This window comes from Sorex araneus, chromosome 5 (assembly GCF_027595985.1).
Source record: "Sorex araneus isolate mSorAra2 chromosome 5, mSorAra2.pri, whole genome shotgun sequence".
In the NCBI taxonomy this organism is placed as follows: domain Eukaryota; kingdom Metazoa; phylum Chordata; class Mammalia; order Eulipotyphla; family Soricidae; genus Sorex; species Sorex araneus.
Genome location: NC_073306.1, coordinates 87641672 through 87785850, shown reverse-complemented (window position 1 = coordinate 87785850; position 144179 = coordinate 87641672).

Below are 144179 nucleotides of genomic sequence, written 5' to 3'. Positions count from 1 at the left end.
TGGCAGGAAAACAAAAACAAAACCAACAAACAAACAAGTATTAAAGGCCACTAAGAGAATAGGCTGATTGGTGAGCCCCAGGTGCTATTCCTGGCACAAGCCAGGTCCCCCCAGCACCACAGGAGTAACCCCACAAAACCAAACATGGGTCTGGAGAAATAGTAATGGGTGAGGTGCTTAGTTTGCATGTTGCTGACCTGGTTCAATTGCTGGCATAATATGTGTCCTCTTGAAGCCTACGAGGAGTGTCCCTTGAGCACAGGAGCAGGAGTACTGATGCCAGTGGACTCTACGGGTGGCTCACGAGAGTCAGGGTAGAGAAAGACAATCACCTTCTCCGACTCTGCCTCTGCCGCCTGGGACCCGTCGGGAAGACTAGGACCAGTAAAGTCTGCGATGAGCCCCTGCTCGGTACGGGCCTGAGCCCTGACAGTACCACAAGGTGGCCGTCAGGCCACACCTGAAGTCTGCTTGGTCTTCTTGGCATAGGAGTCTACCCCGCCACCCGATTTCTTGGGGAGCCACGGACTCAGGCTGGAGCGGGGTCTTGCTCTGTGCAAGAAAGGAGAAACCAGTCCCAGGCCTTACCCAAGGTTTCCAGGGTTCTTGTCTCACTTGCAGAAAAGAATTTCAGGAGTAGACAAGCAGTGAAATAAAACATTTTATTTGGAGGATTTTTGAAAGGAGGGACGAAGAGAAAAGTAGGAGCAAGTGGAGAGTAAAGAGAGACAGAGTAATGCGCTCAAGAGAAAACGTGGGCTTCTCCAAGGGTGGAGAGAGCCCCTACACAAATCCCAGCATTGGATAGGAAAGCATAAAAGTACACGTGTCAAGAGGGGAGATGCGGGCGACACATGTGCTCAGGCACCACGTGTGCTCGGCACGCGGGCACATGCAACACATGGGCCCAGGCAGCATATGCACGCCCTCTCTTTGTTCAAGGTGTCTTTTATAGGCTCTTCTCAGATTGTCTTGATCCCAGAAGTTCTGGAGTCTTCTCGGGGGCTGCATCACATTTTAATCAGATTAAGGGAGAGGTCCAAGGAGGATTTTCTAGGAGAGGAACTTCATGGGGAGGGGGTTCAATGTCCTCAGAGTCCGCTAAAGGTTTTATCAGATCTGTTCTCTGTATCCACCGGGTGGATCAGTCTTGGGATTTTCCTCCCAGAAGTTCTGTAGACCTGAATTTTATTGCCAAGGGCCTTCCCTGTCTACCTGCCTACGTCAGTAATGCCTACACACAGTTAGATGTGCTACCTCAAGAAAATAAAACTGTAATGCATGGAGCTGGAGAGATGGTACAGAGGGTAGGGTCCTTGCCTTGCATACGCCTGACCTGGGTTTGCTCCCCAGTTCTCTGTATGGTCCCCTTAATTCCTGAGTGCAGGGCCAGCAGTAAGCCCTGAGTATCGCTGGATGTAACCCCAAAACTTAAACTAATTTGAAAAGAAAAGGAAAAAAAAAGTGCAATGCGAAGGATTTACTTGAAAGTAGAGGTTGTCTCATCAGGGGTGTGGTAGATGTTGATGATAGCATTCTGTAAATAAAGAAACTTCCTGTTAGTCTCAAAGTCCCTGGAATCAGGTTTTTGTTTGTTTGGGACAACATCTGGCAGTGTTTGGAGTCACATTGTTCCAAGCTCACTACTCATGACTAGCTGTGATCCATGCGATGCCAAGGACTGAACCCAGGCCTCCAACTTATAAAGCTTTTGTTCCACTTGTTGAGCTGCCTCTTTGACCCCCACCTTAAACATTTTCAGGATAAATATGGTGACATGACATTATTTCATGGCTTAAAATGAAGTGTTTCACTGCGGTTCATAAAAACAGGCATGTTCAGGTCAGTTGATTGGTTGGTGAAAGGGCTCCTTCCATGCTTTGCCTACTGGAGGCCCCTGTTCCATCCTTGCCCTGCATGATCCAGAGCGCCTAGATGTTCTGACCCCAAAATAAAATAAAAACAAAGTGTTCCTAGTGGCATTTGAAATTCTACTGTTTTGTAGTTTTTCTGCTGGAGCTCTCAATTCAGTGGGATGGAAATGAGATTCAACATGAGGAACAGACACCCCACATTCTGCCCAGACCAGGGTGCACTAGTGACCTGACTCATTAGGATGCTGAGACAGAAAAAAACCCAGAGTGCCATATCCTGTCCCAGCCCTAAACCCCACAAAGTCTGTTCCTTTCTGCTGCCTAGACACTTGTGACAAGCAGAGCATGATTAGTTGCATCCCAGAGAAAAATGCCAAAAGACTTCCCTGACGGGGAATTGAACACGGGCAATGGAGGTGAAAGCACCAAATCCTAACCTCTAGACCACCAGGGAGCATATACTGTTTAGTCACACCCTTCCATCTACTGACATGATTCACACCATCGCTCAGCCCAGCCTTCATTGTTTTGGGGGGCAAACGCTCTCCCCTGGTGTTAGCACCCAGCACGTCTCTGCTGAAGCAACCCAGCAGCTGAGGGGCATCCAGAAAGGGACCCCGCAATGTACAGAGCAGCCCCATCAGGCACCACTCTGGCCTATGAGGACCCAGACAGATGACATGGACGAATCCTTTGCAGCAACACTGGCCCCTGCTGTGGATCCCAGCCTGCCATACTGCAGCTGTCCAGGACCAACCCTGCCCCCACTGGCTCTGCCTACACTTAGGTGCCTGAAGTTCTGGCGTTGCCCATTCTCCAGCTCAAACTTATTTCCCTCAACTCCAGACATGCCCAGACAGACAGCAGGGACACTTGGATTCCTGAACAACCAGTTCGCCCTTTGATCTTCCTCCCTCCGGAGCACCTGAATACAATGACAAGCTGTAAATCTTCTCTTGTTGTTGGGTTGGTGGAAAATATTTGAGGGCCAAGAGAAGAGAAGAGTGATACAACTTCTTGAGATCTCAGTTGGCCACAAAAGTCTGTCACTGGAACCACACCCTCAGTGGATGGGAAGGATTTGTGGTGTGTGCCTCCTTCGTCTAGGGATACTGCATAATGCACTGTATCACTGTATCACTGTCATCCCGTTGTTCATCGATTTGCTCAAGTGGGAGCCAGTAACGTCTCCATTGATCCTAGCCCTGAGATTTTAGCAGCCTCTCTTTACTTGTCCTTCCCAACGGTGCTGCATTGGAGGTTCTTTTAGTGTCAGGGGAATGAGACCCATCATTGTTACTATTTTTGACATATAGAATACGCCATGGGGAGCTTGCCAGTCTCTGCCATGCAGTCAGGGTACTCTCGGTAGCTTGCCAGGTTTTCTGAGAGGGAGAACTAAGCTAGAAGAGGTCCAGGAGCTTTGTTTTATAGTCTCTGGATCTTGGCCATTGATGGGATGTGCCGTGGGCAGTTTGTGGCTGTGACTGCCTAGTTACTGGGAAATGGGGGATGTGGATGGAAGAGGTCCAGTCGTGATCTGAGCAGGCTTGGATATCTCAGCCCCAGATCCAGCACACCTGGGTTCTTCTGCTGGTTCCTTCATTCACGAGGCTTGTCCGAGCATGTGAAGAGTGGCCTTGAGCATGGCTGTGGCTGGGTTCTGGAGATCTTCGGCTACTGGAGCTCTGCTTGGGGCAGGGAGGGAAACTCAACCAACCCCTTTCAAGGGGCCCCATTGAAGACAGCCAGGCACGGGAGGGGGGGAGCCACAAGAGATTCTACATAATGCAAATGAAGCAAATCGGAAATAGAGAACAGGTAAATCTTTGAAGTGAATAAAAGTCACACCAATTAAAAAATAAGCAAAAGGCCTACTTAGAATCTCCTCACTATTAGACAATGTGCTCAACATCACCACCGATATAAGCCACCAGAAGCATTATCCATCTGCTTCAAACAGGTTACACTAACAAAGCCCAGAACCCAGAAAGCTCAGGAATGTCCAGCAACTGTACCTCTCATGAAAACCTACTCTGGAAAACTGCTTGGATGTTCCTAATAAAATTAAAATTAAAGTTACACTTAGTCAGTGACCCAGTGATTCCCGTACATGGCAGAGTCTTCTCGCCGCACACACCTAGACATAATTCAGTTGTCCAGAATTGGGGGTTACTTTCAGGCTTTGGACCCATTTTCACAGCTCAACAGATGAAAGGTATGATTAAAGTAGCAATGGGATAGAGCACAGAAGCCACAAACACACACTCACACACATCAAAGTTATGTATCTGAATTCATAACATGGCTTTGAGGAGGAGATCATAGTCATCTTCAGGGACATCAGGAGGATATGATTGTCACAGTGATGACAACTAGGCTAAGGAGGACAGGCAATGATTGTCTGCAAAGGGGGTGCTCACTGAGGGGATGCAAGGCTTTCTCCAAGGTGATCTGTGTTCTGGTAACGCTTGTGACCTTTCATACACTGAAGATGTGCTCCTTTCCCTCTGTCCTCAGAATTGGGGGACAGGCCACTGCCCTTTCGGACCTTGAGAAACATCTGGTAGTTTATTATAAAGCCCTTTATAAAGAGGCTTATCCTCCTAATTGCCCCCAAAGGCTCCAAATATTGACCTCTGTATGACAGAGAAAGGCTTTTGCATTGTTGTTTGGGTGGGTGCCTGGTGGGGGACTGCTGAGGGAGGGGGGACTCATTTCCATCCTCAGGCTGTAGCAGATGGTTCTTTTCCCTAGTTCTATAGGCAGGAGATTGGCAGCACCCACAGAGGAAAAGGCCCCCTAGGACCTCCATAGGGGGTTGGTCCCACATGTCAAAACAACAGAAACAAGACCCCTGAAGGTGCCTAGACCTGGACTGCCCCAAGTACCAGGAGCCTGACTGGGACCAGATGCCTGAGTTCACCTCGCAGAGCTCTAAACACTGGCGGGTACCTGTTCCAGGCCCCACATCACCTGCCAGATCACCAGTGCAAGGAAGCATCCTGATCTGCATGCAGGGCTCCATCCCTGGCCTCAGGCCTGGGCTTAGGCCTCCTGGGGCTTCCTGCCCAGACTCTAAGGAAAGGAAGAGAGGTCACAGTGCTGGTACATTCAATACAGGGTATGAGAAATAGGAAATTTCCTATGTACCAATTATTTCAGGGATATCATTAAACAACAGCAAAATGGTTACAAAGAAGAATAATTACAAAGAGTTTATTCAAACAATATCAAACTATTTGTCACTATTTTTTTAGTACTTCTATGAGAAGGTATCTTCAGAGACACCACATTCATTTCAGACTTCTTGTCATCTAAAACGGAAAGAGAAAGAAATCAAATGTTAGTCTTTTAGGTGCTACTGATAGCTGAGTCTGGAAGGATGGCTAAGTGGAGGGGTGGTTAAGATATAATGATTCAAATTTTTCTAGCAGAAGAGCTGAGGCATTTCCTCAGATTGACTGAGGAGATAATCAGGTAAAAGAAATCCCCCTGGAACTTACAAAGACCCTCTGGAGAAGGAAGTAGATCTTGACATTAACCAATTGGTACTCCAAAGAAAAGGGGCCATTTCCAAAGTTTTGGCCATCATTTGTTCATTATGTCATTCTTAACATAGGTGTGAATACAGTACCTTAGTGGGCCTCACACACATTGTTTGAACATACACTTATGTATGTGTGTGTATATATAAACAAACGTATATATATATGTATATATATATATACATACATACAATCATGTATATATTGTTTAGATGACAAGAGTACTGTGGTATTTAATATTCATTTATGGATGTGCTTCTACAACTTCTGTCACCATGGTGCCTCTGACCATCCTCCCATGCCTCAGTTGTCTCCTCTCTGATGCTTTATCCCCAAGTAAGGCCCTTTGCATGCAGATTCTAGAGCTAATCTCCAGGCCACGTGGAAGCAGAGGACCTGGGCTGTCAAATGAAGACATTCCTGTTGTTCATCTCAGCACATCCATGTGGATGAATGTGGCCTTTCTGGTCATGTTTGAGTGATGAGTGGAAGGGTTGTGCCTTATCATATCTGTGTCTTACCTGACTCAGCTGTCTGACTATTTCTGACCCTCCTCATGGATACCAGTCCTGAGATGTTTCTAGGTCAGAGCTTTGCACTTGGACAAAAGCATCAGGGAAGTGAATAGAAAGTGCTTTTGCACTACTTAGAAGAAGATCCTCTGTAAGGTACATGCGAGATCTGGTGAAGGATCTAGGGAGCTGATCTTCCACTCACCCACTAGTAGAAGGCTGTGCTGCTACAGAGATTTCCCAGATTTCTGCCAATCTTTCTCAGCACCCACTTCTCTCACTTTGTCTGCAGTTTGGACGGATATCTCAGACCTATCCAGGAGTCAGTAATTTGGCATCTATACCTAAAAATGTGCTTTCATGTGACTGCTAGGAAAAACGAGGAGTGAGGACAATAGCAGGGACAAAGCAGAGTCAGGGTGCAAAGGAAGAGAGAGTTGGAAGGATTAGCAGGGCATCAACCATTTGGGAAACACTAGTAAGACCAGAAAGAGGAAGTAACAATTGTGGAGTCAATAGACTGATCTACTCAAATTAAAAAAACAATAAAACTTAAATTTCTGAAAGGTTGCTTAAATTAATAATCCTTCTAAGAGCCTTAGTCTTTGAGTCTTTTTACCCTAAGATTGGAGACCTGGGAATTGGCAGGCTAGTCTCCATTTACTAGAGCAAAGTTTTCTTTCCATGATCTTTCGTTTCGTAGAACCAAAACTAGTTCTTTCCTCAGTGAGTTGGCAGGTAGACTTGCTGGGAAAAAGATCTGCGTATTCCAACTTGGGATCAGGGTTGTGTGCTGATGGTTACTTCGAAGGCCACAGCTGAAATTAAAATGACAACTTCATTGTGGTTTTCCAGAGTTACTGATCTACTCCTGAGTTACCTCAAGTAAAAATTCAAGAAAATCAATCTCTAAGTTCATGTGTGAGTTGAGGTAGATAGAGACACTTTGGTCTTCTTTATTTCTGATGGTCTTTCTCACACTGCCTTCTTTATAAACAATGCCTTCATGGAGCAATAGAGAGTTCTGGGGGAAGGGAAGTTGTCTTAATGGTAGCTTCAATCACTAGCACCACAGACAATCCTAAGCTTCAGGAGAAATGATCCCTGAAAAAACAGCCAGGAGCACTACTGTGTGTGGCACAAAAGCAAAAAAAAAAAAGAAAGATGGATAGATAAATAGACATACAGAAAATGATAGATAATGCCAAGACCAAATGATTGAATGTCAAGAACAATAAACTTAACACACTACTATCTTATTAATAATAAAATGAACCAGGGGTATGGTGTCGCCAGCAGGTCTACCTGTACCTGTGGGGTGAGTGCATCAGCAGCCTGTTAGTGCTTTCAAGCTTCCTGATACCCCCGAATTGCCACTGTGCCTATGGCCAGAACCCAACGAGTTGGGACCAAGTTTACCAAGAAATTAAATGGCCACAAGTTAGGTATATAGGAGCCACATCAACAAACCACCTCCGGCTCAGCTATACAAGCTCATTTTTGGCCTTATTTCAGAGACCCATAGATAAATTTTGAAAGAGATCAAAAGCCAAAGTTAATCTCAGACCCATACATGGCTGAACAGACTGGGGTAAATCGGAGGGGGACGGGTTGTTCTGATGGCCCACCTGAGCAGAGCCCCCAGCAGCCACTTGCTTCCACAATCCAAAATTGTCGCCATATCCCTGGCCTGACTCCACTGTCCCAGGACAGACCTCACCAAGATATAATCTGCTGAAAATTCTGGCATGTGGGTTTTGTGACTAAAATCTCCAGGCTTTCTCAAAGTTGGGGTGGGCTACTGCCCCCCACTTCCCAGTACACATGGAAGCACTGGTAGTCACCCCCATAAACCCAGTCCAGCACCACCATGTAAGCTCTACTGCCAGCCTTGCTTCAAATAGATCTCAAAAGAGATCAAAAGCCACAGAAAAGTGTGGACGCGTTTGTGGCTGAACAGACTGGAGTAAATCAGAAGGGGTGGATTAGCCTGTGCCCGACCAAGCAGAGCCTCAAGGCAGCCACTAGCTTCCACAAACCAAAGTTTCTGCCACACCCCCAGCCTGACTCCACCGTCTCAGGATGGACCTCACCAAGATATAATCTGCTGAAAAGTTTGTAATGTGGATCTTAGCACACCAACAACCCTGGCCCAGAGACACAGCAGCAAGTCCCAGAAGACACCACAGTACTGAAGATCTCCCCAGGCCCCATACTGAGCCAATTTCACCAGGGCACCCCAGATGGAGCAGGTGCACTATCTCTGCCTACTCCAAATGGAATCCCAGCGACCAAGAGTTTCTAAAAGCCTCCTCCCTCCCCCATATGTGGGTTCCAGGACCAAATCTCCAGGCTCTATGGTGGCAGAGGACCCGGGCTGCTCCTCCTTGGGTCCTCAGCTGCCCAGTAGACTGGCTGTCATGCCCAAATTTTGCCTCTGGGTGCCATCTTAGGGCAACAGCACCTCTGGCCCAGAGACTCCCAATTGAATCCCAAAATGGATTAGTGCCATACAGAGATGTCTCTAGAACCCAACCATTTACAATCTCAAAATTTACATTTACAATCGTGGCCATGCAAGCTCTCATGATATTCAAAATCAGCAATCAAAATTAAATTATCTAGCGTCTGCCCCTGGCAGGTAGGCTTGAATGGTGGTGGGGAATTTTGAGCAAAACATAATGGCCAAAATTAAAGAGAGAGTATTAGGGAAATTGTCTTCCATAGAGGCAGGGTGAGGACTGGGATGTGGGTGGTGGAAAATGTGCACTGGTGGAGGGATGGGTGTTTCATCATTGTGTGACTGAATCTCAAACATGAAAGCTTTGTAATCTATCTCACAGTGATACAATTAAAAGAAAAGTAATGTGTAGTTCATTTCCCCATTCAATCAGCTTAATCAATGGCTGAACAAATAGCAGTACACCTACATTATTTAAAAAAACTTAAATTAATATCAATCAATAAATAAAATGAACATTTAAAAACCAGATGGAGAGGAACATATATCTCACTTGTTTGTCTCTATGTGCCATTGTTTGCTTTTTCCACTTCTCTTGATTCAATGTATTTTCGTTGCTTTGGGTGGGCAGGCCACATTCTGCTGTGCTCAGGGCTAACATCCGACTTAGAATTCAGGGGCCGTATGGAATGCCTGGCATCCAACACTGTTCATTCTGTAAAAGGCAAGTCTCTTCTGCTGTACTGTCACTCCAGCCCATCTCTGTGCTTTAGAGACAAGCTGGGTGGGTGGGTGTGGCAGGAAGGACACTGGCAACATTAGTGGTGGGAAATGTACACTGGTGGAGAGATAGGTGTTGGAACATTGTATGACTGAAACCTGATCATGAACTGCCTTATAACTGTGTATCTCATGGTGATTCAATTTAAATAAAGAAATCAAGTCTGTTGGGAAGTTCAAGTGTCTGCCCAGTGTCTTCCATTGGGATATTTTATGTACTCGAGTGGTCAATAAGATATTTAGGCATAGTTCATACACAAATTTTTGTATAACATTCTCACCAAAACTACATTCTAGCTTTTTAATTACTGAAGTAGTCTACTGAATTTTCAGTTGTCTCAAACTTTGTCTCAAACTTTCTTCTGATTTTCAATAATCAAGAAGACATTATTTAGTTTTCTACTGGAATTTTAGCCACTCTTTGTGCTAAATGTTTCCTGTCCTTGGGTCATTTGTGTATGAAATGCAAAGCCCATCAATATCACTTCCCATTCGAAGTCTTGACTTGTCACTTATCACTTGTCATCCCGTTGATCTTCGATTTGCTCGAACGAACGCCAGTAACATCTCCATTTTTTCCTATCGCATGCTAGTGTAGCCGAATGGTATCTGCTCGTTCCAGGAACAGGAAGAGCCTCAAACCATTTGTTCAGGGTTTTGACGAAGAAGTCTGACCATCTCGTAGGTGGGCAGCCATGCAATCTTTTGATGTCCCATGGAATCCAGTCGGTAACAGCTCTAGTCCAGTGATCGTCTCTGAATTGCATTACGTGTCCAGCTCATCTGATTTTTGATGCGTTGGTAAATGAGACAGTGTCCCTGATTCTTGATCGTCGACGGAGGTTGGAAATTCTGATTCCTTCTCTCACTTGAGTGAAACGTGATAGCTCTTTCGATTCCTCTTTAGGATACCCCAGTAGCATTCTCATCTTGTTTTTGTAGGGCCCAGGTCTCTGAGGCATATGTTAGTGCAGGAAGAATGGTGGAGTTGAAAAGATGTGTCTGAGCTGGAGATTTTTTGTCCTCTTAACCACCTCTTCGATGCTCTTAAAGGTGTTCCAACATTGCTCTCTTACTCCTGTGCAGTTCTGGCGCCAAGTAGTTCCTCATGCTGAGTTCTCCACCCAGGTACACATAGCTCCTGCATTCAGAGATGTTCGTTCCATTCAGAGCAAATGGAACGTCACGGACTTTTTCATTTTTCATGAACATTGTTTTGCTGAGATTCAGCTGCAGTCTGACCTTTCCACACTCGTGGTCAAAGTCGTCCAGCATTTGTGCTGCTTGGCTAATGTTTGGTGATATGAGAACGATGCCTTCAGCGAAGCAGAGGTGGTGTAGTTGCTGACCGTCTATCTTCACTCCCATTCCTTTCCGTTCTAGTCGTCGCATGACATTCTCAAGGGTGGCACTGAAGAGTTTTGGTGAAATGGTATCACCCTACAGAACCCCTCTCTTTATGTCAATGATCACTTCCTTGTAGAATGGTGAGATCCTGGTGATAAATCCGTAATACAGCTCGTGGAGGATCTTTTTTTTTTAATTTTTTAAATTTTATTGAATCACCATGAGATAGTTATAGCTTTGATGTTTGGGTTACAATCTCACAATGATCAAACACTCATCCCTCCACCAGTGAACATTCCCCACCACCAATATCCCTGGTATACTTCCCCCTTTCCCATCCTCCCCCTGCCTCAATGGCAGACAATATTCCCCATACTCTCTCTCTACTTTTGGGCATTGTAGCTTGCAACACAGACCCTGAGAGGTCAACGTGTTTGGTTTATTATCTACTTTCGGCACGCATCTCGACCATTCCAACTGATTCCTCCAGCCATCATTTTCTTAGTGATCCCTTCTCTATTCCATCTCTCTTCTCCCCTCCACTCATGAAGCAGTCTTCCAGCTCTGGGGCAATCCCCCTGGCCCTTGTCTCAACTGTCCTTGGGTGTCAGCCTCATGTGATGTTATTTTATACTCCACAAATGAGTGCAGTCCCTCTATGTCTGTCCCTCTCATTCTGACTCATTTCACTTAGCATGACACTCTCCATGTTTATCCATTTATAAGCAAATTTCATGACTTCATCTCTCCTAACAGCTGCATAGTATTTCATTGTGTAGATGTACCATAGTTTCTTTAACTAGCTCATGGAGGATCTTGATGTACTGAGTTTGAACACCCTGTTTGACTACGGCTTCGATGACTGCTTCAGTCTCAGCAGAATCAAAGGCCTTCTTTAAATCAATGAACGTCAGACAGAGCAGCATCTTGAACTCTCTCAAAACTTCAATGAGCTTGGTCACTGTGTGGATATGGTCAATCGTGCTGAATTCTTTCTGGAACCAGTCTTGCTCGCATGGTTGTCCTTCATCTAGTGTTCTGCCTATTCTATTCAGAATGACTCGCGTGAACAACTTGTAGACAATGGACAAGAGGCAGATTGGGCGATAGTTCCCAATGTCATGGATGTCTCCCTTTTTTTTTTTTGGTTTTTGGGTCACACCCAGCAATGCTCAGGGGTTACTCCTGGCTCTGCACTCAGGAATTACTACTAGCGGTGCTCAGGGGACCATATGGGATGCTGGGAACCGAACCTGGGTTGGTCGCGTGCAAGGCAAATGCCCTACCTGCTGTGCTATCGCTCCAGCCCTGGATGTCTCCCTTCTTGTACAACAGAATAGTCCTGCTGGTTTTCCATTATGATGGTTTTCCACTGTCCACTTGCATATGGACAGGTAGCATGGGAAGAGCTGAGCCAGTGTGTTGACGAGTACTGGCAGCAGATTCTTTAGGTGTTCAGGTCTGACCTTATCTGGACTGGGTGCTGCATGCGTCTTTACCGATGAAATGGCATGTCGGATTTCAGAAGGGAGGACGTTGGGAACAACATATCCATCCTGCAGAATTTGGTATGTGAGCAGGTGAACGTGGATGTCGAAGAGATCCGAGTAGAAGTCGTGAATAATCCTCTCCATTGCCCTTCTGGAAGATGTGATAGTTCCATCAGGACATCAAAGGGCAGTCATCTTGGTCTTGTAGTTAGCGAAGGACAGGCGAGTGTTGCAAATATTTCTGGCTTCTGCCACATCGGCCAACATTGCTGCTCTTCTCTCTTTGAGATCTTCTTATATCGATTCTCTTCACAGCTTTGCAAGCCCGGGCGTTAGCTTGTGGTTGCCTGAGGCTCATGCCACACCACGTTGGTGAATGAGCTCGAGAGTTTCCAAAGATAGGTGTCTATTTGTGGCTTTCCCACTCGGCATTCTTCGCACAGTCCTGAACCAGTCGATCGTATTCTTCGTAAGTCTTGACATCCTTTTCAATTCTGATTACATTATGCACACTCCTGATACTTAAGATGGAGGTTTTTAATTTATATTTTGTATCATTTATAGTTGTTCTGTGAGAGTATAAAGCAACAAGAACTTATATCACCATGAGGTGGCAATCAAATAAACCACAAACCTTGCCTGGCTTGCAGCAGACCCTGGTTTGATTTCGGTACCCCATGTGGTCCCCTGAGCCCACCAGAAGTGATCCCTGAGTGCAGAACAAGAGTGAGCCCTGAGCAACACCATGTATACCCACAAAAAATATTTAAAACAAAAAGGAATAGTAAAAGTGAAAATTTAAAATAGAAATTCTTTACATAACGTGTAAGAACTGTCAAAATCTTACTCCAACATACTCCAACTTACTCCATACTTACTCCAACTCATAATATATTTGCTCCATTTTCCATTTGCTCATAATTCATTAACCACTGTTGCCTCCAAAAAATTTTCCAAACTGGTTTGCCTTTAGGTTCAGCTTACTTTTTTGTAGATTTTTTTCTCCCGTTCTCATATTTCTGATCCGAACACTTTACAGATATCGTTATTCATTTTCATTATTGTGTTATATGTTCAAAGGTAAAATATAAAGGCATTGATCTGAAGGGCGCATAAGTTTGACCATGCACCTAGGGGGTCCAGGGAGATACCTGAAAGGTCTGTACATGCTGAAAGCTTGGAATGGATCAATAACACACCAGGAGTTTTGATATCTAAGTACTGGTCTTGCAGTAGCACCTAAACGTTGCTGGGTCTGATACAAAAGCTAAGATGAAACAAAACAAAACAAAGAAAATTGCTTCCATAATAGATTTCCAAAGAACTCCTTTATGGCCTGGGCACTCCTCCATACCTCTGGGGAGAGAATGGGATGTAGAGTGGGAGTGGGTCCCCAGGACTTTTGTTAATCTTGTGTCCTGCAGAAGTCTTCAAATTTTGAGGACTGGATCTTCACTAAAAAACTGGAAGATGAGAGGTTGATGAACCCCTATCCACTGTCTATCCAGTGATCAGGTTAAGGGAAGAATTCAGAAGAGGAGACGGGATGTGAAATTCTAATTTTTCTGAAGTATGTGTTCAGAGCAATGAATATTATTTGAATGTCATTTCAAAAAGGAATTTCTTTCTCCATATTCCACCCCCACTACTACATTTTCCACTAGCTAGGTATTCCTCGAGGGCCTCTAACTTCAAGAAGCAGACAGGGCTTATCAGTTCCTGACAATTCGCTCAAGTTTTATCTACTGACAACTTTGATTTCCTTTAAAAATAAACAAATGAAGTACATCGAATATAGTTTCTTTTCTTTTTTTTTTCTTCCTCTTGTTCTTTGTTTTGTTTGGTTTGGGGGCTAGACATGTGATGCTCAGGGATTACTCTTGACTCTGCACTCAGGAATCACTCCTGGAGGTACTCCGGGGACCATTGGACATGCCAGGGATTGAACCCCAGTCAGCCACATACAAAGCAAGCACCCTACCTGCTCTACTATGTCTCAGATCCCTAATGTAGTTTTAAATAGTTATTTAAATTTATTTATTTTTATTGTTGACTCGCAATATGAGAGACAAGTCAAAAGGCAAGAATGCATGCCTTTGTCCAGAGATTGAAAATTTAATGCTAAGTACTATGTGGTACCCTGAGCACTCCCAGTGTTTCCCAGGTACTCCCACCATTTCTGGCTGAGCACCATATTTTCTGGTTCTAACATTGAACGATCTGGCCCTGCACAACCAGACTATCACTGGGACTGGCCCCTGGCCCCTGGAACACTGCTTAGAATGCTCCCTCACAAAATTATTAGTTTCTCTGGAAAGGCAGATCATTAAATTGAACTCCAGAATTGTTTAGACTCTTTTCTATGATATATCTCAGTTCTTGCTAGCTAGAATCAGAGGAAACTTTTAGACAAACATACACAGCCTCTAGACCCAGGATGCTATAGGTCAGTCCACGAAAGGAAAGGTAAAAGCTGTTCCTGGTCATTCAAATGCAACTTACCCTTTTGTATTTGTAGTGAACTTGACAAGCATATGAACAAGTTGGATGACTATGCTTGGGAAGATTTTTCCCTTTGGTTCCTCTGCCTGGTTCTGAGAAAGCCAAAGGTTGGAGAGAGGGGACCCCTACTTGTGATGTCATTATTGCATCATTGAAAAGCGATTGTTGTATGACTCTCAACTCACAGCTTTGAATAGGAGAATAGATTATGACAAATTACTTCCTTTTCTTTCCCCTCCTGAACTTTACTATAGGGAAGTTAATTGGTGGAAAACTCTGTGTGTGTGCACAGCTTTCTTCCTAACCCATTCAACCTTGATTTCATTGCCTTTATCACTCACACTCTGTAGACCAAGACAGGAATAATACCTAACTTTTCGGATGAGTGGAACACATAATGATGTTTTGGGTTTATTCCTGATTCTGTGCTCAGGAGTCAGACTTGGGGTGATCAGGGGTTCACATGTGTTTCCAGGGATAGATCTAGTGTTGACTGTATATAACCATAGTGCCTAAACACTTATCTTATCTCTCAAGTCTTTTATGGCCTATTATCTTCATTGTTTCTCTGTCTTTAATGGCTTTGTTGGGTTCCACTATTTTTTCAATAGGAGCTTTTCCTAACCCTTGATATGTACGTGCTTGTTGTAAGTAATTCAGTTTGATGACCCTGACCACAACTAACCTACTAGGTTCACCCCAGATCCTACCTTAGGGAAGAAAGAATTTGCTCTGAGAAAACTTCTTCCTAATCTTTTAAAAGCATGACATCTGTGATCATTGTAGTTGAATTAAGTGTCCAACAGGGTTATCATAGGAGGTTGGAGTGGGTGTGGCAAGTGGAGTTCAGAGATAGGAACCTCGAATTCAGATCTAGTAAGCTCATTTTGGCAGTGATTTACTGATGCAGAATGAGATTTATTTTTATTAAAACTATGATGTGATTTTAGGCATTGAAAGGTATTATTTGATAGGAAAACCTGGGATTGATTAAAGATAGAATGGTGGACAGATTTTCTGAATCTGGAGGAAGACAGTGTTGGTAGGAAAAGGGTTTCTATAAGAGTAACACCTTCACTGAGACAAATTTATGGGATTTGGATAGAGACTTGATATGGGAAATTAAGAGAATTAAGAAAATACAGAAAGGTATTTCCCTGGGCATTAGTGGGCATGGGGAAACAAGAGAATAGGTTAGTATAAGAAGGAGATGAGTTTGAGTCTGAGATAGAGTTTGAGTCTGAAAAAACAATAGTGGAAACCAACAAAACTATTAAAGTCAGAGAAACTGTGAAGAAAATTTTCATAAAAGTCTCAAGAGATAGGACAGGAGTTAAGGCACTTTCAGTGTGGTTGCAGGGGAGCACAATGAATGTTCTGAAATAAACACCCTTAGCCCCTGTGTTGTTAATTTCCACTGAGTTAAAGTCTCTCATTCATATGCATACCTGAGATCTTGAATTCATTTCATTTCTACACTTGACTAGTGAGTAGGTAGGAGTGATCTGGTCCAGAGAGAAGATTGAAGAAGAGAGAAAGGGTTGGGAGAGAATGGGTGTGCAAACAGGTTATATTTAGTAATCACCTAGGATAAACTATGTTATACAAAATCAAAACCCAAATGAAGTTACATAAAAAGGGAGGGTGAGAAATTAAATCCCTACACTGGGTTTAACTGGCAAAGAGTTGCTGTTTTTGCACAGACTACTCTCTTTACTTGTTTCCTTTCCTCTATAATTTTTTCCTCTGTAATTTTGTTCCATTCTTCAAAACTGTTGAGAAGCAGTTTTGATATTCATCTAAAGAGACTCCACTCTGTAGTACAAAAGCTATAGATCTGGATATGAAAAAAAGCAGTCATTTGTGACAACTATGGTCTGAATGTAACTGGCATTGTTACTTCTCTCTCCTAATTTCCCCCCTCCAATAAATCTATAGTTATGCACCACTTAAAAAGTATCTGGTCTGAGTAATGCGTTGTACACTGTCATCTCACGTAATTACACATACCTATATGAAGTAGCCTCAGCTAAATGGTGCAATTGATTGGGGCACCATTGTTTAAAGTGACACATTGTTTCGCTATAATTTTTCATTGACTCAAATATTAACACATGACTGTACTTAGCCTTTCTAAACTGTCCCCTTCCCCTTGCTCATCAATTTGCTTGAGCGGGCACCAGTAACGCCTCCATTGTGAGACTTGTTGTTACTGTTTTTGGTTTATCAAATATGCCACAGGTAGCTTCCCAGGCTCTGTTGTGTGGGTGAGATACTCTTGATAGCTTGCTGGGCTCTCTGAGAGGGGCGGAGGAATCAGTTCCCTTAGTATGAAATATAATAACAGTAACATCTATCTTAGACTAAAATGTAATGTGTGGAATATTTATACTCTTCCAGACATATTTCCAAATGCAAAGTCTACTCCATCAGCCATCACAGAGCGTCATTATACTCAGAAAGTCTTGTGAAGATTAAATGAAATTCTCTATATAAAAAGTCCCCCAGCAAAAATTTGCTCTCATTAGAGTTATTTTTGTTAGTCTTTGTTGGCATTTTCCCTCTCTGGTTTACTCTGTATCTCCCTCCCTTTTCCTTCTTTCATTCTCCACACCCTCTCATTTTCAGACCCTGGTCTAAAAATTCTAATTCTCCCATATCATTTTTTTATCTTATTTTTAACTGGGGTCCACCGGGAAGATTGTTTCAATAGATGTCAATATATTATTTGAGTAAGAAGAATTAATATAAATATGACTATTGTGAGTAAATGTCATTCATAGTTATTTAAGTAATTACTAAGGCTAAAATACATGAGCAGAGTACTTCTCTTTTTAAGCCTCTTCAAAGCCAGTTGTTCTGAGCAAGCAACTTATTTTATTGTTCCCCTATTTCATAAAGAATTCTTTTTATTATTGAGGTGATATGCTTACATTAGTGTTACCGTTAATTTTTTGGATGTAGAACTGTACCACACTGCCACCACCAACAACGTGCATAAGAGTCTCTGCCTCTGTCTTAAAAAGTAGCTTCTTATCAGCTCCTTTTCTCCCCACCTCAGTCCCTCTCCTGGGTCTCTCTTGTGCCCCCAATTTGGTCGCTTCAGTCTATTGTCAGATTTCAAGGGTTTGTTGATATTTCATACCACTCACCCCCTTGCTTTGTCTCTTTATATACCACATATGAGTGAGATCACCTGGCATTTGTCTTTCCTCTGACTTATTTCACTTAACTCTCTAGTTCTAGTCAATGTGTAGCAAAAAGTGAAATTTCATTTTTTCTTATAGCTAGTATTCCGATGTGCTTTTGTGTATACACCAGAATTTTATGTATATACATATGTGTGTATACCAGAATTATGGGGCCCACACCCGATGATGCTAAGGGCTTACTCCTGGCTCTGAACTCAGGGACCACTCCTGGCAGATTTTGGGGGGATCATATGGGGTTTGGAATTGAGCCCAGGTTCACCTGCCCCTGAAAGTATATTGGAATTAATTTCTGTACCCACTCATCTGTCATCACACATTTGGGTTGTGTCTAGATTTTGATTATTATATATGCTTCTGTAATAAACATAGGTGTGCTTATGCCATTTCAAATCAATATTTGATGGCCCAAGCCAGAAATCTGGTGTCATCCTGACTTCTGCCTTTCGCTCCACCCCATACCATATGTGCAATGCTATTTCTGGGCCCTGAACTACAGGCTCTTGCCTCGGGGCTGCAATCTGGAAGTCTGTTGTGTGAACATTCCTGAGGTCAGAGGCGCTGAGATAAGAAATGTGAAAGAAATGTGTTTTATGGAGGTCCAAGGCTCTCTCTGGCTCTTGGCAAAAGCAGAGAGCCCCATGGATCTCCTTTTATTGATCATGGTACCTCTAAAGGGCGCAATACAGTGAAGTCACCAAAGGCAACAAAAGATATTGCAGGAAGAACATTAAGTAAGCATTATTTCCTTGCATCTGCAGGCCAGTAATCTTGGCCTCCGGAAAGAAGATACAAAACCAAAACTGAAACCTTTCTTGGGCTAAAAGCACTTGGATTTACACCCCAAAGATAAGGCGGGCTGCCACATGACATCTACATGTCAATTGCAAACTAGGCAGCACCTGAAATCTATATCCCAAAGACTAGGCTTGCCCAGAGCCTGGAATCTACAGTGTCAAAGATCAGGCCTGGCTAGTACCTGAGATCTGCATGTCAAAGACCAGCCAGGCTTTTGTGAAATAAGGAAAAACTGCCTCTCTCAATATACTGAAATTATTTTCTGAAGGCAGCTTGAAGGGGGAAAATGTTCCTGTCTGTAGTACAGGCTACATGGCTCGCCCTGGTAGCTCAGTCCACCCCCAACAGGAATCCCTGTGAAAGTCCCTGTGAGGTGTCTCTCTACTTTGTCCCCCTTGTGATTACTGCCACTGAGTTTGTCACTGTCATTTTTCTCTGAAAGTGCCCCAAGTCTAATTCACTCTACAGCACAGTCACAATGAACTTGGTCAAACATCTATTTTTCTCCAAAAAACTCTTGAGACATGGATTAAAGTTTCTAGCTTAAGCCATAAGATTCTTTCAGCTCATTTTACTAGATTTTGGAGATAAATGCTTGCAGTTTCCCAAATAGTCTGACCTTGGGTGCCAGAGAGAGAGTACAGCAGGTAGGGTGTTTGCCTTGCAAACATTTATTTATTTATTTATTTATTTATTTATTTATTTATTTATTTACTTTATACTCCAAAAACTAGTGCAGTCCTTTTATGCCTGTCCCTCTCTTTCTGACTTATTTCACTTAGCATGATACTTCCCATGTTGATCCACTTATATGCAAATTTCATGACTTCATTTTTTCTAACAGCTGCATAGTATAGTCCACTGTGTAGATATACCACAGTTTCTCTAACCAGTCATCTGTGCTTGGGCACTCGGGTTTTTTCCAGATTGTGGCTATTGTAAATAGTGCTGCAGGAAATATACAGGTGCATATATCATTTCTAATGTACTTTTTTGCATCTCTGGTATATTCCCAGAAGTGGTATTGCTGGGTCAAATGGGAGCTCGACTTCTAGTTTTTTGAGAAACATCCATATTGATTTCCAAAAAGGCTGGACCAGTCGGCATTCTTTTTATTTTATTTTATTTTATTTATTTATTCATTTATTTATTTTATTTATTTATTGAATCACTGTGAGAACAGTTACAAAGCTTTCCAGTGTAAGTCTCGGTCATACAATGATCAAACACCCATGCCCTCACCAGTGCGCACCCTCCACCACCAAGTACCCCAGTATACCTCCAACCCACCCCTCCCCCAACCTATGTGGCAGATGATTTCCACCTTATTCTTTCTCTGCTTTGATCACAATGAATATTTTGACAAAAGATCCACCATTATTATTTGGTATTTTCCCCAACATTCAGACCTGCCAAAAAGGCATCATTAGATAATTTGTTTTCTATTGCTGATATGAAGAGCATTTTGGATTTCTGGTATTTTCGCAATAAGTCTGGAGGGATTTTTCCCAAACGCCACTGGGATCTGAGATTGGTCTTTGTGCCTCTGGGATCATGACCGTTCAGGAGCCAGGAGGCATTTGTGGGCGGCAACTTGGGGCCTCACTGGGGCCGGGAGAGGGGTCATTTCCACACCCCATCACGTGAGGCTCCATGTGTCATGTCACTGCAGTATCATACCTGGCTGTCCAATAGGCTCTGAAAAGGTGGCACCCACTGCGCCACCGGGGAGAAAAGGTGGAAGGGACAAACACCTTTCCTCACCCGGGGTGGCACGGCATCATAGTTTAGTGTTCAGTCCAGATGCATTTCTGCCAGAAGCCGCTGGGTTCCGAGATTGGTCTTTGTGTCCCTGGGATCATGGCCATTCAGGAGTCAGGAGCCGTTCGTGGCCAGCAACTCAGCACCTCATGAGAGCGGGGAGAGGGGCCGACCCCCCTCCCCCCGAGTGGCCCTGCATGTCACTGCTCTCTCTCTAGTTTTAGACAGGGGCAGATAAAAAATTTAAAAAAGAAAAAATCATTTATTTTTTATTGCTCACTTTGTATATCAGTAACATCTGATATATAACGTCATTTTTTCATGGAAAATGAACTAGTCCCTGACGTTTCGTTTGCTCTCAATGGAACGAACATCTCAGAATGCAGCAGCTATGTGTACCTGGGTCAAGAACTCAACACGAGGAATGACCTTGGCGCCAGAACTGCGCAGGAGGAAGAGAATGGCGTGGAACGCCTTCAAGAGCATCGAAGAAGTGGTTAAGAGAATGATGAACCTCCAGCTCCAGGCACATCTGTTCAACTCCATCATTCTTCCTGCACGAACATATGCCTCAGAGACTTGGGCCCTACGCAAACAGGATGAGAACGCTAATCGGGTATCCCAAAGAGGAATCAAAAGAGCTATGCTTGGAATATCATGTTTCACTCAAGTGAGAGAAGGAATCCGGAGTTCCAACCTCCTTTGACAATCAAGAGTCGGGGACACTGTCTTTTTTGTCAAGACATCAAAAATCAGATGGGCCAGACACGTAATGAGATTTATAGACGACAACTGGACTAGAGCTGTTACTGACTGGATTCCACGGGACGTCAAAAGAATGCTTGGCTGCCCACCTGCAAGATGGTCAGACTTCTTCATCAAAACCCTGAACATAAGGCTTGAGGATCTTCTTGTTCCTAGAGCAAGCACACACCATTGGGCTACCCTAGCACGTGACAGGGACGAATGGAGACATTACTGGTGCCTGTTTGAGCAAATTGATGAGCAACAGGATAATAAGTGATACAAGTAAATAACCCATCGCCTATACTTGCATAGCTAGAAATTCACATTTAATCTATCACAGGATTTTGTTGTTTCAGGTTGTATAAGAGAGACTTAACTTGCTCTCCTGATCTTTTACCACTTCCCTTATTGGGTAATTCCTCACACAATATCATCTTCCGGTATTGGACAGCTAGGGTTGCACACGATGGAGAGAGGACTGTACCAAGATTTACCAATGCCTATTTGGAATTCACAATACAGTGAACTGGTAGCAAATATATTGAACAGCTCATGAGGTGTTGTAGACTCCCAGTGATATTGAGACTTCTGTGCTCTTTCATTAGTATGCAAGAGAAGTGATAGTGTGTAAATGTACTCATTACTTCTCTGCTGTTTCCTTTCCTAGTAAACTTTACATCCAAGGCCCCAAGTCTACTGTGTAGAAGGCATAAATGCCTCTTACGAGGCTGCCATCTCAAGGCTGTGATTCAGGGTCCCAGAGCCCATTCTGCAGGATGCTCAAAGACAGTTGAGAGAAGCTCTGAAAAAGCCACTAATCCCTGAAGTGCAATTGGTTTGTGTATTCCATTGTTCATTGTAAAGTTGGTGGTTCAATCCCATATAGGGATGTATTGCATATGTTTTTTTGGTGAGGTAGAGAGCAGCAGTGGGTGGTTGAGGTGACACAACCAGTGGTGTTCAGGGATTACTCCTGACTCTACCCTCAGGGATCACAACTGAAGGACTGGGGACCCAGTTTCATACTGAGGATCCAGCCCTGGTCAGCCCTGTACTGTGTCCACCCTGGCCCACATCACACACACCACCACCTTTGACAGTGAAAAATCAGAGGGGGAGTTTCACAGAGGGTTTTGCTCTTTCTAACACCATTTCCACACATCAAGGTGCACTTTACCTGCAATTTTTCACTTGACTCATTTTCATGATTTCAGAATCTTCATTGCATTGGAGGTTTGGTTCTGGTTCTTATTCCCATTACTTCTATGTCTTCTCACACTTGGTGTGTGTTTACAATCCCTGATCCATCACTATTCCTTTTACTTAAGGTTGTCCAATGTAGAAACCAGAGTGATAGTATATAGCGATTAGGGTGTTTGCCTTGTACTTTACCAACCTGAGGTCGATCCCAGGCATGCCATATGGGCCCCAAGCAGCACCAGGGCAGTTTCTGAGTGCAGAACCATGAATAGCCACTGAGCTGTGTTGACTGTGACCCCAAAAAAAGCCAAAAAATGACTTTCCAGTGTTTGATAAGAGACTTAACTACTGAGAAGAAGATTGACTCTTTCGTGGTCAGATTATCATTTCTTGATCTACATTTAGATATCCACGCCAGGGGCATCATATTCTCCAGGATGTCTCTGGCAGTTGCCTTGGCCTGAGTCTGTGGATGCTGGATTCTATTAACATGTGTATGTCTGCTGACATCACTATGGACCTTCAATGCACAGCATTTACAGTGGAGGAGGCACAAGTCCATAGGCCGTCCCCCTCCTCATTGCACCCAAAAACTCTGATGAGAAATGAGACAGTACACTTATGCTCTCTGTGTATGCTGCCTCTTCATCTGACCAATTTGCAGATGGATTCTTTGTCCCTTGGTATGTGTGACTCCATTATGATGGGACCAGGTGTGGTTTTAGACACAGGCCACCTGGCAGACACCATTGGGGGTCAGTGCAGGATGCTGGGATCCATATGAAACTTCCCTCACGCCAGAGGATAATGAGGTCAGGAATCTGAAAGAGCTTAAGGGGTCCCAGGAGAGGACTCCAGTGCTGGTTTGGAGTAAGCTGACAGAGGAGAAGAGTCACAGCAGCAGCTGAGCACAGGTGTGTGTGTGTGTGTGTGTGTGTGCGCGCGCGCATGTGTGTTTATGTGTCTGTGTATGTGTGCCCCTGCGCATATGATCCTGTCTGAATGTACAGCAAATAAGAAGTTCAGTGCAGGACCCTTTAGTGGTGTTTATAGGTTCTAGAAGATTCCCAGATCACCACCAGGAATTATTCCTAGTGCAGAGCCAAGAGTGACTCTTGAGCATGGGCAGGTGTGACACAAAGACAAAAAGAAAGGAGAGAAGGAAGAAACATGGGAGGGAGGGACAATGTTGGTCTCTAAAGATTTTTTTCTGTCACCTTAAGAGGACAATGACAGATGTTATTTATTCAAAGAACCAGAAGTTTTGCCTTACTGACCATGAATGGACTGATCTCAAAATCCCCTCCCTGAGATTAATTTATTTGCTAGAGCTGCACTGAGAACTGGAAACAGCTGTCCTCCCTTTCCCCTGGGCATCAATTCCAACACTCCCAGTGGATGTAGAAGCTGTATATATATTATATATTTTTTTAATTTTTTATTAGTGAATCAAAATGAGATACAGTTACAAACTTATGAACTTTCATGTTTGCATTTCCGTCATACAGTGATTGTTTACATCCCTCAACCAGTGCCCATTCTCCTCCAACAATGTTCCCAGTATCCCTCACACCACCCCCACCGCAACCCCCACCACCCCACCGTGCCTCTGCGGCAGGGCATTCTCTTTTGATCTCTCTCCTGTTGGATGTTGTAGTTTGAAATAGAGGTATTGAGTGGCCATCATGTTGGGTCTATAGTCTACTTTCGGCACGCAGCTTTCAACCCGAGTGGGTCCTACCAACATCCTCTACTAGGTGTTAACTTCTCTAGCGTGAAGCTGCATATGTTATTTTATATACAGTGTGATAGGCTGGAGCAATAGCATGGTGGGTAGGGCATTTGCCTTGAACGAGGCTGACCATGGTTCGATTCCTCTGCCCCTCTCGGAGAGCCCGGCAAGCTACTGAGAGTATCTCACCTGTACGGCAGAGCCTGGCAAGCTACTGTGGCATATTAGATATCCCTAAAAACAGTATCAACAAGTCTCACAATGGAGATGTTACTGGTGCCCGCTCAAGCAAATCAATGAACAGTGGGATGACAGTTCTACAGTGCTACAGTGTGATAGCTATCTATACATATATGTGATAAAATTCTATTTCCATATTAACGGTGGATTTATTAGCACCAATCATCAAGATGAGTTATGGCCAATTAATTTAATTATTGTAAATAAAGTAATTACTATAGCAAATTACTTGATACTGGCACATACCAGCCATCACTCAATCATTAGAACAGACTAATGTAGTATAGCGGTAAACGAGTTCAGATGTTTGGATGCCCTCCCTCTCAAGCATCATATTGGAATACACTCCCCAATCTATGATGTTCTGGGATAAAATGCCAAATTATGAAAGTCAATGAGATGAATGAAAACCGACATTTGATGAATAATTTGATTAAGGAATTTATAGTTTTTATTGGTTTTGATACCATTTTATTGGTACTAAAGGAAAACAGTATGTTTCTTTCCATAGCACAGTGCTGGCACATTCAATATGGGCCATGGGTAATAGGAAATTTCCTCTGTACAAATGTAAATCAGATACTGTAAATGGCAGGGTATCCTGAGACAATGGCAAATGGTTACAAAAAGTATAATTAGAAAGTATATATGCAAACAATATCAAACTAACTGTCACTAAATTTCTTAATACTATGGTAAGGTGTGTTCTGAGAGACACCACAATTCATTTCAGACTTCTTGTCATCTGAAAGAGGAGAGAAAGAAATCAAATATTAGTCTTTGATGTGCTATTGATTACTGAGTCTAGAAGGATGGTTAAGTGGAGGGGTGACTAAGTGGAGAATTTGTCAGGAGATACTGATTCAATTTTCTCTTGAGGAAAAGTGAAGGGGTTTCACAGCGGGTAGAGAAGAAAGTCAGGTAGAAGAAACACCTCGGAATCTAAGGTACCCTCAGGGAGTGGAACTAGACACCTGACCTTGACTCCAACCCATTGTTACTCCAAAGGAAAAGGGCTGCTACAGAGCAGTTGACCATCATTTGTTCATTCTATCACTCAGATAAAAGAGGTGTGACTACACGTTCTTCAGTGGTCCTCATGGACATGTTTGAATGTACATATATATATAGATACATATATACAGAAACATATGTACATATACATATATATGCACATATATATAGTGTAAATGATAGGACTACAGTGATGTTCAAGATCTGGGTATGGATGTGCAGATACAGTGTTCAGCCCTGCTGCAACAGCGCTCCTGACCCTCCTCCCATCCCTCAGTCCAGTCCAGCCTGATGCTTCATCCCTGGCACCATTCACTGACAGTAATGGATTTGGTGTAAACTCTTCATTTGGATCTTGCAGAACATTTATTCAAACTGAACATCTACTTATTTCACAGATAGTTGGAATAAGGTTTCCAAGTAATTTCATTAAGAAAGTTTTAAACTTTCTTCCCATCTGCATGCTATTCACCATTTCACTGCAAAGAACATACATACTCAAAGTATGTACTGTTGATTGAAGACATTCCTGCTCTCGATCTCAGCAGATTCATGTGGATGAATGTGACCTTTCATGTAATGTTTGGATTGATGAGTGGAAACTCTGTACCTCATCACATCTATGGCTTACCGGACATACCTGTTTGACATTTCTGACCCTCCTCGTGGATACCAGTCCTGACGTGTCTCTTGGACAGTGCTTTGCAACTAGCAAAGGCATCAGGGAAGTGAATGGAAAGCCCTTAAGCACTTGTTAGGAGAAGGTCCTCTGTAAGCTACATGCAGGCTCTGGTGAAGGAACTAGGGAGCTGATCTTGTAGTCACCCACTGCAGACGGCTGTGCTACTACAGAGGTTTTCCCAGATCCCTCTGCTCTTTCCTCAGCACACATTTCTCTTTATTTCTCTGACTATGGAGGGTTTTCACATATCTATCCAGAAGTCAGTAAATTGGTATCTATAGCTAAAAATGTGCTTTCATGTGCGTTGAGGAAAAATGAGAGGGAGTGAGGACAATAGCAGGCATAAGCAGAGTTCAGGGTGCAAAGGAAGAGATAGGGTTGGAAGGCTTGGCAGAGGGTCACCCGTGTGAGAATCACTAGTAAGACCAGACAGAGGTAGCAACAGCAGTTAAGTCAATAGACCCAAACTAGGGAAAAACTCTGATCCACTTAAATTTCCAAAAGGCAGCTCTAAGGAAGACTCCATCTATGAGCATTTGTCTTAGAGTCTTTCTTACCCTATGTTTGGAGGCCTGGGAATCGGCAGGCTAGTCTCCGGTTACTAAAGCGAAATTTTCTTTTCATCTCCTTCCATTTCATGGAACCAAAAGCAATGCTTTCCTCACTTAGCTGGCAGGTAGGCTTGCTGGCAAACAAATCTGCAATTTCCAGCCTGGGATCAGGGTTCAGTATGCTGACGGTGACTTCAAAGGCCACTGTTGAAAATAAAATGACAACTTCATTGTGGTCTTACAGTCTTACTGATCTACTCATGAGTGACCTCAAGTAAAAATATAAGAAAATCAATCTCTAAATCTATGTGTAGGGTGAAGTAGATAGAGACACTTTGCTTGCTTTTTCCACTTTGGACAGGTGGGTGAACACATACTTCCTTTCTCTTTTCTTGATTCAATTTTTTTCGGTTGTTTTGTGGGTGCAAGCCACTTCCCACAGTGCTCAGGGCTAATATCCGACTCGGCTCTCAGGGAGCCATATGGAATGCCTGGTATCAACCCTGTACATCCATGTAAAGGCAAGAGTCTGTCTGCTGTACTGTCACTACAGCCATCCTCTCAATTTCTCATTAAGTCATTTTCAATAACAAAATATTGTGATTGGAGACACAGGGTTGGTAAGGAGCTAATCTTGTGCCAGTCTGGTGAGGTATTCACACACAGAATCCCAGAGGGTCTCTAGCTCACCTGGAGTAATTGATGAGCATAAAGTCTATAGTAAGCCCTGAGCATCACTGGGTGTGGAAAAAATACCTTCTTAAAAATGCACATTTCTCATTCAATGCAGAGAAATTGTAGCAAGTTGCAAAGTTTCAACACCTTTGCCTCCACTGAACTTTGTCCCTACACACCATTCTACTATAAAGCTTTAACAATTACCAAAGTTTGCAGTTGAGATATGGGGTTTCACCATATGAGGTAACCAGAGACAGAAATTTATTTGATCTACTTTCTGACTTAAAATATTAGACCAGAAATGTAATTTCACCAAGAAGGAATCTACTCTATATGTTTTCAGTGTTGCAGCTGTCACTGCTAAAGTTTGTGGAGTTAAAGAAAAGAGGCTCTGAGAAATTCAGCAGGAGCTTTTAGGTGCTTTGAGGTGGTTCTGCTCACCCTGTCTGTTCACTGGTGAAAAGACTTTCCGTTCATAATGTGTGTCTCTAGAGTAGATGGAAGGCTTATAGGAAACAGAGAGGTCATAATTATCAGAAGGCGTAAGGTATACTTCATCAAGCCTGTATTTTGTATCTTCATTGTCTTCTTCATCACTCAACGAGCTCTTGTCCACTATGGATAATGGAGGACTGGTGCAGGAAAAAAAAACAGAATGGAATTAGTAAACAGAGAATTATTTCAGTTTGATGGAAGATTAAGTATATAATCATAATGGTAACTTCTCTTAAATAGACATTAAATATTATCCAGTATGCTCTATTTGGGTTCTGTGATGAGAGAGGTACAAAGGGTGTTTAAGCAACATGGAGGTACTGAGTGCACAGAGAAGAGTGGATTTCTGAGGAAGAAACATGTTTCATCTCATCTCAGAATTGTTATTAATTACATGGGCTCCAGCAGAAAACTGCAAGATGACTTCGAAACTTTTCAATAGTTTTTGTAAAATGTTCATTTAACAACCACATGAACATCGCCTTGTTTAAAAATTACTAGTGGGATCCTTTCAGTTTTCCAAGTACATTTTCCCCTGTGACATATATGAATGTATTTCTGGTCCCATTTGTTAACCACTTCCAGGTTGACAATACAAAACTTTCCGAAATAAAGTAAGCCTAATGCAGTGACTATTTGAAAAACAGTAATCCAGTGCCCAAACTCCTGGACTCATCAGCACTGCTGCAGTAACTGAAGACATGTCACTAAGTCATGTAATGGTCTGTGCTAGGGTTACATAAATATTATCACTCGTAACTTATATTCATAGTTGGGCTAATGACTAGAAATATTCAGCACATATGCCTAGAGCTGAGAGTTTCAGTGTTACCACTGGATACATTCAGTGATTCTTCCTTTGATTTTAAGATCCATATTCTTCATAGTCACCTGGCATAGAATTGTTCTTCACCTCTTTGCTCAGGATAAGTGTCTTTTCCTAAAATTGAATAAATGTCACTGGTCATATAAAGCCAGATACCTTTTATAAATTACAACTTTTGTATCTATATGATCTTAGAGACACCTTCACTGAGAGAACAGAATATTGTATGATCACAAGACAATAAGATATTGTAAGAGACAAGGGAATATAAGAACTCACTTGATTTGCTTTCCTGAACTTTTGGAAGTATCTGCCATGCTGGCTAACAAAACTATACAATATTGATTCTACAGTTTAGGGAAATACTAAACCTCTTTCCAAAATCCATGAGTGATAGTTCTCCTGTACTCATATTAATTTTGGCAGTACTGAACTGTTTCATATTGGATATGTTAGCTATGGATAGTGTAGCATAACTTACCATCAGGTAAGACTAATGGATGTGTATTCAGAAAGCACAGAATAAAAATTAATAAATTTTTGCTGCTCCACAGAAACTGGCCATTCATGGTATGAGGGAGGTCAGAGATTTGACCTCTTCATGGAAAATCTTGAGCAAAGTAATGGACTATGAAATGGTGCCTGGACACTAGATTACTCCTTCTGGACCATGCTGGAGGATAGACACACTGAAGATGGTAGCTCTAAGAATAGGATGCAACCAATGCAGAGGTGGAGTCACATGTAGATAATGTGATGATCCCATGAAAAGGCATACACTTCTAAGGAATAATGTTGACATATCAATTTTTGAGGTTGAGAGAGACACTTAGAGTTGAAAGAGACATGTATTGGAAATTGGAGTTGGAGACAAGGATATCCCCACCCTGCTACAAAGATGAGTGTCACCTTCTTATCGCCTGCCTTTGGTCCAATGACTTGGTATTTAGGCAAAAGGAATAGAGACCCTTAGGAAATAGGGAAACTAGCTCATCATATTATGTCTCTCTTTAAAAGATCAAAAGGACTTCATGCTCACTCCAATGCCCCAATATTCCCAGATGAACTGTTGTTTGTGATCCAAAGGTCACAACAAAATGTGCGATAACTATTGAAACAAACTAAGCATGGCAAAATACCAAGCAATTCTATGAACCCCAATTGTAAAAGCAAATACCATCATTTAGAAGGGGTATAGGACAAAAGTCATATCAAAGTGATTAAAGACCCCAATATCAGACCTGAATCTGTAAAGTACATGGAGTAAGATGTAGACAGAACCCTCCATGACATTGGACTTAAAGACATATTTAAGGAATTTAAGGATGAAACACCACTGGCCAAGCAAGTAAAAACAAACATAAAGAAATGGGACTACATTAAATTAAGAAGAAACTAAAACAGAGCCAGAAAAAAGAAGAAGGAGGAGGAGGAGGAAGAAGAGGATGAAGAAGAAGAAGAAGAAAAGAAGGAGGAAGAGGAGGAGGAGGAGGAAAAGGAGGAAGAGGAAGAAGAGAAGAAGAAGCAGAAGGAGAAGAAGGAGGAGAAGGAGAAAAGAAGGAAGAAGAAGGAGAAGGAGAAGAAGGAGGAGGAAGAAGAAGAAAGAAGAAGGAGGAGGAAGAGGAAGAAGGAGTAGGAGGAAGAGGAAGGAGAAGAAGAAGAGGAAGAAGAAGAAATGAAAAGAAGAAGAGGAAGAAGAAGAAATGAAAAGAAGAAGAAGAAGAAGGAGGAGGAGGAGGAGAAGAAGAAGGATGAGGATGAGGAGGAGAAGGAGGAGGAAGAAAGAAATAGCAGTGGATAGGGCATTTCCCTTGCAATTGGCCAACCTGGGTTCAATCCCTGGCATCCCATAAGGTCTCCTGAGCACCGCAAGGAGTAATTCCTGAGTGCAAAACTAGCAGTACCACCTGAGCATCGCCGGGTGTGATCCTCCCAAAAAACTAAAGATATTATTTTTAAAAAGAATCAAAGGGGCAATGATCATCTAGAGATAACTGTTAGGTTTACCAGAAAAGGATATACATGCTATATTACCTTATCATAGCACTTGTGGTGATGTGTGGTTAAAATATGAATATTTAAAATCCACCTGGCTTTTGCATGGACCAGAAAGGCCTTAATGGAGCAGGGAATGGAATTGACTTGGGGACAGACCAGCAGACAAGAAGGGACAAGGAAAAAGTAGTGAAAGATTGTGGGCACATTAGTATTGGGAGTGATTGATAATCAGGGACTTAGACATAGGATCATTTCTAAAAGATATAGACTCTGGGTTGATGTAAATAAACACAGCAGGTAATATCTTCACATTCAGAAGAGGCTAAACATCATTGGACAAACAAATGTAAGTGGGACCTTCAGGATTAGAAGAAAATAAGAGCAAGCATGGGACACGACTACTTTATTCAAGACAGGACTTTTGAAAGATATGTTCCCTGCAGCAATGAAAGAAGTCTATGTGAGTGTGTCAATGTTGCCCTGGATCTATTCATGTGACAGAGGGGCCAACATGAAAGTTGTGTGATATTGGACTAGGATTCCAACATTCACTAATTTTTGGAAAAATGATTTCATATCACTCCTAGAGGATGGTTTAATTTTATAGGTTAGTATTGGATCTAGCCATAGGGGTAGAATTTACCTTGCTCCTTTTCATGCTGTACGAAACAAGAATGATTAGGCTACCTGAAAGCACAGTTGTATTTTCATCAGTTGTCATTTCACCCTCGATGTTGGACTGTTCACAGTTGAAGGGTGTTTCCAAATTATTTGTCAGAATCACAGCATCCTCTTCTCTCAGGACTTCTGTTTTTTCCTCCATATCCTTACTGTGACAAATAGAAGAGACAAGAGTGAACCCAGGGGATCTCACCACTTTTCTCTCTTGTTCTGTTGGGAGCCTTAAGTCACAGTGACTTCATGGATATCAGAGTGGTTCTGCTCAAAGTGTTCTTCTATCAAAGTTGCACCATTGGGCTGTCAGAGTTCATGAGTAAAGGATGCATGAGAAAGAGATGAGAAAATGTTCAGTGCACTAATTCCATGACTTCCCTGAGAAGTTAGACTTAAGTATCCAGTATGGTACAACCAGAGACACACACAGCAGATGGAGATCCATCCCAGGTTTTGCGACTCTCAAGTCATTTTGGACAGAAGATGCAAAGAACTAGATGAAGCAGCTTATGAGGTAGAGTAGATTCCAAGTGATATTGGGACTTCTGTACCTCTCTTCATTATCGTAGAGAAGTCCTCAGCTTTAAAGTGATTCACCATTTTTTCAGAAATACTTTGCTAGTTAATGTCATGCTAAGGACTGAATCTACTGCGTAGATTCAGCAGATTTAGACAGAAATGACTCTGACACAGTGGTTTCTTTATTGGAGAGAAAAGCTACTTTTTGGTGTGTGAAGTAAACCCTTACAGGGGTGTTTTCACCTTCATAAATACAGGTACAGCATACAATATAAAAAAACCAAGCAGCAAGCATTCTTGATTGGTTGACTGAATTGAAGTGATTTCTCACTTCTGAGCTAGCAGCAGCTGGGACTAATTGGCCACATGGAGCGTTCTTGCTGACACACTCTCTGTAATTTGCCCATTCTTTATCTGTTTGGCCTTTAAAGATTCTACCTTACCTTATTTTGATTGACTCTACAGTTTCCTCTCCATCTTGTTCCTCTTCAGTATTTTCTGCAAAAAAAGAAGAGTTAGAAATTCCCATTCACCTATTTCCCATGGAACTTACTAGAAACCCTGTATCTACTGAACATAGAATGAGTAAGTGAAATCTGAAAACTGTAATTACAAGTATTGCTACTGTATTGGATATTTGCATTGTGTTAAGGGTAGTCTGTGGCATGAAACTCAGATCCCTCAATTATATTAGCCTGAAATTGCAAATTAAAATCATTACAAGCTCTGAGAGTGATAAAGACTATTTTTCTTAAATTTTATTCCTTTTTGCAATATAAGTATTCCATATTTCCTCCTATCACTTTTCTCTGTTGTGAAACAATTTTGGTCAGAAGCGTAGACTCTCAGAACCTTTCCAGCAGTTCTTCTCCTGGAGAGAATATTTATCCCTGTCATAAATTATATCTGCCTTCTAGTTAATTCACAGCACTTCATGAATTTATTCTCTCTAGTCTCACCAAGGCAGTACATCTTCTGTCAGCCCTAATGTGACTTCAGATTTTTTCATTCTATTGTTCTATTTTGGAGTAGAAAATTTATTTAGGGCCACAACTAGTGATTCTCAGGGATAACACTCAGCTCAATGCCTAAGTGATGAGGATCTTGTGCCAAGGATGGAAGCAAGTCAGTCACAGAAGGCAAGCACACTGCCATCTGCACTCTCTCTCTGGCCCATTGAGGTGGGATATGATTTTATTTTTGGTTATTGGGCCAGCCAAGCAGTTCTCAGTGCTAATTTCAGACTCAGCACTCAGGAGTGACTCCTGTCAGTGCTCAGTGATGCATAGGGGATGCCAGGGATCAAGCCCAAGCAGACTGCAGGCAAGGGAAACACCCATCAATTGTATTATGGCTCTAGCCCCTAAGAAAAATTTAAAAGCCAAAAGGGCTGGTGAGAGCATTATTGCTGGAGATGTGAGTCTACTATAACCTGGGGCTCAGTGCAATGGATGATGTGACCGACTCACCGGGACTGAGCTTGCTGATGAGATGCTCTACCAGACCCTGCATTTCAGCCATTTTCTGCCTTAAGGCCTGGCCCGGATAGCTGTCCAGATCTTCTTGGGTAAGAAGAAGATGCATACTTTGGTGGAGTAGGCAGGAGACATCCCATCCATCTTGTAATTTTTGAGTTAACTTGAGCACTTGTTGTTTCTGGCTCTGCATTATAGTATCACATTTCCTGAGGACACATATTGGAGTATGGTTAAGAATCAAAGTAGATGAGTGATAGACATTTCATTTTGAATAAGATTTCAATGAGTGTTTTTTGCAGTATCCTTTAAGACCCAATCTGGCCCATAGGAGGTGATATCCACTAACAACTAAAGACCAGAATAGTGAACCACAGTAATTGAACACTCATCCATGATATTCTAAATCCTGTTTGACTTTCATTTATATGAAAATCCTATAACTTGTTTTTGTTACGTTTTTTTAATTGAGATGTATATGTGTAGATGTTTCTGCATAGAAATTTCTTCCCTTGTACCAGCAAAGTTGGTCCTGTCCCACTTGAGAGATTCTTTTGCTTTCCCACCAGCCAACTGCTCACACCCTCCTTACTTGTGCTGCTCAAGTAGCTGATCTGCAAACTTCTTCACATCACACTGCAGCTTCTCTCCCAGTTCTGCTTCAGCTACTGCTTTACAGCCTTTGTTGTCTGAGAAAGAGAGAGAGAGAGAGACCCCTACCTCTGTGGCAAGCGGTACCTGAAACTGTGTTTTCCCCTCAAGGGAGAAGCAGGATTCATTCGATAATGAAGTAAAACCCAACTTTGAATGTGTACTGGAATTTCCACAACTCCATTCCTCCATGAAAAACTCAAAGCATTTGGTTACTTTGTATTTGGAGCTGAATATAGGAATTTCTTCCAAAGTACAGAGAGTAGCAGTGGAGTCATTTACTTCATTTAGATAAACCTTCTAGCAAAGATTCATCTTCTATCACTGGAAACAGTCCTGACCCAAATTACTGAACCTTGTAGGTTCTACAGTAAAACCCTGGGAGTACTCTATACCATTAAAAACTGATAACTTGGGGCTCCAGACCTTGTACAGTGGGTAGGCCTCTTGCCTTGCCCACAGCCAACTGTTTTTGACCAGCAACCCATATGTCCCTTTGAGCCTATCAGGAGTATATTCTGAATGCAGAACCAAGACTAGGCCATACTCATTGCTTCTTATGTGTTCTTATATTTCAAAAAACCTAAAAGAGTATATAAAATTTTGAAAAGAAGATGAAAACTTGCTTTTTGCCACAGATTCTTTATCCATTGAGTGAAATATATACTTATATGTAATGAATATAGCCAAATAATATTTAAATGATAAAATATATTATTTAACGTAATAATGTAATCACAAAGGCAGAGAACTCAAATACCAAGTGATATTGAAGATATTTAAACAAAGAATAAATAAAATACATTTTCTTAATGTGGATGTTAGGCTGGAGTGATAGCACAGCGGGAAGAGCATTTGTCTTGCATGCGGCAGAGCTGGGTTCGATTCCTCTGCCCCTCTCGGAGAGCCCGGCAAGCTACCGAGAGTATCTCACCCGCACGGCAGAGCCTGGAAAGCTAACTGTGGTATATTTGATATGCTAAAAACAGTAACAACAAGTCTCACAATGGAGACATTACTGGTGCCTGCTCGAGCAAATCGATGAGCAATGATATGACAGTGATACAGTGATACAGATGTTTAGCTATTATTAGACATACTAGGTGGCATGGGTGATATAGATTGACATTTTTTCCCTATACATGTGTTCTTTCTCTAAATAAATAACTAAAAGTTAGTTGGCATTTCATCAAAATTAGCTAGTTCCTTCCAGGATTAGTGTGTATTCCTAGTTCCAATTTGCTTTCCCATTCAGTAAAATTGAGTCAGCATTTTTTTTTGAACCAAGAGATAGGAAAAGACCATAAATTCAGAGTTCAAGTGTCATAACTCCTTCTAAGTACTCACTAATGTCCCTTGCTCATGATTCCTGTAACAGTCAGCCCCATCTTCATAAACAGGGACTGGGTCTTCAATTGTTGGACTGACAGGGTAGAAAGGGACTATGCATACACAGGATTTGGCTTCTACAAAACCCCACAATTCCTCCATTGACATATCTCAGCTTGTCCAAACATCTAAGCCTAAATAGGTGGAAATGCTGACCATCCTTTATCGCCAAAGATTCACCTGATTAAGGAGAGATGGAGCAGCTGGTGTAGATACTGATTATTCTGAAATACTCTGAAACATTTACGAAGAGTGACCAGTAGAGACCAGTGACACCCCTAGTATGAATATGATAAATAACAGATCTAGATGGGAAAGAATCTAGAAAATAAGCCTCTTGTGAAATATATTCTGTTATAAATGTACCTCAAAACTTTGTAACTTAATTTCATTGTCCCATAAATGAATATCTTTATCTTATATAAGAACTATGATTCATACATCTCTATTTATCATGTTAACATTAAATACACTTTCCAGTTGATCAGCTTCCATCTTTGATCATGTCTCTCTTCCATGGCTGGGAAGCTTGGAATGGTTTTATGGATGAAGTTACTACTATGTTAAAGTTGCTTAACACCTCAAAATATAAGAATAATGGCATCTCTGATTATTGGACTTCTAGTCCTGTTTGAACCTACGAAATTCCAAGAGGGAGGACAAGGTGACTAATTAATGTCTTCCAACTTTATTACACACATGCTGTAATACTTAAGATATAGACTGGGTGACGCATTGTCTCTGGGAAATGACCACCCCAAAATTCTCCCTCAACTTTGAAATACCATGAATATTCCATCCCTTAAATGTTTCTGTGTCTCTACCCTTTGTAAACCAGTAAATGGAAATGTGAAAGCTTCCTATCATCCGTGAAATGGAGTCAAACACTCACTTATATCTTTTCTGGAATATAGTCACAGTTACATTGACTTTGATAAAGGGAGTAAAGAAAAATCATGGAGATGTTTTGGTTTCTCAGAAGGAAGACAGCCCATCAACTCTCCTGACCAGGACCCTGTGACACTTACTGGTTTTCTGCAGGTGGTTGGCCAGAAAGTAGGCGGTAGCTTCCGAAACAAGCAATTTCTGTTTGAGATCTCTCAAGTCCTGCTTGCATTGTGCCAGCTGGGAACGAAGCTCCTGGTTCATATCCAGGAGGGTCGATTCTGCCCTCGGCTCACACAGAAGGCTAAGGTGCACTGCCATGCTGTTCTGTGGCAGAGATGTTAGTGCTGTGACTGTGGAATGAAACCCCAGACATGACTGGTTAAAACCCAGAAACAGGAATGAAATGGATTTTCTCAGGACTGAGGGGGTGAACAGTCAAGATATTTCTACTTACTGTTGGAAAAGACCAGCTAACACCACAAGACTTGAGAGAAACAACCAGAACAAGGTTCAAGTTGCCAGAGGCTAGTCACAGACACTGTCTGTATTCAGACTCCAGCAGAATGAGGACCCAGTATGCCGGCTGGCAAGCTAGAGTCCAGTAACAGACTTGGAATCTTGAGAGGGGACAGAATCCAGGAAGCCCAGCCTTCCAGTTGCCTAGGTGCTACTATGCCCAAAGCACATTCTCTCCTCTGCAGGGCCCAATCAGTGGACAGCACCTGCATGGTAGCCATTTTGTCTAGTTGTCTCTCTCTATGTTGACACCACATGTATAACCCCTTCCTAAACTCTCTAAACATGGCTTTCATGATTCATTCTGAGGGTTAAATAAAAAACATGTTGTCTCTCTTTATGTTGACACTACACCGAAGAACCCTTCCTAAACTCTCTAAATAAGGCTTTCATGATTCGTTCTTAGCTTTATATAAAAATAGGTGGAAATAACAATTTTCTGCAGCATTTCATGACTCTTTAAGTGAAGGAAATGAGCTTATTTGGAAAATGTAAGGAAAGCCAAATAAAAAAAGGTACATGGCCCACCTTGTAGCTGTAGACAGCAGATAATATGGTAAATTTTATTTTCCTAATCAGAGTCATTTTGTCACTCAAAGACTTTCTGAATTTCTTTGTTTTGTTTTAGTGAAGTAAAATAGTGGTGTTGTGTTTTATTGTTTTTCTTTTCAAGGGGACTGAATTGTTTGCTTTGTTTGGGGGCCACACCCAGCAGTGCTCAGACCTTACTCCTGGCTCAGCTTTCAGGAATCCCTCCTGGTGGTGTGCAGGAACCCAATGGAGTGACAGGATCAGTCCTGGGTCGGGTACATGCAATGTCCAAGGTGATTGCCCTACTTGTACTTGGTCCTTCTCATCCAGGGTCTCCTTTCATTTTCTTATCATGTCCTTTAGATTCCCTTGAAGTTTCTTTGTCTCTGAGAGGCTCCTCCCTTCTCTGTGTGGTCCCATAGGCTCCGCATTTACCCAACAATTTTCCAATTTCAACGAATCTTAATATTTCTCTGAAGATAGTAAAAGCACGTACAATAGTAAGAAAATTATTTTAGGGTCTGAAGCAATAGTTGAATGGGAAGAGAGCTTGGCCTGCACCTGTCTGACCCGTTTGATTTTCCGGCATCTCAGAGATACCCCTGATATGAGTACCAACACGAGTAATTCCTGAGTGAAGAGCAAGAGCTACCCTGAGCATCTCTGGGAGTTTCCCAGAGTCCAGTAAAAAATTATTTTATTTCATTTAAATTTTATTTGAGCCTTCACCTCAGTGGCAGGGAACCCTGGGGCCACTACCAACTTATAATTTTCACAATTTCAGCCTAGGGGTCCTATGCTAGGGGACAAGAGAGTCATACCTGGACACTGCTCAACATGCTTTAGGACCATAACTTGCTGTGCTCAGGAGTCATTGAGACCATACCTTTACAGTGCTTATGAAAACTAGGGCCTACCTGGAAGTAGTTAAGGTGATAAGGAAATACTTTTAACGTGTTTTCTGTCCTCTCAATCTTGTCTCAGAAATATTTTCAACCACAATATTCTTGCTGCACTTACGTGTTATTTCAGATTCTGTTCTCTTACTGGATACCATTGATACTTTATTAAAATCAGTCCAAGTGTGAGGTCCCTGACTTTCATTTCTTTGCTTTTATTTTTTTCTATTAAATATAACTAAGTTTGGTACTTTATCATTGTACTAACAATTTTATTTGGGTCTTATCCGACACTGCTCATGGCTGACTCATGGCTCTGGGATTGCTTCTTGCAGGGCTCAGGGGACAGTTGTCATGCTGGGGATCAGTCAGAGACTTGCCATTTGCATGGCAAATGCCCTAACTGCTGTACTGTTAATGCCACCCCATTAACACTAACAGATTTTATACTAGTTGTAAAGTCTTTATCCAAATGAAAACTTGACTTAAGTTGTTTATTTATATGACTTTTACTATACTACGTACATGACTAGAAACTTAATGCTACTTTTATCTTTTTATTCATTTCACCCTCATATACACTTGTGCAGTCATCAAAAGAATTATTTTATGAAACACTACTTGTAGATCTCTAAGAGATTCTCGGAGAATAGATCTGTGGTTGTATTGCTTGAACTCAACTACACATGAGTAAAATGTTTTGATTCATTGTGGTTAATAATCCTCAGTTATTTGTGCAGTGTGTCTATGAAAACTAGTTGGTAGTATGTTTGAAAGGGGAAACATAATGCTTTAAAGAGTGATCCCTTAACACAGCTCTCTATCAGCACTAGGATCAAGATACAGTTTTCCTACCCAGAGGTTGTGTGCTTGAGACTTAGAGACATCAAGAGCTATGTATATAGAGCTTTATGGCAAGGTATATCTGATTAAATATGCATGATCTGCAATGTGAAATGAGTCAGAAAGAGAGGGACAGTTATAGAAGGACTCCATTCATTTTTGACATAACATAAGACCGACACCCAAGGACAGTAGATAAAAGGGTCTGAAAGATTGCTCCATAGTTGGAAACCTGATTCACAAACGGGTGGGGAGAGGATAGATGGAATAGAGAAGGGATCACTAAGAAAATGATAGTTGGAGGTATCAGTTGGGATGGGAGATGTGTGCCGAAAGTAGATAAAAGGACCAAACATAACCTCTTAGTATCTGCATTGCAAACGATAATGCCCCAAAGTAGAGAGAGAGTATGGGAAATATTGTCTGCCATGGAGGCAGTGGGAGGGTGGGAAAGGTGGGGGTATACTGGGTATATTGATGGTGAGGAATGTGCACTGGTGGAGGGATCGGTGTTTGATCATTATATGATTGTAACTCAGACATCAAAGCTTGTAACTATATCTCATGGTGAATCAATAAAATCTAAAAAAAAAGAAAAGAAAAAATATGCATGATCATGTGACACTGAGCATTATGCCAGGTTACAAGACAGAAAATTGGACCAACAACTTTTTAAAAAACTTATTTTATTGAGGAACTGAAGTGATAGTATATGAGTAGATTTTATTTCTTACATGCGACCAACCTGGGTTGGTTCATCCCAAAGTGGTCCCTAAGTATTGCCAAATGAGGCAAAAAAAAAAACTGAAAAAATACTACTTTATTTATTGCAGTTCTTGATTTTCAGTGCCGTTGATTATGTACAAAATTCCTGTACACTACCCATCACCAATATGTCCACCTCCCTAACCCAAGGACCGAAACACCCTTTGATTTCAATCCTCCTTATCTCCAAACTCAATTGTGTGGATCATTTCTCCCATTCTCTTGCTGTTGACCTTTTTTTGCTACCTTGGTGTGTGTCTTAAGTCCCACCATCAGATAGATCATTCTGTGTCTATCCCTTTTGTGCTGACAGACTTCACTCAGTATGATATCCTCTCGTTCAATCCATATCTACTGCAAATTACATGATTTAGTTCTTTCTTAGAGCCGCATAGTATTCCAGTTTCTATATACCACAACTCCTTTATAAAATTTTTTAATTTTTATTTTAATTTAATTTTTATTAGTGAATTACTGTGAGGTACAGTTACAAACTTATGAACTTTCGTGTTTGCATTTCAGTCATACAATGATTGTTGGTTTTTTTATTTTTAAATGAACCATCATAAGATAGTTACAGACTTACAAACTTTCATGCTTTCATTTCAGTCATACAATGATCAAGTACCCATCCCTCCATCAGTGCTCATTCTCCACCACCAATGATCTCAGTATCCCTCCCACCACCCTCACCCCACCCCACCTCTGTGTCAGGGTATTCCATTTTGCTCTCTCTCCCTCCTTTTGGGTGTTGTGGTTTGCAATAAAGGTTTGAGTGGCCATCATGTCCGGTGTTTAGTCTGCTTTCGACTTGCATCTCTCATCCCAAGCGGGCCCTCCAAGCACCTTTACTAGGTGGTCCCTTCTCTATCTGAGCTGTCTTTTTCCCCAGCACGTGAGGCCAGCCTCCAAGCCTTAGAGCAAATCTCCTGGTACTCATCTCTACTATTCTTGGGTGTTAGTCTCCTAAGGACCCAAATACCCTTTGAATTCAATGCCCCCTATCTCCTTTTTATTTAAGTTTGTTATTGAATCACAGTGAAATACACAGTTACAAGGTGTTCATACTTGGGTTTCAGTTATAAAATGTTTGAAGACAATCCCTTCAATAGTGTAAATTACCCACCAACAATGTCCCCAATTTCTCTCCCAAAGCCCACCCCATCTTCCTCTGTGGTAGCATCTTTCTTCTCTCTGTCTCTCACTCTCTCACTCTCTCCTCCGTTTCCCTCTCTCTTTCCTTCCTCTTTCTCCTCTCTATCTTGCTATGTTTCTCTCTATTTCCTTTTGTGCATTATGGCTTGCAATGCAGATACTAATAAGTTATCATGTATATCCCTTTACCTACTTTCAACACCCTTTACCTACTTTCTTGTCGGGAGTAATCATTTCTAGCAATTATTGTCATGCTGGTCCCTTCTCTATCCTAACTGCCCTTTGAGGCACACACACTTCGGACAAGACGACAACCATTGACCACTCCTCCTTATACCCCAATTTCTTGATTCATTCAGCTGTAGTTGGCCATTTGGGTTGCATTCATATTTTGGCTATGTAATAAGTGCTGCAATGAACAGAGATGTGCATATGTCCTTTCAATGTAATGGGTTGTTTTGTTGTTTTTTGCAGGGTAGATTCCAAGAAGTGGTGTCATGGGATCATTCAGGAGTTCTATTCTGATTTTTAAGAACTGACCATATTGCTCTCCATAGAGACTGAACTAGACAACATTCCCATTAACAGTGGAGGAAGGTTCATTTCTTTCCACCACTTCATCAATCTAGCTTTTACATACTTTTTTATATGTACCATTCTAATTGGCATGAGATGATCTCTCAATATTGTTTTGAGTTGCATCTCTCTAATTATGTGATGCTAAGCACTTTTTCATATTCCTATCGGCCAATCACATATACTCTTTGAGAAAATGTCTCCACAACCTATTTGTGGACAGGGCCATCAGACTTTTGCTGTTGTTGAGTTTTGTGAGTAATTTATACATCTTGGATATCAGCCCTTCATCCAATGTATTATGTGCATTTTCCTAGTGCCTCTTCTATTGTAATGTAATACCCACTGTATCACTATATCACTATCATCCCATTGTTCGTCGATTTACTTGAGCGGGCACCAGTAATGTCTCTATTATACTAGCTCTGAGATTTTAGCAGCCTCTCCTTACTCGTCTTTCCCAATGATTAGAGACTGTTTAAGGGTCAGGGGAAGGAGACCTATTGTTACTGTTTTTGGCATATCGAATACACCACAGGTAGCTTGCCAGGCTCTGCTGTGTGGATGGGATACTCTCTGTAGCTTGCCGGGCTCTCCGAGAGGTATGTATATATCTGTTCCTGTGTTTGGGATATGAATACACAATGGGGAGCTTGCCAAGCTCTCCCAAGTGGGCAATAGATTTTCAGTAGCTTGTCAGGTACTCCAAGAGGAAGAACTAGGCTATTAGATGTTTCACAGCTGCATCTTGGCCGGACACTTTTGGGAGCTTGGTTTTATAGTCTCTGATGTTGGCCATTGATGGGATTACACGGCAGTCTCTGGGTGTGGCTGCCTAGCTACTGGAAGATGGGGGATCTGGGTGGAAGATGCCTAGTCCCAATCTGAGCAGCTTTGGAGATCTCGGCCCTGGGTCCCACACACCTGGGTTTCTCCGCCGGCTCCCCCATGGGTGAGGCTCGACTGAACATGTGGAGAGTGGCCCTGAGCATGGCTGTGGCTGCATTCCGGAGTTCCCAACTCTAATACCCATTCTGACAAAACCAAATATGTCATCTGTATCTGAATCATGACTGGCTTTGAAAAAAGTGAAAACAATCAAATACCCAAATTCTTGTGACTTCTTATTACTCCCAAAGCAGTTGATGACAGATCATTACTTAATATTCACATACCTGTGTCCAGTCTCTCTGAGCTCCCCATTCTAGTCTCACACTGCCCTTCATTCCCGTCTCCTCCTGTCCCTCCTGCTCATCTCTCCACACTCCATCTCACAGCCAAGGCTCTCTCTCTCCTTTATGGATTCTTACTCTGACCTCTGGGTCTGCCTCTGACTGCTCCTCCTTCAGAGACTCCTTGATTCCCCTTTTCTCTCTCTCTCATCTCTCTCCCCCAGCACTCCTGTGCCCATCCAAAAGGACATGGCTCTGAATAAACTATGCAAAGGACTCAAGGAGAAGAGAAAAACAATATTTACAAATCAAGAGAGCACAAAGAAAGAATTTACAAATAAACACAGAGGAAAGGGAACACTATGATGGGAACAACCCAATAAAACCTAAGCTGCCTCTGGCAATGTTATCCTACAGGTTGCAGTGGGAGATGTGTGCCAAAAGTAGATAAAAGGACCAAACATAATAACCTCTCAGTATCTGCATTGTAAACCATAATGCCCAAAAGTAGACAGTATGGGGAATATTGTCTGCTATGGCGGCAGTGGGAGGGTCAAAAAGGTCAGGGTATACTGAAGATATTAGTGGTGGGGAATGTGCACTACTGGAGGGATGGGTGTTTGATCATTGTGTGATTGTAATTCAAACACGAAATCTTATGACTATATCTCACAGTGAATCAATAAAATTTAACAAAGAAAAATAAATGAAGAAAAAGGGAAAAAGAGAGATTGTATATGTGAGCCCAGCCTTATTTTCTTTTTCTGATTTTTGGCAATAACCTCCTTATTGAATAATTTCTCACACAACAATAATTTTTCTCACAAGTCCTCTTCCCAGAGTTGGTAGATTAAGAGACATCTCTCTGCTGTATCACATGGAGAAGGTATTTATAAATAAATAAATACTGAGGCTTCTCATCAAACAAACTTGCTGTTGATTATTAGCAGAATTTATATGTGGAGACAAGACAAGGGTATGGGGATCTACAAAACCACAGTTAAAATGAATTTTTAGTGCTATATTAGAAATAGTGTCTATTCATGATATGGAAGAAGACTGAACTCAGCTTTGCTTCATGAAAACTCTGGGACAGGGTAATAGCCCAAATGTTTATGTACAGATACTCAAATTATTCCTCAGGGACCAACCTAGAGAAATGTCTTGTAGTTTAAACCACCTGGTCTCCTTGATTTTTTTTTGTTTTTCACATAGATGCTGGAGTACTCACTAGCTACTTGAAGAGCAGAAAATTTTCTAGTTCCTCCCAAGAAAAGATGTTAAGGCCCCTATGAAGACTGTCAGTATAACAGAAATATGCGTGACTGGTAGCATTTCTCTCATATGTCTCTCAGAGGATATCATGCAGTAGGAATTCTCTTTGTGTTGAGCCTGAAATAAGAAGAGTCTAATCATAACAAAAAGCACAGATTTCACAGCATCTAGCTTGTGCCACAGTGAAAATATTTAGAAATATATTTTTGTGTTGACTGGATTATATTTTTATGTCCAACACTGTATTTCCTACATCAGTCTCAGGAGTCACCACTGAATTTAGTGACCTGGATGCAGTTGACTCATGTCCAGTTAGTCCCATATTGATTTTCTGTAAATAAATCAGAGTAGGACATTTACACATGTATGCCTTTAGATATCTCCCAATGCATGTACATCCCATCTAGATACAAAATTATATGCACTATAATAAAGGATATTTGGAGAAAAGTATTGCAAAAATTTCACTGTTGCTTCAGGACTGGGGATTGAAATCAGAGCCTCACCCCTTCAAGGCATGTGCTCTATTACTGAACTATAGCCCAGCCCCTTGGAGTTTTTAGTTAGGAAGTTATGGGGTTGGTCCCTTAAACCACAAGAAGCTCGCCAGTAAGACAGGCAACCATCACCATATCCTAGATCTTTAGTCTATACGAATACTTATACAAGACTTTTGCTTTAAGACTTCCTGGGGAAACTAGCTGCTTTACAGGGGGTCACTTAAGCTTTTAATACATGTGAAAAGAGGTTTTTTTTTTAAAAAAAAAAAAACTTTGTCTTTATTTGAGAGGCCATACCCTGTGGTGCTCAGAGCTTACTCCTGGCTCTGTACTTAGGAATAATCACTACTGGCAGGGCTCAGAGGACCAAATGTGGGGTACCAGGGATCAAACCATGTTAACCTCATGCAAGGCAAGTACCCTACATATTGTACTATCTCTTCAGTTACAATATTATATTATCATTTTGTTTGTGAGTGAAACGTACAGATCATCAAAGATACTTAATGTCTTTTAAATATTTTTTGGCTTTTGGGGACACACACCATAATGCTCAGAGGTTATTCCTGGATCTGCTCTCAGGAATCATTCCTTGCAGTGCTCAAGAGACTATATGAGATGCTTTGGGTTGAACCCAGGTCAGTATATGCAAGGCAAATGCTCCACCATCTAACTGTCACATGTATAACATTTCGTCTCTCAAAATGTTGGGGCCATGCGCGGCCATGTTCATGGGTAACTACTGACTCTCCACTTAGGAATTGCTCCTGGCAGTGCTCAGGGGATCATATGGGAATCTGATTATTGAACGTAGGGCAACTGCATACACGACAAATGCCCCACCTGCAATACTATCTCTCCAACCACACAAATATAGTTTTAACCCTTGTCATAAATTATACCCTTGTTCTGGTTAATTTGCAGCACTCTACCTGTCCTTTGAGACATTTTAAAGATATTTTCTCTGTGACAAATTCTAAAGTCTAATGACTTTTTCACTCCCATGTTCTAGTATTTCAAGTCCAATATGTATCATACATATTAGTGTTTTGTTATTTCCCTTCTCTGAAGTGGATTCATAAATATTCTCACATGTGGGACTCACCATTTCCAGATTGTGGGATCCATTTGACCAATGAAGTGACCTATGGAGGAAGTGAAAACAAGTCATTGGCTTATTCTTAACGTTGAGTCCTGGGCCTGGAAAATTTTCTGGTTAGTTCAAGGCTCTTTTTCACTCTTAACAATTGGCTCTTATCACATCCTGTGTTTGAAACTTTCATGCCATAGCACGCACACTACCAGCTAAGGGACAATGCTTACCAGGAGGAAGAAGCCAGACACTACACTAAGAGCAGCAGAAAAAAAAAAAAAACCTTAAGCAAAGATAAAAGGAGAAGGAAAGGTAAAGGGTATTTATTCATAGGAACAAGTAATTGGGTGTGATACATGACGGTAAACTGCTTCTGCAGCAAAAGTTCCTTTAGGTTTGACCACATCACTGGGCTTGTTGACAGTCTCCATATTTTCCCTCTCTATACCTGTTCTCAGGTATGCTTGTTTACCTGGTAGGAAGTGCTTCTGGTGCATGTTTGTTTTTTTTAAGAGCTTCATGATTCTATTGTTTTGTTTTTGGAACACAACGGCAAATCTCTGGGTTACTCTTGGCTCTGCACACAAGAATTATTACAAGCAGTACTCAGGGGTGCATATGGGATGCCAGAGATTGAACCCAGGCCTGCTGCATGCAAGTCAGGTGCCTCATCCACTGTACTATCACTCCAGCCCCGGTCTTCATGATATTCTATAGATAAATTCAGAAATGTTCTGGAACTTCTTTCTGAGCTAGACAATTATATACTAAAACCTCTGTGGCTAATTTGACATAATCTTGTAAACAGCCATATGTGAGTTATTGCACTGTGATTCATTGTCTTTTACATTTTGTCATGGCATGAATTATGGTCCACCAGTTGGTGTGTCTCTCAGCCAGTGAATCCCAATCATAAAACTATCAGAATTTCATTTAAAAATAAAATTTTTATTTCACTCCCCATTGTACCTGAATCCATCCAAGTATGGGCTACACATGTTTCAGAAATATGGATGCTCCGAGACCTCTCTCAGGCAGCTGTCAACTGGAGCCTCTCTTTCTCCATAGACAGACTTTGCAATCTCATGCCTGATGTGTGTACTAATGACTTCACAACCCTGCAAATGGACTTCCATGAGTTCAGTTTCAGGTATAATAAAACATATTCAATTTTAGGGGGCAGGGGAGCACCATGTTCTCAAATTATGCTAAGGGAAGCCAGAGACCACTCATGGCAGTCCTCTTCCTACCAGGCCTGAATGTTCAATGTTAAGGTCAGGCAATGCAGTGCTACTCATACCTAGTGGAAATGGAGACCAGTAAGTCCAACCACGTATGGCTGAGAGATATCTACCAGTGGTTCTCAAGGAGCATGATAATCTGGAGTTGGACTTGGCATATGTGCATGAAAACTTTGTGGCCCTAAACCCTGAGCTTCCTTGCTTTTTGTATTTACTGTGAGGATAGCTCTCAGTAGCCTACTGGTTCTTATCAGTACAAACTCTGACGTTTGATTAATGTAAAAAAACACTAAAGGGGCTGTAGTAATAGTACAGTAGGGTGGGCATTTGCTTTGCAATTGCCAACTCTGGTCCCATTCCTGGCACCCCCAAACACTGCTAGGATTAATTCTTGAGAGCAGAATCAGGAGAAACCCCTGAGATGTGCTCTGCACAGCAGGAAAACAAAAACAAACCAAATAAAAAGCTATTAACACCCACTGAAAGATGGACTGATTGCATCAGCAGTCCCAGGTGCTATTTCTGGCACAAAACAGGTCCCCCAAGCACCACGAGGAGTAACCCCACAAAACCAGACATGGGTCTGCAGAAATAGTAATGGGTGAGGTGCTTATTTTGCATGTTGCTGACTCAGTTCAATCTCTGGCATAATATATGTCCTCTTGAGCTCCACCAAGACTATCCTCTGAGCACAGAAACAGGAGTAAGGCCCACACACAGTCAGGTGTGCTGCTCCAAGAAAAGAAAACTGTAATGCATGGAGCTGGAGAGATAGTACAGAGGGTTAGGTGCTTGCCTTGTATATGGCCAAACCAGGTTTGATCCCCAGTTCTCTATATGGTCCGCTGAGCAACACTAGTGGTAATTCTTCAGTGCAGAGCCTGGAATAATACCTGAGTATCACTGAATATCCCCCAAAATTAAATTAGTTGGAAAAAAAAGAAAACTGGAATGCAAAGGGTTTATTTGAAAGTGGATGTTGTGGGGGTATGGTACTGCCAACAAATCAACCTGTACCTGTGGGACGAGTGCATCAGCAGCCTGATGGTGGTTTCAGGCTTCCTGATACCCCAAAATTGCCGCTGTGCCTTTCGTCAGACCACAAAAACTTGGGACCAAGTTTGCCAAGAAATTAAGTGGCTGATAGTTAGGTATGTGGGAGCCACACCCACAAACCACCTCCAGCTTAGCTATACAAGCTCATTTATTGGCCTTATTTCAGAGACCCATAGATAAATCTCGAAAGAGATTAAAAGCCACAGTTAATCTTAGACCTGCGCATGGCTGAACAGACTGGGGTGAATGGGAGGGGGCAAGGTTGGCCTTGTGGCCCACCCAAGCAGAGCCCCCAGCAGTCACTTGCTTCCACAAATCAAAATCACTGCCATAGCCCGGCCTGACTTCACCGTCTCAGGGTGGATCTCACCAAGATATAATCTGCTGGAAATTCTGGTATGAGGGTTCTGTGACTAAAATCTCCAGGCTTTCTCAGAGTTGGGGTGGGCTACCTCCCCCACTTCCCAATACTCATGGAAGCACTGGCAGTCACCCCCACTAACAAACTTCAGCACCACCCTGTAAGCTCTACTACTGGCCCTGCTTCACAGACTCTTAAATAAATCTCGAAAGAGGTCAAAAGTCACAGTTAAGCTCAGATCCATACATCACTGAACAGACCAAAGTAAATTGGGCAGGTTGGCCTATGCCCGCCCAAGCAGAGTCCCTGGCAGCCACTTGCTTCCACAATCCAAAATAGTTGCCATAACCAAGCCTGACTCCACCGTCTCAGGATGGACCTCACCAAGATATAATCTGCTGAAAATTTTGTAATGTGGATCTTAACGCACCAACAGCCCTGGCCCAGAGACACAGAGGCAAGTCCCAGAAGACACCACAGTGGTGGAGGTCCCATACTAAGCCACACTGGGTCCCATACTGAGCCAATTTCACTGGCCCCCAGATGGAGCAGGTGCAGTCTCCCCACCTACTCCAGATGGAATCCCAGTGACCAGAAGTTCCACAAGCAAGGTCCAGATATGCGGGTTCCAGGACTAAATTTCCAGGCTGCATGGTGGCAGAGGACCTGGGCTGTCCCTCCCCATGTTCATGCCTGCCCAGAAGACTGGCTGTCATGCCCATAATTTGCCTCTGGGCACCATCTTAGCATACCAAGAGCCCTAGCCCAAAGATAAAGAGGCAAGTCCCGGAATACACCACAGCACTGGAGATCTCTCCAGACCCCATACTGAGCCAATATCACCAGTGCACTCCTGATGGAGCAGGTGCAGTCTCCCCCCCCTACTCCAGATGGAATCCCAGTGACCAAGAGCTCCCACAAGTAAGGCCCTTGGTATGCGGGTTCTAGAGATAAATCTCCAGGCCACGTGGAAGCAGAGGACCTGGGCTGTCAAATGAAGACATTCCTGTTGTTCATCTCAGCATATCCATGTGGATGAATGTGGCCTTTCTGGTCATGTTTGAGTGATGAGTGGAAGGGCTGTGCCTTATCATGTTTGTGTCTTACCTGACTCAGCTGTCTGACCATTTCTGACCCTCCTCATGGATGGATACCAGTCCTGAGGTGTCTCTAGGTCAGAGCTTTGCACTTGGACAAAGGCATCAGGGAAGTGAATAGAAAATGCTTTTGCACTACTTAGAACAAGGTCCTCTGTAAGGTACATGCGGGCTCTGGTGAAGGATCTAGGGAGTTGATCTTCCAGTCACCCACTAATATAAGACTGTGCTGCTACAGAGGTTTCCCAGATTCCTTCCACTGTTTCCTCAGGATGCACTTGTCTCACTTTGTCTGCAATTTGGAGGAATTTCTCACACCTATCTAGGAGTCAGTAACTTGGCATTTATACCTAAAAATGTGCTTTCATGTGACTGTGAGGAAAAATGAGGAGTGAGGACAATAGCAGGCACAAAGCAGAGTTTACAGTGCAAAGGAAGAGATAGTGTTGGAAGGCTTGGCAGGGGATCAACCGTTTGGGAAACACTAGTAAGACCAGAAAGAGACAGCAACAGCTGTATGCCACAAATATAGACCCAAAAAAGGAAAATACTCTGATCATCTTAAATCTAAAAAAAAAGTTCAATTAAAGGAATAATCCATCTAAGAGCCCTAATTTTTAAGCCTTTCTTACCATAATATCAGAGGCATGGGAATCAGCAGGCTAGTCTCCAGTTACTAGAGCGAAGAAGTTTTCTTTCCAGGATCTTCCATTTTGTAGAACCAAAAGCAATGCTTTCTTCACTGAGTTAGTAGGTAGTTTGCTGGCAAACAAATTTGCATATTTTAGCCTCGGATCAGGGTTCAGTGTGCTCATGGTGACTTCAAAGGCCACTGCTGAAAATAAAATGACAAGTTCATTGTGGTCCTCCAGACTTAATCTACTCCTGAGTGACCTCAAGTAAAAATACTGCACTGCACTGTAGCACTGTTGTCCCATTGTTCATCAATTTTCTCGAGCTGGCACTTGTAACGTCTCCATTGTGAGACTTGTTGTTACTATTTTTGGCATATTGAATATGCTACAGGTAGCTTGTCAGGCTCTGACGTGCAGGCAGGATACTCTTGGTCGTTTGCACGGCTCTGAGACGGATGGAGGAATCAAACCTGGGTCGGGCGTGTGCAAGACAAAGTAAAAAAAAAAAAAAAAAAAAAGAATCTCTAAGTCCGTGCATGAGTTGAAGTAGATAGAGACACTTTGGTATTCTTTATTTCTGATGGTCTTTCTCACACTACCTACTTTATAAATAATGCCCAGATGGAGCAATAGAGAGTTCTGGAGGAAGGGAAGTTGTCTTAAATGGGCGCTTCAACCACTAGCAGCAGAGATTATCCTAAGTCTCAGGAGAACTGACCCCTGAACAAACTGCCAGGAGCACCACTGTATGTGGCACAAAAGCAAACGAAAGAAAGATAGATGTATACATAAATAGACAGATAATAATAGATACTGTCAAAACCAACTGATTGAATGTCAAGAACAATAAACTCAACACACAGCTATCTTATTAATAATAAAATGAATACTTAAAAATCCAGATGGATGGGGCTGGAGTGATAGCACAGCGGCTAGGGCATTTGCCTTGCACGTGGCCGACCCGGGTTTGATTCCCAGCATCCCATATGGTTCCCTGACAACAGCCAGGGATAATTCCTGAGTGCAGAGCCAGGAGTGACCCCTGAGCATCGCTGGGTGTGACCAAAAAAGCAAATAAATAAATAAATATCCAGATGGAGAGAAACATATATCTAAGTTATTTGTCTCTGTGTGTCTTTGCTTGCTTTTCCCACTCTGCACAGGCTGATGAATACATACTTCCTCCCTTTCTCTTCTCTTGATTTAAGTTTTATTCGGTTGCTTTGGGTGGACAGGCCACATCCCGCTATGCTCAGGTCTAACATCTGACTTGTCATTCAGGGGGCCATATGGAATGCCTGGCGTCCAACCCTGTTCATCCCTGTAAAGGCAAGTGTCTACTGCTATACTGTCACTCCAGCCCATCCTCCCAGTTTCTAATTAAGTCATGTTCAATAACAACCATTTTGTGATTAGAGATAGTACAATGGGCAAGAAACTATCACTGTACCAGTCTGCCCCGTTATTCATCCATGGCACACCAGAGGGTCTCTAGAGCTAACCAGGAGTAACTCAAGCACAGACCTGACAGTAACCCCTGACCATTGCTGGGTGGCAAAAAACTGTTTAAAGATGTACATTTCTCACTCAATGTATAGAGAAGTGGTGGCATGTAGCAAGTTTCCCACATCTTTGGCTCACTGAGCTTTGTTCCTGTACACCATTATAATGGAATTACTAGAGTTACCAAATCTTGCACTTAGGAGATTTGGTTTATCAGAATCTGGTAGACTGAGTCAGAAATTTATTTGATCTGCATTCTGATTTATAGGTATTAAGCCAGAAGTGTAATTTCACTCAGTAGAAAACTACTACATATATTATCAGGGTTACAGCTCTAGCTGCTAAAGTTAGTAGGAGTGAAAAAAAGAGGCTCTGAGAAATTCAGCAGGAGCTTTTAAGGTCCTTTGAGGTTGTTTTGCTCACCCTGTCTGTTCATTGTTGAAAACATTTCCCATCCATAACGTGTCTCTCTGGAGTATATGTAAGTCTTATAGGGAACTGAGAGGTCAAAATTATCAGGAGACATAAGGTCGGCTTCATCAAGCCTGCCATTAATATCTTCATTGTCTTCTTCATCACTTAACTTGCTGTTGACCATCATGGACAATGGAAGTACTCGTGGGGGAAAAAAGAATGGCATTAGTAAACAGAGCAATAGATCAGTTGATGGAAGATTAAGGACATAATCATAACAGCAATTTCTGTTTAACAGACATTTAATATTTTCCCCTTCACTTTGTTATAATGGGGTTCTGTGGTGAGAGAGGGACAATGGCTGTGTAAGCAACATGGAGGTGCTGACTGCACAGAGAAGTGGACTATCTGAGGAAGCAGCCTGTTTCAGATCATCTCAGAATTGTTATTAATTACAAGGACCCCAGAAGGAAACTGCAAGATGACTTTGAGACTTTTCAACAGTTTTTGTGAAATGTTCATGCAACAATCGTATAAACATTACCTTGGTTAAAAGTTACTAGTGGGATCCTTTGGGTCTTCCAAGTATATTTTTCCTGTGACATATATGAATAAATTTCTCACCCCATTCTTTACCACACCAAGATTGACAACACAAAACTGGCCTCAAAGAAAGTAAGCCTAGTGCAGTGACTTTCTGAAGAACAGTAGTAGAATACCCAAACTCCTGTAACACATCAGCACAGCTTCAATAGCTAAAGACATGTCACCAAGTTATGTGATGATATATGGTAGGGTTCCATGAAAATTGTCACTCCTAAATCACGCTTATAGTGGGGTTAATGACTAGGACTTTATGATTCAGCACGGATGCCTCAAATTTAGAATACCAGTGGATACATTCAGTGATTCTTCCTTTGATGTTAAGATGCATATTCTTCATAGTTACTTGGCATAGAATTGTTCTTCATTTTTTTTCTCAGAATAAGTGTCTCTTCCTAAAATTGAATAAATGTCACTGGTCATAGAAAGCCGGATACCATTTGTAAATTAAAATTTTTGTGTCTATATGATTTTCAGAGACACCTTCACTGAGATAACAGGAAATTGTAAGAGCATGATACATTAAGATACGATAAGAGTCAGGGAGATGTGAAAACTCACCAGATTTGCTTTCCTGAACTTTGGGAAATATCTGCCATGCTGGCTAAATCAACAACACAAGATCCATTATCCTGTTTGGTGAGATAGTAAACCTCTTCCCAAAACTCATAAACAATAGTTCTCCTGTATTTATATGAATTTTGACAGTACTGAAATGTTTCACAATGGATATGGTAGCTATGGATAGTGTAGCAGAACTTACAATCAGATAATACTAATAGATGGGTATTCAGAAAGTCTTCAATAGAGATGAATGAATTTTTTCTGCTCCACACAAACAGTGGTCATTCATGATATGAAGGAAGTCAGAGCTTTTTCTTGCCTGGGCGCTAGATTACTTTTTCTGGACCAAGCTAGAGGACAGACACACTGAAGATGACAGTGCTAAGAATAGGCACAACCAATGCAGATGTAATGTGACACTTAGACAATCTGGAAACACCATGAAAAGGCATACAGTTCTTAGGAATAATTTTAAGATATCAATCTTTGAGGTTGAAGCATTTAGAGTTGAAAGAGACATTTATTGGAAATCAGAGTTGGAGACAGGGATATCCCTACTTCTGCTACAGAGATGAGTGACAGCTTCTTATCACCTGCCTTTGGTTTGGTGACTTGGTAATTAGGTGAAAGAAATAGAGGCCCTTAGGAAATGGTGACACAGTTGGACTATCAGTGTTTATGAGTAAAAGATGTTTATGAGAAAGGAATGAGAAAATGGTCAATGCACGAACTGGATGTCTTCTCCTGAAAAGTTAGACTTAAGTATCCAGTATGGTACAATCAGAGACACATACCACAGATGGAGACCCATCCAGGTTTTGTGACTGTCTTAAGTCATTTTGGACAGAAGATGCAATGAACTGGAACAAGCAGCTTATGAAATATAATAGATTCCAAGTGATACTGGGACATCTGTGCCTCCATTTTCATTATCATAGAGAAATCCTCTGTTCTAAAGTGATTTTTTTCAGAAATGCTTTGCTAGTTAATGTCATACTAAGGACTGAATCTACTGTGTAAAAAGCAGAAATAACTCTGATCCAGGTGTTCATATATTGGAAAGAATAGGTACTTTTGGTGTGTGCAGAAAACCCTTAGAGGGGTGCTTTCAGCTTGGGTCATAAATACAGGTCCAGCTTACAATATAAAACACTACGTAGCAAAGCATTCATTTTTTTAATTAATTTTTTGATGAATCACCGTGGCATAGTTACAGACTTACAAACTTTCTTTTTTTTTTTTTGGTTTTTGGGTCACACCTGGCGATGCACAGGGGTTACTCCTGGCTCTTCACTCAGGAATTACCCCTGGCGGTGCTCAGGGGACCATATGGGATGCTGGGATTCGAACCCGGGTCGGCCGCGTGCAAGGCAAACGCCCTACCCGCTGTGCTATCGCTCCAGCCCCAGACTTACAAACTTTTGTGCTTACGTTTCAGTCATACAATAATCAAATATCCATCCCTTCACCAGTGCCCATTCTCCACAACCAATAATCCCGGTATTCCTCCCACCATTCCCACCCTATCCCCCCCTTCCCCACCCCGCCTCTCTGGCTGGGAATTTCTTTTTTTCCTGTCTCTCCTATGGGTGTTGTTTGCAATAGAGGTATTGAATTGCCATCATTCTGTCTGTAGTCTACTTTTAGCACACAACTCCTCTCCCAAGCGGGCCCTCCAAGCACCCCATACTTGGTGTTCCCTTCTCTATCTGAGCTGCCTTTTTCCCCTGCATGTGAGGCCAGCTTCCAAGCCATGGAGCAATCTTCCTGGTATTCACCACTACTATTCTTGGGTGTAATTCTTCCATTCTGTTTCTTTATATTCCACAAATCATTGCAATCTTTCTATGTCTGTCCCTCCCTTTCTTTCTCATTTCACTTAACATGATGCTCTCCATGTAGATCCACTTATACACAAATTTCATGACTTCATCCTTTTTAACAGCTGCATAGAATTCCATTGTAGATGTACCAAAATTTCTTTAACCAGTCATCTGTTTTGGGGCACTCGGGTTTTTCCAAATTCTGGCTATTGTAAACAGTGCTGCAATGAACATACAAGCACAGACATCATTTCTACTGTATTTTTTTGTATCGCTGGTATATATTCCAAGAAGTGGCATTGCTGGGTCAAATGGGAGCTCAATTTCTACTTTCTGTGAAGCATTCTTGACTGCTGAAGTGAATTGAATTGATTTTTTCACTTCTGGGTAGCAGCATTTGGGATTCTCTTGGTCACATGTACTGTTCTAGCTGGCACGCACTGTAATTTGCCTCGCCTTGTATGTTTGACCTTTAATGAATCTTCCTTACGGTTTTTTTTTCTGATTCCACAGTTTCTTCTATAATGTGGTCTTCTTCACCACAGTATTTTCTGGGAAAAAAATGAAAATTGAAAAATACCCATTCACCTCCTTCCCGAGGGACTTACTAGAAATCCTATATCTACTGGACATAGAATGCAGTAAGTGAAATATGAAAACTGTAATTACAAGTATCCTTACAGTACTGGGTATTTGCATTATGTTAAAGGTGTTCTGTGGCATGAATCTCAGATCCAGCAATTTTATTAGGCTGAAATTTTGAATCACTATAGTTAAAAACTCTGAGAACAGAAAACATTATTTTTCTTAAATATTATTTCTTTCTGCACTATAGAATTCCAGATTTCCTTCTAGCACTTTTCTCTTTGGTGAGACAATTTTGGTCAGAGGCATGGACTCTCAGAACCTTCCCAGCTGTCTACTGATGCCCCTGCTTCTCCTGGAGATAATATCAATATCTGTCATAAATTATATCTGCCTTGTAGTTAATTCACAGCACTCCATGAATTTCTTCTCTCTAATCCCATCGAGGCAGTTCAAGTTCTGTAACAGCCCACCTGTGATCTCAGATTTTTGGATTGTTTTGTTTTATTTTTCAGAAAGACCACAACTAGTTATTCTCAGGGCTAAAGCTTGTCTCTATGCCTAGGAAACACTTGTGGTAGGGCTCAGTGTGCCCAGGATGGAAACCAAAACAGTCACAACGAAGGCAAGCACTCTGACTACTGCACTATCTCTCTCTCCCCAATTCAGGTAGAACATGATTTTATTTTTGGTAATTGGGCCCCCTAAGCAGTGGTCAGTCCTAATTCCAGGCTCTGCACTCAGAAATCCTTCCTGTCGGTGCTCAGTGGTACATAGGGGATGCCAGGAATCAAACCCAAGCAGGCTTCGGACAAGGGAAATTCCCCCCACTGTGTTATTGCTCTAGACCCTTATCATGACTTAAAAGGCAAGAAGGCCGTGAGAGCATTCCTGCTGGATTTGCACGTGTAGGAGAGCTGGTGACCTGGGGTTCAGTGCAGTGGGTGACCAGAACCTAGTTTCTGGGACTGAGCTTGCCGATGAGATGCTCTACCAGACCCTGCATTTCAGCCATTTTCTGCCTTGAGGCCTGGCCCATAGAGCTGTCCAGGTCTTCTTGTGAGTAGTAGATGGATACTCTGGTGTAGTAGGCAGGAGACATCCCACCCATCCTGTACTTTTTTATTTAAGTTGAGCACTTGTTTTTTGTGACTCTGCATTATAAAATCGCATTTCCTGAGGACAGATATTGGAGTATGAGTAGGAAACAAAACGGATGGGTGATAGACATAAAATTTTGAAAAGATTTTAATGAATGCTTTTAGAGTATCATTGTAGACCCAGTCTGGACCTTGAGATGTGACTTCCATTAGCAAAAAAATACATACAAGTACACCACAGTATTAGAACAATCATCCATGTTATACTGAATCCTTTTCAACTTTTAGTTTTGAAAAAGAAATAGGACACTTTTTTGTTAATTTATTTACTCATTGAATCATGGTGAGATATACAGTTACAAAGTTTTCCATGATTGGATTTCAGGTAAATAATGTTCCATCAACCATCTAGTGTATACTCCCTACCACCAATGCCGCCACTTATTCTCCCACCGCAGCCCCTACCTGTCTCATGCAAGGACCTTCTCCCTGTCTCTCTCTCTGGTTTTTGGCATTATGGCTTGCAATACAGATCCTAAAAGTTTATCAAATATTTCCCTTTATACACTTTGATCACTCAGTTATTCCAGACTGATCATTTGCAACAATTGTTATCATATTGGTTCTTAATTCGTAGGACATTGTCAACATACCTTCTTCAATGAATGTTAAGAAACATTTCTTCACTTCTTTTTGTATGTCAAACTTCAATGAGGACCCATATGTGAGAGCGTGAAAGGGAAAGAAAGGAAGACAGGGGGGAGAATCGGAGAGGGGAAGAGAAAGTCAGACAGACAGACAGACAGACAGAGACCAAGAGAGAAATCCAAAAGACATCATTCTTAGCCAAAACATAACACAGTTGTACCAGTTAGCAGGGTCACTTACGCTGACCTCAATTTTTCCAGATAAAAGTTGTGTGAACTTCAACCGAAACATAACTCAGACACTACTGATGTGAATGCTAATTGGTTATGCTATGACGCAGGTTGTGATTGTATAATTTTTAGAGCTACATTTGTGCAGATGTTCCTTCATAGAAGTTTCTTCCCCTGTACTGACAAAGTTGGTCCTGTCCAACTCCACAGATTCTTAGGCTTTCCCAACAGCAAGCCCGCTCACACCCTTCTTACTTAGCTGCTCAGGTAGGCCTGGCTCATCTGCCAACTTTTTCTCTTCACACTGCAGAGTCTCTCCCAATGCTGATTCAATTACTGCTTTGCTGCCCTGGCTGTCTGAGAAAGAGAGAGAGCTGCCTCTGTGGCAAGCTGATCATGAAACTGCTCTTTTCACTCAAAGGAGGAGCAGGATCCATCCAATAATGAGGGAGCCCCAACTCTGAATGTGTTCTGGAATTTCCACAGCTCCATTCCTCCAAACAAACTCAAAGCATTTGATTACTGTTCATTTGGCTCTGAATATAGGAGATTCTTCCAAAGTACAGACAGTAGCCTTGAAGGCATGTACTTAAGTAAGATAAACCTTCTAGCAAATAGAATTTCTGTCATCTGAAACCGACAGAGTCAGGCCCAAATTTCCAAGCCTTGTAGGTTCATCACCAATCCCGGGAGTACATTATGCCCATGAAAAGCTGATGATTTGGGGCTCCAGACACAATAGAGCAGGTTGGATCTCCAGCAACTCATATGGCCCCTTGAACCTATCAGGAGTATATTCTGAATGCAAAGCCAAGACTAGACCCTCAGCATGGCTCTTCCTGGCCCAAAAACATAAAAAAAATAAATTTAAACTTTTGAAAAGAAGCAGAAAACTTGCTATTTGCCACAGGCTGTCTATATATATTGATTGAAATACATACTATAACCAAATAGTATTATTTTAATGATAAAATATATAGTTTAATGTAATAATGTCATCACAAAGACAGAGAAGTCAAGTGGCAAGTGTTATACATGATATGTAATCAAATAATAAATAAAATACATTTTCTTAATTAGGCATATTAGGTGGCATTAGACATTAGACATAATAGGTGGTATGGGTAAAGTAGATGAAGCAGTGTTTTGTAACATTCTTATTGAATCACTGTGAGATAGGCCATTAAAAAACTGTTCATGATTGGTTTCAGTCATATAGTGTTCCAGCACTCATCCCTCCACCAATGTATATTTCCTAGCACCACTGTATATTTCCCAGCACTGCTTGCCTCTATGGCAGGTGCTTTCTCTCTCTCTCTCTCTCTCTCTCTCTCTCTCTCTCTCTCTCTCTCTCTTTCTCTCTCTCTCTCTCTCTTTCTCTCTCTCCTCTCTCTCTCTGCTCTATCCTCTCTCCTCTTGGGCATTGTGGTTTGCATTATTAATACTGAAAGGTTATCAAGAATATCTCTTTCCGCCCACTCTTTCCACTTTTGTTCAATATAGTACTGGAAGTACTTGCAATAGCGATTAGGCAAGAGAAAGATATTAAGGGCATTCAGGTAGGAAAGGAAGAAATCAAGCCCTCACTATTCGTAGATGAGATGATACTATACTTAGAGAACCCTAAAACCTCTACCTAGAAACTCCTAGAAATAATAGACTCGTATAGTAAATTTGCAGGCTATAAAATCAATACCCAAAAGTCCATGGCTTTCCTATATGCAAATAATGAGAGAGAAGAAAACGACATGATAAAAGCAATCCCGTTTACAATTGTGCCTCAAAAAATCAAGTACCTCAGAATCAGCTTAACTAAGGAGGTAAAGGACTTGTATAAGAAAACTACAAAACGCTACTGCAGGAAATAAAAGAGGACACGAGGAAATGGAAAGACCTGCTCATGGATTGTAAGAATTAATATTATCAAAATGGCAATACTCCCCAAAGCATTGTACAAATTCAATGCCATCCCTATAAGGATACCCTTGACATTCTTCAAAGAAATGGAGCAAGCACTCCTGAAATTCATATCGAACAATAAGCCCCCCACGAAGAGCTAAAGCAATTCTTGGGAAAAAGAAAATGGGAGGAATCAACCTCCCCAACTTCAAACTCTACTACAAAGTGCTAGTAATTAAAACAGCATGTTACTGGAACAAAGGCAGAACTGCAGACCAATGGAACATGGTTGAATACTCTGACGCCCCCTCAAATATATGATCATCTAATTTTTGATAAGGGAGCAAGAAATGTGAAGTGGAACAAGGAAAGCATGTTTAACAAATTGTGCTGGCAAAACTGGAGAGCTACATGCAAAAAAAATGGGCTGAGATCTCCACCTATCACCATGTACAAAAATCAGATAAAAATGGATTAAAGACCTCAACATCAGACCAGAAATCCTAAGGTACATTGAAGACAAGGCCGGCTAAACCCTGTACGACATTGAAGCCAACGGTATGTTCAAAAATGATATGCCACTGGCCAAGCAAGTTAAAACAGAGATAAATAAATGGGAATATATCAAACTAAGAAGCTCTTGCACCTCAAAAGAGACAGTGACCAAAATACAAAGACAATCTACAGAATGGGAAAGGATATTTACTCAGTACCCAGCTGATAGAGGGTTAATATCAAGGATGCAATGCACTGGTTCAACTCCACAAGAAGAAAACTGACAACCCGATTAAAAAATGGGGTGATGAAATGAACAGAATCTTCCCCAAAGAAGAAATCAAAATGGCTGAGAGGCACATGAGAAAATGCTCAATATCACTAATCATCAGGGAGATGCAGATCAAAACAACAATGAGATATCATCTCACACCACAGATACTGGCCCATATCTCAAAAAACAAAAGCAACCGATGTTGGCATGGATGTGGGGAGAAAGGGACTCTCCTTCACTGCTGGTGGGAATGACTACTGGTTCAGCCCTTTTGAAAAACAATATGAACGCTTCTCAAAAAATTAGAAATTGAGCTTCCATTTGACCCAGCAATACCACTCCTGGGAATATATCCCGGAGAGGCAAAAAGCTATAGTAGAAATGACATCTGCATTTCTATTTTCATGGCAGCACTGTTTACAATAGCCACAATCTGAAAAAACCAGAGTGCCCAAAAACAGATGACTGGTTAAAAACACTTTGGTACATCTACACAATGGAATACTATGCAGCTGTCAGAAAACATGAAGTCATAAAATTTGCATATAAGTGGATCAACATGGAAAGTATCATGATGAGTGAAATGAGTCAGAAAGAAAGAAACAGACATAGAAAGATTGCACTCATATGTGGAATATAAAGTAGCAGAGAGGTACAAGCTTGCAATGATGCAATTTCTGGCAGAAATTTCTCTGGACTTAGTTACTAAAATACTAATATAGAGGGGCTGGAGCGATAGCACAGCGGGTAGGGCGTTTGCCTTGCACGCAGCCAACCCGGGTTTGAATCCCAGCATCCCATATGGTCCCCTGAGCACCGCCAGGTGTGACCCAAAAAGCAAAAAAATAAAAAATAAAAAAAAATAAAATACTAATATAGAGAAATCCAAAACCATGTGGCCACTATTGTGGCCGCTCGACCTCATAGTTCTTCATTCTCAGCAATGGGAAACAAATTGTCAAATGCTTCCTTTTCAGCAGGTTCGACCTTGGGGGAGAAACTCCAAACAATAATAGTGAGTTTTTTGTTGAAATATTGAATGTAATCAAAATTAAGTGAAAGTAAAGTGAAATTTATCAGTTACACAGGCGGGGTGGTGGACTGGGGAGGTGAGGGTGGGGGGGAAGTATACTGTGATTCTTGGTGGTGGAATATGTGCACTTGTGAAGGGATGGTTGTTTGAGCATTGTATAACTGAGACTTAAACCTGAAAGCTTTGTAACTTTCCATATGGTGATTCAATTAAATAAATAAATTTAAAAAATAATATCTCATTTCTACTTCTAATTCTCATATTTTATGCAGCATAATCATTACCAGCTATGAGATATCTCTTTTCCCTATACATGTTATTACTTTAAATAAATCAGGAACTAAATATGGTTTAGCATTTTATCAATTACCTAGTTCCTTCCAGGATTAGTGTGCTTTTCTAGTTCCAATTTTCTTTCCATTCATTAAAACTGGGACATCAACCTTCCTTCCTTCCTTCCTTCCTTCCTTCCTTCCTTCCTTCCTTCCTTCCTTCCTTCCTTCCTTCCTTCCTTCCTTCCTTCTTTCCTTCTTTCCTCCATTTCTTTCTCTCTTTTTTTTGAACAGAATAAAATTTACACGAAGGGGAGGTACACACTGACATGCTCAGGGATTTCTCCTGACTCTGCACTCAGAAATCGTTGCTCCTCCTGTGCGCCGCGACCCTGCGAGAAACTGCCCCCAAGTCGGCGTCCTGCCGGCTTGGGCTCTTCTGGACCCTCCCCCCACTTTGCCGCCGCTGCCGGTCAACCCCAGCGCCGCCCCAACTCACACATCCTGCCCAGGTAACCATCGGGGAACACCCCCCTGCGCTCCGGGGCCCTGCAAGAAACTGGCTACCCCGCCAGGAAGATACTGGAGACCACACTGTATCTCAGTGGGTGTGGTCTCAAGGTGGGTGTGGCCTCCCGTCGGAGCTGCGCCCGATGTGGCCGCGGTAATTATTTGTTACCTTAGCACAATAGGTACTGTCTATTTCTTTGAAAATCACTTTAGTCATCTCAACCACTTATGCAAAATACCCATTAGCTTACTCTAACTTTATAAAGCCTATCAGTGAATAAGGGAAGCTTAGCACAACCAGAGCCACTTCTTCCCACAACAAGAGGGAACAGGAATAAATAACTATAAAGTTCCAACTCTACACTTCTGTAACAATATGAAGAAGCAGCAAAAATCCCCTCCACAAAGAGAGGGAGAAGAAAAGATTCCAGAAACATCAACAGGGGCTACTCACATCTACGACCTCTCAGATAAACAATTCAGAGAGGAAATCTGGAGGAGAGTCGACCTACTCCAAGCAACCATGGAACAGACATCCAACAAATTAAGGGAGGAGATGAATGAAGCACTGGAACGGTCTAACAAGAAAATGCAGGAAGAAATGAGAGCAGAAATTTCAAAGCTACAAATGGAAGTCACACAAATAAAGGAATCGTTAGATGAATTAAAAATCTCAGTAGATGCCCTCAACAGTAGGATGACTACAGCCGAAGACAGAATCAGTGACCTGGAAGATGAGCTGCAGAAAGCTTATAGACAACAACAAATAATGGCGAAAGATCTCAAAATGGCTATAGAGCGAATCAGAGTCCTAGGGGATGTCTTCAAGAGGAACAACATAAGAATCATTGGAGTATCAGAAGCACAGGAAAGTAACCCCAATGAAGAAACACAGTCAAAGACATCATTGCTAAGAAATTCCCAGAGCTGGAGAAGGCAGGCATCCAGATCTAAGGAGTCCGAAGAGTATCAGCAAAAAGAGACCCAAATAAAAAGACTCCAAGGTATATCATAGTCAGAATGATAGATGCTATGGATAGAGACACAATTCTGCAAGCAGCAAGGTCAAAGAAGGAAATCACATACAAAGGACATACAAAGGAGCACCCCTCAGATTTACAGCAGACCTGTCAGAGGAAACCCTCTGAGCCCGAAGACAATGGTGGGACATAGTGAAAAAACTCAACGAAATGAATGCCTCACCAAGAATACTTTATCCGGCTAAACTCTAACTCAAACTCGAAGGAACTATACACTATTTCTTGGATAAACAACAGCTCAGGAACTCAATTGACTCAAAACCAACCTTGAAAGAAGGTCTAAAGGGGCTAATGTAAGACAAGGAGGAGCCCCATAAGAACAACAAACCCCACAGAAAGATGACACAAAACCCCATCACAATAATCTCTCTCAAAGTCAATGGCCTAAATGCACCCATCAAGAGACACAGAGTGGCAAAATGGATCCGGAAATTAAACCCAAAATTCTGCTGCCTTCAAGAAAAACACCTGAACAAACAGAGTAAACATAGACTCAAAATCAAAGGATGGAAAACAATCCTGCAAGCAAAAAACTCCCTTAAAACAACTGGAGTGGCCATCCTAGTATCCGACAACATAGACTTAAGGTTGAAAAAGATTAAAAGGGACAGCGAAGGTCATTTTCTATTTATCAAGGGATATGTACAACAGGAAGAAATCACACTCTTAAACATATATGTTCCTAACGAACAACCGGCTAAATATTTAAAACAACTCCTAACAGACTTCAAAGAGGCCATCACTAACAGCACAATAGTAGTCGTAGACTTCAATACTGCCTTATCACCACTAGACAGATCAACAAGAACAAAACTCAGCAAGGAAACACTGACTCTGAAAGAAGAAATTGAAGAGAGAGGCCTAATAGACCTATACAGGGCTTTACACCCCAAAAGAAACAATACACATTCTTTTCCAGTGCACACGAAACATTTTCTAAAATAGACCATCTACTGGGCCCCAGAACGTACCTCAATAGAATTGGAAAAATAGAAATTGTATCAACCATCTTTTTAGACCACGATGCGCTGAAGATAGAAGCTATCCACTCACTGACACGGAGAACCAAATCAAACACCTGGAAATTAAACAACTCAATGTTGAACAATGAGTGGGTCAGGAAGGAAATCAAGGAAGAAATCAAAAGATACTTAGAAACAAATGAGAATGAAGACACGAGCTACCAAACCCTATGGGACGCAGCTAAAGTAGTGTTAAGGGGAAAATTTATAGCTCTCCAAGCATTCCTCAGGAAGGAAGAAAGGGCCCACATAGATAGCTTGACTTCATGGCTCAAGACCTTAGAAAAGGACCAGAAAAAGGAACCCAAACCAGACCGAAGGAAAGAAATAATAAAAATTAGAGCAGAAATTAATGACATGGAAACCAAAAAAACAATCTGAAAGATCAATGAAACAAAGAGCTGGTTCTTCGAGAAAATAAATAAGATTGATAAACCGCTAGCAAGACTCACAAAGAAAGAAAGAGAGAAAACCCTAATAAACCGAATCAGAAATGAAAAGGGGGACATCATAACAGAAACCAGTGAGATTCAAAAGATCATTAGAGACTATTTTGAAGGTCTATACGCCACAAAAAAGGAGAACCTAAAGGAAATGGATGAATTCCTTGATTCCTACAATCTCCCAAGACTGAACAAAGAAGACCTGGAATACCTGAATAGACCCATCAATGTTAAGGAAATTGAAACTGTAATCAAAAATCTCCCCAAAAACAAAAGCCCAGGCCCAGATGGTTTCACTGGTGAATTCTTCCAATCATTTAAAGAAGACCTGTTGCCAGTTCTCCTCAAGCTTTTCCAGGAAATTGAAAAAATAGGAACTCTCCCAAACAGTTTCTATGAAGCATACATCTCCTTAATACCAAAAGCAAAAAAAGACACCACTAAGATAGAAAATTATAGACCAATATCCCTGATGAACACCCATGCGAAGATCCTCAACAAAATGTTTGCAAATAAGATCCAACAACTCATCAAAAAGATCATACATCATAACCAAGTGGGGGATGCAAGGATGGTTTAACATTCGGAAATCAATCAACATAATCCAGCATATCAACAAAAGTAAAGATAAAAACCATATGATCATATCAATAGATGCAGAGAAAGCATTTGACAAGATCCAACATCCGTTCATGATGAAAATCCTCACCAAAAAGGGGTTTGGAGGAACTTTCCTCAAGATAGTCGAAGCCATCTACCACAAGCGTACGGCAAGCATTATCCTCAATGGGGAAAAACTAAGGGCCTTTCCTCTAAGATCAGGCACAAGACAAGGATGCCCACTCTCACCACTTCTCTTCAATATAGTACTGGAAGTACTTGCGATAGCCATTAGACAAGAAAAAGGGATTAAGGGCATCCAGATAGGAAAGGAAGACATCAAACTCTCACTATTTGCAGATGATATGATACAATACCTAGAGAAACCTAAAGCCTCTACTAAGAAACTCTTAGAAACAATAGACTTATACGGTAAAGTTGCAGGCTACAAAGTCAATACCCAAAAATCCATGGCCTTCCTATACACAAACAATGAGACAGAGGAAAGGGACATGAAAAAAGCAATCCCGTTCACAATCGTGCCCCAGAAAATCAAGTACCTCGGAATCAGCTTAACCATGGAAGTAAAAGACCTCTACAAAGAAACCTATAAAACGCTACTCCATGAAATAAAAGAGGACATGAGGAAATGGAAACATATACCCTGCTCGTGGATAAGGAGAATCAATATTGTCAAAATGGCAATACTCCCCAAAGCATTATACAGATTCAACGCGATCCCTATAAGGATACCCATGACATTCTTCAAAGAAATGGATCAAGCAATCCTAAATTTCATATGGAATGACAAACGCCCACGGATAGCTGAAACAATTCTTGGGAAAAAGTCGATGGGACGCATCACCCTCCCCAATCTCAAACTTTATTACAAAGCAGTAACAATTAAAACAGCATGGTACTTGAACAAAGGTAGAGCCGCAGACCAATGGAACAGGGTGGAATATTCCTACACACAACCCCAAATGTATGATCATCTAATCTTTGATAAGGGAGCAAGAGATGTGAAGTGGAGCAAGGAAAGCCTCTTTAACAAATGGTGCTGGCACAACTGGACAACCACATGCAAAAGAATGGGCTTAGACCTCGACCTGACACCATGCACAAAACTCAGATCAAAATGGATTAAAGACCTCAACATCAGACCACAAACCATAGGTATATGAAGACAAGGTTGGGCAAACCCTCCACGATATTGAAGAAAAAGTTATCTTCAAAGATGACATGCAACTGGCCAACCAAGTGGAAACAGAGATCAACAAATAGGACTACATTAAACTAAAAAGCTTCTGCACCGCAAAAGATACAGTGACCAGAATACAAAGACTATCTACAGAATGGGAAAATATATTTACACAATACCATCAGATAAGGGGTTGATATCAAGGGTATATAAAGCACTGGTTGAATGCTACAAGAAAAAAACATCCAACCCTATCAGAAAATGGCGAAGAAATGAACAGAAACTTTCCCAAGGAAGAGATACAAATGGCCAAAAGGCACATGAAAAAGTGCTCTACATCACTGATCATCAGGGAGATGCAGATCAAAACAACCATGAGATACCACCTCACACCACAGAGACTTGCACATATCCAAAAGAACAAAAGCAACCGCTGTTGGAGAGGATGTGGGGAGAAAGGGACCCTTCTACACTGCTGGTGGGAATGCCGACTAGTTCAGCCCTTTTGGAAAACAATATGGACGATTCTCAAAAAATTAGAAATTGAGCTCCCATTTGACCCAGCAATACCACTGCTGGGAATATATCCCAGAAAAGCAAAAAAGTATAGTCGAAATGACATCTTCATCGCAGCACTGTTTACAATAGCCAGAATCTGAAAAAAACCCGAGTGCCCTAGAACAGATGACTGGTTGAAAAAACTTTGGTACATCTATACAATGGAATACTATGCAGCTGTTAGAATAAAGGAGGTCATGAATTTTGCATATAAGTGGATCGGCATGGAAAGTATCATGCTGAGTGAAATGAGTCAGAAAGAGAGAGACAGACATAGAAAGATTGCACTCATTTGTGGAATATAGAATAACAGAGTAGGAGACTAACACCCAAGAATAGTAGAAATAAGTACCAAGAGGTTGACCCCATGGTTTGGAGGTTGGCCTCACATTCTGGGGAGAGGGCAACTCAGAAAAGGGATCACCAAGTATAATGAGGCCGGAGGCCATGCGGGGGAAGGGTGATGCGGGCTGAATGTGGGCTAGAGACTGAACACAGTGGCCACTCAACACCTTTATTGCAAACCACAACAACTAATTAGAGAGAGAACAGAAGGGAATACCCTGCCACAGTGGCAGGGTAGGGTGGGGGGAGATGGGATTGGGGAGGGTAGGAGGGATGCTGGGTTTACTGGTGGTGGAGAATGGGCATTGGTGAAGGGATGGGTTCTCGAACTTTGTATGAGGGAAACATGAGCACAAAAATGTATAAATCTGTAACTGTACCCTCATGGTGATTCACTAATTAAAAATAAATAAATTTTTAAAAACTGGGTATCAAGTTTTTAAACCAAGAGACAGAAAAATGGTCATAAATTCAGGGTTCAAGTATCATAACTCATTCTAAGTACTCACTTAATATCCCTTGCTCATGAATCCCTTGTTGATCTGGCCCATCTTAATAAACAGGGGTCTGGGCTTTCAACCCTGGGTATTTTCTGGTATATATTATAACAATATAGTTTTGCTTTTGAAATCTTGTAGATTCACAGAAGTTTGCAAAAATTGGTCCCATATACTCTTTCATGGAATTCTCTCAATAGCAATATATTACATAATCACAGCTCAGGGTCAAAACTGGAACTGACAATGCTATAAACTAGATCTCCTTTTCAATTTTTTGTTTCACAGTGCTCTCCCCAGGCTTAAAGTTATAAGTCAGAACTTGATTTCTGTGCTGAGGAGACTTACAGTCTGACAACAAAGAGAAACCAGGGCAATGATCTTCAGATGTGACCAGGCATACCTGCACAGGTGTGCCGAATCACCCTAATGACTAATCTGGTTTGCTCTGTCCCGGTTAATCAGCCATTTGGTCTGTGTCAACTTCTTGACTGTGAAAATGTTCCTATACCAATACTATTGGAATCATTATTCCTGTTACAGGGAAAAGGATAGTAGGGTTCAGAGGAGTTAAGTGACTTCCTAAAAGTCACAGAGATGTAAGGGAACAGTAGAGTTAAAAACATAAATATAACTAGTAGGGAGAAGTAGAGTTTCAATCATACAACCTATCTCAGGTAATATTAGACACAGAAAATGACCCGAAACCCTACCAAATATTCAACAGCTAAGGATATAAAAATAGCATCCCAGATGAATTGGAGGAAGACCCTTTCACCAAAAAAAGGAATCCCACTCAGGACAATAGACTGAATCAGGAAGTGATCCTCTGGAGTGGGTGAGACCTCTCCCCGCCCCAAGGGACCTAGACCCAGCAACCAAAAACCTCCAGAACTCAACCACTGCCACACTCACGGCCACTCTTCTCTCCACACACCCGACCTGAGCCTCACCCACGAGTGAACCACCAGAAAACCCAGGTATGTGGGACTTTGTGACTGAGAACTCTGGGCTCAATGGGACCAGGAACAGAGATCCTCTGCCCATATCACCGTATGTCAGGCAATTCAGCAGTCATGCCCATAAGCCACCCCTGGCTGGCGCCAGATAATCTTGTCATCGGCCACCCTCCAGATCACATGTCCTTCTCTCCTGGAAGGAATTATAACCATGTGGCTGGACCCTGCACAAGGCTGTTTCACCCAGGGAGCCCAAGAGGGAGAGCGGGTGAGACCCCTCACCACCATAAGGGACCCACCTCCGGCAGCCGAAAACCTCCAGAACTCAAGCAATGCCACATTCAGGGCCGTTCTCCACACGCTCTGGCAGAGCCTCACCCACAAGTGAGCCTTCTCCTGTACTGCGCTGCCAAGGTCGTGTCAGCCTACCCATACTCCAAGAGTACAGCAGCAAATCTGATGGGATTCAAAGCAGGAGGCAATCAACCTTAGAGGGATATATATTATTTCTGTTCTGCTTTGGGGCAGAGATTGTGGTACAGGATGGAAACACCCAAAATATGGTGATGGGAAAGTGTATGGCGGTGGGATTGGTGTTTTTTTTTACATGGATAAACAATTTATTTTGAGAAGGAAAAGAGGGCAAAATGAAGCACTATACTAAAGAGAAATTATTTAAAGTGGTGTCTCCATCTTTCCACTTCCTCTACTATTTTTTTTTAATTTTTTTATTGAGTCACCATGTGGAAAGTTACAAAGTTTTCAGGTTTAAGTCTCAGTTATACAATGCTCGAACACCCATCCCTTCACCAGTGCACATATTCCACCACCAAGAATCACAGTATAGCTCCACCCAGCACCCCCACACCCCTAGCCCTCCCACACCCCTAGCCCCCCCACGCCCCTAGCCCCCCCACCCTTAGCCCCCCCCCCTGTGTAACTAATAAACTTCACTTTACTTTCACTTTGATTGCATTCAATATTTCAACAAAACTCACTATTATTGTTTGGAGAGTCTCTCCCCTAAAGTCGGACCTGCTGAAAAGGAAGCATTAGATAATTTGTTTTCCATTGCTGAGAATGAAGAGGTATGAAGTCGAGTGACCACACTTAGCGGCCTCACGGTTTGGGGTTTGTGTATTTTAGTATTTTAGTAACTAATTCCAGAGAGATATCTGCCAGAAGTTGCATCATTGCCAACTTGTACTTCTCAGTTACATTATATTCCACGTATGAGTGCAATATTTCTATGTCTGTCTCTTTCTTTCTGACTCATTTCACTCAACATGATACTTTCCATGTTGATCCATTTATATGAAAATTTCATGACTTCATGTTTTCTGACAGCTACATAGTATTCCATTGTGTAGATGTACCAGAGTTTCTTTAACCAGTCATCTGTTTTGGGGCACTCTGGTTTTTTCCAGATTCTGGCTATTGTAAACAGTGCTGCAATGAACATAGAAATACAGATGCCATCTCTACTATACCTTTTTGCCTCTGCGGGATATATTCCCAGGAGTGGTATTGCTGGGTCAAATGGAAGCTCAATTTCTAATTTTTTGAGAAGCGTCCATATTGTTTTCCAAAAGGGCTGAACTAGTCGGCATTCCCACCAGCAGTGAAGAAGAGTCCCTTTCTCCCCGCATCCACTGGTGTTTGAATATTAAATGTAATCAAATATTGTGAACTACTTTAAAAAATAAAAAAATAATAATTTTAAAAATGAAGAGATCCTCTAAGATTTTAACTCGCTTGGGGCTCACGCTATAGTCAGTCTCTTCATAGAATGTTCACATTCATTTATGGGATATAAAAAAGAGGTAATATAAGACTAATACCCAAGGTCAGGAGGTTTGGTCCACAGTTGGAAGCTTGCTTCAAGTTCTGGAGGAGAAGGCATTTGGGATATAGAAGGGACCACTATGACACAGATCGTTGGATAAGAACTCTGGATAAGAACTGCGTGCTGAAAGTAGGTAAAGGAACAAACATGATAACCTTTCAGTATCTGCATTCAAACCAAAATGAGCAAAAGGGCGGGGGGGGGAGAGAGAGAGAGAGAGAGAGAGAGAGAGAGAGAGAGAGAAAGAGAGGAAAGTGCCTGCTGTAGAGACATGCTGGCATGGGTGGGGGGTGGGGCATGTGTCGGAAGGAAACTGGGAACACTGGTGGTGGGTAATGTACACTGGTGGAAGGATGGGTGTTGTGACATTATATGACTGAAACCTGATCATGAAATGCCTTGGAACTGTATATCTCATGGTGATTCAATTTAAATAAATAAATAAAGTCTCTTGGGAAGTTCAAGTGTGTGCCCAGTGTCTTCCATTGGGATATTTTATGTACCCGAGTGGTCAATAAGAAATGTAGGCATAGTTCTTACATAAATTTTTATATAACATTCTCATCATGTTTGCATTCTAGCTTTTTAACTACTGAAGTACTTTACTGAATTTTCAGTTGCTCTATTTGTCTCAAACTTTCTTCTGCTTTTCAACAATCAAGAAGACATTATTTAATTTTCTACTGGAATTTTAGATACTCTATGTGCTAAACATTTCCTGTCCTTGGGCCAGGAACTATAAAATGCAAAGCCCATCAGTATCACTTCCCATTCTAAACCTTGACATCCTTTTCAAATCTGACTACATTATGTATACTCCAGATACTTAAGATGCAATATATAAATTTATATTTTGCATAGTTTATAGTTTTTCTGTGAGACCATAATGCAACAAGAACTTAGATAACAATAAGGTGGCAATCAACTAAACTACAAACCTTTCCTGGCATGCAGCTGACCCTGGTTTGATTTCAGTACCCCATACGGTCCTCCTGAGCCCACCAGAAGTGATCCCTGAGTGCAGAAACAAGAGCGAGCCCTCAGCACCACAATGTATACCCTGTAAAAAATGTTAAAACAAAAAAGAATGGAAAAAATTAAAAACCAAAATACAAATTCTCTACATAACGTGTACTAACTGTCAAAATCTTACTCCTACTTACCTCATAATATATTTTTTTCATTCTCCATTTTCTCATAACTCACTAACCAAACTTGCCTCACATACACAGTCCAAACTGGTTCCCTTTAAGTTCAGCTTACTTTTTTGTTGTTTTTTTCTCCCATCCTCATAGTTCTGACCCTAACCCTTTATTGATATAGTTGTTAATTTTCATTATCGTTTTATAAGTCAAAAGGTAAAAATATAAAGGCATTGATCTGAAGAGCACATAAGTTTAACCAGGCATCCTGGGGCCAGGGAGATAGCTTTGAGGTCTGTGCATTCTGGAAGCATGGAATGCATCCGTGGCACCACCAGGAGTTGTGATCTCTGAGTACTGGCTTGGAGTAGCACCTGAACACTGCTGGGTCTCATCCAAAAGCTAAGACAAAACAAAATGAAAACAGAGAAAATAGCTTCCATAATAGAGTTCCAAAGAACTTCTGAATGGACTGGGCACCCCTCAAACCCTCTGGGGAGAGAAAGGGACAATGAGTGGGAGTGGGTCCCCAGGACTTTTGTTAATCTTGTGTCTTGCACAAGTCCTTCAAATTTTGAGAACTGGCTCTTCACTAAAGGACTGGAAAACAAAAGATTGATGAATACCCACCAACTCTATCCCTTCAGTGATCACGGTAAGTGAAGAATTCAGAAAGGTCATTCTTAGCAATGGAAAACAATTATCAAATGCTTCCTTTCCAGCAGGTCCGACTTTAGGGGGAGAAACTCCAAACAATAATAGTGAGTCTTTTGTTGAAATATTGAATGTAATCAAAGTAAAGAGAAAGTAAAGTGAAATTTATCAGCTACACAGGTGGGGTGGGGGGCTGGGGCATGGGGGGTGTGGGGAAGGTTTACTGTCGTTCTTGGTGGTGGAATATGTGCTCTGGTGAAGGGGTGGGTGTCCGAGCATTGTGTAACTGAGACTTAAGCCTGAAAGCTTTGTAACTTTCCACGTGGTGATTCAATAAAAAAAAAAAAAGAATTCAGAAGAGGAGATGGGATGGGGAATTCTAATATACCTGAAGTATGTGTTCAGGCCAATGAATATTATTTAAATGTCATTTAGAGAAGGAATTCCTGTCTCCCTGTCCCACCCCCACTGCTGCATTTCTTTTTAAATTTTATTATATTGAATCACCGTGAGATAGTTACAAGCTTTCATATTTGGGTTACAATCTCACAATGATCAAACACCCACCCCTCCACCAGTGCACATTCCCCACCATTGATATCCCTGGTAAACCCCCGTTTTCCACCCCCCCTGCCTCCATGGCAGACAATATTCCCCATAATCTCTCTCTACTTTGGGGCATTATGGCTTGTAACAGACACTGAGAGGTCATCATGTTTGTTCTATTATCTACTTTCAGCATGCGTCTCCCATCCTGACTGATTCCTCCAGTCATCATTTTCTTCGTGATCCCTTCTCTACTCCATTTGCCTTCTCCCTCCACTCATGAAGCAGTCTTTTAGCTATGTGGCAATGCTCCTGGCCCTTGTATCTACTGTCCTTGGGTGTCAGCCTCATGTAATGTTATTCTATACGCCACAAATGAGTGCAGCCCTTCTATGTCTGTCCCTCTCTTTCTGACTCATTTCACTTAGCATGATACTCTCCATGTCTATCCATTTGTAAGCAAATTTCATGACTTCATCTATCCTAACAACCCATTGTTACATTTTTCACTGAGCTAGGTACTTCTCTAACTTTAGAAGCAGACAGGGCTTATCAGTTCCTAACAATTCTCTCAAGTTTTATCTAAAAGACAACTTTCATTTCCTTTAACAATAAACAAATGAAGTATATCTAGTATAGTTTTTTTTTCCTTCCTCTTGTTCTTTGTTTTGTTTGGTTTGGGGAGTAGACATGTGCTGCTCAGGGATTTCTCTTGACACTGCACTCAGGAATCACTCCTGGAGGTACTCCGAGGACCATTTTAGATGCCAGGGATCGAACCCAGGTCAGCCACATACAAAGCAAGTGCCCTACCTGCTGTACTACTTCTCAGACCCTGAATGTAGTTTTAAAAGAATTATTTAAGTTTATTTATTTTTATTGTTGACTCACAATATGAGACAACTCAAAAGACTAGAATGCATGCCTTTGTCCAGAGGTTGAAAATTTAATCCTCTGTGCCATATGGTATCTTGAGCATTCTCAGTGTGGCCCCAGAAGTCCCCAGAATTTTTGGATGAGCAGCACCATGTTGTCTGGTTCTAACAGTGAATGATCTGGCCCTGCACAACCAGACTATCACGGGGAGTGGCCCCAGGTACCTTGAACACTGCTTAGAAAGCTCCCTCACAAAATTGTTAGTATACTCTGGAAAAACAGATGATTAAATTGTACTCCAGAATTGTTTAGGCTCTCTTTTCTATGATATATCTCAGTTCTTGCTAGCTAGAATGAGAGGAAACTTATAGACAAATATATACATCCTCTAGACCCAGGATGCTATAGGTCAATCCAGAAAATGAAAGGTAAAAGAAGCTGTTCCTGGTCATTCGAATGCAAGTTACCTCTTTGTGTTTGTAGTGACCTTGACAAGTATATAAGCAAGTTGGATGACTGTGCTTGGGAAGGTAGATTTTTCCCTCTGCCTGGTTCTGAGAAAGCCAAGGGTTGGAGAGTGGGGACCCTTACTTGTGATGTCATTATTGCATCATTAAGAAGAAATTGTTGTATGACTCTCTCTCTCAACTCACAGCTTTGAATAGGAGAATAGATTATGACAAATTACTTCTTTTTCTTTCCCCTCCTGAAGTATACTATAGGAAAGTTCGTTGGTAGCAAAATTCTGTGTGTGCAGTTTTTTTCCTCACCCATTCAACCTTTATTTCATTAAGCTTATCACTCACACTCTGTAGAGCAAGACAGGAAAAAAATTTAACTTTATTAAAAATAAATAAAGTTTATTCTATTAATTTAAGTAAATATTTTGATTATTAATTTAATTTAACATATTGTTTTTAATAATTCAAATTATAAATTTAAATTAATTAAAGGGGGAACATATGATGATATTTAGTGTTTATTCCTGATTCTGTGTTCAGGGGTTCACATGTGATTCCAGCGTTAGAACTAGTGTTGACTGCATATAATGCTTGTGCCTAAACTGTTGTCCTATCTCTCAAGCCTTTAATGGCCTATTTTCTTTGTAGTTTCTCTGTCTTTAATACTTTTGTTGGGATCCCGTATTTTTTTCAATAGGTGCTTGGCCCAACCCTTGAGATACATGCACTTGTTGTAAATAATTCAGTTAGATGACCCTGACCACTACTCACCTACTACGTTCCTCCCAGATCCTGCCTTAGTGAAGAAAAAATTTGCTCTGAAAAAACTTATTCCTAACCTTTCAAAAGCATGATCTCTGTGATCTTTGTGGTTGGAATAAGTGTGTAATGGGATTGTTATAGGAGGTTGATGTGGGAATGGCAAGTGGGATTCAGAAATGGGAACCTTGAATTCAGATCATGTTAGCTCATCTTGGCAGTCATTTACTGATGAAGAATGAGATTTTTTAAAATTAAGACTGTGAGTAATTTTAGGCATTGAGAGGAATTATTTGACTGGAAAACCTGGTATGAATTGAAGGATGGAATGGTGGACAGATTCCTCTGAACCTGGAGGAAGACGGTGATGATAGAAAAATAGTTTCAACAAGAGTTAACACCTTCACTAAGTAAATTTATGAGATTTGGATAGTTATTTGATATGGGAAGTTAAGAGAATTAAGAAAATACAGAAAGTTGAGTCCCTGGGTATTAATGGGCATGAAGGAAACAAGAGATTAGGTTTGTGTTAGACAAAGATGAGTCAAGTCTCAGTTAGAGTTTGAATCTGAAACACCAATAGTGGAACCCAACAAAACTATTAAAGGTAGAGGAACTGTGAAGAAAAAGAACATAAAAGTCTCAAGAGAGGGGCTGGAGCAATAGTACAGCATGTAGGGCATTTGCCTTGCATGTGGCCGACCCAGGTTCGATTCCCAGCATCCCATATGGTCCCCTGAGCACTGCCAGGAGTAATTCCTGAGTTCATGAGCCAGGAGTAACCCCTGTGCAATGCCAGGTGTGACCCATAAAGCAAAAACAAAAAACGTCTCAAGAGATAGGATAGGACTTAAGGCACTTTTGGGGCTGGACTGAGCTATTAGGATGATCCCATGTAGACTATCCCATGTAGACTACTGCACAATTGGCAGGAACATAGAGACCCATGAAAATGGGAGAGATTTGTCATGTGTCCTGGCGTCAAAAGACCGCATGGCTGTCCACCTACAAGATGGTCAGACTTCTTTGTCAAAACCCTGAACGAAGGGTTTGAGGTCCTTCGTGTTCCTGGAGCAAGCAGATACCATTGGGCTACACTAGCATGCAACAGCAATGAATAGAGACATTACTGGGGTCCCCTGGAGCAAATTGAAGATCAAAGGGATGACAAGTGATACAAATGATACTGTAAGGGGCAGTTTTCCTTTTCTCACAGGAGCCTGGCTCTTTAACATGCAGATCACAGGTGCTAGCCTGACATTAAATTCCATGCTGGCGCCCAGCCTAGTCTTTGGGATGCAAATTTCAGATGCTTGTCTTTGGCAAGTAGATTCTAAGCTCTAGCCTAGACCAGTCTTTGGGATGAAAATCCAAATACAAATAGGCCAAGAAAGTTTTCAGTATAGGTTTTGTATCTTTTTCTGGAGACCAAAATCTACTGGCCTGCAGAAGCAAGGAAACAACACATGTTTTGCTGCCTCAATGTTCTTTGTGTAACTTCTTTTGATGACATCAATTTATTGCACCCTTTAGATGTACCATGATCAATAAAGGTGATGGCAGTGGGTCCCACAGGTGACTTACGTGAAGCAGGGAGGAGAAAGACGGTCACTTTCTCCCCAACCGCCTCTACCACCCGGGACCCAGGGTTACTGGGTGCTTGTCTTGCTCGCAGAAAAGAATTTCAGGAGTAGACAAGCAGTGAAGTAACAGATTTTATTCAAAGGATTTTTGAGGGAAGGAGGAAGGGATAAGTGGGAAAGAGAATAGGAAGAATAAAACACTCATGAGAGAACGCAGGCTTCTCCAAGGGTGGAGAGAGCTCTACACACATCCTAGCACTGGACAGAAAAGCATGAAAGTACATGTGAGGAACTGCCCCAGAACAAACCACAGGAATCAATTTAGCTTTCTCAAGACTCTTTTTACAGAAGCCTGCATTGCAGAATAACCTGATTTTCTGCCCTTGAGCAAGGAATTCAGATACAGGCACCCCAGGTCGCAAGAAGGGTGGTGGTCAGACCAGATAACCAGATGCTTCTCACAAGACCCATATCACAAGACCCAGGACTTCCCCCAGAACCAGGACATTCCTGAATATTGGCGCGAATACTGATCTCTAAAACCATAGGCTAAGGAGTGATGTTCTTTTAAATGGATTGGTTAAGAAAGTTTGTAATATTACAAATCTATTGGCTATGAAATGCACGGGCTCTGCTGTAACACCGGGGAAGGCCTATATAAGATCTCCTTTGGAGAATCTCGGGGTCTTTTGCCCAATCTGCTGGACCTGTGTGTCTGCGTAGGCGGCTGGACCCTGGCTAGCCAGTGTTACAATAAACCCTACTTCCTGTTTGCACTCTCTGGAGTCTCTTTGTCATTATAGGGAGATCTTGATCCGTGCCCTAACATACACATCTCAAGAGAAGAGATGCGGGCGACATATGTGCTCGGGCAACTGCATGTACTTGGCCATGTGGGCACAAGCAGCACATGGGCTCAGGCAGCATATGCGCGCCCTTCCTTTGTTCAAGGTGGCCTTTATAGGGTTTCTTCAACCTGCCCCCACGTGGGGCTTCTTTCAAGGTAAAAAGTCTGTTGCTAGGGAGGTTGGGAGTGGTGATGGTCTTCTTTAGGCTGGGGCACATTTTTTAAAAATTTTTTATTAATGAATCACCGTGGGGGTACAGATACAGGTTTACATATTCTCATACTTATTCCTCGATCATATACAGCTTGAGTATCTATCCCTCCACCAGTACCCGTTCTCCACTGTTGACCCCATCATTCCTCCCACCCCCTCCCACCCCACTCCCTTCCCCACTCCGAATTATTGGCAGAGCTTTTCCTTCTGTTCCCTCTCTCCTTTTGGGCATTGTGGTTAGTAATGGAGGTCTTGGGTGGCCAATGTGTTCGGTCTATAGTCTGCTCCGTGCATGCCTCTCCCATCCCTAACGAGTCCTCCCACCACATTTTTGCTTGGGTTTCCCTTCTCTATCTGAGCTGACATTTCCCCCAGCATGTGAGGCTGGTCTCCAAGCCATGGAGCAAATATGGTACTTATTTTGGTAATTCTTGGGTGTTAGGCCTCCATTCTGTTGTTTTATATTCTGCAGATGAGTGCAGTTCTTCTATATCTGTCTCTCTCTTTCTGACTCATTTCACTTAGCATGATACTTTCCATGTTGATCCACTTGTATGCAAAGTTCATGACTTCATCTTTTCTGACAGCTGCATAGTATTCCATTGTGTAGATGTACCAAAGTTTCTTTAGCCAGTCATCTGTTCTTGGGCATTTGGGTTTTTTCCAGATTTTGGCTATCATAAATAGTGCTGTGATAAACATACATGTGCAGATGTCATTTTGGCTATGGTATTGCTGGGTCAAATGGGAGCTCGATTTCTAATTTTTTGAGGAGCGGCCATATTGTTTTCCAGAAGGGTTGAACCAGTCAGCATTGCTTTTGTTCTTTTGGATGTGTGCCAGTCTCTGTGGTGTTAGGTGGCATCTCATAGTTGTTTTGATCTGCATCTCCCTGATGATTAGTGATGATGAACATTTTTTCATATGCCTTTTGGCCATTTGTATTTCTTCCATGAGAAAGTTTCTGTTCATTTTTTCGCCCCATTTTCTGATGGGGCTGGATGTTTTCTTCTTGTAGAGTTCAACCAGTGCCTTATATATAGGCTGGGTCACATATTAATCAGATTAAGGGAGAAGTCGAGGGAATTTGAGGAACTTCATGGGGAGGGGTCCAACCTCCTTAGGATCTGCTGAAGGTCTTATCAGGTCTGTTTTCTGTATCCACAGGGTGGGTCAGTCTCAGAATTCTCCTTCCCCGAGACTTTGATAATCCAAGTTTCATTGTCAAAGGCCTTTCCCTCTCTACCTGCCTACATCAAAAGGAGACCTGAGGATGCTCTGCCTTTTGTCACAGGATTAGAGGGAGTCCAGTGGCCCTCCATGAAATATAATAATTGCTCTCATGTTCCTTGTCTCAGCACCTCGGACTGAACGTGCATTCATGCAACAGGCACTTTCAGGGTGGTTGCAGGGGAGCACAATGAACATTCTTGAATAAACAGCCCTGGCCTCTGTGCAGTTAATTTCCACTGAGTTTAACTCTATCATTCATACACATACCTGAAATCCTGAATTCATTTCTTTTCTACACTTGACTAATGAGTAGATGGGAGTGATCTGGTCCAGGGAGATGAAAAGGGAAGAGAGGAGGGGTTGGGAGAAAACAAAGAGTCCCAAAAAGGTTGCACTTGGGAATCACAAAGGATAAGCTATGTTATGTAAATATCAAAACCCAAATGAAGTGAAGTAAAAAAGGAAGGTGAGAATTTAAATCCCTACTATGGGATAATTGGCAAAGACTTGCTGTCTTGGTGCAGCCTACTTCCTTTACTCCTTTCCTTTCTTCTATAATTTTTTCTCTGTGATTTTTTTCAATCATTCTAAATCATTGAGAAGCAATTTTGATACTCATCTAAGGAAACCACATTCGGTATCACCAAAGCTACAGATCTGGATGTGAAAAAAACTTTCATTTGTGACCATTGTGGTGCGATTTTAACTGGCATTGTTACTTGTCTCTCCTAATTTCCCCCTCTTATAAATCTATAGTTCATGATCACGATCACAAAATCCCGTTAATCACCGATTTCTCAGGTGGGCTCAGTAACCTCTCATTTCGTCCATTCCCTGAGATCTTAGAAGTCTCTCTCGACTCAGCCCTCCCAATGATGTCGCACTGGGGGCTCTTTCAGGGTCAGGGGAATGAGATCCAGCTTGCTGATGGATTTAGCATATGAATACACCATGGGAAGCTTGCAAGGCTGTCCCATGTGGGCAGGAAACTCTCAGAAGACTGCCAGTTTCTCCCAGAGGGAGAAGTAGGCTACAAGATATCGCTTCTGGGAGCTTGCTTTTAAGTCTCTGAATGTTGGCCATTGATAGGATTACACACACCTGGGTTCCTTTCCCCATACCTTCATGCATGAGGCCTGTCCAAACGTGTGGAGAGGGACCGCGAGCAAGGCTGTGGCTAAGTTCCGGTGGTCTTTGGCTGCTGGGAGCTCTGCTCGGGGTGGAGAGGGAAGCTGGAGCCCATCCCCTCTGAGGGACCCCAGGAAAGAAAGCTAGGTGTGCGGGCAAGAGACTCTCTGAGTATGTTCTGAGAATTGTGTTGTATAACTGTCATCTAAGATAATTACACAAACATATATGGAGTAGCCTTGGCTAAATGGTGCAATTTGTTGTACTACCATTGCTTAAGATGACACATGTTTAGCTTTAATTTTTCATTGACTCAAATATTAGCACATGGCTGTATTTAGCCTTTCTAAACCTGTATGAGATATAATAATAGTAGCATCTATCTTAGACTAAAATATAATGTGTAGATTATTTACACTATGCCAGACATATTTCCAAATGCAAAGTCTACTCCATCAGTAATCACAGTGCCTCATTATACTCTGAAAGTCTCTGAAGAAAAATTGAAATTCACTATATAAAAAGCTCCCCAACAAAAGTTTGCTATCCTTTTTGTTATTTTTGTTAGTGCTTTCATGGCATCTTCCTCTCTGGTTTTCTCTGTCAATCGCTCCACTGTCCCTCTTTCATTCTCCACACCCCCACCCTCTCATTTTCAGACCCTGGTCTTAAAACCCTACTTTTCCCATATCATTTTTTGCCTTAGTTTTGCCTGAAGTACATCAGGAAGATTGTTTTAAGCCATCAATATATTATTTGAGTAAGAAGAGCTGATATAACTATGATTAATTATCATCATCATCATTATCATCATCCCGTTGATCGTCAATTTTCTCTAGCAGTCTCATTGATGTCTCCGATCATCCTAGCCCTGAGATTTTAGAAGCCTCTCTTTACTCGTCTTCACAACGGTGCTGCATCGGAGGCTCTTTCAGGGTCAGGGGAATGAGACCCATCATTGTTACTGGTTTTGGCATATGAATATGCCACAGGGAGCTTGCCAGGCTCTCCCTTAGGGCCAGGAAACTCTCAGTAGTTTGCCAGGTTCTCTGAGAGGGAGAACTAGACTATAAGATGTCGCTTCTGGGAGCTTGGTTTTATAGTCTCTGGATGTTGGCCATAGACGGGATTACACGGTGCCAAGTGCAATTTCTGGGAATGACTGCCTAGCTACTGGAAAATGGGGTATTTGGGTGGAAGAGGCCCAGTTCTGATCTGAGCAGGCTTGGAAATCTCAGCCCTGAGTCCCGCACACCAGATTCCTATGCGGTTCCTTAATGTTTCCTTCAAGACATGTTTTAATGGCTAGAAGAATGATAAATGTCAAGATAATAAAGACCTTCCATACTATGATCCAAGAAATGGGTAGTGTAACCCGAGAGAACTAGGGGTTTGTATAAAGAGGAAGAAAACACGCATGATGAGCTAGCAATAAAAAGGGAGATGCGAGGCTGGTGGCATGGAAACACATAGTGATAGTAAATGTTATTCATATAGTTAAGTAATTACTAGGCAAAAAAAAAAAAGTTACCTATTACTTTCGAAGCCTTTTCAAGGCCAGTAGTTCTGTGCAAGAACAAAGTAAACCTACCCCAACACCTCTGTTCTAATAGCCTAGGCAAAGAAGGGACTCATACCTCTGTGTTCAGCCTGTCCTCTGTCAGCACCTCCCATCTGCCTTGCCCTGAACCCTATTTTTGTTCTCTAAAATTGCTGCCTCTTGAGGCCTTCTCAGGAACGGACTTGGAAGATTCTCAGTGATGCACAGGGCTGTGAGGTGGGAACACACTGGATCTGAGGGAGTCATTGGGAGTAAACCCCCTAACCCTCCTCATTTGAACCCAACATCCCCCTGAGGCTTCTCCATCCTTCCCATGGCTTCTCCATCAGTTTATGTTTCGTGTGTATTTCCTTGACTTGCATGTTCACAATTCCTACAAGTGGGCATAGACTGAGATATTTTCTGGGAGAAACATTTACAGAGTGGGGCTTAAGAGAACACCCCTCTGCCTGCTGGGGGTGGGTTCCAGGAACTGTGTGTGAGGAGCAATAGCCTTGCTTGTAATCACAGACTGGGGGCCCAATTCTTAATATAAATGTAAGATGGCAGACTTAGGAAATTCTGGGGGAACTTTCAGGTGATTTAAGGAAGTTCTTATCAAAGTCTGAAGCAGCAGTGTCTTGGTCTTCCTGGTATATTTTAACAAGGTGGGAGGAGGCAGAGCTCCATTTTCCCATTGCACTTCCTTCGCCACCAGGGGCAGCATGGCTAGGCCTCAGCAGCAGGGAGGACCAGTCCTGTAGCAGAGGACCCAGGAGCAGGAAGTGTGAGCAGAACTCCAAAGAGGTCTTCCAGGGAAGACCCCGTGAATCCCCTTCTCATCCCTGCTGTTCCCTGGGAAGTATCTGGAAAGCCATTTAGCCACCCGTAGAATCCAACGGACTGTGAACTCTTAGTCCTTGGGCGGGCTGCTCAGAGGTGAAATGCTGTGGGGTTATAGGTTTTATCATGCAGGGTAAAGGGAGGAAGCGCCTGAGGTAGCTCTCAGGGCTGGATTTGGGTAGTGGTGCCCACAGAAGCTGTTGGTATGAACCAGAGGGCAGGTCTGCTGGCAGAAGGATGCTTCATGGGGTAGCCACTCTGCAACAAAGGGTGGACCACAGGACCTGGGGAAGGATTTGGCCGGGAATTTTCTTTCGTTGCTGCAGAGATAGGATCTTTCTTACCATTCTTCAGGAGCCCTGTAAGAAACATATGCCTTTTATTTGTAGATAAAGAAATTAGAATCCAACAAAACCCACTGGGGGATTGAGGCCAACTGGGGAGCGGAGGTGGCATGTGGACAGGTCAGACCTTTAATTCCCTGCTGTGATAGTATCCACCATCACCTTTCATTCCAGCACCAGACAGAGCCACTGAAAACCCTGGGCAGGAGGTGCCTCTCATCTCCCTCCTCTCCGTGTTGGTCTTTTCAGGTTCACCTTCTTTTCTTATCAAAACTCCATAAGTATTTTATATTTGTGCAAATAATGAAGAATGTAGTGACAAAAAACATGTAAAGCCTCCTACATACACCTTGGTGCTGGAGCAACAGTACAGCACTAAGATGTTTGCGTTGAACGCAGCCAAAAAGTGTTCCCTGATAGGAGAGCCAAAAGTAAGGCCTGAGAACCACCATATATGGCAAAAAGAGAGTATAGCCTCCTACATATAGGAGCCACCATTGTATCTGTGACAAGTTTTCATAAAAACATCATTAAATAACCTATCTCTCTTGAATCATATTGCTAGTCTGGAGTGTCTCGAGACGAGGAAGAAGAAGATGGGGCACAACCGCGTAATGAAATCACATAGAAAATACTCAAAATTAAAAGGAGGACTGGGAAGATTAGCCTAGGAGGAAGACTGAGGAAAGTGGTCAAAGGAAGTTATATTTAATAGATGCTATATTCTTTTTCTATTGCTGCATCATAAATCATACAAATTTAGCAGATTAAACAGCATAGTTGTATCACGCCAGAGTTTCTGTGGGTCAGCAGTGTGACAGGGTTCAGGCACTCGGGAACGCAGAGGACAGGCACCTGGGGAGGGACTCTCAGGAGTCTTTGCATTGTTGCCACTGTTCATAGGACATCTTTCCTCTACTTTAGATAATCTTTAAGAAATAGGAGAGGTCGGGGGCCGGAGCGATAGCACAGCGGGTAGGGCGTTTGCCTTGCACGCGGCCGACCCGGGTTCGATCCCCGGCATCCCATATGGTCCCCCAAGCACCGCCAGGAGTAATTCCTGAGTGCAAAGCCAGGAGTAACCCCTGAGCATTGCTGGGTGTGATCCAAAAAGAAAAAAAAAAAAAAAAAAAAAAAAAGAAATAGGAGAGGTCTTCCACTGCTGCGATTGAGGAGATATGAGGTCATGTGGCCACAGTAGCGGCTGTGAGGTTCTAGATTTCTGTATTTTAGTATTTTAGTGACTAAGTCCAGACGGCTTTCTGCCAGAGGTTGCATCTTTGCTAGATCCTACCTCTCTGCTACTTTATATTCCACATATCCTTTCCAGCAGGTCCGACTCTGGGGGGGAAACTCCAAACAATAATAGTGAGTTTTGTTGTTGTTGTTGTTGTTGTTGTATGTAATCAAGGTAAAGAGCAAGTAAAGTGTAACTTACCAACTACACAGATGGGGTGGGGGATGGGGGGGCAGGGCGGGGTGGGGTGGGAGGTTTACTGTGGTTCTTGGTGGTGGAATACAAGCACTGGTGGAGGGATGGGTGTTCGAGCATTATGTAACTGAGACTTAAGCCTTAAAGCTTTGTAGCTTTCAACATGGTGATTCAATTAAAAAAATAAATTTAAAAAATAATAATAAATTTAAAAAATAGGAGAGGTCTTTTGCTTCTTTGTGTTGTGGTACCTTCTCAAGTTGATTACCATGTCCTTCCCACCCTCTTGGAGACAACATTCTCATCAGGCTCACTGGCTTACTCTAGGCCATAGGACCCATCATTGGCAGCAGCTGCTGAATCTAGAAATGCTTGACAACTGTAGGAATGTTTTCTGTGATTAGTCACTCTCATCTGCCAGTGGCATATCCTGGTCTCTCATCCCTAAGGTACCCACTCAGCACAGAAGGGGATCAGCGATCCAGCCCTAATGAGCTAAGGGTGAGGGCAAGGGCAAGTGGCTTCACCATTGACGCCTGTCTGAACACCCTTGTGACATCAGCTGTGGAAAGAGAAGCAAAGCAACCGCTATTGCTATACTTCACCTTCCCCCTGAAGTGGGGGTAGCAGATGCACCACCCTAAAATGCTGTAGGAATTAGAGAAATCTGATAGAGAGAAAGATGCCCAGTGGGTGCTGCATTACTGATTCAAAAGAAGAGGATAAGAAAAGAGGAAGAAGATGTGAATGGTGAATGTTCAATTATGGTGAATGTTCATAGAAGGATGATAGGAGCTCAGCATTACGCAGAGAAAACTATAGGGGGATCAACACAATACACTTCAAGGCCACGCCACATAAAAGGGAGATTTCCAGCAGGACTGTCATAGCAATCCCATTAGACAGAAGTGCCTCTGGATGAGTATTCTTGGTGACCTCTGAGGATGCAGGCATGAGTCTGCAGAGGAAGGGTGGGACATTGCCCTCTGTTTCCAGGCTTACCTGCTGCTCAGGTTGTGCCCAACCTTTTACATCAAGGGCTGACCTCAGGACATGCTTTACTCATGCTCCACCTGCTCTCTGGCCTATTGTTTGCCTGCTCAGCTCTCTCTGAAATGATACGTGAGGTCATACTATCACTCCCTGCCTTTACTTCACAGTTCAAAAGAAATCAAGAAAGCTGTGATTAAGAACCCTCTCACAGCTACCAGCCCAAATCCTGAAATATAGAAATACTGATACTGACTCTTAGTGATTGTTCCCTCAAGTGTGTGCTCCTACCAAGCCCAGAGCTTCTATAGCTGTGGTTTCATGGGTACCAAGAAACATGGAATCTTCTCATGAAATTGGGCCAGGCTCTCTTAAGTGTCATGACTTTCTATGTGATCCCTCATAGGACTTTTGAGAGCACAACTTTTCTACCATGGGTTCCTGTAACCTGAAATGTGTTCTACTACAATTCATATTTTCCCGATTTCTCAAACAAAATTATTCTTTCTTGATTTTCCATTTTTGGGTTCATGTGCATCTATGCATGAACCTCTCCATCTTTATTAAACATTACCCTTCCAGCTGAGTAGCCAGAGTCAAGGTTAACATTCAGAATCCTCTGTCTGCAGCGTAGCGTTGCAGAAGATTCCCAACAAGCTGACACATTTCACATTTCATTGCGTCTCCCAGCACCCCTTTGAGGATGGCTCCAGGGGATGAGGAGCCTTCCACCACAGCCCTTTTTTTTTATTTTATTTTATTAAATCACCGTGTGGAAGATTACAATGCTTTCGGGCTTAGGTCTCACTTATACAATGCTGAAACAACCATCCCTTCACCAGTGCCCATATACCACCACCAAAAAAAAAAAAAAAAAACAAAAACAAAAAAAACCCACACAGTACACCTCCCATTCCGCCCCCCCACCCCCTACCTTGTAACTGATAAGTTTCATTTTACATTCTGTTTACTTTGGTTACATTCAATATTTCAACACAAACCTCACTATTGTTGTTAGGAATACCCCACTAGATTCAGACCTACTTGTGAAGACAAATAAGCTACCACGGCCGCGCGGCTTTGAATTTCTGTACTTTAAAAATAAGTCCAGGGAGATTTCTTCCAGATATTAGATAATTGCAGGCTTGAAAACCCAATCTGTGGTCGTCTTAATATGGCGGCCACTGCGCCCTTCATCCCCGGAGAGATGGAGGCGAGAGAGAGAAATACCTTTCCCCTCCTGGGCGGGCACAGGGCCGAGGCTTAGTTCTCAGGCTGGAGACATTCTGCCAGGAGTTGCTCATGCCGAAAGAGGTTTTTCTGGGTCTGGATTCACGCTTGTGCAGCCGCGGAGAGGCCGCACATGCGTGCGGCCCCCGGGATCACATCTCGGCGGTGGGAGGGGCCGGTGCCTCCCACCTTCCCAAGAGCACCCTCGTGTCCTTTTGCTGCAGTTTTTGTCGTAAATCCCATCTGTGGTCGTCTTAATATGGCGGCCACCGCACCCTTAATCCCCGGAGAGAAAGAGGCGCGAGAGAGAAATACCTTTCCCCTCCTGGGCGGCACAGCCCTTTTTTGAGGACTCAGCCCTGATGGGAAAAAATCAGGATTCTCCACAGCACCTTTTTTCTGCGCAAATCTCCAGTTCCTGAAACCACTTGTCAAACTCCTCTGTGTAGAAAACCTGACTGTTTCATTCAGGGCACCCTGGAGAGGGGTGGGTGAAGCCCCTTCCTGCCTCAAGGGACCCAACTCCGGCAGCCGAAAACGTCCAGAACTCAACTGCCGCCATCCTCATGGCCACTCTCCACACATTCGGGCCGAGCCTTACCCACGAGTAAACTTTCTCCTGGACAGAATGCGAATGCGGTCCCGTGACATCATAGCTCACACAACTAATATTCCAAGAGTAGTGCACCATATTCATGGAGTTTAACATAGAAGGCAACCAATCTTAGAGTCTTAGAGGGAAATATATTTTTACAGAAACATATATACATATATATGCACACAAGGCTCAACCTTTAACAACATATTAGTAATCTCTTATAGAAAGGCTCAATGGGCCCTGGGTGAAATTCAACAATCTTCACACACTTTCCTCTAAGGAAACTTTTTTGGATCACTTTCAGTAGTTTATTCATAACAAATAATACACAATGAATTATTTTGGTTCTACTTTGGGGCAGGGTTTGGGGTTCGGGAGAGAAATATCCCAGATACGGTGGAGGAAAGTTGTTATGATGGTGGGATTGGTGTTTGAATAGTAAATATAATCAAATATTGTGAACTTCATTATAAAAATAAAAATTTAAAAGAAAGTTATCATAAAATACTATGCAACAAAAATAGATAAAAATTTACAAAAAGTTTCTGATTTGTATTTGACTGAAGATGTTGCTAAGAGCAGACTACAGCCATCCACCCATCCCTGGCAAAGTCTAAAGCTCTCGGTTCTCTGAGGAAGTCCAGAGAGTTTTAAAATGTGCTTAATCCTGGTCGAGGGATGGGTGCTGCTCGATCATTATATGACTGAAACTTAATCAGGAAAGTTGGTAACCGTATCTCATGGTGATTCAGTTCAGTAATATGTGCATAATCCTCAGACAGCTACCAAACTGGAGCTTTTAGTACAGTTTCAAGTTTCACCATCATTTTCAGGAAAAGCATAAGACAGCTAAAACAAGAAGCCAATTGGGTAATCCCCTCTTTCCTTCTAGTCTTCTGCCTTCATGATAAATGGGCCCCTGGATGGTTCTGTTCATGCCACTTGGATCCCTGAGTCCTGGAACCTGCAGACAGGTGAGTGAGGTCCAGTCCAGGTTTTTGGTTGACATCCTTAGGTTTTTTGTGCATTATGTTTATGTGACAGGCTTATTTTGTATGCTTTGAATCTTATAGATTTTTAATTAGGATATACTCTAAGGGCTAAATTAACTTTTCTAATTTTATTGAATTATAATTGACATTTAATACTGAACAAGCTTAAGATATAAGGAGTACATAGAAGTCAAGTGGAGGAGAAAGGGGGTTGGAGAATTCTGGAGAACCAAGAGGAAAACTATTGAAAGAATGAAAGACTTAGTAAATGATATGGGAGGTGAGCAAATAGGTGGTAGATGGAATGTGAAATCTTGGCTCTCAATGTGATGGACATTTGAGAAGTGCATAGCTCTATTCTGCTGACACAAGTGGTTTCTGTGAAAACTGACCCCAAACTATTCCTTCATGGTTCTTTTTACATAACTCTGACTGATAGTTCCATGGTAGAGCTGGACGCCTTGTTCTGAGCTTCATGTGTCAGCAGACACCTGAAGATAGTGGCTGCAGGGCTGTACTGGGTTCATGGTTTTGGGGTGCACGAGATTGGGAATTTTTTGTGGCTCATTGCCATTGTCCTATTTTTTGACTATTATCCTCACTTACACACCTTACATACACCCTCCAGGAGTGGCCATAATTCATTCTGAAGAGTGTGGAGGGGAGACTACAGTAGAGAAAGAATAAGGAAGTAGGAAAGCCTCTCGGTTATATGCCTATGGACCTAAAGGCAGGAAAATGTGCACAGCACCCTGGAAGACCCAGTGGGCTGGACGTTTTCCTCAATAGGATCTCCCATTTAACACCTGCACATAAGTTCCGTTTCTGGTTTCTATAAGGTGGGAGACACAACGCACATACACACACACACACACACACAAACACAGACACACACAAATCCGACCTCTACATCCCATGCTCATGCCATGATCAATTACAAACTCAAAGATTGATTTTTCCCCCACGAAGTACAGGTCGTGGGTGTACATGTAGGCTGAATTATCACATCTCACGCCGTTTTCTTTCCTAGACCCTAGAGTTTCTTCTCTTTTCTCATGAAACAAGATTTTGTTTCCTCAATATTTTATTGCGTACTTATCATAGATTTTAATGTGTGTTTATTTTTTTGGTAGAAATATGGGTTGCAGACACAAGTGACGTTTTGTATAAAGGGGTTGTTTTGCTCTATTGCGGAGTCACACCCAGCCATACTCAAAGCTTACTCATGGCTCTTCATTCCGGGAACACTGGGAATCGGGCTCAGGGGATCAGATATAGTGCCAGAGATCAAAACAGAGTGAGCCCCACGCACACAAGGCAAACACCCTACTCACTGTATTATCTCTCCAACCCCACAGTCTGCAGTGTTTTTAAGTTTATAAGCAAGGTTTGGCATAACTGAAAAAAAATAGAAGGATACTCTGTTAATGCAGTGTAATATTCCATTAGTCTTGTGTGTAAATCTAACACTATGAGCATGCCCCATGTATGGGACAGTGTCTTGGATGATCCCATTTTTCTAGACAAGGTTTATCTTGGGAAATTTCATGGAGAATTTTCTGTCATCTATGATCAGTGGAGATCCTCTGGGCTAATCATTATGGCAGTGAGTGAAGTGGGAAGATGGGAACCCCTGAGAATTAGATAGGAGTAGGAATTGTCAGAGATCATCTGTGGGAGAACTAGTCATCATCTTCTCTTCCAGCAACAAATACTTCTTTCTTGTTTCTTGCAGGCTTTCATCAATTCTAGAATATGTCCTCTCAGCAGAGCAAACAATGCAAAGTCCCCCAGAAGCCCCCTCCGCTGGTGCCTATACCCTGCCCTCCCCAGGTGTCTGTGCCCTGCCCTCCACAAGTTTCTGTTCCCTGCCCACCCCAGGTGCCTGAACCCTGTCCTCCACCTCCCAGCCAGCAGAAAGGTCCCCCTCTACAACCTCCCCCATGCCAGCAGAAACAAACTCCAAAGCAGAAGTGATTCCAGATACTCTCCTCTGCCCTCACCCTGGCATATAGCTGCTGCCCATTCTCTGTCCACTTCAGACTCCTTCCTTCCAGCAGTCACAGGGAACAACACATTCCCAGGATACTGTACCTTGCAGATGACTCGAGTAATGTCATCTCTGTTTACCACTTCATCCAACAATATCAACAGTGGCTATTTCCTGCTATCATCCAACAAATTCCTCTGAGCTTCAAACTCTAGAATCCAGCAGTAATAGTGTAGAGCACTGAGCTAGCAGAGTGTTCTCTGGAATTGATGTCGGTGGGCCCCACAGGTGACTTACGTGAAACGGGGAGGAAAAAGACAGTCACTTTCTCTCCAACCACCTCTAACACCCGGGACCCAGGGTTACTGGGTTCTTGTCTCGCTCGAGGAAAAGAATTTCAGGAGTAGACAAGCAGTGAAGTAGCAGATTTTATTTTAGAGGGTCTTAGGGAAGGAAGAAGGATAAGTGGGAGAGAGAATAGTAAGAATAACGCGCTCAAGAGAAAACACGGGCTTCTCCAAGGGTGGAGGAAGCTCTACACACATCCTAGCACTGGACACGAAAGCATGAAAGTACACATCTCAAGGGGGGAGATGCGGGCGACACATGTGCTTGGGCACCACATGTGCTCGGCCACGTGGGCACAAGCAGCACATGGGCTCAGGCAGCATATGCACGCACTTCCTTTGTTCAAGGTGTCTTTTATAGGGTCTCTTCAACCTGCCCCCACGTGGGGCTTCTTCCCAGGTAAAAGTCCGTTGCTAAGGAGGTTACCAGGGAGGCTGGGTCTTCTTTAGGCTGGATCACATTTTAATCAGATTAAGGGAGAGGTCGATAGAATTCGAGGAACTTCATGGGGAGGGGTCCAACCTCCTCAGGGTGTGGAGAAGGTCTTATCAGGTCTGTTTACTGCATCCACAGAGTGGGTCAGTCTCAGGATTCTCCTTCCCAGAGGAGAATCAATCTGTTTCATTGCCAAGGGCCTTTCCCTATCTACCTGCCTACATCAGGTTCTCTCTGACTCTTAGACAAAGGTAGAGAGCCTGTGATCTTTTATTGATCATGGTACCTCTAAAGGGCGCAATACAGTGAAGTGACCAAAGGCATCAAAAGAAGTTATAGGAAGAATATTGAGGCAGTAGAATATGCATTATTTCCTTGCATCTGCAGACCAGTAATCTTGGGTTCCTGAAAGATACAAAACCAAAACCTTTCTTGGGCTAAAAGCACTTGGATTTACATCCCAAAGACAAGGCTGGGCTGCCACTTGAAATCTACATGTCACTTACAAACTAGGCAGCACCTGAAATCTACATCCCAAGGACTAGGCTGGGCCAGAGCCAGGAATCTACAAATGTCAAAGATCAGGCCTGGCTAGCACCTGAGATCTGCATGTCAAAGGCCAGCCAGGCTTCTGTGAGAAAAGGAAAACTGCCCCTTTCAGTATACTGAAATTATTTTCTGAAGGCAGCTTGAAGGGGGGAAATGTTCCTGTCTGTAGAACAGTCTACCTGGGCTCCTGGGCTCTCCCTGATAGCACAGTCCATCCCCAACAATGAAACTTGCATCTTCCTTTAGTGGGTGGACTTATGTATTGCTCTGAATCTATTTCTAGTCTTCTCTAAAATTTCCAGGGAACCAATAACCACCTATTGTGGACTTTTTATGGGCTCAGACCCTGAACCTCATCTTAGGGACACTATCAAAACACTGAATTTTTACTTGGGGCTAATTCAGTGTAGGGAGAGCAGATCAGCATATAGGTATATAGAACTTTGTTGAGACTTGTATCAAGAAGTGTGAAAGAAGGGGCTGGAGCGGTAGCACAGTGGGTAGGGCTACACAGTGGGTTGGCCTTGCACACAACCAACCCGGGTTCGAATCTCAGCATCCATTATGGTCCCCTGAGCACCACCAGGGGTAATTCCTGAATGAAGAGCTAGGAGTAACCCCTGTGTATGCCGGGTGTGACCCCCCCCCAAAAAAAGAAAGAAAGAATACCAAATCATAGTACAGCGGGTAGGGCACATGTATTACACACAGTTTCCCTGAGTTCAATTCCCAACACCACCTATGGCCCCCCGAACCCCACCAAGTGTGATCTGTGAACACAGAGCAAGAGGTAAGTAAGGTCTGAGCACTCCTGGGTGTGGGCCAAACAAAAGCAACAAAATAATTTAAATTTTTTTTCAAAGAAAGAAAAAGGAAAAAAGTGATCATTTTATGACCAAATATATTGCATAAATGTCTTACACAATATGAACTGTCAGGAAGGGCATGACATGCAACCAACCTGGGTTTGATCCCCTGTATGCCATATAGTCTCCCGAGTGCTGCCAGGAGTAATTGCTGAGTGCAGAGTCAGAAGTAATCCCTGAGCATCGCTGGGTGTGACCCAAAAAGCCAAAAGAAAAACAAAAACAAAAAAACAGATGGACAGGACTGTATATATATCTAAATTATATGTCCTATCTGCCTTTGCCTGCTTTATCTATTCAAAGAGGCTGGAGAGCACATACTTCATCCCTTTCTCTTCTCTTGAATCAATTTCTTTAGCTGGGTAGAGAGGCCACATGCCACTGTGGTCAGGGTTAAGTGTTGACTCTGCATTCAGGGGACCATATGGAATGCCTGCCATCTAGCCCAGTTCAGCCCCGTGAAAAGCAACTACATACCTGCTATACTGTCACTCCAGCCCATGCACCTATAGTTCTAATTAAATCATGTTCAATTACAACCATCTTGTGGTTGGAGATAGTACAGTGGTACGGAGCTTGCATTGTGCTGTCCATGGCACCCCAGAGGGTCTCCTGAGTTCAGCAGAAGTAATTCCTGAGCACAGAGACAAGATAGCCCCTGAGAATCACTGTGTGTGGCAAAATAACTTTTTTATAAAAGTACTTCTCTCACTCAATGTATAGAGAACTAGTGGCAATAGTAAGTTTTCAACATCTTAGTCTATACTGAGCTTTGTCTCTACCCACCATTTCACTGTCTAGCCTTAACAGTTACCTCCAGCTTACACTGAAGAGACAAGTTTTCTCAAACTAGTGTAGCCTGAGATAGATCTTTGTCTGATCTCCATTCTGACTTGTAAACATTAGACCAGGAATTTAATTTCACCCAGTAGGGTTCTATGTATGTTTTCAAGGTTGCAGCTCTAACTGCAAAAGTTTGTGAGACAAAAAGAAAAGAGGCTCTGAGAACTTCAGCAGGAGCTTTTATGTCATTTGAGGTGGTTTTGCTCACCCTGTCTGTTGACTGTTGAAAAGACTTCCCATTCATAACATCTATCTAGAGTACATGTATGATGTATAGGGAGCTGAGAGGTCATAATTTTCAGGAGGCATAAGGTAGGCTAAATCAAGCCTGTATGTTGTATCTTCATTATCTTCTTCATCACTCAACTTGCTTTTGCCCATCGTGGATAATGGAGGACTGGTGCAAAAACCAACAAACAAACATGGATGGAATTAGCAAACAGAGCAGTAGGTCAGTTGATGGAAAATTAAGTACAAAATCATCATAATAAATTATCTTAAATAGACATTTAATATTTTTGCTTTACTTTGCTCTAGTTGTGTCCTGCAATGAGAGAGGGATTAAGGGTGTGTAAGCACCATGGAGTTGCTGAGGGCACAGAGAAGCGCATTTCTGATGCAGCAACCTGTTTCATCTCATCTCAGATTTGTGACTATATTTGTGACTGCAGAAAACTGTTGGTGTACAACATCTCACAATCTCAGGCCTAGCTAGGCTTGAATGTGAAAATTTTTTTTCTGTTACTGTTACTGTAACTGATTATGCTTCCGTTATGTAACTGACTTTGATACTGTTTCTGTTGACTAAGTTAATTTGCATATTCTGCCTATGTGGCTGAATATCATTGGTTAGAACATTAAGCTAGTTAATAAAAGGAGCTGAAAAGACTGCTCTGGGTCACAACAGAGCTGAAAAGACTGCTCTGGGTCACAACAGAGCTGAAAAGACTGCTCTGGGTCATATAAAGTCAGATACCTTTTATCAATTAAAATTTTGTGTCTATATATATCACAAGAACACCTTCACTGAGATAACAGGATATTGTAAGAGCAGGATGCAATACAGTATTTTAAGAGTCAGATAAGTGTGAAAACTCACCTGGTTTTCTAGAGGATACAGCTACTGAAATGATAGTGCTAAAAATACGAAAGTATCTACCATGCTGGCTAATTTTACAACTAAATGTCCAATTCTCCAGTTGGTGAAATAGTAAACGTTTCCAAAATCCATGAGCAATAGTTCTCCTGTATATAATGATTTTTTGTAGTTCTAAACTGTTTTACATTTCACATATGCTAGCTATGGATAGTGTAGGAGAACTTACAGTCTGAACAGTCTGGTGGGTATGTATGCAGAAAGCCTAGATAAAAAAAAAAAAGTTTTGCCGTTCCACAGTATACTGCCATTCATTGTAGGAGGGAAGCCTTAGCTTTGCTTCATGGAAGATCTTGAGCAAAAAATGGTGTACATAAAGGTGTCTGGATACTAGATTATTTCTTCTGGACCAAGCTAGGGGATAGAGTCACTGAAGCTGACAGTGCTAAGAATAGGAAACAACCAATGCAGAGGTAAATTAACACTTAGACAATCTGGCAACACCTTGGAAAGGCATATAGTTCCCAGGGATAATGTTGAGATACGAAAGTTTGAGGTTGAAAGAGACATTTAGAGTTGAAATAGACATTTATAGGAAATTGGAGTTAGAGTCAGGGATATCCACACCTGTGCTACAGAAATGAGTGTCTGTGTCTTATCACCTGCCTTTGGTTCAATGTCTTGGTATTTAGGTGAACTTAATAGAGGCCCTTAGGAAATGGATGAATTAAGTTCACCAAATTATGTCTCTCCTTACAAACATGGATCCTTTTGGTCTCATGCTCACTCAAATGCCTCATACTATCTATGAAGAACTTTGTGATCAAAGTGCCAAAACAAAGTGTGCAATGGCTGCTGAACCCAAACTTAGCATGGCAACATACCAACCAAGTCCATAAGCCTCAGTTGTAACAACAAAGATCATAAGTTAAACAGGGGCTAAGGTTATCTAGAGACAGGTGTTAGTCAGTACCCCCAAAAAGAACTTACATGTGTGCTACTTTGTCATAGCACTTCTGGTAAAATGTGATAAAAAAATGGAATATTTAAAATGCACACAACTTTCGGCTTGGAATATAAAAGAAGTTAAAGAGCAGAAGATGGAATTGAGTTTGGGAAGAACACTAGACTAAAGAGGCAGGGGATAGTGGTGGAAGATTGTAGTCACTGTAGTAAAGGGGCTGTTTGATACTCAGGTACTTCTACATAGGATTGTTTTAGTAGATATGGACTCCGGTTGATGTAAATGAACTGAGCAGGTAGTATGTTCACATTCTGAAGAGGCTTAATATCTTTTTTTATTGTAATATGTGCTTTTTGGTTTTTTTATTCAATCACCATGTGGAAAGTTACAAAGCTTTCAGGCTTAAGTCTCAGTTACATAAAGCTCGAACACCCATCCCTTCACCAGTGCACATATTCCACCATCAAGAACCACAGTAAACCTCCCTCCCAACCACCCCCCCCGGCTCCCAGCCCCCCACCCCGCCTGTGCAGCTGATAAATTTAAATTAAAAAATGTAAGGGACAAATTCCAGATTCGAAGAAAATTAGAGCATACATGGTACATGAATACTTCATTCAAGAGAAGAGTTCAGGGAAATGTGTTTTCTGCCTGAGTGAAAGAAGTATATGTGAGTGTGTCCATGTATTCCAGATATCTTCACTGTGCCAGTGGGACCAATAAAAGAGGGGTGTGACCTTAGACTAGGATTTCAACAAATACACTGACATTTGTCAATCCAAGACACTGGTTCAAATTTACATGGTAGTATTGAATCTAACCATAAAGGTAGGCTTTACCTTGCTCCTTTTATGCTGTAGGAAACAAGAATGTTTAGCTACCTGAAAGCATAGTTGTATTTTTTGCAGTTGTGATTTCTTCTTGATGTTGGGCTGTTCACAGACTGAAGATGTTTCCACAACATTCGCCAACATCACAACATCTTCTTCACTCTCTACTTCCATTTTCTTCTCCTCCATATCCATACACTGCCTATGGAAGAGACAAAAGTGCACCCCAGGTATCTCATCACTTAATGTCCTTGCTTGTTAAGATGGGAACCTTAAATCACAGAGATCTTGGAAATCACAGTGGTTCTGCTTGAAGTGTACTCCTATCAAAGTGACATAGTTGGGATGTCAGTGTTCATGAGAAAAAGATGCATGAGAAAAGGAGAGTAGATACCAGGTTCACTAATTCCATGACTTCTCTGAAGAAGTTAGACTTAAGTATCCAGTATGGTGAAACCAGACACACACCACACATGGATACCCATCCCTGGTTTTGCCACTGTCTACGTTATTTTGGACAGAAGATTCAATTAACTAGATCAAGCAACTTATAAGCCATAGTAGACTGCAAGTGATACTGTGACTCCTGTGCCTCTCTTATTGTTGTCATAGAGAAGTCATCTGCTGCAAATGGATTCATCATCTATTCACAGATTCTTTGCTAGTTAAGGTCGCATACCAGGAGGATTGCCCCATAGCTGGAAGACTGCTTCATGAGTGGAGGGGAGAAGAGAGATGGAATAGAGAAGGGATCACTAAGAAAATGATGGCTGGAGGAATCAGTTGGAATGGGGGATGTGTGCCGAAAGTAGATAATAAACCAAACACGTTGACCTCTCAGGGTCTGTGTTGCCAGCCATAATGCCCCAAAGAAGAGAGAGAGTATGGGGAATATTGTCTGCCATAGAGGCAGGGGGAGGGTGGAAAAGGGGGTGTATACCGGGGATATTGATGGTGTGGAATGTGCACTGGTGGAGGATGGGTATTTGACCATTTTGTACTTTTAACCCAAATAAGAAAGCTTGTAACTATCTCACGGTGAGTCAAGAAAATTTTTTTTAATTTTTTTAAAAAATCATCTCCATGGTAAAAAAAAAAACTCACACAAAAAACTGAGTCTACTGTGTAGAAAGCAGATCTGCCTCTTACCCTGGTGATTATTTATTGGAGACAATAGGTACTTTTGTTGTGTGCAGAAAAAAAGCACGTCCTTAGAGAGGTGCTTCTGCCTGGGTTATAAATACAGGTATAGCATTGGAAAGTTGGTGCTTCAATCCCATATAGAGATTTACTGCAGTTTTGTTTTTTTTTTCGTGGGGTGGAGAGCGGCAGTGGGTGATTGAGGTGCCACACCTTGTGGTGCTCAGGATCACTCCTGACTCTGCCCTCAAGGATCACAACTGAAGGACTGGGGACCCAGTGTGATGCCACAGATCTAACCTGGGTCAGCCCTGTCCCCTGTACGCCATAGCTCCCACCGCACACGCCACCAGCTTTGACAGTGGAGAGGCAGAGAAGGGGTTTCACAGGGGTTTTACGTTTCTACCACCCTTTTCACTAGTCTGGAGTGCGCTTTCCCTCCAATTTTTCCACTCATTTCCATGATTTCAAAACCTTCACTGCATTGGAAGCTGTGGCTCTGGTTCATGTTCCCATTATTGCTATGTCCTCTCACACTTCGTGTGTGTTTCCAATCCCTGGTCTATCACTATTGCTTTTGCTTATGATTGTACAATGTAGAAACCAGAGTGATACTACAGTGATTAGGGCTTGCACCTTGCACTTTACCAACCTGGGGTCGATCCTGGGCATGCCATATGGCCCCAAGCAGCACCAGGGGGGTTTCCTGAATGCAATGCCATAAATAACCCTTGAGCATTGCTGACTCTGACCCCCCAAAAAAGCCAAAAAAAAAACCAAACTGCCCAGTGTTTGATAAGAGCTTTAACTGCTAAGAAGTTTGACTCTTTTGCGGTCAGATTATCATTTCTTGCTCTACATCCAGATATCCACGCCAGGGACATCATATTCTTTAGGATGTCTCGTCCAGTTGCCCTGGCCTGCATCTATGGCTGCTGGATTCTTTCAACATTTGCATGTCTGCTGGTGTCACTATGGACCTCCAATGTGCAGAACTTACAGTGGAAGAGGCACAAGTCCATAGGTCATCCCTCTCCTCACAGCACCCAAAATCTCGGATGAGAAACAAGACAGTATACTTATGCTGTGTGTGTGCTGTCCTCTTCCTCTGACTGCTTTGCAGATGGCTTCTACTTCCCTTGATATGTGGCTGCTTTATGATGGGACAAGGTGCAGTTTTCCACATAGGCTACTTGGCAGGCATCACTGTGGGGCAGTGCAGGGTGCTGGAATCCATCTGAAACTTCCATCGTGCCAGAGGGAAATGAGGTCAGAGTCCTGAAAGAGCCTAAGGGGTCCCAGGAGAGGAACGGTGGACTCCAGTTCTGGTTTGGAGCAAACTGACAGAGGAGGAGAGTCACAGCAGCTGAGCATAGGTGGGTGTGTTTGGAGTGTGTGTGTATGTGTCTGTGTGTGTGCACTCGTGTTTGCACGTTCATGCGTGATCCTGTCTTAATTCACACAAATGAGAAGTTCAGCGCAGGACCTTGTTCAGTGGTGTCTATAGGTTTTAGATTATTCCACGAACACCACCAGAAATTATTCCTAGTGAAGAGCCAAGAGTGACCCTTGAGCATAGGCAGGTGTGACCCAAAGACAAAAGGAGAGAAGGAAAGGACGAAACATGGGAGGGAGGATTTTGTTCTCTAAAGATTGTTCCTATCATCTTTTTTAAGCCATTTACAGATATTATTTCTTCAAAGAACCCACAAGTTTTTTCTTAATGACCATGAATGGATTGATCTCAAGACCCCCTCCTTGAGATTTATTTATTTGCTAGAGCTGCACAGACATTTGGAAACAGCTGTCCCCCCTTTCCCCTGGGCATCATCTCCAACACTCCCAGTGGATGTAGAGGCTGCATATATTATTGTACATACAGTGTGCTAGCTATCTGTACATATAGGTGATAAAATTAAATTTCTAAATTAAAGACTGATTGATTAGAACAATGTTAAAGTGAATCATAGCAAATTACTTTAATTACTGTAAAGAATTACTTTAATTGCTATTGCAAATTACTTTGATATTGGCACATACCAACCGTCACTCAATCATCAGCACAGTAGTATACAGGTAAATGTGTTCAGATGTTTGGATACCCTCCCTCTAACTATCATGTCGGAATTCACTCACCTTCATATGATGTTCTAGGATAAAATACCTAATTGTGAAAGTCAATGAGATGAATGACAACAGACATTTGAAGAAGTTGATGAAGGAATTTGTAGTTTTTATTGTTTTTGATAAACATTTTATTGGTATTGAAGAGAATGGAATGTTTCTTTCCATAGCACAATGCTGGCACATTCAATACAGGGCATGGGGAATAAGGAGTTTCCTATGTACAGATGCAAGTCAGATACTTAAAATATCAGGGTATCACTAAAGAACGGCAAACTGGTTTCAAAAAGTTTAATTAGAAAGTGTATATTCAAACAATATCAAACTAACTGTCACTAAATTTCTTAGCACTTCTATGATAAGGTGTGTTCGGAGAGACACCACGATTCATTTCAGACATCTTGTCATCTAAAAGAAGGAGAGAAAGAAATCAAATATTAGTCTTTTAGGTGCTTCTTATTGCTGAGTCTGGAAGGATGGCTAAGGGGAGGCATGGCTAAGTGTAGAATGAGTCAGGAGACACTGATTCCATTTTTTCTCGAGGAAAAGCTGAAGGGGTTTTGCGGTGGGCAAAGGTGAAAGTCAGGGAGAAGAAATACCTCTGGATCCTAAATAGACCCACAGGAAGTGGAACTAGACGCCTCACAATGGCTTCAATCCATTGTTACTCCAAAGGAAAAGGGCTGCTACAGAGCCTTTAACAAAGGCATCAGGGAAGTGAACAGAAAGCCCTTATGCACTAGATAGAAGAAGGTCCTCTGTGAGCTGCATGCAGGCTCTGGGGTAGAAACTAGGGAGCTGATCTTGTCATCTCCCACTAGTAGGAAGCCATGCTGCTACAGAGATTTCCCAGATCCCTACATTCTCTCCTCAGTATGCACGTGTCTTTCTTTGTCTGCACTATGGAGGATTTTCTCACACCTATCTAGCAGTCAGTAAGTTGGCATCTATACGTAAAAATGTACTTTCATGTGATTGTGAGGAAAAATGAGAGGGAATGAGGACAATAGCAGGTATACAGTATAGTTCAGGGTGCAAAGAAGAGATTTGGAAGAAGGTTGGAAGACTTGGCAGGGGTCAACTGTGTGGGAAACACTAGTAAGACCAGAAAGAAGCAGCAAGAGCTGTGGAATCAAGAGACCAAAAGAAAGGAAAAAAGGTTGATCGACTTAAATTTCCAAAACGCAGCTATAAGAAATAATCCATCTATGAGCACTTGTCTTAGAGTCTTCCTTACCCTAAGTTTGGAGGCCTGGGAATCGGCAGGCTAGTCTCCGTTTACTAGAGCAAACTTTTCTTTTCATTTCCTTCCATTTCATGGAACCAAAAGCGGTGCTTTCCTCACTGAGTTGGCAGGTAGACTTGCTGGCAAACATATCTGCAATTTCCAGCCTGGGATCAGGGTTCAGTGTGCTGACGCTGACTTCAAAGACCACTGCTAAAAATAAAATGACAACTTCATTGTGGTCTTACAGTCTTACTGATTTATTCATGAGTGCCCTCATGTAATAATATAAGAAAATCAATCTCTATGTCCGTGGGTGAGGTGAAACAGATAGAGACACTTTTGTCAATTTACATCTGAATGTCTTTCACATATTGCCTACTTTATAAATAATGCTAGGATTGGGCTATAGGGTGTACTGGAGAAGGAAAATTGCATTAAATGGGAGCTTCAGTGACTAGCACCACATACAATCCTAAGGCTCAGCAGAAGTGACCCTGAACAAATAGCCAGGAGCACCACTGCATGTGGCAAAAAAGCAAAACAATGAAAGGTAGACAGACAGACAGACAGACAGACAGATAGATAGACATACATGTTGCCAGGACCAACTGATTGAACGTCAAGACAATAACCATAGAAACCATTATTTTACTAATAATAAAATGAATATTTAAAAATCCAGATGGAGAGGAACATATACCTAAATCATTTGTCTCTATGTGCCTTTGCTTGATTTTTCCACTCTGCACAGGCTGGGGAACACATACTTCCTCCCTTTCTCTTTTCTTGATTCAATATTTTTCCGTTTTCTTGGGTAGTCAGGCCACATACCTCTGTGCTTAGGGCTACCATCTGACTCAGCTTTCAGGGGGCAATATGGAATGCCTGGCATCCAACCCTATTCATCCCTGTAAAAGGCTAGTGTCTGCCTGTTGTGCTGTCACTCCAGCCATCCTCCCAATTTCTAACTAAGTCATGTTCAATAACAACCATATTTTGACTGGAGATAGTAAGTCTGTGTGTAGCTATCATTGAGCCAGTATGGCAAGGTATTCATCCATAGAATCCCAGAGGGATTTTCCAGCTCACCGGAGTAATTGCTGAAGAGATAGTCGAGAGTAATTCCTGAGTATTGCTGGGGTTATGGCAAAAAAATAAAACTTTTTAAATATGTACATCTTTCACTCAATGTATAGAGAAGTTGTGGCAACTAGCAAATTTTCAACATTTTTGCCTCCACTGAGCTTTGTTCCTAGACACCATTCTACTATAAAGCCTTAACAGTTACCAACTCCTGCACTTGAGTGATGGATTTTCACAAAATAGAGTAGCCTCAGATAAGAATTTATTTGATGTATGTTCTGACTTATAAATATTACACCAGGAATGTAATTTCACCCAGTAGGGCTGGAGTGATAGCACAGCGGATAGGGCATTTGCCTTGCACGCAGCTGACCCAGGGTTGATTCCTCCATCCATCTCAGAGAGTCCAGCAAGCTACCGAGAGTATCTTGCCTGCACGGCAGAGCCTGGCAAGCTACCTGTGGTGTATTCGATATGCCAAAAACAGTAACAAGTCTCACAATGAAGACGTTACTGGTGCCCACTTGAGCAAATCAATGAGCAACCGGATGACAGTGACAGTGATACAGTGACAGGAAACTACTATGTATGTTATCAGAGTTGCAGCTCTAGGTGCTAAAGTTTGTAGGAGTGAAAGAAAAGAGGCTCTGAGAAATTCAGCAGGAGCTTTAAGGTGGTTTTGCTCACCTTGTCTCTTTACTGGTAAAAAGACTTCCCATTCATAACATGTCTCTCTAGAGTATTTGTGAGGCTTATAGGGAAGTGAGTGGTCATAATTATCCGAAGGCATAAGGTAGGCTTCATCAAGCCTGTATTTTGTATCTTCATTGTCTTCTTCATCACTCAACTTGCTTTTGTCTATTATAGATAACGGAGGACTGGTTCCAAAAAAAATAAGAGAGAATGGAATTAGTAAACAGAACAATAGGTCAGTTTGGTGGAAGGTTAAGTACATAATGATAATGTAAATTCTCTTAATAGACATTTACTATTTTCCACTTTACTGTGCTCAATTTGGGTTCTGTGATGAGAGAGGAACAAAGGATATATAAGCAACATGGAGGAGCTGAGTGCACAGAGAAGAAATGGATTTTCTGAGGAATCAGCCTGTTTCAGCTAATCTCAGAATTGTGTTTACTTGGACTCCAGCAGAAAACTGAAAGATGACTTTGAGACTTTTGAACACTATTTTTGAATGTTCACACAGGAACTACAAGAACATCCCCTTGGTTTAAAGTTACAACTGGGATTCTTTGGGTTTTCCAAGTAACAGTTTTCCCTGTGACATATATGAATTAATTTCTGGTCCCATCCTTTACCACACCTACGTGGACAACACAAAACTGGCCTCAAAGAAAGTAAGCCTAGTGCAGTGAGTTTTTGAAAAACAGTAGTACAACGCCCAAACTCCTGTGACACATCAGCACTGCTGCAGTAGCTGAGGACATGTCGCTAAGTCATGTAATGGTCTATGCTAGGGTTACATAAATATTGTCACTCCTAACTCACATTCATACTTGGGTTAATGACTAGGAATATTCAGCACAGATGCTTAGGACTCAGGATAGCAGTGTTATCATTGTATACATTCAGTGATTCTTCCTTTGATTTTAAGACCCATATTCTTCATAGTTACCTGGCATAGAATTGTTCTTCATCTCTTTTCTCAAGATAAGTGTCTTTTCCTAAAATTGAATAAATGTCACTGGTCATATAAAGTTAGATATCTTTTATAAATTAAAATTTTTGTGTCTCTATGATCACAGAGATCCCTTCACTGAGAGAACGATATATTATAAGAGCATGATACAATAAAATATTTTAAGAGTCAGGGAGATGTGAAAACTCACCTGGTTTTCTTTCCTGAACTTTGGGAAGTATCTGCCATGCTGGCTAACCCAGAAAAACAATATCCATTCTGCAGTTTGGTGAAATGGTAAAACTCTTTCCAAAATCCATGAGCAATAGTTCTCCTGTATTTATATGAATTTTGGCAGTACTAAAATTCCACTTTTTTAAAAATTTTTTATTTTATTCTTTAATTAGTGAATCACCACGAGGGTACAGATACAGATTCACACATTTTAGAACTTGTTTTTCCCTCATACAATGTTCGCAAACATATCTCTCCACCAGTGCCTATTCTCCACCACCAATAAACCCAGTACCCCTCCCCAACCAATCCCATCTCCCCCCCACCCCACCCTGCCTCTGTGGCAGGGTATTCTCTTTTGATCTCTCTCAGTCTCCAATTGGGTGTTGTGGTTTGCAATAGGGGTATTGAGTGGCCATTGTGTTCAGTCTCTAGTCTACTTTCAGCACACATCTCCCTTCCCGAGCGGGATCTCCAACCACATTTTACTTGGTGTTCCCTTCTGTATCTGAGCTGCCTTTTTCCCCAGCAAGTGAGACCAGCTTCCAAGCCATGGATCCAACCTACTGGTACTTATTTCTACTATTCTTGGATATTAGTCTTCTATTCTGTTATTTTATATTCCACAGATGAGTGCAATCTTTCTATGTTTGTCTCTCTCTTTCTGACTCATTTCACTTAGCATGATACTTTCCATGTTGATCCACTTATATGCATAGTTCATGACTTCATTTTTTCTAACAGCTCATAGTATTCTATTGTATAGATGTACCAGAGTTTCTTTAACCAGTCATCTGTTTTCAGGCACTCGGGCTTTTTCCACATTCTGGCTATTGTAAATAGTGCTGCGATGAACATATAAGTGCAGATGTCATCTCGACTATAATTTTTTGCTTCTTTGGGGTAAATGCCCAGTAGTGGTTAAAATTCCACTTTAAATTTCCATTTTCACATTGGATATGCTAGCTATGGATAGTGTAACAGAACTTACCATCAGATAAGACTAATGGATGGGTATTCAGAAAGCCCAGAATAAAAAGGAATAAATTTTTGCTGCTCCACAGAAACTGGCCATTCATGGTATGAAGGAGGTCAGAGTTTTGCTTAATGGAAAATCTGAGCAAATAATGGCTTATGTAGTAGTTCCTGGACACTAGATTACTCCTTCTGGACCAAATTCGAGGATAGACACACTGAAGATGGTTGTGCTAAGAATAGGACACAACTAATGCAGAGGTAGAATAACACTTAGACAATCTGGCAGTCCCAGGAAAAGGCATAAACTTCCCAGGAATAATGTGGAGCTACCAAACTTAGAGGTTGAAAGAGACAGCTAGAGTTGAGAGAGATATATTGGAAATCAGGGTTGGAGACAAGAATATCCCCACCTCTGCTACAGAGATGAGTGTCAGCTTCTTATCACCTCTCTTTGGTTCAATCACTTGGTATGTAGGCAGAAGGCTCAACTTTAAACAACATGTTAGGAATCTCTTATAGAAGGGCTTAATGGCCCCTCATCTAAATACAATAATCTTCACACTCTTTCCTCTAAGGAAACTTTTTGAAACATTATCAGCGTTTTTTCATAACAAACAATGCAAAAGATATTATTTTGGTTTGCTTTGGGGCAGGCATTGGGGTCCTGGATGGAAAGATCTAAAATATGGTGGTGAGAAGGTGTAATGATGGTGGGATTGGTGTGTGAATATTAAATGTATTCAAATATTGTGAACTACTTTATAAAATAAAAAACTTAAAATAAAGCAGGGGTTAAGGACAAAAGTCAGATCAAAGTGGTTTAAAGACCTCAATATCAGAGTGAATTCATAAGGTACATGGAGAAAAATGTAGACAGAACCTTCCATAACCCTGAAGTTAAAGGCATCTTTAAGGATGAAACACCAGGGAACAAGCAAGTGGAAACAAACATAAGCAAATGGGATTACATTAAATTAAGAAGCTTCTGCACCACAGAAGAAACAGTGACCAAAATACACACAGAGAGAAAGATTGGGGGCTCACATGATGGGGGAAAGGGCAGCTCAGATAAAGAAGGGAACACCAACTAAAGTGTAGTGGAGGATCCACTCAAGATAGGAGAGGTGGGTTGAAAACAGACTATAAATTGAACACGATAGCCACCCAGTATCTCCATTGCAAACCATAACACCCAAAAGGAGAGAGAGAGAGAGAGAACAATAAGGAATTCCATCACGGGCGGGGGGGGGAGGGTGGCAGGGAAGTGGGGAAATACCCTGAGGCCATCAGTGGAAGAGAATAGGCACTGGTGGAGGGATAGGTACAGCTACACAGTATTGTATAACTGTACAGGCACGAAACTCTGTAACTGCACCCTCATAGTGACTCATTAATAAAAAATAATAATAATATGAATAAAAATAAATAAATAAAGCCATGACTAAGACTGGAAGATAAAAGACTGTCAGAAAAAGAAAGAAAGAAAGAAAGAAAGAAAGAAAGAAAGAAAGAAAGAAAGAAAGAAAGAAAGAAAGAAAGAAAGAAAGAAAGAAAGAAAGAAAGAAAGAAAGAAAGAAAGAAAGAAAGAAAGAAAGAAAGAAAGAAAGAAAGAGAAAGAAAGAAAGATTGTGGTGGGCTGGAGCAATAGTACAATAGTACAGCGGGGAAGGCGACTACCTTACAAGCGGCTGACTGAGTTCAATCTCCAGCATCCCATAAGGTCCCCCGAGCATTGCCAGGAGTGATTACTGAGTGCAGAGTCAGGTGAAACCCCTGAGCATCACCAGTGTGACCAAAAAAAAAAGCCAAAAATAAGAGTGAAAATAAAATACAGAGAAAGTCCACGGAATGGAAAAAATTACTTACCCAATATCTATCAGATATGGGCTTAATATCCAGTATATACAAAACAAGAGTAGCAAGGAAAAAAGAAACCAAACCCATCAAAAGTAGGGAGAAGAAATGAATAGAAATATCCTCAAAATAGAAATGCAATGGCAAAACAGCACATGAGAAAAATGTTGTACACCACTAATCATCAGGGAGATGCAAATCAAAACAAATGAAAAGTCATCTTCCACTACAGAGACTGGCGCATATCACAAAGAACAAGAGCAGTAATGCTGGCTTGGATGAAGCGAGAATGGGACTCTCTATCATTGTTGGTGGGAATGCCAACTGGTACAGCACTCCTGGAAAGCAATAAGGGCATTTCCTCAGAAAAGTAGAAATTGAGCTTACATATGACCCAGAAGTACAACTTCCATGAGTATATCCTGGGGATGCAAAAGAGCACAGAAGAAATGACATCTGCACCTGTATGTTCAGTGCAGCACAGTTCACAATAGCCAGAATCTGGAAACAACCCGAGTGCCTGAGAACAGATGACTGATTGAAGAAACTTTGGTACATCTAAACAATGGAATATTATGCAGCTATTAGGGACGATGAAGTCATGAAATTTGCTTATAAGTGGGTGGTCATGGAGAGTATCATGCTAAGTGAAATGAGTCAGAAAGAGAGTGACAGACATAGGACTGCACTCATTTGTGGAATAAAAAAGGACATAATATGAAAAAACAACCAAGGACTGTAGAGATAAGGTCCTGGAAGATTGCTCCATGATTGGAAGCCTGTCATGAGCTGAGGGAGAAGGCAGCTGGGATAGACAAGAGATCACTAAGTCAATGATGATGGGAGGGATTGCTCAGGATGGGAGATGTGTGCTGAAAGTAGATAAAAACCCAAACATGATGGCCTCTCAGTATCTGTTCTGCAAACCATAATGTCAAAAATTAGAATGAGAGTAAGAAGGAAATTGTCTGCCATAGTGGTAGGGATGGGGTGGGGTGGGAGGAATCTTGGGGACATAGATGTTAGAAAATGTACACTGGTGGAAGGGTGGGTGTTTGATCATTGTATAACTGAAACTCAATCGTTAAAGCTATATAACTATATCTCATGGTGATGCAATGTAAAAAATGAAAGGGCAAACGGAGCAGGAACGATAGTACAGTGGGGAAGGTATTTGCTGACCTGGGTTCAAACCCTGGCATCCCATGTGGCCCGAGCACCACAAGGAGTACTTCGTGAGTGCAAAGCAGGAGTAACTCCTGAGCCCCACTGGGTTTGATCCCCCCAAAATAAATAATAAAGATATTATTTTCTAAAAGAAAAGAAGGGGCAGTGGTTATCTAGAGACAATTGTTAATAGGCACACCAGAAAAGGTTCTACATGCTGTGCTACTTTGTCATAGCACTTCTGGTGATGTGATTAGAATATAGATATTTAAAACGGCACCTGGGGAATATGGTCACTGGTGAGGGGATGGGTGTTTGAGCATTGTATAACTGAGACATAAGCCTGAGAACTTTGTAACTTTCCACATGGTGATTCAATAAAATAAATTTAAAAAAAATAGATAAATAAAACGGCACCTGGCTTTTGCGTGGACCAGAAAGGCATTAAAGAGCACTGAATGGAATTGACTTAGGGACGGAACAGCAGACAAGAAGGGGCAGGAAGATAGTGGTGGAAGATTGTGGGCACATTAGTGCTCGTGGTGATTGATATTCAGAGACTTTAGACATAGGGTCATTTCTACAAGATATAGACTTGTTAGATGTAAACAAACACAGCAAGTAATATCTTCAAATTACAAAGAAGTTCATCTTCCTTGGGTAAACAATTATAAGGGGCACCTTCAAGATTAGAAGACAATGAGAGCATGCGTGGTACATGAATACTTTATTCAAGACAGGATAAAGATTATGTTCCCTGAAAGATAATGTTCCCTGCATCAGTGAAAGAAGTCTACCTGAGTGTGTCAATGTTGCCTTAGATCTATTCATGTGACAGAGGGACCAACATGAAAGGTGTGTGATATTGGAGTAGGATTCCAACATTCACTGACTTTTGGAAAAACTATTTTATGTCACTCTTAGAGGCTGGTTTAATTTTATAGTTTAGTATTGGATCTAGCCATAAGGAGTAGGATTTACCTTGCTTCTTTTCATGCTGTAGGAAACAAGAATGATTAGGCTACCTGAAAGCATAGTTGTATTTTCATTGGTTGTCATTTCACCCTCGATATTGGACTGTTCACACTTGAAGGATGTTTCCAAATTATTTGTCAGAATCACAGCATCCTCCTCACTCAGGACTTCTGGTTTCTTCTCCTCCAAATTGATACTGTGCCAAATAGAAGAGACAAGAGTGAATCCAGGGGATCTCACCACTTACTTTTCTCACTTGTTCTTATTGAAAACTTAAATCACAGTGACTTCATGGACATCACAGTAGTTCTGCTCAGTGTTCTATCGAATTTGCACTGTTGGGCTATCAGAGTTCATGTGTAAAAGATGCATAAGAAAGAGATGATAAAATGATCAGTGCACTAACTCCGTGTTACTTAGAAGTTAGACTTAAGTATCCAGTATGGTACACCAGAGATACCCACCACAGATGTAGATCCATCCCAGGTTTTGTGGCTGTCTTAAGTCATTTTGGACAGAAGATGCAAGGCGTTATATGAAGCAGCTCATGAAGTAGAGTAGATTCCATGTGATATTGGGACTTCTGTGCCTCTCTTCATTATCATAGAGAAGTCCACTGCTCTAAAGGTTTTTCTTTTCAGAAATACTTTGCTAATTAATTAATGTCACATTAAGAAATGGATCTTCTGTGTAAAAGGGAGACATGGCTCTGACCCAGCGGTTTATTTATTGGAGAGAATAGGTACTTTTGGTGTGTGCAGAAACCCCTTAGAGGGGGTGCTTCACATTCATAACTACAGGTACAGGCACACTCTATAAAAAATTAAATAGCAAGGCATTGATTGGTTGACTGAATTGATGTGGTTTCTTCCTTCTTCGCTGGCATCATTTGGGACTCTCTTGGTCACATAGAACGTTCTTGCTGACAGACTCTGTAATTTACTCATTCTTTACCTGTTTGTTGTTTAATGAATCTTCCTTACCTTATTTTGCTTGAATCTACAGTTTTCTCTCCATCTTTTTCTTCTTTTTTATTTTCTGCAAAAGAGAAAATTCAGAAATACCCATTCACCTATTTCACATGGAACTTATTAGAAATCCTATATCTACTGGACATAGAATGCAGTAAGTGAAATCTGAAAGCTGTAATTACAAGTATCATTTCTGTGCTGATTATTTGCATTGTGTTAAGGGTAGTCTGTGGCATGAATCTCAGATCCATCAATTTTATTAACTTGAAATTGCAAATCACAATCATTATAAGCTCTGAGGATAGTAATGACTATTTTTCTTAAATTGTATACTTTTTTGCTATATAAGAATTCCAGATTTCTTTCTACCACTTTTCTCTGTTGTGAAATTTTGGCAGAGTCATGGACTACTGATGCCCCTTCTTCTCCTGGAGAGAATATTGATCCCTGTCATAAATTATATCTGCCTTCTAGTTAATTCACAGCATTCCATGAAGTTATTCTCTCTAGTCCCACCCAGGTTGGTCATCTTCTGTCACAGCCCAAATGTGATTTCAGATTTTTGCATTCTTTTGTTTTATTTTTGGGCCACAACTAGGGATTCTCAGGGCTAACCCTCAGCTCAATGCCTAGGATACACTGGTGGTGGGGCTCTTGTACCAAGAATGGAAACCAAGTCAGACACAGAAGGCAAGCACTCTGCCTGCTGCACTCTCTCTCTCTGGCCCATTGAGGTGGGATATGATTTTATTTTTGATTACTGGGCCAACCAAGCAGTGCTCAATGCTTATTTCAGACTCAGAACTCAGGAATCACTCCTGTCAGTACTCAGTGGTGCATAGGGGATGCCAGGGATCAAGCCCAAGCAGGGGGCAGGCAAGGGAAACGTCCACCAATTATATTATGGCTCTAGCCCCTAAGAGAAATTTGAAAGCCAAAGGGGCTTGTGAGATAATTTCTGCTGGAAATGTGAGTCCAGTATGAGCAGGTGACTTGGGGCTCAGTTCAGTGTGCGATGTGACCAACTCACCGGGATTGAGCTTGCTGATGAGATGCTCTACCAGACCCTGCATTTCAGCCATTTTCTGCCTTAAGGCCTGGCCCGGATAGCTGTCCAGGTCTTCTTGTGTAAGAAAGAGATGGATACTTTGGTGGAGTAGGCAGGAGACATCCCACCCATCCTGTAACTTTTGGGTTAAGTTGAGCACTTGTTGTTTCTGGCTCTGCATTATAGTATCGCATTTCCTGAGGACACATATTGGAGTATGGTTAAGAATCAAAGTAAATGAGTGATAGACGTTACATTTTTATAAGATTTCAATGAGTATATTTTGCAGTATCCTTTAAGACCCAATCTGGCCCATAGGGAGTGACATCCATTAGCAAATAAAGACCAGAATAGTGCACCACAGTATTAGATACTCATTGATGACATTCTAAATCCTGTTTGACTTTCATTTTTATAAAAATCCTATGAATTGTTTTAAAGATTTTTTCATTGAGACATATTTGTGTAGATATTCTTGCATAGAAATTTCTTCCCTTGTACCAACAAAGTTGGTCCTGTCCCACTTCAGAAATTCTTATGCTTTCCAACCAGCCAACCCGCTCACACCCTTCTTACTTGAGCTGCTCAGGTAGGGCTGCCTGATCTGCCAACTCATTCTCTTCACACTGCAGCTTCTCTCCCAACACTGATTCAATTACTGCCTTGTAGTCTTGGCTGTCTGAGAAAAAGAGAGAGAGACCTACCTTTGTGGCAAGCTGTGAGTGAAACTGCTCTTTTCCCTCAAGGGAAGAGCAGGGTTCATCCAATAATAAGGTAACCCCAACATTGACTGTGTTCTGGAATTTACACAGCTCCATTCCACCAATCTCAAAGCATTTGATTACTCTTCATATGGAGCTGAATATAGGAAATGCTTCCAATGCACAGACAGTAGCAGTGAAGCCATTTACTTCAGTTAGATGAGTTTTCAAGCAAAGACTGAATTTTTATTATCATGGCCCAATAATTTCATGATAATTTCTATTATCATGACTCATGAAACTGAATCATGGCCCAAACTACTGAACCTTGTCGGTTCATTAGTAAAGCCCTGGGAGTACATTCTACCATTAAAAACCCAGTAATTTGGGGCTCCAGACATAGTACAGTGGGGAGGCCTCTTGCCTTGCACACAGCCAACTGGGTTTGATCCCCAGCAACCCATATGTCCCCCTGAGCCTAACAGGAGTATTTTCTGAAGAGTATTTTCTGAAGAGCCAAGGCTAGGCCCTAAGCATTGTTTCATATGGCCCAAAAACCTAAAACAGTGTATAAACTTTTTAAAAGTAGAAGATGAAAACTTGCTATTTGCCACAGCTTCTTATACATTGAGTCATGTATGCTTTAATGTAATAACTATAATCAAATATTGTTTCAATGATAAAATATATAGTTTAATGTAACAATGTGATCACAGAGGCAGAGAAATCTAATAGTAAGTGATATCAATGATATGTAAATAAAGAATAAATAAAATACATTTTCTTAATATAGGAATCGAACCTGGGTAGTCCGCATGCAAGGCAAATGCCCTACCACTGTGCTATTGACCAGGGTTTGATTCATCCGCCACTCTCGGAGAGTTTGGAAAGCTACCGAGAGTATCTCGCCTGCATGGCAGAGCCTGGCAAGGTATCCGTGGCATATTCAACATGCCAAAAACATAATAAACAAGTCTCACAATGGAGACGTTACTGGTGCCTGCCCGCGCAAATCCATGAACAACGGATGACAGTGATGGTGATTTCTTAATATAGATATTAGGCTTTTATTAGACTTATTAGGTGACATAGATGAAGTAGATTAAGACGTTTTTTCCTATACATGTGTTATTACTTTAAATAAATAAGTAAATAAACTTGGTTTAGCATTTCATCAAAATTAGCTAGTTACTTCAAGGATTAGTGTGTTTTCTAGTTCCAATGTATGCCTTCCAACTTTATTATATACTGTAATAACTTTATTACATGCTGTAATACCTTCACCCTATGCTTAAAATCATACCCACCATACCATGGCATTATGTGCTGACCAATGGTGGTTAGAACTGTGTGGCACATTGTCTATGAGAAATCACCACCCAAAAATTCTCCCTTAACTTTATTTATTTATTTATTATTTTTAGTTTTATCAAAAGATTAATTCCCTTTTAAAAAGTGATTTCTGGTGAAGAAGATGCACAAACACACACGATCCTATACATTTTTAAGTTAAAAAAATTATATTATTATTTTTAGGTTGTTACAATAAGGGCTGTTTTTAAATTTTTTTATTTTTTAATGAATCATCATGAGATATGGTTAGACTTACAAACTTTTGTGCTTATTTTTCATTCATACAATGATCGAGTACCCATCCCTCCATCAGTGCCCATTCTCCACCATCAATATTCCCAATATTCATCCCACCACCACCCCCATCTCCGCGCCCCCCCCCACCTCTGTGGTGAGCAGATTCCCTTTTTCTCTCTCTCTCCTTTAGGGTGTTGTGGTCTGCAATGTGGCCATTATGTTCGGTCTATACCCTACTTTCGGTACACAGCTCCCATCCCGAGCGTGTCCTCCAAGCAATCTTTACTTGGTTCTCCCTTCTCTATGTGAACTGCCTTTTCCCCCAGCTGTGAGGCCAGCTACCAAGCCGTGGAGCAATACTCATTGTCCTTATCTCTACTATTCTTGGGTGTTAGTCTACCTTAACTTTAAATACTGTGAATATTCCACTCTTTAAGTATTCCTGTGTCTAAACCCTTGTAAACTCTCACTGTCACTGTCATCCCATTGTTCATCAATTTACTCAAGTGGGTATCAGTACTGTCTCCATTCGTTTCAGCCTGAAGATTTTAGGAGCCTCTCCTTACTCATCTTTCCCAACGTTGCCATATTGGAGGCTCTTTCAGGGTCAGGGGAATGAGACCCATTATTGTTACTGTTTTTGGCATATCGAATATGCCATGGGTAGCTTGCCAGGTTCTGCTGTGCGAGCAGGATACTCTCAGTAGCTTGCCGGGGTCTCCGAGAGGAATAAATATATATATATATATGTATATATATATATACATATATCTCTTGTAAACTAGTGACTGGAAATGTGAAAGTTTCCCATCCTCCGTGAAATGGAGTCAAACACTCATCTGCATCTCTTCTGAAATATTGTCAGAGTAGCATTGACTTTGATAAAGGGAGGAAAAAGAAAACTCTGGAGAGGTTTTGGTTTCTCAGAGGGAACAGCACATCAACTTGTGACCAGGACCCACCCTGTGACACTTACTGGTTTTCTGCAGGTGGTTAGCCAGAATGTAGGCGGTAGCTTCTGAAACAAGCAATTTCTGTTTGAGATCTCTCAAGTCCTGCTTGCATTGTGCCAGCTGGGAACGAAGCTCCTGGTTCATATCCAGGAGGGTCGATTCTGCCCTCGGCTCACACAGAGGGCTAAGGTGCACTGCCATGCTGTTCTGTGGCAGAGATGTTAGTGCTGTGACTGTGGAATGAAACCGCAGACATGACTGGTTAAAACCCAGAAACAGGAATGAAATGGATTTTCTCAGGACTGAGGGGGTGAACAGTCAGGATTTTTCTACTTACCGTTGGAAAAGACCAGCTAACACCACAAGATTGAGAGAAACAACCAGAGGAAAGTTCAAGTTGCCAGAGGCTAGTCACAGACACTGTCTGTACTCAGACTCCAGCAGAATGAGGACCCAGTGTGCCGACTGGCAAGCTAGAGTCCAGTAACAGACTTGGAATCTTGAGAGGGGACAGAATCCAGGAAGCCCACCCTTCCAGTTGCCTAGGTGCTACTATGCCCAAAGCGCATTCTCTCCTCTGCAGGGCCCAATCAGTGGACAGCACCTGCATGGTAGCCATTTTGTCTAGTTGTCTCTCTCTATGTTGACACCACATAAATCATCCCTACCTAAACTCTCTAAACATGGCTTTCATGATTCATTCTGAGGGTTAAATAAAAAACATGTGGAAGAAAAATTTTCTGTAGAAACTAGTGTTTCTTGAAGTGAAGAAAATTAGCTGATATGGAAAATGTAAGGAGAGCCAGGAAAAAAGAGAGTGCACGGCACACCTTGTACCTGTAGGCAGCAGAGAATGTGTTAAATTTTATTTTCTTAACCACAGTCATTTCATCACTCACTGACTTTCTGAATTTCTTTGTTTTGTTTTAGTGAAGTAAAATAGAGCTGTTTTGTTTTAGAGGGTTTTTTTTCCTTTTGGGGGATGGATATGTTTGCTTTTTTTGGGGAGGACACACCAAACAGTGCTCAAGGAGCCCTCCTGGCGGTGCTTAGGGACCCTATGGAGTGACAGGGATCAAACCTGGGTCGGCTGTGTGCATGGTCCAAGGCTACCTCCCTACCTGCACTTGTTTCTTCTCACCCAGGACTTCCTTTCATTTTGTCATCATGTCCTTTAGAGTCCCTTGAAGTTTCTTTGTCTCTGAAAGGGTCCTCCCTTCTCTGTGGTCCCTTACACTCCACCTTGACCCAACAACTTTTCACATTTCAACAAACCTTAGTATTTCTCCAGAAGAAAATAAAAGCACTACGTCATTGTAAGAAAATTATTTTAGGGGCTTGAGCAACAGTAGAATGAGTAGAGAGCTTGGCCGGCACCTGTCTGACCAGTTTCAATTCCCGGCAACTCAGATGAAACCCCTCATATGAGTACCAACATGAGTAATTCCTGAGTGTAGAGCCAGGAATTTGAGCATCATCGGGAATTGCCCAGAGTCAGTAAAAAAATTATTTTATTTCATTAAAATTTCATTTGAGTCTTCACCTCAATGCCTGGAAACCCTGGGGCCACTACCACTTATAATTTTCCAAATTTCAGCCGAGGGGTTGTCTGTTAGGGGACAACAGAACCATACCTGGACACTGCTCAGGAGACTTTAGACCTTAACTTGCTGTGCTCAGGGATGACTGAGACCATACCTTAACAGTGCTTATGAAAACTAGGGTCTTACCTGGCAGTAGTCCGGGTGATAAGGAAATATTTTTATCATGTTTTCTATCCTCTCAATCATGTCTCAGAAGTATTTTCAACCCCCAATATTCTTGCTGCATTCACGTGTTATTTTTGATTCTGTTCTCTTACTGGATATCATTGGTACTTTATTAAAATCAGTTCAAGTGAGAGGTCCCAGACTTTCATTTCTTTGCTTTGTGAGGGTGAAACTGATACCATGACAAAGTGCAGCTAACATTATGTTTCTGCTAGGCTTCAGTTTTCGTTTCCCCAAAACAGGACTTGCAGTTTCTGGTAGACTCCCAGTTGAGTAACGTGCCTAGATAAGGAATTGGGCAGTTGGCTCTGGCCGGTCATGAAGGGTCACTGTACCCTCCTTACAAACTGTTGCTAACCATTGCCTAATTGCTGACCACCATTGTAATAGGGCCGATACTAAAAACAAACCAGCATATAAATTGACTCTTAACTCTGAGTCCTATAGAAACTGCTTGTGGTTAGGAGTCGGGGTCCTTATTAAGACTCCACTGCATTGGATGAGACTTGGACCCTGGCTTGAGCTAGTGCTGGCTCGGGCTAGTAATAAAATTCCTTTGCTTTTATCGTGCGAGGACTTGATCTCTCTGCAATTGGGAACCTGAAGCTTGGGCACAACCGTTTTTATTATTTTTTTCATTTAATGTAACTAAATTTCATATTTCCTAATTTTAAAACATTTTTAAAAATATTTGGGCCATAGGGGCTGGAGCAATAGCACAGCGGGTAGGGCGTTTGCCTTGCACGCAGCCGACCCGGGTTCGATTCCCAGCATCCCATATGGTCCCCCGAGCCCCGCCAGGAGTAATTCCTGAGTGCATGAGCCAAGAGTAACCCCTGTGCATCGCCGGGTGTGACCCAAAAACCAAAAAAAAAAAATATTTGGGCCATATCTGACAGTGCTCATGGCTGACTCATGGCTCTGGGATCACTCCTGGCAGGGCTCAGGGGACAGTTGTGATGCTGGGCATCAGATCCAGATCAGCCTGCGCATGGCTACTGTACTATTATTGCCACAACATTAACACTAACAATTTTATATTAGTGTTCTAAAGGCTTTATCCAAGTGACAAACTTGATTTAAATTGTTTATGTATATAACCTTCACTATACTATATATAATGACTTAGAAGCCTAAAGCTACTTTTATCTGTTCATTCATTTCACCCGCATATAGACTAGTGCAGTCATCAAGAGATATTTTATGAAACATTGCATGTAGATCTCTGATTCTCAGGGAATAGTTTGTTTATTACTTAAATCGAACTTCTATTACTTAAATAGAATTACTTAAACTGAACTACACATGAGTAAAATGTTTTGATTCATGGTGGTTAATAATCCTGTATTATGTGCAATAGATCTATGAGAAGTAGCTTGGTCCTGTGTTTGGAAGGGGAAATATAATGCTTGGAAGAGTGGTCACCTAATACAGGTCTATATCAGCACTAGGAACAAGATAGAATTCTAATCAGAGGTTGAGTGCTTGAGACTTAGAGACCTCTAGAGTTATGTATGTATGTAGAGCTATGCAGCAAAGTATATCTGATCAAATATGAGTGATCATGTGACACTAAGAATTATGCCAGGTTATAAGACAGAAAATTGGACCAACAATAGTTTTTTAATTTTCTTTATTTTTTAAATTTTTATTAGTGAATCTCCATGAGATATACCGTTACAACCTTGTGAACTTTCATGTTTGCATTTCGTTTACAGCTACATTTTTAAGACCTATTTTATTGAGGGACTGAAGTGATAGTATATTGGTAGAGTTTTTTTTCTGCATGCAACATGCCTGGGTCCAATCCCAAATGGTCCCCCCAAGTACTGCCGAATGAGGCACAAAAAAAACCCAAATACTATTTTATTTATTGCAGTTCGTTGATTTTCAGTGCCATTGATTATGTACAAAACTCCTGTACACTACCCATCATCAATATGCCCACCTCCCTACCCCAAGGACATAGACACCCTTTGGCTTCTACCTCCCCATACCTCCAAACTCATTTGTGTGGGTGAGTTCTCTTGTTCTCTTGCTGTTGGCCCTTTGTTGATACCTTGCTGTGTATGTTTATATCAGATAGGTCATTTTGTGTCTATCCCTTTTGTGCCGACTACACTCGCCATGATAGCCTCCAGTTCCATGCATACCTACTCAAATTACATTATTTGGTTCTTAGAACTGCATGGTAGTCCACAGTTTCTGTATACAACAACTTTTTTTAAAAAATTGTTATTGAATCACAGTGAAATACATAGTTACAAGGTTGTTCATGCTTGGGTTTTAGTTATATAATGATGTTTGAACACCATCCCTTTAACAGTATAAATTTCCCACCAATAATGTCCCATTTCCCTCCCAACCCCCACCCCTGCCTTCCTTTTTGGCAAGCATTTTTCTTCTCTCTCTCTCTCCCTCTACCCCTCTTTCCTTCTCTCTCTCTCCTTCCTCTTTTTCCTATCTCTCTTTCTCTATTTTTCTGTTTCTCTCTATTTCCTTTTGGGCATTATAGTTTGTGATACGGATACTAATATGTTATCATGTGTATCCCTTTACCTACTTTCAACACTCAGTTCTTGTCCGGAGTAGTCATTTCTAGCAGTTATTGTCATACTGGTCCCTTCTCTATCCTTACTGCCCTTTGAGGCACACACACTTTAGGCAACCCCCACCCTTTAACCAGTCCTCCTTATACCCAATTTCTTGATTCTTGATTCATCTGTAGTTGGACATTTGGGTTGTTTTCATATTTTATTGTGTACCAAGTGCTGCAGTGAACACAGATATGCATATGTCCTTTCCATGTAATGGGTTGTTTTGTTGTTATTGTTTGGAGGGTAGATTCCAAGAAGTGGTGTTACTGGATCATTCAGGAGTTCTATTCTGATTTTTAAGAACTGATCATATTGCTCTCCATAGAGACTGAACTAGACAATATTCCCACTAACAGTGGACGAAGGTTGATTTCCTTCCACCACTTCATCAATCTAGCTTTTCGAGACTTTTTGATAGGTACCATTCTCATTGGCATGAGATGATCTCTCAATATTGTTTTGATTTGCATCTCCCTAATCATGTGATGCTAAGCACTTTTTCATATTCCAATTGGCCAATCATATATATTCTTTGGGGAAATGTGTGCTCAACCTATTTGTGGATAGGTCCATCAGATTTTTGCTGTTTTTGAGTTTTTTGAGTGATTTATAGATCTTGGATATCAGCCCTTTATCCGATGTACTATGTGCATTTTCCTAGTACCTCTTCTTATTGTAATGGAATACCCATTCTGACAAAACCAAATATGTCATCCTTTATCAGAAAAAAGTGAAAATAATCAAATACCCAAATTCTTGTGACTCCTCATTAATCCTGAAGCAGTTGATGACAGGTCATTACTTAGTATGCAGTTCAATACAAGTGTCACAGTGAAAATAAATATTTGAGAAGAACGCTTGTTTACAGTCTTAATAAACAGGATTATTCAGTACTGATTCCTAGATCCCATGATACCAGTGTGTTGGATTATAGTTTTAAGAATTTTTAGAAGTAATGTTAGTCTGTCCGTTCTCCCCACCCCAGGCAGGGAACTTAGATTCTTTGAGTTCTACCCAAAACAGAGGCACAGCCAGTTCCACCAGGCACTCCCAATTTCTGTGTTTTTCTTTAATCTTTCCCTAGTGCTCTCCTTCCCCTATCAGTTTATCACAATATCCCAATATCAGACCCTGTAACCTGTAGGTCAAGTATTCTGAGGGGTCTGGTTTTGTCTGTGTAAGAAAAATTTTGCTCTTCTCCTTCTTGTATGTCCTTTGCATAGTTTATTTTAGAGACGTGTCCTTTTGTATAGACACAGAGGAAGTAATTAATGCTATGTTTTTGTAACATGGAGTTAATGCATTCTGAATATTATTTACTCCTGGATATCTGTCCTATTTACTTGACTTAAGCTTCTGTTGCCCTTAGTTCCTAACACCACTTAAAAGGGGTCCCACCGTAAAGCAATGATGGACCCAGGGCAAGCCTTTAGATACCCTGACATTGAAAAGGGATAGGTAAAGTGCCATAATTGCACAGTCATGAAATAAACTCTGACATGACCCAAAAAGAAGTGACTGAATAAGACCCTGTTAGAACTAGGAAAAACTAACCTGTCCTGAGGACTGTAGTCTGGCATATAAGTGAGATATCCCCAGAAGAGCCATCTTTTAGCTTAATATATCTTTTTTTAGTAGGCTGGAGTGATAGCACAGTGTGTAGGGCATTTGCCTTGCACGCAGTGGACCCAGGTTTGATTCCTCCGCCCCTCTTGGAGAGCCGTGCAAGCTACCAAGAGTATCCCGCCCTCATGGCAAAGCCTGGCAAGCTACCCGTGGCATATTCAGTATGCCAAAGCAAGAAGTCTCACAATGGAGATGTTTCTTGTGCCCACTCGAGCAAATCAATAAACAATGGGACAACAGTGCTACAGTGCTACTGCATTCATACAAAATAACTAGAAATATTATAAACAAGTAAATTTAATAAAATTATTTAAATGGATTACTAGAAAAGAAAAGGTGAAAGCAATACACCCTGAGGTGGAACTCTGCCCTTTAGTGCATCTCCTAGTAGGAATCTAGAGTGCTGGAACCCCTAGATAAGGTTCTGTCCTCTGGTGGATCTCCTAGGACTTCCACTGAAGGAAGAGTTTACATCATTTCCTTGTTTAGAATAATGTTCAACCACTCCTATGGGTAATTGTAACCATGCAACCCTGCATAATTTCTCTCTACTAACCTTTTGAGACTTAAGTAAACATCCATTAACTAACAACCAGCCTGTGGCCCCCATTTCTTGCTTTGTCCATCATCACCAGCCAGGAATGATGATCGACCCCAAGTGCACCAGCAGACCCCCATGTTACCACGGGACACTGACCCCAGAACAACGGCACCAGTGTCACTGCTGATTTGAGATATGTGATTCTTCATTGTTACCTAGGGTGAGTTCATTTTTGTCTTCTGTCTAGGGTTGGTATTAATTTTTAAATGTGAATTCAGATAACACAGGTCATATTCAAAAGATATTTCATAAGTTAATAACCCAAGGCCCGAACTTTCACAGGTAGAAATTTGTATTGACTCTGCCATAGGATACTGTTAGAGTCTCAGATTGTATATGTGAGCCCAGCCTTAATCACAGGGAGAAGATATGTATAAATAAATAAATACTAAAAACTTCTCATCAGATATCCTTGCTGTTGATTGTTTAGTGAAATTTATGTATGGGGACAAGACAAGGGGATGGGGGTTACAAAACCACACTGAAAATGAATCATTGTTGCTACATTAGCAACATTGTCCATTTGTGATGGGGAAGAAGACAGAACTCAGCTTTGCTTTATGAAAACTCCGGACAGGGTAATAGCCCAAATGTTGACGTCTAGACACTCTAGACACCAATTCCGGAGGGACCATCCTTGAGATATGCTTTGCAGTTTAAACCACCTGGTCTTCTTGAAATACTATTGTTTTTCACATAGACTGTGGAGTACTCACTAACTACTTGCAGAGCAGAACAGATTTCCAGTTCTCCCAAGAGTAGATGTTATGACCCCTGCAAAGACTGTCAGTATCATACAAATACATGTGATTGGTAGTATTTTTCTCACATGTCTCTCAGAGGATATCATGCAGTAGGAATTCTAAAAGCTTTGTGCTGAACCTGGTATAAGAAGATTCTAATCAAAACAAAGAGGACATATTTCACAGCACCTAGCTAGTGCCACAGTGAAAATATATTTTCTGTGTTGAGTGGATTATATTTTTATGTCCAGCACTGTGGTCCCTATGTCTGAGGAATCACCACTGAATTTAATGACCTGGTGCAGTTGGCTCCTTTCCAGTTAGTCCCATATTGATTTTCTGCGAATAAATTCAGAGTAGGACACTTACACATGTATGCCTTTAGATATCTCCCACGGCTTGTACATTCCATCTGATACAAAATTATATGCACTGTAATATAGAATATTTGGAACAAAGTATTGCAAGAATTTATTTTGCTTCAGGACTGGGGATTGAAACCAGAGCCTCACCCCTTCAAGGCACGTGCTCTATTACTGAGCTATAGCCCCATCCCCTGGGAGTTTTTAATTAGGAAGTTATGGGGTTGGGTCTCTTAAACCACAAGAAGCTCGCTGGTAAGATAAGAAACCATCACTGTATCCTAGACCTTTAGTCTGTGTTAATAGTTATACAATTTTTTTTCTTATACAACACATCCTGGGGAAAAAAGCTGCTTTATAGAGGGTTGCTTCAGCTTTTAAGACATGTGAGAAGAGGTTTCTTTTAAAAAACATGTATTTTGGTTTGAAAGGCCATACCCCATGGTTCTTAGGGCTTACTCTTGACTCTGTACTTAGGAATAATCACTACTGGCAGGGCTTAGAGGATAGTATGGGGTGCCAGGGGTCAAACCATGTTGTGTCTTGAAAGGCAAGTACCCTACACATTGTACTATCTCTCCAGTCCAAATATTATATTATCATTTTCTTCATGAGTGAAATATGCAGATCATTGAAGATACTTAATGTCTTTTTTTTTGGCTTTTTGGGTCGTATCTGACCCTGCGATGCTCAGAGGTTATTCCTGGCTCTACACTCGGATTCATTCCTTGTGGTATTTAGGAGACCATATGGGATGCTGTGGATTGAATCCAAGTCGGCTGCATGCAAGGCAAATGCTCCACCAGCATTATTATTGCTCCTACCCTCTTAATGTCTTTAAGGAAACAATGCGCCTGGTGGGTGGGAATAAAATCGGGGTGTGGTCAGGGGAGCATTCTTGGGGAAGAGGACACTAGTGAAGGAATTGATGTTGACATATGTATGCCTGAAACCCAATTATGACTAACTCTGTAATTTCATGGTGACTACATACTGAAAAAGAAATAGAAGAGAAGGCAAGGACAGGGAGGGGAGAAGAGAGAAGAGACAGTGACCATCTTGGGCTTGGGAAGTGCAACATAGCATGCACGACAGTGGTGTTTTGTTGGGGGGAGCCTCTAGATAAAACAGATTCAAGATGGTACACTATTGGTTGGCACAGGTGAGTCAGGGTGCTGATATTTCCAAAATTTGGTTCAGCTGAACAGTCTTGATTGGCATAGAAATGCAAGAGATATTGTTAATGAATAAAATAAACTTAGATCATTTCTTTTTTTTTCAATTGTTTTATTAGTGAATCACTGTGAGGTACAATTAGAGACTTACAACTTTTCATGCTTGTGTTTCAGTCATACAATGCTCAAGTACCCATCCCTCCACCAGTGCCCATTCTCCACCACCAATGATACCAGTATCCCTGCCAGCCCCCTCACTCTATCCCCCCCACCCAGCCTCTGTGGCAGGGCATTCCCTTTTGTTCTCTCTCTCATTTTGGGTGTTGTGGTTTGCAACAGAGATTTTGAGTGGCTATTGTGTTTGATCTATAGTCTACTTTAGGCGCGCATCTCCCATCCCCAGCGGTCGTCAAACCACACTTTACCTGGTGTTCCCTTCTCGATCTGAGCTGCCTTTTCCTCCCGCATGTGAGGCCAGCTTCCAAGCCATGGAGCCAACCTCCTGGTACTTATCTCTACTACTCTTGGGTGCTAGTCTCCCATTCTGTTACTTTATATTCCACAGATGAGTGCAGTTTTTCTATGTCTGTCTCTCTCTTTTTGACTCATTTCACATAGCATGATACTTGCATGTTGATCCACTTATATGCAAAGGTCATGACTTCATCTTTTCTAACAGCTGCATAGTATTCCATTGTATAGATGTACCAAAGTTTCTTTAACCAGTCATCTATTCTTGGGCACTCTGGTTTTTTCCAGATCCTGGCTATTGTAAACAGTGCTGCAATGAACATTCAAGTGCAGATGTCATTTCAACTATACTTTTTTGCCTCTCCGGGACATATTCCCAGGAGTGATATTGCTAGGTCAAATGGGAGCTCAATTTCTAATTTTTTGAGAAGCATCCATACTGTTTTCCAAAAGAGCTGAACCAGTTGGCATTCCCACCAGCAGTGTAGGAGAGTCCTTTTCTCCCCACATCCACGCCAACAGCGGTTGCTTTTGTTCTTTTGGATGTATGCCAGTCTCTGTGATGTGAGGTAGTATCTCATAGTTGTTTTGATCTGCATCTCTCTGATGATTAGTGATTTTTCATGTGCCTTTTTGCCATTCATATTTCTTTCTTGAGAAAGTTTCTGTTCATTTCATCACTCCAATTTTTGTTGGGGTTGGATATTTTCTTCTTTCAGATTCCAACCAGTGCTTTGTATACCCTTGATACCAACCCCTTATCAGATGGGTATTGGGTATATATTCTTTCCCATTCTGTAGATTGTCTTTGTATTTTGGTCACTGTAACTGTTGTAATGCAAGAGCTTCTTAGTTTAATATAGTCCCATATGTTTATCTCTGTTTCCAGTTGGTTGGTCACTGGCGTGTCATCTTTAAAGTTACGGTTAGCCTCAATGTCGTGGAGGGTTTTGCCGACCTTGTCTTCAATGTACCTTATGGATTTTGGTCTGATGTTGAGGTCTTTAATCCATTTTGATCTGATTTTTGTGCATGGTATTAGGTCGAGGTCTAAGCCCATTTTTTTTTGGCATGTGGTTGTCCAATTATGCCAGCACCATTTGTTAATGAGGCTTTCTTTGCTCCACTTCACATTTCTTGCTCCCTTATCAAGATTTCCAAGGCTCCTGAGATCAGGACTGGGCCTCTTCCACCCAGATTCCCCGTTTTCCAGTAGCTAGGCAGTCACACCCAGAAACTGCTCCCGGCGCCGGGTAATCCCCTCAATGGCCAACATCCAGAGACTATAAAACCAAGTGGCGCAATGCGGCCACCTGCCATCTTCTAGCCAACTTCTCCCTCTTGGAGAACCTGACAAGCTTCCGAGAATTTATTGCATGCACGGGAGAGCCTGGCAAGCTCCCCGTGGCATATTCATATCCCAAATACAGTAACAGATATATACGTACCTCTTGGAGAGCACAGCAAGGTACCAAGAGTATCCCGCCCACACGGGCAGAGCAATGGCAAGCTACCCGTGGCATATTCAATATTCCAAAAACAGTAATGATAGATCTCATTCCCTGGCCCTGAAAGAGCCTCCAATCACTGGGAAAGATGAGTAAGGAGAAGCTGCTAAAATCTCAGGGCTGACCTTTTGGAAAACAATATGGGCGATTCTCAAAAAATTAGATATTTGGCTCCCATTTGACCCAGCAATACCACTGCTGGGAATATATCCCAGAGAGGCTAAAAAAGTATAGTCGAAATGACATCTGCACTTATATGTTCATTGCAGCACTGTTTACAATAGCCAGAATCTGGAAAAAACCCGAGTGCCCTAGAACAGATGACTGGTTGAAGAAATTTGGTACATCTATACAATGGAATACTATGCAGCTGTTAGAAAAAAGGAGGTCATGAAATTTGCGTATAAGTGAATGGGCATGGAAAGTATCATGCTAAGTGAAATGAGTCCGAAAGAGAAAGACAGACATAGAAAGATTGCACTCATCTGTGGAATATAGAATAACAGAGTAGGAGACTAACACCCAAGAATAGAAGAATAGTAGAAATAAGTACCAGGAGGTTGACTCCATGGCTTGGAAGCTGGCCTCACATTCTGGGGAGAGGGCAACTCAGAGAAGGGATCACCAAGAATAATGTGGTGGGAGGCCATGCGGGGGTAGGGTGAGGCGGGCTGAATGTGGTCTAGAGACTGAACACAGTGGCCATTCAACACGTCCTTGCAAACCACAACACCTAATGAGAGAGAGAGAACAAAAGGAAATGCCCTGCCACAGTGGCAGGGTGGGGTGGGGGGAGATGAGATTGGGGAGGGTAGGAGGGATGTTGGGTGTACCGGTGGTGGAGAATGGGCACTGGTGAAGGGATGGGTTCTCAAACTTTGTATGGGGGAAACATGAGCACAAAAATGTATAAATCTGTAACTGTACCCTCATGGTGATTCACTAATTAAAAATAAATAAATTTTTTAAAAAATCTCAGGGCTGAGAGGAATAGAGACGTTACTGGTGCCCGCTTGAGTAAATTGACAAACAATAGGATGACAGTGATACAGTGATATCAAAGATTACATGTTCATACATTTAGGGTTGTGTGTAGGGATATTCCACCCTGTTCCATTGATCTACAGCTCTGCCTTTGTTCTGGTACCATGCTGTTTTAATTGTTACCACTTTGTAGTAGAGTTTGAGGTTGGAGAGGGTGATGCCTCCCATTGTCTTTTTCCCAAGAATTGCTTTAGCTATTCGTGGGCGTTTGTTGTTCCATATGAATTTCAGGAGTGCTTGATCCATTCTTTGAAGAATTTCATGGGTGTCCTTATAGGGATCACATTGAATCTGTATAGTACTTTGGGGAGTATTGCCATTTTGACAATGTTAATTCTTCCTATCCATGAGCAGGGGATATGTTTGCATTTCCTCATGTCCTCTTTTATTTTGTGGAGTAGCGTTTTGTAGCTTTCTTTGTAGAGGTCCTTTACCTCCTTACTTAGGTTGATTCCGAGGTACTTGATTTTCTGGGGAACAATTGTGAACGGGATATTTTTTTTCATGTCACTTTGCTCTGTCTCGTTATTTGCATATAAGAAGGTCGTGGATTTTGGGGTATTGATTTTATAGCCTGCGACTTTACTCTACAAGTGTATTGTTTCTAGGAGTTTCTTGGTAGGGGTTTTAGGATTCTCTAGATATAGTATCATATCATCAGCAAATAGTGAGAGCTTGATTTCTTCCTTTCTTGGATGCCCTTAATGTCTTTTTCTTGGCTCACTGGTATTGCAAGTACTTCCAGTACTATATTTAACAGAAGTTGTGAGAATGGGCATCCTTGTCTTGCCTGGATCTTTGAGGGAAAGTTCTTAGTTTTTCCCCATTGAGGATAATGTTTGCCATAGGTTTGTGGTAGATGGCTTTGACTATCTTGAGGAAAGTTCCTTCTAAACCCATTTTGGTGAGAGTTTTCATCATCACAAATGTGTGTTGGATTTTGTCAAATGCTTTCCCTGAATCTCTTGATATGATCATATGGCTTTTATCTTTACTTTTATTCATATGATGGATTATGTTGATTGATTTCCGAATGTTAAACCATCCTTGCATCCCCGGGATGAATCCCACTTGGTTGTGATGTATGATCATTTTAATGAGTTTTTGGATTCTATTTGCTAATATTTTGTTGAGGATCTTCACATCCGTGTTCATTAGGGATATTGGCTTGTAGTTTTCCTTGTTAGTGGTGTCTTTGTTTGCTTTTGGTATTGATTTTATAGCCTGCGACTTTACAAGTGTATTGTTTCAAGAGTTTCTTGGGAGGGGTTTTAGGATTCTCTAGATATAGTATGTGCCTACATGGAGAAATGAGCCTCATAGAAACTGTTTGGGAGAGCTCCTGTTTCTTCAATTTCCTGGAAAAGCTTGAGGAGATTTTAAATGTTTGGAAAGTCAGGTCCTCTTTAAATGTTTGGAACAATTTGCTAGTGAATCCATCTGTGCCTGGGCTTTTGTTTTTGGGAAGACTTTTGATTACAGTTTTAATTTCCTTGATATTAATGGGTCTTTTCAGGTATTCCAAGTCTTCTTGGTTCAGTCTTAGGAGATGATAGGAATCCAGGAATTTATCCAATTCTTCTAGGTTCTCTTGTTTCGTGGCATACAGACTCTCAGAGTAGTCTCTGATGATCTTTTGAATTTCATTTCTGTTGTGATGTCTCATTTTTCATTTCTGATTCGGTTTATTAGGGTTCTCTCTCTCTATCTCTGTCTTCTTTGTGAGTCTTGCTAGTGGTTTATCAATCTTGTTTATTTCCTCAAAGAAACAGCTCTCGGTTTCATTGACCTTTTGGGTTGTTTTTTGGGTTTCCATGTCGTTAATTTCTGCTCTAAGTTTTATTATTTCTTTCCTTCGGCTGTAGGCCGGAGTGATAACACAGCAGTAGGGTGTTGCCTTGCACACAGCCGATCCAGGACAGATTCCTCCGCCCCTCTAGGAGAGCCTGGCAAGCTACCGAGAGTATTTCACCCGCACGGCAGAGTCTGGCAAACTACCCGTGGCATATTCAACATGCCAAAAACAGTAACAAGTCTCACGATGGAGACGTTACTTGTGCCCAATCAAGCAAATCGATGAGCAATGGAATGACAGTGACAGTTACAGTCCTTCGGCTGTGTTTGGGTTCCTTTTGTTGATCTTTTTCTAAGATCTTGAGCTGTGAAGTCAAGTTATCTATGTAGGCCCTTTCTTTCTTTCTTTCTGAGGAATGCTTGCAAAGCTATAGATTTTCGCTTAACATAGCTTTAGCTGCATCCCATAGGTTTTGATAGCTCATGTCTTCATTATTATTTGTTTCCAGGTATCTTTTGATTTCTTCCTTGACTTCCTTCCTGACCTACTCATTGTTCAACATTGAGTTGTTAAATTTCCAGGTGTCTGATTTGGGTCTCTGTGTCTGTGTGTGATTAGCTTCTATCGTCAGTGCATCGTGGTCTGAAAATATAGATGATACAATTTCTATCTTCTTGATTCTATTGTGGTATGTTTTGTGACCCAGCACCTGGTCTATTTTAGAAAATGTTCCGTGTGCACTGGAAAAGAATGTGTATTCTTTCATTTTGGGGTTAAGGCCTTATATAGGTATGTTAGCCTACTCTCTTCTATTTCTTCCTTCAAAGCCAGTGTTTCCTGCTGAGTTTTGTTCTTGTTGATATATCCAGAGGTGTCAAAGCACTGTTGAAGTCTCCGACTATTATCATATTGCTAGCAATGTCCTCCTTAAAATCGGTTAGCAGTTGTTTTAAGTATTTAGCTGTTCCCTCATTTGGTGTGTATACATTTAGGAGTATGATTTCTTCCTGTTGTAAATCTCCCTCCATAAATAGAAAATGGCCTTTTCTGTCCCCTCTAATCTTTTTCAACCTGAAATTTATGTTGTTGGATACTAGTATGGCCACCTCAGCTTTTTTGAGGGAGTTGTTTGCTTGCAAGATTGTTTTCCATCCTTTAACTTTGAGTCTGTTTGTTTTGATTGTTCAAATGTGTTTCTTGTAGGCAGCAGAATGTTGGTTTCAGTTTCTGGATCCATTTTGCCACTCTGTGTCTCTTGATTGGTGCATTTAGACCACTGACATCGAGAGAGATTATTGTCATGGGGTTTTGTGCCATCTTTCTGTAAGGGTTTGTTGTGCGTATGGGTGTTTTCTTTCTTGCCTTACAGGAGCCCTTTTAGTCTTTCTTTTTAGTTTGATTTTCTGTCTGTGAAGTTCCTGAGCTGTGTATCTATAAAATGGTGTATCATTCCATCAAGTTTGAGTGAGAGTTTAGCTGGATAAAGTATTCTTGGTGAGGCGTTCATTTCATTGAGTTTTTTCACTATATCCCAACATTGTCTTTGGGCTTGAAGGGTTTCCTCTGATAGGTCTGCTGTAAATCTAAGGGGTGCTCCTTTGTATGTGATTTCCTTCTTTGATCTCGCCGCTTGCAGTATTGTGTCTCTACCCATGCCATCCATCATTCTGAGTATGCTATGCCTTGGAGTGCTTTTATTAGGGTTTCTTTTAGCTGGCACCCTTCTGGCTCCTGGGATCTGGATGCCTGCATTCTCTAACTCTGGGAAATTCTCAGCAATGATTTCTTTAACTGTGGCTTTTTCACTGGGGTTGCCTCCCTGTTCTTCTGGTACTCCGATGCTTCTATTGTTGTTCTTCTTGGAGTCATCCCCTAAGTCTCTGATTTGCCTTAGAGCTATTTTGAGGTCTTTTCCCATTGTTTGTTGTTGCCCATATGATTTCTGCTGCTCATCGTCAAGTTCACTGATTCTGTCTTCAGCTGTAGACATTCTACTGTTGAGGGCACCCACTGAGTTTTTTATTTCATCTACCGAATCCTTTATTTGTGACATTTCTTTTTGTAGCTTTCTTATTTCTGCTCTCATTTCTTCCTGTATTTCTTCGCCTATCCATTCCATTATTTTTTCATTTCTTCCTTTAGTTTTCTGGATGTCTGCTCTATTGATTCTTTGAGTTCCTTGAACATCCTCAGCATTTCATCTCAGAATTCTTTGTCGGGGAGATCATATATGTGGGTAACCTCTGTTGAGGATTCGGGACTCTTTCCTTCATCCTCTCATCGTAGGGCTGTTTCTTCATGCTGTTGTGGTTGTATGAGGTAAAACCTTCAAATTCACTAGCACTGTTCCCTCTTATTGAGGGAAAGGATTCTGAACAAGCTCAGTCGATGGTGGTCAACCTTCTCCCCTTCTCGAGTACGTCCTTCCTCTCAGACATTAATCTGTGACTTATGATAGGTATCTAGTGAAGCATTGGAGGTGGTGTTCTTTTATATTGGGCTTGGTATAGCTTCTTGTGTATACTGGTCTTTGGTGGAATTGGAGTAGGCCAGTGGATTAGTGTCACATTGTGTTTGAGGTGGCCAGGACGTTTTCCACAGAATTAGGTAATAAAGGTTGGGATGTGAGTCGAGAGTGCTGGGAATGGGAAATATAACTGCGGCCACACAGAAGGCCACGCCCACTTTTGAGGATACCACGCCCCCCGCATTGGAGGTCACACCCCCGCAGGTCCAGATGCTAATCCCCGGGTCCACAGACCTGTTGAGAAGAGCGGTGGGTAGTTGGGCAGGTGCTGGTGGTAGAAGTCAAGGCAAGTGCCCCCACGGCTGGTCCCGGTTATTGAAGTTGGGGGTCGCAGGGCTGGACGGGGAGGAGACGTGCAAGGGGATTCACAGAACTGTTAAGTAGAGGGGGAGAGGGGAGGTAGTGGGGCAGGCACAGGCAGCAGAAGTCAAAGCAGTCAAACTTTGGTCATTTCTAAATAAAGCTATGGGGCCGGAGCGATAGCACAGCGGGTAGGGCGTTTGCCTTGCACGCGGCCGACCCAGGTTCGATCCCCGGCATCCCATATGGTCCCCCAAGCACTGCCAGGAGTAATTCCTGAGTGCAGAGCCAGGAGTAACCCCTGAGCATCTCTGGGTGTGACCCAAAAAGCAAATAAATAAATAAATAAATAAATAAAGCTATGATTTGTTTAAACATAGGAGGTCAGTGGCTGAAACTATAAAGGCAAAACTAACCATGACAGGCAGCAGAAATCAGCAAAATCAGCTAGGCCTTATGTTCACTTAAAGGAAATAAAACAGTTTCACTTTCCCAGCAATAAAACAATGCGTAACTAGCCAACCTGAACCCCTTCACCTCCATCCCCCAATCCCTGCCCCCCGCCCTGGAATGTTCCTGGGCCAAGCAAGTGTGAAAATAGGCTCAATCAATCACAATGTGCCAGAAACCATAGAGAATATACCCAGCAACCACAGCCTATCAGAGTCCAACACATACCCTAGACACTTGCCAAAATACCTTTAAGTAACTATGTCAGATTTTTCTGAAATAATAAGGCATGTACTGCTTATGTAATCAATCTATATAAACTGCTTGCACTTGAAGGTCAGAGTCACTATCAAGAGACCACTTTGTGGGTGAGATAGTTGACCCCAGTTAACTGGAATAAGACTCCTTTTGCCTTTGCATTTTCTTGTGTGTGCCTCTGTTCCTCTCTTCACTTCATCTCTTCATCCATAAACCCGAGTATAACAAAACAATACTTCAATGGGGTAAGGCATTTTCCCTTCATTTGTTTTACTCAGTACCCAATACCAAGTACCCCAAATGGTCCTCTGAACACCTCTAGAAGTGATCCATTAACACAGAGACATGAGTAAGCCCTGGACATTTGTCACTGTCAAGAAAGAAAGAAAGAAAGAAAGAAAGAAAGAAAGAAAGAAAGGAAGGAAGGAAGGAAGGAAGGAAGGAAGGAAGGAAGGAAGGAAGGGAGAGAGAGAGAGAGAGAGAGAGAGAGAGAAGAAAGAAAGAAAGAAAGAAAGAAAGAAAGAAAGAAAGAAAGAAAGAAAGAAAGAAAGAAAGAAAGAAAGAAAGAAAGAAAGAAAGAAAGAAAGAAGATCAGAAAAATCACCACCTGCACCTCACTGGTGAAGTATGTGTGAGTTTATCATGGAGGCACTGGTCCCAGTGTTGTACCAAAGGGAATCCATGAAAGAGATGTGACTTTGGAAAGAATTGCACCAAGTTTCCTCATGGAGACTACCTTGAAGACAGAGTTGAAGTATCATTCCCTTTGAAATTGAAGGCTTCAGGGCATAGAAGCAGAGCAGAGCCAACATCCAAGTCATCAGAAGTGAATGTGCCTTCACTGTGGGCTGGTCACAGGCTACTCCCACTAGGACATTTGTGGGAACTGCAGCACATATTCCCATGTTTTTATACAGGATTTCCTTCCTTTCCACCTAGTACACCTCCTTGCTCTGCCATGTGGGAGAGGAAAAGACAAAAGGGAATTAGGGGAATCAAATCCCACAGCATCCTTACTTACTAGTTTTGAACAGCACCTTAAAGAAAGGGGGAGTGAGTTTTGAAAGCACTGTGGTAGTCTACATAAAGTGCCAAAGTTTGGCCTCCTTTGTGGCTAAGAGTGTGGGTGCCAGAGGTCATTAGAGAGTCCACAGCAGATGTGCAGTGCACTAACAGCTTTCTCACACTAAGGGAATAGACTTGAGAATAGACCCGGGGAATTCTACTATTGAACAGCCAGGGATGCACACCATGGAGAGAGGACCATATCAATTTTACCAGTGCCTATTTGGAATTCAAGATGTAGTGGACCAGTACCAAATATAGTGAACAGCTCATGAGGTGTTGTAGACACCCCGTTATGCTTATCCTTCTGTGCCTCTTTGTTTATTACAGAAGTTATTTTCTACAAATGTGTTCATCATTTCTCTGCTGATTCCTTTGCTAGTTAACTTCACACCAAGGACCCATGTCTATTGTGTAGAAAGCAGGAATGACTCTCACTCAGGTGTTCATTTGCAGCTGAGAATAAATACATTTTGTGTGTGCAGAACATCCCTAGTAAGATTTCACCTTGGTTCATGTACAGAGTACTGTATTTTTTTTAAAAGTCACGGGGATGGAGAAATAGCACAGCCGGTAGGGCGTTTGCCTTGCATGAGGCCAACCCAGGCTCGAATCCCAGCATCCCATATGGTCCCCCGAGCACCTTCAGTAGTAATTCCTGAGTGCATGAGCCAGGAGTAACCCCTGTGCATCACTGCCGGGTGTGACCAAAAAAAAGTCACAAGGCATTCTTGGTTGGTTATTGAATTGACTCTCTTCCTCAGTTTTGCTTATGGCAGCATTTAGAACACTCTTTTGTTGTTGACACACTCTTGACATTTTGCCCATTCATTCCCTGCTCTTAATTATTCTGCTTCACTTTGTGGGGAGGGATTCTGCTGCTTGATTGAAAAAGTGGTCCTCCACTAGGAAATGGAGACACATCCCCTGCTCATGGATAGGGAGGATTAACGTCATCAAAATGGCAACACTCCCCAAAGCACTATACAAATTGAATGTGGTCCCTATCAGGAAACCCATGACATTTTTCAAAGAAATAGACAAAACACTCCTGAAATTCATATGTGAATTTGATTCACAATAAACCCCCAGAAATAACTAAAGCAATCCTTGGGAAGAAGAAGATGGGTTGCACCACCTTCCCCAACTTCAAACTGTACAACAAAGCAGTAGTAATTAAAACAGCATGGTATTGGGCTAGAAACAGATGTGCAGAATACTGAAACAGAGTTGAATATTCTGTCACAGATTCCCAAATATTTTTTTGGAAATATTTTTTTGGAAACCACTCAATCTTTGACAAAGAACAAGAAACGGAACAAGGAAAGCCTCTTCAACAAGTAGTGCTGGGAAAACTGGATAACTAACTGCAAAAAAATAAATTCTGACCTCTATATAATGCCAGGCACAAAAGTCAGATCAAAGTGGTTTAAACATCTCAATATCCGACATGAATCCATAAGATACATAGAGGAAAATGTAGGCAGAACCCTTCATGACATTGAAGCTAAAAGCATCTTTAAGGATGAAACATCACTGACCAGCAAGTGGAAATAAACATAAACAAGTGGAACACCATCAAACTAAGAAAGTTCTGCACTTCAAAAGAGACAGTGACCAAAATACAGAGAGAGCCACAGAATGGGAAAGAATATTTACCCAAAGTCCATCTGATAAGGGACTATAGTAAGGGTATACTAGACACTAGTAGAATTGTACAAGAAAAACCTCCAAACCATCAAAAACTGGGGAGAATAAAGGAACAGAAGATTCCTCAAAAAAGAAATACAACTGGCCAAAAGGCACATGAAAAACTGCTCCACATCGCTAATGATCAGGGAAATGCAAATCAAAACAACAATGAGATATCATCTCATACCAAAGAGACTGACACACAGTCAAAAGAACAAAAGCAACCAGTTCTGGTGTGGATGTGGGGGAAAAGGGACGCTTTTTCACTGTTGGTGGGAATGCTAACTGGCCCAGCCTTTCTGGAGAACAATATGGACATGCCTTCAAAAACTAGAAGTGAGCTTCCATAGGATCCCGCAATACCACATCTGGGAATATATCCCGAGGGTGCCAAAAAGCATAGTAGAAATGACATCTACACCTATATGTTCATTGCACCACTGTTCACAATAGCCAGAATCTGGAAACAACCCTAGTGCCCGAGAATAGACGACTGGTTAAAGAAACGTTGGTACATCTGCACAATGGAATACTATGCAGCTCTTAGGAGAGATGAAGTCATGAAATTTGCTTATAAATGGATGGACATGGAGAGTATCATGCTAAGTGAAATGAGTCAGAAAGAGAGGGACAGATTATAGAAAGGCTTGCACTCATTTGTGGAATATAAAATAACATAACATGAGACTGACACCCAAGGAAAGTAGATACAAGGGCCAGAAAGATTGCTCCATAGTTGGAAGCCTGCCTCATGAGCCAGAGGGTGAGGGTGAAAGCAGCTGGAATAGAGAAGGGATCACTAAGAAAATGATGGTTGGAGGAATCAGTCGGGTGGGAGATGTGTGCTGAAAGTAGATAAAGAACCGAACATGATAACCTCTCAGTATCTGTATTGCAAACCATATTGCCCAAAAGTAGAGTATGGGGAAATATTGTCTGCCATGGAGGCAGTGGGAGGATAGGAAAGGGGGGTATAGTGGAGATATTGGTGGTGGGGAATGTGCACTGGTGGAGGGATGGGTATTTGATCATTGTGTGATTGTAATTCAAACATGAAAGTTTGTAACTATATCTTATGGCGATTCAATAAAATAAAACAAAAAAATTAAAAACTTAAATTTTTATTTTACTCCCCACTGTACCTGAATCCATTCAGGTATGGGCCACACGTTTTAAAAATATGGATTCTCCTAGACCTGTCTCAGGTAGCTGTCACCTGGAGCTTCTCTTTCTCCATAGACATACTTTGCAATCTCATGCCTGATGTGTGTACAGCAAGTGAACTTCCATGACTTCAGTTTTAGGTGTATTTGAAGGGGGTTGGGGAGAGCCACATTCTCAAGTGATGTTAAGGGAACCCAGAGACCACTCATGGCAGTCCTCTTCCTACCAGGCCTGAATGTTCAATGTTAAGGTCAAGCAATACAGTGCTCCTCAGACATAGTGGTAATGGAGACCAGTAGTTCCGCCCATGTATGGCTCAGAGATATTTATCAGTGCTGCTCAAGCAGGATGATAATCTGGAGTTGGACTTGGATTCTGTGCATGAAAAGTTTGTGGCCCTAAACCCTGAGCTTCCTTGGCTCCTTGTGTTTGTTGTGGGAATAGCTCTCAGTGGCCTACAGGCTCTTATCAGCACAACCTCTGAAATTTGATTAACGTGAAAGACCACTAAAGGAGCTGTAGTAGTAGTACAGTAGGGAGGGCATTTGCTTTGCACATCGCCAACTCTGGCTTCATCCCTGGCATCTCCAACTCTGCTAGGATTAATTCCTGAGAGCCGAACCAGGATAAATCCCTGAGCAGTGCTCGGCATGGCAGGAAAACAAAAACAAAACCAACAAACAAACAAGTATTAAAGGCCACTAAGAGAATAGGCTGATTGGTGAGCCCCAGGTGCTATTCCTGGCACAAGCCAGGTCCCCCCAGCACCACAGGAGTAACCCCACAAAACCAAACATGGGTCTGGAGAAATAGTAATGGGTGAGGTGCTTAGTTTGCATGTTGCTGACCTGGTTCAATTGCTGGCATAATATGTGTCCTCTTGAAGCCTACGAGGAGTGTCCCTTGAGCACAGGAGCAGGAGTACTGATGCCAGTGGACTCTACGGGTGGCTCACGAGAGTCAGGGTAGAGAAAGACAATCACCTTCTCCGACTCTGCCTCTGCCGCCTGGGACCCGTCGGGAAGACTAGGACCAGTAAAGTCTGCGATGAGCCCCTGCTCGGTACGGGCCTGAGCCCTGACAGTACCACAAGGTGGCCGTCAGGCCACACCTGAAGTCTGCTTGGTCTTCTTGGCATAGGAGTCTACCCCGCCACCCGATTTCTTGGGGAGCCACGGACTCAGGCTGGAGCGGGGTCTTGCTCTGTGCAAGAAAGGAGAAACCAGTCCCAGGCCTTACCCAAGGTTTCCAGGGTTCTTGTCTCACTTGCAGAAAAGAATTTCAGGAGTAGACAAGCAGTGAAATAAAACATTTTATTTGGAGGATTTTTGAAAGGAGGGACGAAGAGAAAAGTAGGAGCAAGTGGAGAGTAAAGAGAGACAGAGTAATGCGCTCAAGAGAAAACGTGGGCTTCTCCAAGGGTGGAGAGAGCCCCTACACAAATCCCAGCATTGGATAGGAAAGCATAAAAGTACACGTGTCAAGAGGGGAGATGCGGGCGACACATGTGCTCAGGCACCACGTGTGCTCGGCACGCGGGCACATGCAACACATGGGCCCAGGCAGCATATGCACGCCCTCTCTTTGTTCAAGGTGTCTTTTATAGGCTCTTCTCAGATTGTCTTGATCCGGAAGTTCTGGAGTCTTCTCGGGGGCTGCATCACATTTTAATCAGATTAAGGGAGAGGTCCAAGGAGGATTTTCTAGGAGAGGAACTTCATGGGGAGGGGGTTCAATGTCCTCAGAGTCCGCTAAAGGTTTTATCAGATCTGTTCTCTGTATCCACCGGGTGGATCAGTCTTGGGATTTTCCTCCCAGAAGTTCTGTAGACCTGAATTTTATTGCCAAGGGCCTTCCCTGTCTACCTGCCTACGTCAGTAATGCCTACACACAGTTAGATGTGCTACCTCAAGAAAATAAAACTGTAATGCATGGAGCTGGAGAGATGGTACAGAGGGTAGGGTCCTTGCCTTGCATACGCCTGACCTGGGTTTGCTCCCCAGTTCTCTGTATGGTCCCCTTAATTCCTGAGTGCAGGGCCAGCAGTAAGCCCTGAGTATCGCTGGATGTAACCCCAAAACTTAAACTAATTTGAAAAGAAAAGGAAAAAAAAAGTGCAATGCGAAGGATTTACTTGAAAGTAGAGGTTGTCTCATCAGGGGTGTGGTAGATGTTGATGATAGCATTCTGTAAATAAAGAAACTTCCTGTTAGTCTCAAAGTCCCTGGAATCAGGTTTTTGTTTGTTTGGGACAACATCTGGCAGTGTTTGGAGTCACATTGTTCCAAGCTCACTACTCATGACTAGCTGTGATCCATGCGATGCCAAGGACTGAACCCAGGCCTCCAACTTATAAAGCTTTTGTTCCACTTGTTGAGCTGCCTCTTTGACCCCCACCTTAAACATTTTCAGGATAAATATGGTGACATGACATTATTTCATGGCTTAAAATGAAGTGTTTCACTGCGGTTCATAAAAACAGGCATGTTCAGGTCAGTTGATTGGTTGGTGAAAGGGCTCCTTCCATGCTTTGCCTACTGGAGGCCCCTGTTCCATCCTTGCCCTGCATGATCCAGAGCGCCTAGATGTTCTGACCCCAAAATAAAATAAAAACAAAGTGTTCCTAGTGGCATTTGAAATTCTACTGTTTTGTAGTTTTTCTGCTGGAGCTCTCAATTCAGTGGGATGGAAATGAGATTCAACATGAGGAACAGACACCCCACATTCTGCCCAGACCAGGGTGCACTAGTGACCTGACTCATTAGGATGCTGAGACAGAAAAAAACCCAGAGTGCCATATCCTGTCCCAGCCCTAAACCCCACAAAGTCTGTTCCTTTCTGCTGCCTAGACACTTGTGACAAGCAGAGCATGATTAGTTGCATCCCAGAGAAAAATGCCAAAAGACTTCCCTGACGGGGAATTGAACACGGGCAATGGAGGTGAAAGCACCAAATCCTAACCTCTAGACCACCAGGGAGCATATACTGTTTAGTCACACCCTTCCATCTACTGACATGATTCACACCATCGCTCAGCCCAGCCTTCATTGTTTTGGGGGGCAAACGCTCTCCCCTGGTGTTAGCACCCAGCACGTCTCTGCTGAAGCAACCCAGCAGCTGAGGGGCATCCAGAAAGGGACCCCGCAATGTACAGAGCAGCCCCATCAGGCACCACTCTGGCCTATGAGGACCCAGACAGATGACATGGACGAATCCTTTGCAGCAACACTGGCCCCTGCTGTGGATCCCAGCCTGCCATACTGCAGCTGTCCAGGACCAACCCTGCCCCCACTGGCTCTGCCTACACTTGGGTGCCTGAAGTTCTGGCGTTGCCCATTCTCCAGCTCAAACTTATTTCCCTCAACTCCAGACATGCCCAGACAGACAGCAGGGACACTTGGATTCCTGAACAACCAGTTCGCCCTTTGATCTTCCTCCCTCCGGAGCACCTGAATACAATGACAAGCTGTAAATCTTCTCTTGTTGTTGGGTTGGTGGAAAATATTTGAGGGCCAAGAGAAGAGAAGAGTGATACAACTTCTTGAGATCTCAGTTGGCCACAAAAGTCTGTCACTGGAACCACACCCTCAGTGGATGGGAAGGATTTGTGGTGTGTGCCTCCTTCGTCTAGGGATACTGCATAATGCACTGTATCACTGTATCACTGTCATCCCGTTGTTCATCGATTTGCTCAAGTGGGAGCCAGTAACGTCTCCATTGATCCTAGCCCTGAGATTTTAGCAGCCTCTCTTTACTTGTCCTTCCCAACGGTGCTGCATTGGAGGTTCTTTTAGTGTCAGGGGAATGAGACCCATCATTGTTACTATTTTTGACATATAGAATACGCCATGGGGAGCTTGCCAGTCTCTGCCATGCAGTCAGGATACTCTCGGTAGCTTGCCAGGTTTTCTGAGAGGGAGAACTAAGCTAGAAGAGGTCCAGGAGCTTTGTTTTATAGTCTCTGGATCTTGGCCATTGATGGGATGTGCCGTGGGCAGTTTGTGGCTGTGACTGCCTAGTTACTGGGAAATGGGGGATGTGGATGGAAGAGGTCCAGTCGTGATCTGAGCAGGCTTGGATATCTCAGCCCCAGATCCAGCACACCTGGGTTCTTCTGCTGGTTCCTTCATTCACGAGGCTTGTCCGAGCATGTGAAGAGTGGCCTTGAGCATGGCTGTGGCTGGGTTCTGGAGATCTTCGGCTACTGGAGTTCTGCTTGGGGCAGGGAGGGAAACTCAACCAACCCCTTTCAAGGGGCCCCATTGAAGACAGCCAGGCACGGGAGGGGGGGGAGCCACAAGAGATTCTACATAATGCAAATGAAGCAAATCGGAAATAGAGAACAGGTAAATCTTTGAAGTGAATAAAAGTCACACCAATTAAAAAATAAGCAAAAGGCCTACTTAGAATCTCCTCACTATTAGACAATGTGCTCAACATCACCACCGATATAAGCCACCAGAAGCATTATCCATCTGCTTCAAACAGGTTACACTAACAAAGCCCAGAACCCAGAAAGCTCAGGAATGTCCAGCAACTGTACCTCTCATGAAAACCTACTCTGGAAAACTGCTTGGAAGTTCCTAATAAAATTAAAATTAAAGTTACACTTAGTCAGTGACCCAGCCATTCCCGTACATGGCAGAGTCTTCTCGCCGCACACACCTAGACATAATTCAGTTGTCCAGAATTGGGGGTTGCTTTCAGGCTTTGGACCCATTTTCACAGCTCAACAGATGAAAGGTATGATTAAAGTAGCAATGGGATAGAGCACAGAAGCCACAAACACACACTCACACACATCAAAGTTATGTATCTGAATTCATAACATGGCTTTGAGGAGGAGATCATAGTCATCTTCAGGGACATCAGGAGGATATGATTGTCACAGTGATGACAACTAGGCTAAGGAGGACAGGCAATGATTGTCTGCAAAGGGGGTGCTCACTGAGGGGATGCAAGGCTTTCTCCAAGGTGATCTGTGTTCTGGTAACGCTTGTGACCTTTCATACACTGAAGATGTGCTCCTTTCCCTCTGTCCTCAGAATTGGGGGACAGGCCACTGCCCTTTCGGACCTTGAGAAACATCTGGTAGTTTATTATAAAGCCCTTTATAAAGAGGCTTATCCTCCTAATTGCCCCCAAAGGCTCCAAATATTGACCTCTGTATGACAGAGAAAGGCTTTTGCATTGTTGTTTGGGTGGGTGCCTGGTGGGGGACTGCTGAGGGAGGGGGCACTCATTTCCATCCTCAGGCTGTAGCAGATGGTTCTTTTCCCTAGTTCTATAGGCAGGAGATTGGCAGACCCACAGAGGAAAAGGCCCCCTAGGACCTCCATAGGGAGTTAGTCCCACATGTCAAAACAACAGAAACAAGACCCCTGAAGGTGCCTAGACCTGGACTGCCCCAAGTACCAGGAGCCTGACTGGGACCAGATGCCTGAGTTCACCTCGCAGAGCTCTAAACACTGGCGGGTACCTGTTCCAGGCCCCACATCACCTGCCAGATCACCAGTGCAAGGAAGCATCCTGATCTGCATGCAGGGCTCCATCCCTGGCCTCAGGCCTGGGCTTAGGCCTCCTGGGGCTTCCTGCCCAGACTCTAAGGAAAGGAAGAGAGGTCACAGTGCTGGTACATTCAATACAGGGTATGAGAAATAGGAAATTTCCTATGTACCAATTATTTCAGGGATATCATTAAACAACAGCAAAATGGTTACAAAGAAGAATAATTACAAAGAGTTTATTCAAACAATATCAAACTATTTGTCACTAATTTTTTTAGTACTTCTATGAGAAGGTATCTTCAGAGACACCACATTCATTTCAGACTTCTTGTCATCTAAAAGGGAAAGAGAAAGAAATCAAATGTTAGTCTTTTAGGTGCTACTGATAGCTGAGTCTGGAAGAATGGCTAAGTGGAGGGGTGGTTAAGATATAATGATTCAAATTTTTCTAGCAGAAGAGCTGAGGCATTTCCCCAGATTGACTGAGGAGATAATCAGGTAAAAGAAATCCCCCTGGAACTTACAAAGACCCTCTGGAGAAGGAAGTAGATCTTGACATTAACCAATTGGTATTCCAAAGAAAGGCCATTTCCAAAGTTTTGGCCATCATTTGTTCATTATGTCATTCTTAACATAGGTGTGAATACAGTACCTTAGTGGGCCTCACACACATTGTTTGAACATACACTTATGTATGTGTGTGTATATATACACAAACATATATATACAGACATACATACAATCATGTATATATTGTTTAGATGACAAGAGTACTGTGGTATTTAATATTCATTTATGGATGTGCTTCTACAACACTCAGATCTGTCACCATGGTGCCTCTGACCATCCTGCATGCCTCAGTCGTCTCCTCTCTGATGCTTTATCCCCAAGTAAGGCCCTTTGCATGCAGATTCTAGAGCTAAATCTCCAGGCCACGTGGAAGCAGAGGACCTGGGCTGTCAAATGAAGACATTCCTGTTGTTCATCTCAGCACATCCATGTGGATGAATGTGGCCTTTCTGGTCATGTTTGAGTGATGAGTGGAAGGGTTGTGCCTTATCATATCTGTGTCTTACCTGACTCAGCTGTCTGACCATTTCTGACCCTCGTCATGGATACCAGTCCTGAGATGTTTCTAGGTCAGAGCTTTGCACTTGGACAAAAGCAACAGGGAAGTGAATAGAAAGTGCTTTTGCACTACTTAGAAGAAGATCCTCTGTAAGGTACATGCGAGATCTGGTGAAGGATCTAGGGAGCTGATCTTCCAGTCACCCACTAGTAGAAGGCTGTGCTGCTACAGAGATTTCCCAGATTTCTGCCAATCTTTCTCAGCACCCACTTCTCTCACTTTGCCTGCAGTTTGGACGGATTTCTCAGACCTATCCAGGAGTCAGTAATTTGGCATCTATACCTAAAAATGTGCTTTCATGTGACTGCTAGGAAAAACGAGGAGTGAGGGCAATAGCAGGGACAAAGCAGAGTCAGGGTGCAAAGGAAGAGAGAGAGTTGGAAGGATTAGCAGGGCATCAACCATTTGGGAAACACTAGTAAGACCAGAAAGAGGCAGCAACAGTTGTGGAGTCAATAGACTGATCTACTCAAATTAAAAAAACAATAAAACTTAAATTTCTGAAAGGTTGCTTAAATTAATAATCCTTCTAAGAGCCTTAGTCTTTGAGTCTTTTTACCCTAAGATTGGAGACCTGGGAATTGGCAGGCTAGTCTCCATTTACTAGAGCGAAAGTTTTCTTTCCATGATCTTTCGTTTCGTAGAACCAAAACCAGTTCTTTCCTCAGTGAGTTGGCAGGTAGACTTGCTGGGAGAAAGATCTGCGTATTTCAACTTGGGATCAGGGTTCAGTGTGCTGATGGTTACTTCGAAGGCCACAGCTGAAATTAAAATGACAACTTCATTGTGGTCTTCCAGACTTACTGATCTACTCCTGAGTTACCTCAAGTAAAAATTCAAGAAAATCAATCTCTAAGTTCATGTGTGAGTTGAGGTAGATAGAGACACCTTGGTCTTCTTTATTTCTGATGGTCTTTCTCACACTGCCTTCTTTATAAACAATGCCTTCATGGAGCAATAGAGAGTTCTGGGGGAAGGGAAGTTGTCTTAATGGTAGCTTCAATCACTAGCACCACAGACAAGCCTAAGCTTCAGGAGAAATGATCCCTGAAAAAACAGCCAGGAGCACTACTGCGTGTGGCACAAAAGCAAAAAAAAAGAAAGATGGATAGATAAATAGACATACAGAAAATGATAGATAATGCCAAGACCAAATGATTGAATGTCAAGAACAATAAACTTAACACACTACTATCTTATTAATAATAAAATGAACCAGGGTATGGTGTCGCCAGCAGGTCTACCTGTACCTGTGGGGTGAGTGCATCAGCAGCCTGTTAGTGCTTTCAAGCTTCCTGATACCCCCGAATTGCCACTGTGCCTATGGCCAGAAACCAACAAGTTGGGACCAAGTTTACCAAGAAATTAAATGGCCACAAGTTAGGTATATAGGAGCCACATCAACAAACCACCTCCGGCTCAGCTATACAAGATCATTTTTGGCCTTATTTCAGAGACCCATAGATAAATTTCGAAAGAGATCAAAAGCCAAAGTTAATCTCAGACCCATACATGACTGAACAGACTGGGGTAAATCGGAGGGGAACGGGTTGTTCTGATAGCCCACCTGAGCAGAGCCCCCAGCAGCCACTTGCTTCCACAATCCAGAATTGTCGCCATATCCCTGGCCTGACTCCACTGTCCCAGGACAGACCTCACCAAGATATAATCTGCTGAAAATTCTGGCATGCGGGTTTTGTGACTAAAATCTCCAGGCTTTCTCAAAGTTGGGGTGAACTACTGCCCCCCACTTCCCAGTACACATGGAAGCACTGGTAGTCACCCCCATAAACCCAGTCCAGCACCACCATGTAAGCTCTACTGCCAGCCTTGCTTCAAATAGATCTCAAAAGAGATCAAAAGCCACAGAAAAGTGCGGACGCGTGTGTGGCTGAACAGACTGGAGTAAATCAGAAGGGGTGGATTAGCTTGTGCCCGACCAAGCAGAGCCCCCCGGCAGCCACTAGCTTCCACAAACCAAAGTTTCTGCCACACCCCCAGCCTGACTCCACCGTCTCAGGATGGACCTCACCAAGATATAATCTGCTGAAAAGTTTGTAATGTGGATCTTAGCACACCAACAACCCTGGCCCAGAGACACAGCAGCAAGTCCCAGAAGACACCACAGTACTGAAGATCTCCCCAGGCCCCATACTGAGCCAATTTCACCAGGGCACCCCAGATGGAGCAGGTGCACTATCTCTGCCTACTCCAAATGGAATCCCAGTGACCAAGAGTTTCTAAAAGCCTCCTCCCTCCCCCGTATGTGGGTTCCAGGACCAAATCTCCAGGCTCTATGGTGGCAGAGGACCTGGGCTGCTCCTCCTTAGGTCCTCAGCTGCCCAGTAGACTGGCTGTCATGCCCAAATTTTGCCTCTGGGTGCCATCTTAGGGCAACAGCACCTCTGGCCCAGAGACTCCCAATTGAATCCCAAAATGGATTAGTGCCATACAGAGATGTCTCTAGAACCCAACCATTTACAATCTCGAAATTTACATTTACAATCGTGGCCATGCAAGCTCTCATGATATTCAAAATCAGCAATCAAAATTAAATTATCTAGCGTCTGCCCCTGGCAGGTAGGCTTGAATGGTGGTGGGGAATTTTGAGCAAAACATAATGGCCAAAATTAAAGAGAGAGTATTAGGGAAATTGTCTGCCATAGAGGCAGGGTGAGGACTGGGATGTGGGTGGTGGAAAATGTGCACTGGTGGAGGGATGGGTGTTTCATCATTGTGTGACTGAATCTCAAACATGAAAGCTTTGTAATCTATCTCACAGTGATACAATTAAAATAAAAGTAATGTGTAGTTCATTTCCCCATTCAATCAGCTTAATCAATGGCTGAACAAATAGCAGTACACCTACATTATTTAAAAAACTTAAATGAATATCAATCAATAAATAAAATGAACATTTAAAAACCAGATGGAGAGGAACATATATCTCACTTGTTTGTCTCTATGTGCCATTGTTTGCTTTTTCCACTTCTCTTGATTCAATGTTTTTTCGTTGCTTTGGGCAGGCCACATTCTGCTGTGCTCAGGGCTAACATCCGACTTAGAATTCAGGGCCCGTATGGAATGCCTGGCATCCAACACTGTTCATTCTGTAAAAGGCAAGTCTCTTCTGCTGTACTGTCATTCCAGCCCATCT